The sequence below is a fragment of the Rhipicephalus microplus genome, chromosome 1, assembly GCF_043290135.1.
Source record: "Rhipicephalus microplus isolate Deutch F79 chromosome 1, USDA_Rmic, whole genome shotgun sequence".
Lineage (NCBI taxonomy): Eukaryota > Metazoa > Arthropoda > Arachnida > Ixodida > Ixodidae > Rhipicephalus > Rhipicephalus microplus.
In genome coordinates, this window is record NC_134700.1 from 219,429,477 (window position 1) to 219,539,564 (window position 110,088).

General features: G+C 42.7%; 3 protein-coding genes across 3 annotated transcripts; 2 read left to right on the plus strand and 1 right to left on the minus strand.

Moving 5' to 3' along the window:
- The first annotated feature begins 16,932 nt into the window (after positions 1-16,932).
- Positions 16,933-33,496, plus strand: LOC119159670 (FERM domain-containing protein 5-like). Its single transcript, XM_075891374.1, has 13 exons — positions 16,933-17,239; positions 18,085-18,189; positions 18,264-18,306; positions 19,575-19,653; positions 21,137-21,234; positions 22,275-22,398; positions 22,939-23,026; positions 25,262-25,350; positions 27,176-27,239; positions 28,304-28,392; positions 29,485-29,562; positions 31,466-31,644; positions 32,308-33,496. Exons 1-13 carry the CDS (start codon positions 17,144-17,146, stop codon positions 32,847-32,849), a joined length of 1,674 nt encoding a protein of 557 aa, XP_075747489.1. The 5' UTR covers positions 16,933-17,143; the 3' UTR covers positions 32,850-33,496.
- A 418-nt stretch (positions 33,497-33,914) lies between these two features.
- Positions 33,915-107,125, minus strand: LOC119166991 (tetratricopeptide repeat protein 37). The gene is made up of 40 exons (XM_075891371.1): positions 106,992-107,125; positions 106,527-106,630; positions 104,594-104,737; positions 102,476-102,570; positions 102,328-102,400; positions 99,872-100,000; positions 99,004-99,099; positions 96,362-96,476; positions 95,896-96,045; positions 94,847-94,948; positions 91,406-91,521; positions 90,825-90,914; positions 90,639-90,742; positions 83,558-83,660; positions 75,695-75,774; positions 75,515-75,614; positions 72,951-73,003; positions 72,414-72,521; positions 71,323-71,439; positions 69,544-69,644; positions 68,397-68,499; positions 65,380-65,547; positions 64,042-64,238; positions 63,281-63,342; positions 60,752-60,808; positions 60,495-60,638; positions 60,190-60,307; positions 57,081-57,177; positions 55,844-55,915; positions 53,990-54,114; positions 53,150-53,270; positions 52,898-53,075; positions 48,970-49,228; positions 47,241-47,431; positions 42,754-42,912; positions 41,797-41,876; positions 40,152-40,215; positions 38,116-38,249; positions 36,782-36,908; positions 33,915-34,040 (listed from the first exon to the last, which is right to left on the minus strand). The coding sequence occupies exons 2-40, from the start codon at positions 106,614-106,616 to the stop codon at positions 33,921-33,923; spliced, it is 4,542 nt and encodes a 1,513-aa protein (XP_075747486.1). The 5' UTR covers positions 106,617-106,630; positions 106,992-107,125; the 3' UTR covers positions 33,915-33,920.
- Positions 107,126-107,379: 254 nt separating this feature from the next.
- Positions 107,380-109,575, plus strand: Cnot4 (CCR4-NOT transcription complex subunit 4). Its single transcript, XM_075891373.1, has one exon. The coding sequence runs from the start codon at positions 107,521-107,523 to the stop codon at positions 109,309-109,311; it is 1,791 nt and encodes a 596-aa protein (XP_075747488.1). The 5' UTR covers positions 107,380-107,520; the 3' UTR covers positions 109,312-109,575.
- The last annotated feature ends 513 nt before the right edge of the window (positions 109,576-110,088 follow it).

Below are 110,088 nucleotides of genomic sequence, written 5' to 3' on the forward strand. Positions count from 1 at the left end.
ATGCATTATTGTTTTCCCCTGCGACCAAACTTCGTGGTCTGAAACTCTTACAAGTGTTATCGCTCGGCGCACGCAGGCCGTGTCTCAATGTCCCTCTCGAATGTTCCCGTATATATGTTCGTATGTTCTACTTGCACTGCACGCGCAGCGCGCATAGCATAAGTACGTACTTTAACATGCTCACGAGCGCCAGCGGTAACACTGGAATGTGAGCGATGACGCGTGCATGAAAGCAGAAAGCGTTTCATCGAAGATCAAATAATCGACGACAGGCGATCGCGCTCGCCGTTGTCATTTTGCTGTTGATGTCGTTTTCCCTGTCCGACGTTCGTGCGATAAAAATGTTCAATCTCTAGCAGTTTCACTGATACTTTCTTCGCGGTCGCGACTATACGTGACAATATCAATACCAAAGTTACGAAAGGTTCTTTGCAATTTTAGTGTTTGTTTTTTTTTTTTTTTTGTTTAGATGAGTTGCACTCCCCTGTTTCTTAGTTGACAGTGAATACAGATAGAAACAGATCAGGCGCAAATCATCGACTGCAACGCTGAATTTTCAAGCAAAGCATAGATAAATACGTAAGGACGCACTTGCACTTATATTATGGTGCATGTTAAAAAACCCCAAGTAACCCAAAAACCCCAAGAACTTGATTTAGAGTCTCTACAGAGTTTTTCCGTATAGTTGTGATTCTGGCACGTATTGCCACGTGCAATACGTGGGGGGACCACAATACATATGTTTGCGGTTTCGCCATATATCAAACACCAGAATTTAATTACTTACTCCGTTTTTTTTTTCTTGTCGTTTTACCCTTACTGCAGTAATGACGTGAATTTCCACCCGGCAAAACGATGTCTGAGGCATACAAGGCAGAGCACCTATATACCACTCAAGGTTAACACAGATATACGTCGCACAGCGCTAAAACTGCGTATTATATAAGGCTATCAACAAACAAACCATGACTAACCTATAGCGAGACCTTTTCGAAATGCCACCACCGTCGTTACCGCCTCCGCTTGGCACCTGGAAATCGCTGTAACAATGGTGCGCGTTATACGAAACGCGTCCACGGAAACAAAATGCCGAAGTCATACGTTGTCTCGCTATATCCTCCTGAGTTCCAGCTATGGCGATTTGTCCAAAATATTGGACATCAAATACCCCATCACCACAAAGATCTCAGCACGTTTTCTTCCTCAAAAACCACTTGTCCAAAATTTTGGACATCTACTGGCGCCCTCCATGAAGTTTTGTCAAAATTGCGCCAGGAGATCGCGAAACAAAGAAGAAAACATGGTGGCGTTCAACAGAGCAATCTTCTAGAAGTTAAACGGCGAAAGTTAAGGTCCACTTTTCTGTTGGTTTTTTATTATTTGTTAAATTTTGAATAATAGCTAGCAGTTATTCCGGAATTTGTCACAATTTTCTTCAGTAACCTTGCTTTGTGTTGCTTCAGGCCCACTACTTAACGCTTTAATTAAGTTTCAGCGTCCAATTAGTTGGACATCACGCCATACCAAAAGCACAGGCATCACGGAAATAATAAGCTTCACTTTTTATCTTCGTCATCTACACACCCAGTTGTGAAAGTTTCAGGAAATTCCGTGGACCAAAATCCAACCCGGAAGTCAGGAGGATATATACGTACAACCGTGTGGTTCTGCTATATACAACGCAAGCGCGCTAAACGCACCGCTAGGCGACACGCCTATCTCGATAGTTACACCATGCTGCTTATCTCCGGAATTCGCAAAAGGGCGCCCGCCTTGTTTGCCGATGGGTTTGCGTCGCGGGCTTCGAAGAGACTGAACAGTATTAGTTTGAGACGAGAAATCGGTGAACAGGGAATTCCGCTGGCTGCAGCATTTGTTTGTCTTTCAGTCTCGTTTGCACATGTCGGGGGGGGGGGGGGGGGGAGTGCGCCGGCGAATGCCTCCCGCAAAGGGAACACGGGCACGCACGCTTCAGTGAATCGGTTCGTCTGATTTCGCACCTTTCCCAACCTTTCTTTTGCGACAACCAACTTTCGTCAGTCCGTGCAGTCTGAACCAAGTTCGTGAGACGCAATAAGCGTACACAGTTCTGCATGTATTAGCTCTCACTCTCTCTCTCGGTTTGTCTTGAATAAATGAAAACTAAAAAGTGCGCAGTTCTCGTTCACGCAAAGCCAACGCGCAGCGACGCTGGTTGGTTTCATCGATTTCCTTATAGCACCTTGAGGTTGACGCGTTTATGGACATTTTTGCATGTGACTGTTCATTTGTGTTTATGTCTGTTTTGTTTGTTTGTTTCCTTCTCTCCTCTCATCTTTTCCTTTCCTCCTATCTTCCTTTCTTCTATGCCTTTTCTTCCTGAAAGAGCAGGGAGGCCTTGTGCCCCTCTAGGTGGCAGACGTCATGCCACTCTATCACTATTTTCTTTGTCTTCGTGTTTCCTGTGTATACAATCCGAATAATAATAATAATAATAATGCTTGAATAATAATAATGCTTGAATAATAATAGTGCTTGAACTACGGCACCTTCCTTTGAGGAACCTATTCGCGACAAGCTTAACACATTCGTGTCTCGTCGAGCTCTGCTGTATAGGGGAAAAGCTCCCGTATAGCAAGAGCGTGTTTCTACGCACGTTTCCCTACTGACCGGACCGAATCGAGCGTATACAGATTCGAGTTTAACCACATCTAATCACACGCTCGACATGAGTGGCCTGACTTCAGAGAGATGCACTCACGTTCGAGGCGAAAATAGGCGTCCCCCATTGAAAGCACGCGCTCGGAGTACTCGGCTTGCTGGATGACTGCATGGCTCCTGGCGTCGCATCCGCTTGAACTCGGGATACCGTTGTCTTGCGCGGCTGGCATATTCGGAATCATCACATGGTCGGCGCATCTTGTTCTCGAGTCATCTGGCTGTGTATATTTGGTATCGGCTTGTCGTTGCCGTTGTCTCGCCAGCAAGACGGCGAGCCTCGCTGGCGAGGCTCGTATCCTTTTTCGGGAATACCCTTCTCATGGCGACACATGGTAGCAATTGTCTCGACACTGCATGGAATGAATTTATGGTGTAATGGTTCCTGGGAATCGCAATTTGATCACACGGGGGAGTTTACTTTAACTCACTGGCAAATGCCAACGGATTCTAACTTTACTCCCCCTCACGACCCGCTCTCGACGGGAGACTGAGAGAGAAGGCGGGCGCGCGAGAGAGAGGGGTGCGCGCGCAGCTGGAGCGAGCGAGGAGAGCGGAGGAGCGACACCGATATCAGCGTCGCGTCCGTGGCTTATTCGGTAAAGCGTCACGCTGCGGCCCGCCAAGTCCTCTTTCTTTTAAAGATAGAGAGAAGACTGTGGACGCCGCCGACGGCGGTAAAGGGTTTGGGGTCGCTTATAAAGTGTATTCACACTTAATACAGTGAACTAGTATATACCATGAACTCGAGGTGGTTAACGGTGGGAAGTAGTCACGAAGCGCAAGCCGTAAGAAAGTGTTCATGTGACACCTTTCGTTTAGTCCTTGGGATGTCCGCTGGATGGCGGTGCTTCTATATGAGGAATATATAATGAAAAGATGCGAGATGGTGGTACTTGGAGTGTTGAATAGGTGGACGAACGGACACACAGACAGGTGCATGGATGGACGCATGAACGGACGCAGGTGTGGATGCATGGACGAGCGCAGGGACGGACGCACGAACAGACGCACACACGGACGGGCGGATGGACGGTCACACAGACGGGCGGAAGCAAGAACGAATGGACGGACGGATGCTTCGCCCACTCTCCATCATTCACTCCGTGGATATGCTGCCATTTGTTTGTTTGTTTTTTACTTAGCTCTGGCGTGGTTGCTGCACAGTTGCTGCCCGAATCGTACGCGGCTCGGCATGACGTTACTCCAGTTTGTGCGCAGCCATGTCCAATTCAGGGCACGAGTGCTCCGGCGTGCTCGGCGCACATATCTGCTACCCTGGTGCACACGCGACTTGACATCACCTCACACCAGCTGTGCGGGGCATGCGGTTGCCAGGAGACGGCGCGTCGATGTTTTTTCAAGATATTATCGGACGCATTACGACTGGTTTAAACAAGTTCACTGTTAAAATGCTTAAGATGCCGTAATTAGTTCAAACAGTGGTTGTTGGGATATGAAAATGTAGTGCGATGCCCAGTTGAGCCGCTGCGAGTGAAATATAATCATAATTTTATCGTTGTACGGTGAATAAAAACACCCCGTATGTATTTAGGACATGCAACAGAAGAATCTGAAGCCGTTTGTAATGTAAAGCTTTGTTACACGACGCCAAGAATTTAATGTGAAATTCTTCATTTCGGAGGCGTCCAGCATGCACTTAGTGGGCACGGTGAGGTACATTTCGTGTAAGTAAGATTATTTAAACGGCTGTACATTGCTCACTAATGCAAACGCGGCATCAGAAGTTTTTTTTTTTTTTTTTTTGTAAAACACCTTGTAGGCTCAATTTCATGAGATATATGCTGGTCATACCACTATGAATGCCGCCGCTAGATGTAAAGTTGGTTCTGGTGTAGGCATTACAATCCAAATTACGCCGATATTGAACGAACTGAAGACGACGGAAACAAATGTACGTGCATAGCTTGACCCAAAATTGTAACGTTTCGATCCGTGAGTATACTGTAGATATGTGCGTAATTATGTAACGGCTCACAAGAAGATTTTCGTAGACTGATAGCGAGTAGCCTTCATAAACACTTGTATTTTGTATGAATTTTGAGTACCTTTATACGTGTGTAGACTGAACAGTAATTGCTCGTCAAATATGGCGCCGTAGAAAATGTGACTGCCATAGTTAGGATAAAGCACATGTTTCGAAAAGATGAACTTTGGCCAAAGCAACAAATAAGACAAATAAGAGTTGGTCATTCACGGTTTAGTCGCCAGTTCATAGCATATGTAAGCACGACGAAAATTAATTTCCGAGTTCTCATTTAAAGGAATTCATTCTCATTCATTCTCCCAGCAAATAATTTGAGACGAACATTTACGTGTCACCAGCAACACACCTTTTTTTTTTTTTTTTTTGTCGGAGGACCTCCTTTCTCGATTTTCACCTCTTGATACTGCCCTTACATAAGTCTTCATAATTATTCATGTTTCTTTTTTTACTTCCTTTGTTTTGAATACACTTTATTGACATGTAACTCCGTAAGATGAGCAAAGTTTGTTACATGATTCCCTCCCCGAAATTTCAAGTGGCGTGTGCACTGCGCAGATAAATGGGTCATTTCTACGTTTACTTTTTCATTCGGCATTTTGTTGAATCTCTCAACTCATCGCGCCATTGAGAAGTGGCAGATTATCGGGTTCACACAGTCTATAAAGAACTCGAATTGGAGAAGTGTTTGCCAAGTTACGGCACACAGAGGTGTCTTCGGGAAAGTTATAGTACAAGTATTTCCCTTTCTTCTTCCAATCTCCTCCCTTCTCTACCAAAAATAAGTCATGACTCGCTTCACTGAGCTATTCTTAATTGTGCTGACGAGCACTTTCGCTAAGTGTGCAAGGGGGGGGGGGGGGGCAGTTCAAAATGTTGGTAGTTAAGCCGAAGCAACCGCAGGAAGCTTCACGGATCGGTTGTCGTCACGCTACTCTAGCGAAATTATACAGTCCGTTCACAATGGTCAGCGAGTGTTCTTGAGATTTTTATTCTACCTTACAAATGCAATGGCATAGACTCACGCAACGCCTTAGAAGACTTTTACGGTTAGTGCACTGAACAAAACACGAGATTTATTTTATGCGGTTTATTTAAGAGATCCAATCGTACCCATGACAAGCATGAAGCTGCGTCTGCATAACTCCTCTCCGTCTTCTTGCTCTTCTCTCTTCATGAAACTGGTAATATGCATGTACATAGTAGAATTATACGCGCACACGCGATGCGACACAGTTGGTTTATCTTATCCCTTCCTCATTGTATCTTTCACTTCCATCCCTGTGCCAACCTGTTGAAGTGTCCTCTTAAGGAAAGATGGTTACGGGCGTCGCTTCTCTCTTATTTTCCTCAACAAAACCGCATAGACAAAGTTAGTTTTCTGCATTCACGTAAAGGGCAAAAAAGTGAGGCAGATAACATTTTATTGTTTTCTGCCACGATATCAAAAATTCGGAAAATCTGGCAAAAAAAACCCCAAAATCTTTTTTCTTTTCATTTATTTTTCTTTTTTTAAGTATCATTTCATCAGAAGAAAGCTGGTGCTATGACTCCCAAATCGAACAACGTTCGAGCCAACTGCATGAAGAAAACGTCTTTAACAAAACTGCAAAAAAAAAAAAACGACAACACTTACAGCGCTCTTGTGTCTCCACCCCTCCCCCTTTTTTTTTTTTTTTTGATCGACAACGCTTACTATTGTATTTTGGGCCGGCGCACATAGTTTCGCAAGATGCGCAGTGTCGTGCTTTTTTTTTCTTATTTCTTGAAATGCACCACTGTCGCTATGGCAGTGTTTGAAATATTACTGGGAATTTCCGAAAGATAAAGATGTTGAAATGTTTTACCTAATGAAGACGTCGAATTTGTGCGCATTCGTCACATTGAAATTCATGCTCCCCTTAGCTCCTTCCTTCAACGATCAAAATGCTAAACGTTTTTACCTACAGAATACGACAAATTGTGCGCGTTCATCACAATTAAATTCATGCCCTCTCTTCCCCGCTCTCCGTACGTAAAGAGAAATATGCACTATACACCAACGTTACTAGAACCAGAGTAACGTTGCTATACACTTCCACTGATCCGTTGTCTTCCGGTCTTGCTGAGCCCCGCTAATGAGGGCAACCACCGTATGCAATTATTTCCAGAAAAGCGAGAACGTCCCTCATTAGGCGGGCCGGCTTCCTGTTTCACGGCTTGCAGTCCCAAGATCGCTGCCATGTGACCTGCTTTCGAGCTTCGCAGGGCTTTTCCCCAGCATTCCCTAATAGGGAGCGCGCATCGAGGCACCCTACTCCCTAAGCGCACGTGGCCCCACCTGTCGGCACGCCCCATTACTAAGCTGTTGCGCGCTCTTGCTCAGCCACAAGAGGACGTGCGCGAAGAACAAGGCGGGCATTTGAGTATTTCGCCACCCATACCCCCTATAGGCACTGCGCAGTGCTCCCGACCGGGTTGCAGAAATTAGGTGCCTTTTCTCATCTAACCACTACCACCACCACCCCCTACCTTAGGCTTTTTCCTGACGTGACATGTGTCTGCCAGTCAATTAACGCTGAGCGTACATTAAAGCACGGGGAGCTCCTATCTTGAGATTTGTCGCCGTTGCTATGGCAACGTTTTACATACTACTTATACTTGCACCTATACGATCTCACTACGATATACACTAAATTGTCGAGATGAATGTGGCCCGCTCAAGATGGCGTAGTTATGACATTACTCTTATTTTTTTCTTGATATGCATGGAAAGCATAGGAAGATAAGCTATGTTAGCTTGTCCATTGCCATTAGAATTGCCATTATAAAGCCGATTTCTATTACTCGATTTTCATTATATTAATATGAAAAAACACAAGAAAAGCAAATACAACAATAAGAAAAGAAAAAAAAACAGAAGTATCATGTACACGTGCTATCTCGGGCATGTAAAGAACACTGCTAAGAGCATAGTCAAGAGCATACAGGGTCGTGTTTGTTGCTTTTAATCACAATTCAGTTAAGGGAAATATTGGTAATGGAGTATTGTTGTCGATCCGTTACGGATCGACAACAATGCCTCCATTACCAAACCGATCACCCGCGCCACTGTAAAAACAGTATCCCATACAGCCAGGCTCACCGCTTTAAGCGAATCTGCTCAAGAGACGCTGATTTTGACACGAGCTCACAGAGGCAAAAACTTATGCTCGAGAAACAAAAATACCCCCCACCCCCACATGTAATTGATGACGCTGTTCAAAAAGCGAGAAAACTGAAGCGTGATGACTTACTTATGACGCGACCACCGCAAGAAGACCCACAACGAACAAACCTCTGCTTGACTCACAGCACAAACTTCCCCAATGTAAACAAAATCCTTAAACGACATTACAACATTCTGGAAGAAAGTGAACGTCTGAAACGCGCATTCCCATCCGCTCTAGGCGTCGTTTACCGACGACCACGCAACCTCAAAGACACACTTGTCCACTCTCAAATCAATACCTCACCCCCCAATAATTCCTGCCGACCTTGTTTAAAGTCACGATGTCTTGTACGTAAGGCGATGCGAGAAACACACAAAGAAACCAGCACACAATCCAAGTTTTCGATTAACATACGAAGAAACCTAACATGCGATTCCTCTAAAGTGGTATACCTACTCGAATGCAACGTGTGTAGTATGCAGTACATCGGACAAACAGAAACACCATTTAGGATTCGCTTCAATAATCACAGAGCCCATGCGAAATCAGCCCCAAATCTACCCCTATCAAAACATCTTAATCTTCCCGACCATGCATTCGACAAACTATCAGTAACGCTCTTAGAGACGGGATTTAGATCAAACCGAGAACGTAAACAACGAGAGTCATACCTTACCCACCGATTTAACACCCTCGATAGAGGAATAAATTAGAATTTTGGTACACTTGCAGCAATTAAAGCATTAGAAAACAATAACGGCAATAATGAAAATAGTAACTGAGTTCACGGCACTGCAGCTGCGAAGGGCACTGGACAACTCAAAACAATTCCAAGTGTAACTACTCTTCCTAAGTACAGCTGTCGTCTGTTCTCTGTTTTTACTTTACTACCCAATCAATTGTGCCAAGCATGACTAACTACTCTTGCTAAGTACAGCTGTCGTCTGTTTTTTACTTTTACTTTACTGCCCAATCAATTGTGCCAAACATGACATGCCCAGCAGCAACCCCGTGCACAGTCGGTAGGCCCCTACTGCACGCGTAATCCAGAGGCGGGCAAGGAATTCGCATTGCGCCCGCTTACCAGCCTCTGCGGCAATACGCGGCACCCCTCTTTCTACGACGAAATGTCGACGGGGTGCCGAGTAGTTAAAGGCTTAAACTTCTTTAAAAAGCTCTTTTTGCCCCACACCGAACCGCCAGAGCCAGGAGGCGCCGTCTGGTCGGGAAGAATGCGTTAGTGAAAGGAAGCATACTCAGACCGCTGACATCAGAAAGGTGAAGGGGAGAAAAGGGAGAGAGATGGAAGGGGAAGCGGAATGGAAGAGTGGAAGGGGGGCGCCCGGGGGGAGTCCACCTTATATTCTTTTTCTCTTTTTTTTTCTTCCTTTCTTTTTTCTTTTCAATTCCTTTTCTTCTTTTTTCCTTTCTTTCTTTTTCTGTATTTTTCCCTCTTTTCCTCTGATTTGAGATTGTATAAAGCTGAGCACCAAAAAAACTGTACCTTCAATCCTGATGAAGGCCAGACTCTAGGCAGAAACGTCGAAATAAACCACGTTGTGACCGCTCACGGAGGATCTACTTGGCTATATGCAACGCTACGGCCACTCAACCACCATGCCTGCCTATATATATATATATATATATATAAATATATATATATATATATATATATATATATATATATATATATATATATATATATATATATATATAGATGGCGCTGACTGTCACTCCTACTTCTAAATTCACATATAAACCCCAAAAAGTGGATGGAGGGACGGCCGCTGTGATAGCTCAGTGGTTAGAGCATCGAACGCGTTATTCGAAGGTCGTAGGTTCAATTCCTGCTCACAGCTGGTAATTTGTTCATCCACTTTTCTTTCTTCTTTCTTCTTATTTACATTCCATTGGTTCTAATAACCTCCCATGTACATTCCTTGGCATTACTGTCTGTTATATCTCATATATATATATATGGGAATATTCCGCAAGGCAGATAGGGATGGGTTGATGGGTTAAAGATACCGGAGGAGCATAAGAATTGCATTCAGCCCTTTTTTTTATTCGCGAAGTTGGAGTGAGTTGGTAGATCATTCGGAATACTTTGTACACAGATGTCCCTGTTTTCAACCACTCACAGGGACTCAAAGCTTGACTAAATATGCGTAACTGAACTTCATGCCCTAATTTCTTCTATTCCCTATCATTCATTGGGCATAAGGCGTGGAGCTGCGTGGTTGCAGCGCATCAAGGTTGCATTCGCTGAGGTCTGCAGCCCCGTTCTTATCGACATTATGTTTACCTCGCGTTAACTGCGCATCACGTTGTGCACGCTCCAAGCTTTGCTGCACAAAGCATGACCGACAAGTAGGTCAAAGAAAGGTTGTTCGCGATTAAGCGAGCACAGTATCTACGTTGACGTTCGTGGAAGGTGTTTGTTCCTATTGAAAATATGTTTTCCGATAGAAAACAATAGCTTTCCATGGCAAATCTATCCGTTCGTTGCGTACTTAAAGGGACACTAAAAACAACTATTAAGTCAACGTTGATTGTTGAAATAGTGGTCCAAAAAGCTCCTAGTGTTACTTTTGTGCCAAGCAAGGGCTTATTTTGAAATAAAATAACGTCTTAGCAGCCCGCATCGGTTTAGCACACTTCAAATTACCCGCCTCAAGAAACAGACCAACTCACGTCACTGATGTCTTGCACAACGTTGCCAGGCTTTACTGCGCTGTCACCAACACTAGTAGGCAGAACGAAAGCAGTGGGAGCCACAGCAGCAACAACGGCCATTTATCAATTTCCTGTCATTGGCTCAGAGATGGCAAACATGTTTTGGTTCAACTGGGCCCCGCGAGATGGCATGAACTGTCCAGTGTAACCACGCGAAAATAGAATTTTTTAACCACTCGCGCCATTCCCCATAGTAACGTCCGGCGGTTCTTTTTTCAATTATTCAAACAGAAACGAACAAGTAGCATATTATTGCGTCTTTTGATGCACGGAAGGTTCTTCATTTGGTGCAGCTAGATTGGTTACTAGTGATTAATTGTAGGCGGTTCGTCTGACGTCGTCGGTATTATTTTGACAATGTCCTACTATGGCGCATGTTCTATTGAGGTTTATTTTATTAGGCGCGAAGCTCCTTAAAGCGGCACCCGTTCGTCCCTCGTAGTAGTTCGTAACATGTCTTATCGCTTTGACCTGCAATGTGGTGCCGGTAGGATATTTCTCCTGTGCGTTCTTGAACAATAAGAAATTCGCAGCGTGCGCGTTAACTAAAAGCCGAATTCTCCTGTCTCTCATTCCCCATTAGCAGCCATTGGCATGTACATTGAGCACTATCCGACAAGAAAGGGTAGCTACGTTATACTCACTGAGCGTAACATCCTTGGTTTTAGAAAGGTTTAGAGGGCGTTGGGCCGCAGTGCCATGAATACAGTGAACTAGTATATACCATGAACTCGAGGTGGTTAAAAATGGGAAGTAGACACGAAGCACAAGCCGTAGGAAAGTGGGCGTGTGCCACCTCTCATTTAGTCCTTGGGATGTTCGCTGGAAGGCGGTGCTTCTATATGCGGAATATATGATGAAAAGATGCGAGATGGTGGTACTTGGAGTGTTGACTAGATGGACAAACGGACACACAGACAGATGCATGGACGGACGCATGGATGGCTACACGGACGGACGCAGGGGTGGATGCATGGACGAACGCAGGGGTGGATGCACGGATGGACATGCGCATGCACGAACAGACGCACGCACGGACGGGCGGATCGACGCACGGACGGCCACACAGCCGGACGCATGGACGGACGGAAACAAAAACGAATGGACGGACGGATGCTTCGCCCCACTCTCCATGATTCACCCCGTGGATATGCTGCTTTTTTTTTCTAAGATGGGGAAAACGAAGCAAAATCAAAAGGCTGTAAAGCTTGACGGAGGCTTTTGCTCCGAAATACAGTCTGGTACACAACTTAGACACAGATAAAACAATTTTTTACACAAAGACTAACAATCAGCAAATTATAATCAGGCAAATAAACGCTACAGATGTGAAAAAGAACAGAACAATATGCATAATAAAAGACAAAATACCATGTAAGAAAACCATAATTATCGCAATATGTAGAATAGGTGAGATCAAAAACACATTTGCAGACATATACATTTCTAAAGCAAGCAACAGCATTGAAGCTATACTGTTAACAATTAGGACACACAAAGTAATAACTAATCGAAAAATATATTAAACATATTCAATACAATTATGAAGGGGAATTTCCCTGACGTAGATTTGGAATTTTTTTATTTAGGTCAACTATATTTTCAAGTTTATTGAGGAGACTGGGTATTTGATAGTCAGTATGTTGCTGACCATAGGTGGTCCTAGTTCTCGTGTCCTAGCCACGTGTACGGAGGCAGTACTCAACACATCGAGAAGAATCATACATGGGGTATAGTTTGTTATTTTTCAAAATAACGGGCGTGTGCTAAAATTTTGTGGGTGACTGTAATACCCTTCGATTAGTCGTAGTACTTTTTTTTTTCTGTAACGTAAGTAATGTCTTATAGTTCTGTGCTGTCGTTGTTCCCCAACACACGACACAATAACTTAGCCTTGAGTAGAACAGTGTATAATATAACGCTTTCTGTAGCCAAAGGGGAATAAAAGAAATAGTCTGTACATACACCCATCGCTTCTAGTTAGGTCTGCTACTAGTTTATTTATGTGTTCATTCCAAGAAAGGTCTTCCTGGAACCACACGCCCAAGAATTTTTGACACCCTTACTTATTCTAAAGGCTGACCTTTTTTTTGTGCAACCTGGAACACTGCGCCTCTAGAAATAAATACTACGCGCAACATTAACCTTCTTTGTAAACGCTTTTTCTTGTCATGTCAATTGTAACACCTTTTCCTTCCTCAATTTGTACATCGCTAAAACTTGCATATGTATGACCAATCATGTACATTGCTAGCCTTATGTGCTTTTGTTGGTGGTGGTGGTGCACGAGCTCTTATAGCCGCGGTGTTGGTCCGAATATTTTGTACGCATTCTGTGCGTTTACGTCTTAATAAAACACGCTTTGTTTTTACTTGATTTTAACGACGGCGATACGTTCGTTTTCGAGCACGACGAAATGCGGCAAACTGAAGTGATAATCAAATAGTGGTTTTGGGACGTTAAAACCCCACAAGTCAATCATCAACAACTCATTTCGATAAGATCAGATTGGCGTATCAAAAACAGACGATCACCGAGAAGCCCACAATAGAGAGAGTATATATTAATTATTGGAAAACGGCGCATGCAAATACGCGTGTGACCAACGCCCATTCGAGGGCCTCGTACCTGAACGCTCGTTGGTGCCGGGTTTTTGAAGCTCAAATCAGCCACCGAATCTGTGAGATGTAAAAGCTTCGCTTATAATGAAAAAGAGAGGTTTTGAAAGACCATGCATTTCAGGCCCTATCGCCCTACTACATACCGCTCCATGTAAAGAGTCTTCACGAGGCCCTGGATACCGAGTAACCCTGCATCATTACACGCATGCCTAATTTCTGTACGTTGTCCACATGCGGTCTGCCTCAGTGGAACAGTGGCGACGGTGTCCGGCTGCTGATTGGAAGGTCGCGGGTTCGATTCCAGTCGCGGCGGTCGCATTCCTGTGGAGGCGAAATGGTAGAGACCCGAGTACTGTGCGATGTAGGTGCACTATAGAGGCGAAAATGGAGAACACCAGGTAACCGAAATTTCCGGAAACCTCCACCTCGGTGTCTTTCATGACCATATACCGTGGTTTTTGGGACGTAAAGCCCCAGATGTTATAATTACTGTCCGAATGCGACTGCGCAGTGAGGGAGAGCCAATTTGGTTGTTATCGAATACATTGCCCCGTCTAATGGTAAAACACCAGTTGTGTTATAGTTGGTGGAAGTTCATCTCAAAGTGGTTTGATGGGTGCGCTAGAGAGACACGAGCTGTTTTCCCGTCTTCTGTTATTCGTGTTTGTGGCACAGTCAAAACCATTTCAAGATGCCCGTCCTATAGGTTTTCCCAGCAATAAAAGGCCAGCCTGCGACATTACTCCCTTCTTATCGTGCCCTCGCGCCACGTGCCAGAAAGAGTTGAAGGCGACGGCGTATCAGCACTCGGCGAGATACGCGCGGAGCAACAGAGAGAAGCCGGAAACGACGATCGCTTTTCGCCAGCAATCTTCGCCGACGGGGCGGTATCTTCCGAGCGTCCGAACGCGAGCACGCAGCTGGTACGTATATCCACGATTCAAGCAGCGAAAAAATGAAACACGAGCTAGTAGACATGTGTCCGTATTTTATTTTATCGCGGCACTGTTGCCGCTGATAGAGCGCTACTCCTGCGTCAAAATGTTTGTGTTTCAACAAGGTTGAGCACACGTACGCATTCCAGGGTGTCAACGTGTTAAAACGCCTGACCATTACGCGCATGCGCGTGGCTTTTTGGCGCGGCGTGGCGCCCCCTCCTCCCCCCCCCCCCCCCCCACCATGAAGAGAGGGGGCGCGTGGCTACGCGTGCCTGTCAGAATTGCGGGCTGTTATTTCCCTGTTATAAGCGTAAACTAATAGTAGCCCAAGCCTCAGCCCTAGCTCTTCGTCCTCATTTGCTTGGCTCCCCGGCGCGCGTTCTCCTGCTGCGCCGATTTGTCCGGCGTGGGGTGTACTAACTCGGATGGGCGAGAGAACGACTACAGATAAGGAGAGAAAGAAAGAGAAACAAAAAGATAGAAATAAAGAAAGAGAACTGGAGAGAAAGAAAGGAAGACTACGAGAGAAAGAAATTCGCAGGCACAGATAGAAAGAAACAGGAACAAAAAGAGATAGAAAGAAAAGGAGCCAGACAGAAAGAAAGAGAAAGAAAGGGAGAGAGAACGAGGGAGCGAGTGATAGATTAAGCAATCAACAGAGAGCCAGGGGGTAGAAAGTCTAAGAAAAGATAGGAAGAGCGAGACAGAGATAGAAAGTAATAGACGGGAAGATGTCCCGTTACGATACGCGGCGTACTGGCTATTTGCGCGATTTTTCTAAGTGTGATACGTTCAGCTTGAGGTATATATATGTTCGATCACGCCATAAACGACTTTTACGGGGTAAGCGGGCTAATCAATAATTGAAACTTGAGATTCGAAGGCAAGTAACGTAAAAGGAATCGACTGTGCATTTTTAGTAATTCATCGGTTACTTTCGTGATGGAGTATCATTGGTAAATGAAACCAATCAAATATTCGACTTAACACTAATTGTAATCGTGATCGGTCACTTTTTTTTTCTCTCTAACGTGCACAAGTCTAGTCCTTCGTCATTCCTCCCATCTGTTAAATTATTAACAAAAAAACTCTCAAGACCACTCTACCTGTGCCCTTATGCTCCCCAAATTAGCACCATTCACCTGTCAAACGCGTAGGTTTCCCTTCTTAAGGTTGTGGGGGAAGAGTGGGTGTCTTTTTTAGGCATTTGGAAGTTTACTTATGCGCGGTTTGTTGTATAATCCCTATTTATAAACGGCCATACATTATAAAGCTGTACAGATTGTTGTCCTGTATATGCGCGCTCCAGACGCCTACTCTATCTTCCTTTCCATCCTCTTTCACCCACCCTGAAATACTTGCACGTATATATTAAAGCCACTTTACTGCTTTACGTATGAGAAACTCCCTGGCCGTGTCTTTGCATTTTTGATGACTGATATGTGGGGTTTAACGTCCCAAAACCACCATATGATTATGAGTGACGCCGTAGTGGAGTGCTCCGGAAATTTAGACCACCTGGGGTTCTTTAACGTGCACCCAAATCTGAGCTCACGGGCCTACAACATTTGCGCCTCCATCGGAAATGCAGCCGCCGCAGCCGGGATCCGAACCCGCAACCTGCGGGTCAGCAGCCGAGTACCTTAGCCACTAGACCACCGCGGCGGGGCCTTTGCATTTGCCGTGCATGCCTAACTGACAATAATGCAGGCATATTAAAGTGGTTGAAATTACGCACAATGAGCGCCGTCATCAAGCACTCATTAAAACAATTTAGAAGAAAAAAATGCGTCCAATCACAAAGAATAAAACTGTCGCCGAGGAATGTAAACGCGGAAGAGAGAAGCGCCGAGCTTTACGCGCCCAATATGTTTTCATGGTCGCCAACGAAACCCAGCACCAGCTGACAAGAGGAGAAAAATCGATGGACCACACACGGCGGGTCTGGCGTGTGCAATTAGATGGCAGCGCAGCTCTGTTGCGTAGTGCGCGTAGTAGCTGCTACTGCTGTAGCCACACCACTTCCGCCTCCTCTCGTACGGCGCGTGATGAGGAAGCCTAGTAGGCTGCAATCAAGACAGATTAATAACTTGCGCCAATCGATGGCCAGTGTAATACGCATGGAACAACCAACCAGTGACGATAGCGCGCATGGAGCGTGTCAAGTGCGTCGACGTCATAAGCGAAAACTACAAAAGAGCGAAAACCACCACCTAAGAGCTTCAAGCCTTATATCTTAAATTTAGTTAAGCTGTTTTTTGCCAGAGGACGCTCGTAACTTAAACACTTTTTTAAAATAAAACATAAAAGTTTACGCAATAATTTTTGTAAAGTTATCAAATATGATTTAAGCCTTTACAAAACCTAATTGACGCTACATTTTTATGTACAGTTATATTGCTATATGACTGTTTTAATATAACGTGAGATATTGTAAGAAGTGTAGGTAGCTAGCGCCGCCGCACAACGAGCGTTTCTCCTAAATGCGCAGACGTGCGCTGTCATTAACCAGCCAAGTCGTTGTCTATTATTGTAGGTCGCAAGTTTTGTGAGCATCGAGAGCGATCGCTACAGTGAGCTGTTACTAGCCCGCCGATGCAGTTCCTTGACCCCCAGCATTGTTTGACTGCGTAGCGGCCGTATTTGTCCGTTGTCCAGTGCTCAGCGGTGCGTGGCGCTGTCCATCGTCGGGGCTCGGAGGCTGTGCCTGAAAAGCTCGGCGTCGTGATGTTCGCTACCGCGGTTTACGGCGGTACGCTCATAGCTAGCGTGGCGAGGAGGCTGACACCACGCGACGCTCTTTCCCCGCTGCTCGGCTGTTGGCGTCTGGTGCGAGGATAGAAATGTTGATGGCAGGTTGTTTGGCTCCTGGAGACAGCGTCAAGTGTCCAAGGCTGTGGAACTAGCACCTGTGTTGGAACCTCGGTTGGTAGAAGCCATCCCCTTCGAGCCACAATGTTCAAATTGGGAAGCAAGAAGGACGTCAGCACCGAGTACAAGTGCACCATACGCCTGCTGGACGACAGCGAAGTGTTGCAGTGTGATTTTCAGGTGGGAGTCTGCGACCAGAAGTTCAGTTTCGCGAGTGAAGTTTTACAACTACGAACCAAACCCACCACGTACGCGTGGGCCAGGCGCGTAGGAAAGATATTCTCGAGTGGGCATTTTTACCGGATTCCTGAGAGCGGGGACGGCAGGAAAGTAAAAGTGTTGTCAGAAAGTGTGTGGCCATTGTTGGCGTGCTTTAGTTTCGTGTTTTCCTTTCGCGACTCGTCGTTTCGCGCAATGAAGTATTTCATTCCGCGAGTGTTTTTCCTCCGTTTGATTCGCGCCGTTGCCTCGAGTTGAAATTTCCTGTCTAGACGCGTTAATTTATGTGCATTCTTTTTTCTATCTGCAGGTTCACTGCAGTTGTTTAGATCGATGAATGTTTGGGATGTGTTATCTTGTGTTTGCGCTCAGGATAAGATAGCGACCGTCTGGAGCCGCTGTAGAAGCGCTGCTGTCAGGATTTTATCCGGTATTCTCTGCTTTAGAAGCGCTCATGACCGTGAATAATTTGTCACGCGCGACGGTTGCATGTTCACGCTTGCGGTAAAACCACTTGCTCACGCTTCGGCGTTGTGAAGCCAATTTCGTTCGCACGTTCACACGTAACACGGCTTCAGTCGCGGCTAATTCGAAGAATACACGTATTCCGTCATGCGCATTCTCCCGTATTACGTCTAACGGAATCGGAAACTACTGTCTCGGAATTGGTATGAAGGCATTCACCACTGTAGTATATGTCGCCACCTTTATATATATACTTTTCAGAACATGTACGCGTGTTCAACCATAAGTTGGGTCCCGACCAGGCAGTAATATTTTTTTTTCTCTCTCTCTCCCTCTCCCAGCATCTCTGCAAAGGCCAATACATACTTGACTATGTGTGCAACGCCCTGAACCTTTTGGAAAAGGACTACTTTGGCCTCAGATATGTCGATAGTCACAAGCAGCGGGTGTGTATTAAACTGTTTTCAGGCTTCCGTGTTATATGAATAACGCCTCAGACACTTTTTTATAAATTTCGCAGCACTGGCTGGACCTCACAAAGCCGGTCATCAAGCAGGTGAAGGGTGAGTTTTGCACATTCTTGTGAAATGCCACATAAGCCCCATGTCTAACAGAGTAGCTGTAAAGACTAAATGAAGTTGGTGTGACCTTCTTGAACGTGTGCTGTTATACAACCGGTGGCAAAAGTTACTGGATCAGTGGTAAATGCAAATACATTACTATGTAGAAGCCGTAAAAACTACGACGTGCTGGAATCTTTAATTTCTTGCTCATGTTTACTCACTATGCCGCCTTTTGACAAATTATCGTTTTCGATAATTTTTTGCCCTTTTCCCTATGTGTAAACAATGACTTAATGACTGGCTAAAGCAGTTTTATCGGGCTCACATTATTGCTGTCAGTATTGTCATGACTGTAAACTGCAGTTCACTGTTAAAGTATATTGTTGCTATGCATGTTACTGTTGCCTTAAATGTAAATGATTTTTCACCCATTAAGGTATGCAGGGAAATACACATCACCCTTGGCTTATTGTGGTATATTATGAAACCTTACCAAAGGAAGGAAAAATGAGACAGTGCATAAAACAGTGCCTCATTTTTCCCAATCACACTAATGATAAATAATATGTAGGTAAACATAATTTTACAATTATAAAAGTGACCTTGGATCAATGATGAATATTATATTTTAATTATAAAGGCCCATTCAAAAATTCACAAAGCAACATTTTGTCACCATGCCTTTTTCTCACAATGAAGTGTGTAGCACATTATAATAATGCCGTCCAAATTTGACATGTATATTAACAGCCAATTATATTTCGTGCCTGAAGGATACATTTATACATTTTTTTTACCTTCATGTGTATACACAACTCAAGTTAGCTAGCAGCATGTAAAAATTTAAAGTGGCATGTAAACAAAGCATTAGGCATTTTTATTCATTCCTCTTTTCTTTGCAAAAATGCTGGCATTGTCATACAGAGTTAAAAGGTACTATTTGGGGAGAAAAAAAAGATTGCAGAAAAGAAAAAAAATTCGTGCTGATAATAACAGATGTAAATACTAAGGCTGAATGTGTCCTGAAAGGTTCAAGAGAACATGATGACAAGCACATCAAGGAATGTTGCTTATGAGAAATTTCACTCGGCTTGTGAACATTAATGTTGGCACACATAAGCTGTGACAAGTTAGCCTGTAATCGTTATTCTGGTAATCATTTCACTTCAAAATTTGCTCTGTGGGCATTTGTGAAGAGCATTTTCCGTAATAATAAAGAAACATTAGCTACAGTATCTTTTTTTCCTGCATGCTTGTCTACTTACTAGGTATGAATCCCATCGTCTTCTGCTTCCGCGTCAAGTTCTATCCTCAAGACCCCTTCCGACTCAAGGAAGAAATAACGAGGTGAGCTCATGCCTGCTCGAACGACCTGCACTATCATTAACTTAATACTTATTTGTAATAATAATACTACTGTATAATTCTGTAGACTGTATATGTCTTGCTAAGTGAAATCTCATATTCTGAAGAAGCTGACAAGGCCGTGCTGTACACAACAGCTTGTTTTAAATATGCTGGGCCAAACATTTTTGTCCAGTCATGGCTGCAGCATGCACTGTGGAGGTGACGCGTTCAACTCTGTCCATGGCAACCATAAATTAGTGCCTTAAAAATGCATTTATACTTAGATTAACTACAGATGATAAAAATCAATCAATATTTGGCACTTTGTAATCATGTAAAGTGGTTTTGGCAGCTCATAAACATAACTTTACTTTTTTTTTTTTATCCAGCCATGCATAAAAGAAATGCTGATTTCATGTACATGTGGTGATGTAGAGAAGTACCAACTCCTGAAATACATGAATCAAGTTACCAGCATATGCTTGTACATAGTCCTATGTTGGCAGTATGTGCAAATAGTATGACATTGTTTCTTTTACATTTGACTCGCTACCTGTGATGCAGTTAACTTGTGGTTGCCAGTGTTATTACGTATATCCACCCCTTATGTTACACCCTTATATTACACACCCTATGCTATGTGAAGGCAACAAAATGAAGTGGCATCATTGTGAAAGATTGTTAACGTCCTGTGTGATTAATGTTTCACTTAAGCCTGTCAGTTCACTACTCAGGGACAGTACAGAATACGATGAATACAGTGAGGGGCCTGAAAAACATTGACTCCATGTTTTACTTTTCCTTCATGCCTCATTTTATTTTTCTCATATTTCTTAACTGCTCTTTTATAATAATTCATTATTAAGGGTTCTTTATGTGTTGTTTTCTGAAAAGTGACCGTGCTCTGCCAGTGTGTGCAGCCAAGTTCGATCTTTGCATTCATTTTGTTTTCTGGTTTTACGTTGTATAAATAATCATGCATTCAGACTTAAGTGAAGTTTTACCTTGTCTTCTGGAGTTGCCACCTTGCTGATGGCATAATATCTGCCATCTTGAATTTAATTGTTTGTTCATTCCCTCTGAATTCATACATTTTGAGAGCACCTGTTGCTCACGTCATCATTTTAGTTTCTTTGCAATTGGTGCCTCCTACAAAAGTTTGCCCGGGTGGTTGTGTCAAAAAGAAGCGCAAGCGTTCTTGAGATTGTGGTTGGTGATGTAAAGAGAAAGAAAAATTTTTCCTGTCCCTTCAGGTTCTGTTTGACTAGATTCTACTGCTTGTATATAACACATTCTTCAGGGCATGGTAGCATTTGGAGAGCACAAGATATTACTGAATACAGTTTGACTTTTCAAGAAGGAACTTAAAAAAATAAGTTGTAATGAGTCACATATGACAACACACACATTTGTCAAAGCTGCATTCTACATATAATGCAATCTATCGTAAAGATATATTCTACTTTGTTTCTTTTGTAATCAGGTACCAGATTTTTCTTCAGCTGAGAAGAGATCTGCTTCATGGACGCCTATATTGCCCTCCAAATGACTCTGCTTTGCTTGCCGCGTTGATCATTCAATGTATGTACCATCTGATTTTTACCGTTTGTGACTCGTTCAGATTTAGCTTCCATGTAAAAGCTATTCATCAAGCAATCTATCATTAAATCAACTGTGTTAGCTTCTAGATATAAATACTCATCGCTTGTCACTGTGTTAAAACACTGAAGGGCTGTTGCGTGAGGGCAAACATGACTAGCCGATATTTTATCTGGTAATAATGTAAAAAGAGGAGGGGAGGGACCTAGTGCTTAAAAGAAGCTGCTCGGCAGGTATGGGCTCTGCGACCAAACAAGCAATGCATGTAGATCCTACTGCTAAATAATGTGTCCTAATATAACTCCACGTTGCTGCATAATATGCTTGTAAAAGTTCTGCTTTGGTAAATATCGCAGAAGCGCCAGGAAATCGTTTCTTGGCAGTGTAGACTCTTCATGTTTTGTTGAAGGTTTGAAGATGTTCATGTGTTTTCTGAAGAAACATATTGTCAAAACTTCAGTGATGCTCACATGGTTTTTGATTTACATTTCTGCAAGTGGGCTAGTTCATTCCTGATCACTGACACAAAACTTATTCGGCATAGTTTTGTTTACGTGACACACTTCAAGAGGACACATTACCACACACACACAGCACTATTTTCAAACTAGATTTTTCATTCACTTTGAGAATCTGGAGCATGCATACTTGTGCACTAAAGGTAAGAAATAAGGAAACATAGAAAACTTTAATGCTTCTTTACCGTTGGTGCCGGTTATCATCACTGAGCGCAATACTGTGTCAACGTTTGCGAATCGTGTTGTGCATGTGATAGTGCGTTCTTTGTGCTTGTCTTCATAGAAGCACTCATTGCATCCATGATCATATGTGTGGTGCTAAACTTGAGCGGTCAGGCACTGAACTTGTGTGGCCAATGAAGTATCAGCTACAGTGATGACTGCTAACGCCAATAGAAGCATGATGAGGGGAAGCGGCCTCGAAAAGAAAATTTGTTTTCGACGAAATTTTTAACCTTGCTTCATAAGGTGTTAATTTTTTCTTTTGTCTTCTCTCCGCTACAGCTGAACTTGGAGATTATGACAGTGAGGAGCACGGAGATAACTATGTCTCGGAGTTCAAACTTCTCTTGAAACAGACTCCTCGTCTGGAGGAGAAGATTGCCGAGATTCACCAGCAGCAGCTCAGGTTTGCTTGCACTCATTGAACGCTTGTTTAACTGTTGTAACCAGTTTTAACAAAACCCCGAAAGTTTGTGGGTATCAGTAAAACTCTGTGCAAAGCACATTATTATTAATAAGGTGGCAAAGGTTAACTTCCTTAGAATTGTAAAAGGCTAGAAAAGGCTGCTTTATTAATGGCAAACTTTAATCATTGCAACAGCATAACTGTGCATTTTTGTCGCACCTGTTTTCTTGATACAGTTGTCTTTTTCTTCTCTTTTAACACTTATGTCAATGTATGTACTACACTCACTGTTTTATTGGTCAGCAGGAGTGCACTGTTTTGTCATTATCATTTTCATTATCTGAGCCTTTTTATTGCCTCTTCCTGTTGTCTCCCAAAGCTGACATGCCCATCTGTGCATTACACTGCATTTCCGGCTTTGGCATTTAAGAAAACAATGACTAACTCACACCTATAAAGTTCCCCTAATGAAAGGCATGCTTCTGTCACCTAAACTTGCGTGATGAATTGGCTGAAGAAATGTCCTCTTTCTTTTGTCAGGGGCCAAGTACCAGCTGTGGCAGAGGCCAACTTCTTACGCAAGGCCTGTCTCCTCGATACGTACGGTGTGGACCCTCATCCTGTGAAGGTTTGTGTTTGTTATGTGTCAAATGTGTTAGCACACCTGTGCATCACCCAGTTTTGCCTGAAGTGCGTACAGTAGAATCCCACTGTTACGTTCCTTATTGCTGTGTTTTCCTGGCTGTTGTGTTGTGTTTCGCCATTCTGGGCATAGCTCGCATAGGATATAATGTAATGTATTGGGAATCCTGTTGTTACATTGAAACTGCAGGACTGTTACCGTATAATATGTCGCAAAGTGCGCTGCGAGTTGGCCAAACAACTATGGAAGAGAGTGGCCATATTTACTTTTCACATAGCTTGGCCTGGCATGATCGTAATACTAGTCGCATGAGTGGTGCAGGCAACACGCAATGCACTTCCGGTTGCTATGAGCTCAAATATATCCTTCGAGATTTGTATTGAAAACATTGCGTCTATGGCGTAGTTAGTTTTAAACTTACTTTTAGTGCTCATGAAAGCAAGACAGAGAAAGACTTTTGTTTTCGCCGTCGCATTGGCATGGACTCACCATCATCGTTACTTTTTTGGCAAAGTTTTTGCAGTTCTTGGTCATATTTGTTGTACTAGTCGTGTTCATTATAATCATCATCTTCAGCTTGACTACGTCCACTGCAAGACAAAGGCCTCTCCCATGTTCCGCCAGTTAACCCGGTCCTGTGCTTGCTGCTGCCAATTTACACCCGCAAACTTCTTAATCTGATCTGCCCACCTAACCTTCTGTCTCCCCCTAACTCGCTTGCCTTCTAGTCATGTTATGTGTGCTTAATTCTTTTATGTCTACAACTCTTAATGCATGTGAAAAGAATCGCATGCATTGATTGTATTACTGTGGATGACACCGATCTCAGCTCTGCAATTCTATCCACTGACTACATACATCCTGACTGAGTGCAACAATGCATGCACCCGTGGCGTAGTTTAGAAGTTGGCGCAGCAGGGGTCCTTTGCTTTGGCAATCTCTTTCACTTTTGTTAGGTCTTTGACAGTCTCCTGCGAGCCACACAATGCCAACAGATGCTGCATTATCACTCGGAAACACAGACCCATCTTGTGTCAATCTCGCAAAGGTATCGCCAAAAGTGATTGGTTCTGAGCTGTCTGTCTGCCAAGGTGGCACTAGGTTTATTGGAAGGATGTTGCCTAGCACGTCCTCGAAAAACTTTTCATGCTGACCAGGCGTGAGTAAATACACCACTCGATTAAACAGGAAAATAAACTTCATTATCGCTAAATATCTTTTTTTTTCTGTTTTTTCCAATTTTAGGCTGTTGAGTTTCCCAGCTACGTTTATTTTACCCCAGTCTCTTCGGAAACGTTCAGCAGGATCCTACTGTACTTCGGAGCATCCTGAAAATGCCTTCTTCACTACAAAAAAATGTTTCCTAGCCAAAGCACTTCATTTAAATTGCTAAAAACAGATGATCTTGTGTGGATACTCATGTGCCCTTGTATTGTTTCACCATACTTAGTACTCGAATCTGGGCTAATACTCTCACTTGAAAGTATCGTACAAAAGTTCGGTGCAGCTAAGGTTCAAGTGTTGTAATTTAATTGCAGCCACACCATTCAAAGCACTATTCTTCAACATAGCCTATGACATAGGCGCTGCCCCTCCTTATGTTCAAGGCTTGTGCAAATAGTGAATTTTAGGTTCAAAGCAAATTGGAAGCGAATAGTGATTTTGGTCGAATAATTTAGAATGAATTTGAATTGTACATATGACATATAAAGAAAAATGGGCATATTTATCATGATTTTAACAACCTACACAAAAACGTTTTTTAATCGAAATAGGATTTGTATGCAAGTGTTTTTTTTTTTTTTTTTCATTCTGAGGAAGTCAAACAACCTTGAATAGTAGCAGTATTTGACTTTCAGTAGGACCTAAGTCATGACTGTATAATTATATAACTATATCAGGTAATTCTTCCGTGTTTATCATTTAAAGAAAAAGTTGGACATTATGGCTCGGGGATCTTTTTACTGGCCCCGACAGTTGACAGTATTCCAGATTTGTCTGGCACTTTCCTTCAAGGTTCGCCTCCCTATCCTACAAAAGTATTTTGTTGAAAATGTTTTTGTGAAAACTTTTTTCCCCTAAAGCTCATTATAAACAGCACAGCAAAAAAAATTAACGTGGTGTCTGCTTGAGTTTTCACACATGGGTAGCCGTGTGAAGTTCAGCTTTGGTTATATCAGCCATTTTTATTCTCGACAAAATGAAATTTTGTCTTTATAGGACCACAAAGGAAATCAGCTGTACTTGGGCATCAATTATGCGGGCATCCTTACTTTCCAAGGTAGTCGCAAGACCCATCACTTCAAGTGGTAAGGGAAAAAAATGTTTATTAGAGACATTGAGTAATGCATTAGGTCGCACTTTGAGATATTGAGCTGTGATCATGCGTTACCAAGTGCATATTCGTGTTGCACTGTTCAGCTAACTTTTGTAGTTAGTGTTACTCCATCAACAATAGTGACTGCATAGGTGAATTAAAAGCATTACTTGGAACTTGCCATCCTCAATCTATATTTATTCTCCCACGGTTAGTTGAAAACGTGTGTTAGTATTGTGGGCATTCTTCATGCACTTCTTTTCATATATGCATTGTCATAATCTCGTGTCCTCATCTTCACTGGGTGTCACCACAATCATCGTCGTGTGTATGCACGCTCGGTCTGAGACTTTCCGTTGGTTGCTGAGCCCTTGGGCTGAATAAACACTGTCTCTACCCAGACGTCATAGTATTTTGGGCAATATTTAGTGAAACACTAAGGGGGAAAACTTTGAGAAAGCTTAACTGGAATTTCTCATCATTTCGTGGTATATTCTAAATGTGGAAATCTAGAAAGTGGTGCTTGTCTTCTGGTTTTTCTGTAGGAGGTATAGCTTGAATACTGCCCTGCTTTAGTTTTTGCACTGGCAACATGTGGCCCAAGTTATATACAAAGTGCTTATTCACATAAGTTATGTATTTAAACAAATTATTGAGTTTTTCTTGCTGCTAATGTTTTCCCAGCCATACAAACTACCTGCAAATAGATCAAGAGCCTAGATAATGTATAGTAAAAAAAAACGAAATGTTTAGCACTATAAGACACTGGCCGTAGGTGTCATCATATGTCCTTAGCAATACAGCTTTCAACTATCCTATGTCACTCTCATAAAAATGAAACTGAAGAGTTGTGGACGCCTTTCCAAATTTGCCAGTTTTTAATCAAATGTTGACTTAAGGTGAAAAATAGGTTTGTTAATTGTATAGACAGTGCAATACAGATTTAATAAAACTTCAAATGGTAATGATTAACACAGTTTTATCACGTCAGTACATAGCTGATGCTTCTTTGGATTGTTAAATATTGCATTAAACGCACATCAAAAATATTTCCATACTTCTTCCACCTGTTTTTTATGTCTGGCAGACATCTGTGCACATTGCAGGCTTCTGGGAACATATAGCTTGTAATACACTGAACAGAGGGTGAAGTTCTCTGCTTTAAGGTGACAGCAATTACGAAGGCGTTATTCTTTTGGTGGTGCACTAGGTCGGTAATTAAACTCGTGTCCTCAAACTTGGCATCACAGTATCATAGCTACCATCGAAGCTGAAATTGAAATTCTGAAATTCATATTTTAAAAGTGGTTATAGTCTTTGCATACTTTTTATGTAAATTTAGTGCCATCACAATTGAAACAAATGCAAACAGTGTAGCATCTGCATGCTTTGCTCCTCACATTTCGTTAACCAGCTGTAACAAGCTGTAATAAAAATGCTCTGCAGTCATCCAATATACGTTCAAAAATGACCCTTGCATCCTTTTATTGTGTCCAAGGTAAAAGTGCGATGAAAACAAATGCGAACAGCGGAGCATTGACAAGCCACCATGTTCGAGTTTCTTTTTATCACCCCTGTACATGAAATTCTGGCCCACTTCTCATCTGCGATTGCAACTTGTTTTCAAAAGTGGTTAAGTAATACACCTCATTCTATTTTTGTATTATGTATGTCAGTGAAAATTAGGGCTCGTATTATTGCATTGTTCACTGCTCAAAATTGACACTACACGTATTTACTGAGACACTTCACATAATGTATGGCATGATGTGCAAAGTAATCTTTGCCGGGCTCCAATTTTTTTCACCGCTCTCTAGGCCCGACATTCAGAAGATCAACTACGAGGGGAAGATGTTCATCATTCACCTGATGTTCCCCGAGGTAAATTTGGTTCGAATTGTCGTGGGATATAGTCCTGCCTAATGTCTGTCCCGTGTGTTTTCATTCTGCTTCCAGGATGTCAAAGCAAAGGTGAGCTTATTCGCACGTTGCCAGTGCGTGATGCTATGTGTTTGTTATGATTAACTGCCAGTCCAGCTTTTCCTCCTACTTAACCTGTTATGCTTGCTTCATGTGACCACTGCATGGCACGCAACCTCAGACTAAGAATTTTGCGCATGCTCGTGCTAAAAGAGTGAGCAACATAAGCACCAACTGCAGAGATTGATTGAAAAGCCATGTGTCAATACTAAAAGTGAGCGACAGCTAGGCAACGGGATACTCTTCACATTATGGGCCAGCAGAAAATAGTTGGCATATGTTGAACGACGTTGCTGAATCACATTGCCACTGGTGAAGTAGACGAACAGTCTCCTTGTGCCACATCATGCACTACGTTGACAGTCTCTGCTTTTTCTACATTTTCAGCGAGATTTTTCTTTGAGCTCAAGTTTTTCACCACTCGCTCACATGAACACAGCCATGTTACTAAGGTCCTCATGGCGTGCACCTGTATAAGCAGCCTTCATGCGTACTGTGGGGACCTGTACAGCAGTTTCAACATCCCTGTCTATGGACCATACAAACATGAGGCCTTTACAAGACGCATCTAAAAACCATACACAAATTGGGCTTCATTGGAGCCATAACGTTCACACGTTTCTCGCTCTAGCAATGACTGCTTCATTTTCATCCTTCCTGTTTCTCCTCTGTTGCTTATTTTGCTGAGAGTTTTTGAAAGAAACATAGTTTAATAATCCAGTGCACAGGACACCATAACACATACTAAATAGAATTGTGCTTTGTGTCACTAAGCAACAATCAAACTCTGATAATGAGAGATATAAAGTATATAACAAACATTTTGAAGGAAAATGTTTATTCGCTGCTAACATATCTAGGCCGAGGTTTTCTCACATCTGAGGCCGTTTTCCCATATTTTTCATTAAGTAGTTTATGCAAACACAGCTCAACACATATTTTTTCTTCAACAATTTGTCTTTCAGAAGAAGCATCTGATGGGCTTCAAGTGTCCAACCCAGTCTGCCTGCCATCACTTGTGGAAATGTGCCGTCGAACAGTGCTATTTTTTCACGTAAGTGGACAATTTTATAATTTTTTTATCTTTCTGAAAAACAAGCATGGATTTCCTTGTGGCTTCATATTACACATGGGAGGTTGTCAGCTTCACTCCCTTATTCAAGCAAACACTGAAGTAGTTGTGCAGTAGCCTGTATTTAATGGGTACAAAATGAAGTATATTTGAAATGCGTACAAACTGCTTGAAAAGGCACTTTCACTGCAATATAGAACCACTCAGCTGCAAAACTGCCTATACAAAATAAATCTGCAATGTCTCAAAGCCTTACTTTATGTTTAATACCTCAATCAAATTTTTTTAATATTATAAAGTTTATTCTGGGGGTTTATATTTGCTAGGATGTTAGCTAGGTATAATAAATATTAAAAGCTGACTTATGTTACCATATATAACTTGCACCGTAGTACTATCCTCATTCACGCAAATATTCTCAAGTTTACTTTGAACCATGAAAATTAAGTTGCATAAACCCAGTAAGTAAGTCTATCCTGGCACACATTGATGGCCAACACTTCAGAGTACACTACAAGCACGATCTCATATCTGAGGTTATGCCTTTCTTTGATCCCCCTAGATCATTTTCCAGGAGCTGGCAGTGGAGGAGTGCGCTTAATTTTCAGTGATTTGTGCTGAGGCTGCTATCACTCAGACTCCAAATTGATATGCTGTCCTAATAATGTTGAAGTAATACCAGGCTGCATACATGTGGAAAGTTGGAAAGCTTTTTTTTTTCCTCAGTGAAGCACAAAATTATATTACGTGCAAAAGTTACTTTAGTGTAGTCCGGCGTTTTTTCTTCCGGTGTTTCTTGTATGTGTCTTATTTTATTTGCACCGTGACATATTATTCTTGATACCAACTAGACCAACTTTTCATCTGACAAATTACTCTTTTCATAGCTGTGAATCAGGCAATGCAACGAATACACAATGCATCAAAGGACAGTCTCAACGTTCACTTTCTGTTTTTTTTTGTTTTTTTTTTACTTGCAAACACGAATTTTCAATCATGTGCCTTATTATTAGAGCACCTGCACACGAAGCCCAATGTTGACTTATATTATTATGCTTTGTTTTATTCCTTTAGCATACCTTCTTCCAGCGAGGTGCCATCTGTGACTACTGGTGGTGGATTCTTCTCCCGCGGTTCCCGGCTTCGATACAGGTGTGCATGATCTTGACATGTTCCTATACCAAATATTTCTTGTCTTGGCCATGAGCAGCAAGCTTCATGTTTCTTGTGGAGCTTGCATTTCTCCTGTGCGAATTATAACTTTTGGTTGCATATTATGTAAAAACCATTAAAAAAAATAGCAAGGCTGATTGATTACTCTGAACTTAGTAAAAAAAAGAAAGTTACACCATCTTCCAAGTCATGTGGGGATGCGAAACAGCGCTAATGTTCACTTGTGTTTCCATTTGTATGTTTCCGTGTATGTCTCATTTGTGTGTGGAGTTGTATATATCTTGTGTATCGCGTATGTTGCTACCCCTTCCATTTGTGTGTATTACCGTGTGTGGGCCACAAAGTGAACACTCAGCACTGCTAGAAGAGTGCAACGGAGCGAGAGTGCGCAGCACTATATACGAGTGCACAGCTGTGGCAGAGGGATAAATCGGAGAGGAGAAACGAAGTGCAGGTAGCGCTCTGCCACCTCCTCACACTCACACGAGGAGAGGAAAGAGAGTTGATGCATGCGCAGTGGGGGAGTGGACGGTCGCCGAGAGATGGACGCAGCCCAGAGCAAAAGCTGCTTCGCATCTAGAAACAGCTTGTGCCTGTCCATTATGCTGAACCCAATACTAGGAAGAGTGAGTTGGTGTACATTTGTTGATTTGCTGCAAACATCACTAAATGACAGGACAAAAAAAAAAAGATTACCCCTGCAGAAGACTCTGTCACTATGACTGAGTTGCAAATCTTGGTATGTGCAAGTAACTTTTTGTAGTAAACAAGTGCATTCCTTGAAAAAATTAGTTGTTGCATTGAATCTCGAGAGAAATTGACTGTTTTGACAAATAAATCTGTAACCAGGGGCTGTATATGTTGTTTTTTTGCTTATTCTAAAGGAGCCCAGTTGACTTTAACTGAAAATGACAAAAACGCATTTTTTTTTTCTGCTGACAATATAAAGTCCAGCCTGCTGGAACAATATTTTGCCAATGCCCCCAAAGTACCTCAAGTGTGTATTGCGGCTAAAATCTGTGGAGCCCACTATCGTCAGTATTCAGGAGTAAAGTTTGGATTTTGCTGTTATATATTGAAACATATTGTTTTGGGCTTTGATTAGCTTGTAGAGACAGTCTACATAGCGGCAAATAATTGAAATAGTAAAATTTTGTGAAAAAACACCATCCTTGTTTTTTGTTGCGTGGGCGTAATAGTGATGTCTAGACTTGTTGAGCAAGTGGTCCTTCCAGGTAAAGGTCGCATAATTCTGGACAGTTCTTGGCATCTATTTAAGGCCTTAAAAATGCTCACTTTTATTTTTCTTGCGTTGTTTGATGCCACACCATTCCTGATCAGTTCTTGAGGGTATTCATGCCAAATATGGTCATTTCAGTCGCGCTCATGTCCGATTCTAAACTGCCTTTTTGAGTTTGTTACAATAACGAATTGCCGCACCTCAATTGCAGTTTTTTTTTTTTTTAGTGAATGATATTTAGGTGCTTTTTATGCTCCCATGAAATTCAGACCAGTTTTGGCTTCTCCATTTGGATTTTTTAGAAAAAGAAATGGCACATTTATACATCAGCAAATGAGTTGCTGCTTTCTTCATGCTTTGTCATAATGCAAAACTACCACAACTCATGACAGTAGTCAGTCAGTGTGATACAGGGTCATTTAGTTGTCTTTTATCGTCCATTAACTTGCTTTAGCATGTGACCAATTAAAAAGCTTTGTTTTTCTTTTAGTCTTACTGTAGTTTATCAGTACATCACTTTATTGTTCTGGGATACATTTATTTCACTCCATTTACTTCCTAAACTAGAGAACTTTCTTCTATGACTTTTGGTTGTGCAGAAATAAAATTTTACGAGAATCGTAAAACCTTCTGCTTCCATAGTGGCCGAGTGGAAAAAGAAGTAATGGATGACATGAAGAACATTCGGAGAGACCCGCCCCAGTTCCAGAGAACACTGACACGGCCACCGTCCTTTCGGCAGAAAACTACCGCATCGACAATGGAAATGCCAAGTTCACCGTCCCGACTGCTCAATGATGGTTCGCCATTGCGGAGCTCTGGTAAGTGCCGCTGTGGGACGGCTGAGCCATTTGCATGTAATTGTGGCAACAGACACACCTTTATGCAATCCTAATTCAAGGTTACGCTTTTGCAAAAGAAACTGCTGGACCAAATAATGATTTGTGCTACTCGCAACACACAGTGTGATTTATTGCACTTCACTCAGTCTTAAATAGTGAAGTTATGATTACGTTAGTCTCAGATGATTTCACCTCATGACAATGTATATTACTTATACTATTCCCTCTGTGCCAAATTCTGTCTCAATCTTTCTGAGCCTGCACATAAGGAGACTTGCATTAGATGTACATTTTTTTTACGGAAAGCATGCATTATGGAGATACTAAATATGTGTACTGTGCTTATGTTCATAGTTTTTCAGTCAAAGAATGCATGAATTTGTGTAGCTGTATCAACTCATGTCACCTTGGGAAGTTCTGAACGCACTTGAGGAGGGGGAGGAATAAACTTTTTACAAGAAACCAGCAGGTTTAGGTGACTGGGCCTAGGCCTCCCGCACTTGAGATTTGATTTTTTTTTTTTTTCATTTCACTTTATTGCTTTGTCTTGCCATCTACAACACATACCTAGACAGATATGAGAAACTAATTTGATCACAAAAGACCACCCTTTCCTAACAGTACCATGTCATTTGATTTCAGTTGGGCAGGTGACCAGCCAGCAGCTGAGCCAGCAGCCCCTGGTTCCTCAAGACTCGGGCGACGGCTTCGCCTTTGACGAGCAGCCAAAGAGGCTCGGAACACCCCTTGAGCTTCTCGACTCCGGCGAGTCCGGCGAGGAGAATGGTTCCTTGGCACAGCGACCTCCAAACCACGACCTCCATGTCGACTTAACGCCCTCCCGAAACACACCCGTGGCCGATGACGACGGCAACCCACCCGACACACCTCTCTCGGAGCTGGCGTTCGACCCTCACCCAACGCCCGAATACGACACTGGTCATGAAAGCCAAGAGCCAGCGTTTGTGACTCCCCAGCAGTCACGACGAATTGCACTTGTGGCATGGCTCCTTTTGCCTCTGCTGCTCATTCTTTTGCTGCTTGTGATTCTGATAGAATGGGATTGGGCTCCACTTGCCGACATGCAGAGGCTGCCAGAGGTAATCTTGCTCCGAAAACAATACTATGAGCCTACGAGGGATGCAATAGGCACTTGGATCGGTGCTCTCTTTGGCCCTCGCTGACTCTCCAGCGAGTGGCGGCCTGGCAACCGGTGATACTTCGTGAAAAGCGCCAAATAACCTCGCACGAGAGAAACAATTGTGCCACTGTCGAGCAAGGAAAGTCTCGCAGCAAAGTCCGACAGAGGCAGTGCTATGCACGTTCACATTCCATCGAAGTTCTTTCGGTTCGTTTTTTGGCAATGCGAAGAGAGGTGCATTCGTTGAAAGAGAGGGGAGAAAAATCGCTGTTTTGGTTATGGAGAAGATTCACAGGGGCACAGAAAGCCCAGTCGCATTTAGTTCCTGCTTTTGGCACATTGTGTACTCACACAAAATCACTCTTTTGCTATACAGACGTGTTCAGGTTTTATTCATGTGTTGTCACAATCAAAAGGGAGAGCCAAGAAGGTACCTCCGATTTTAACGTTTTCGAGGATTCTTATCTTTTTTCATTTCCCTCATTGTGCATTCCCACGATACCTATATTCGGCGCAAAGGTTGTGGTAGGCAGCTTGCATAACCTATTTTTTTCGGAGGTGTAGAAAGAGTGCGATACTGTGCCAGGGAAGTTCCGTGTGTTCATAGCTGTGTTCAGTTTTGCCACAAGAGGGTGGATGTGTTCATGGCCTATCATTGCTCATAATGCTACAGTGTATAGCATTGTATAATGTCATGCATGCGAGTTTGCTTCTTTCTGCACCAGTCACTCCAATGTGACGGAAAAAAAAAATTGCGAACGAAAATGCAGTACATTACTCCAGCAGAGAAAGTACACAATCGGCAGTACTGTATTCTTTCTTGCAAAAGCTATGCAATACAAGCATTGTTTCTTTTAATCCCTAGATCCTAATGACATCAATAGAACCAATGCTAAATACAGGCCGATGTCATGAGAATTCTGCACTCCAAAAAGCATGCCAAGGGTGGATACTTTGTTTCTTTTATCTGCAGGCTGGCTTGCAGGCCCTTTTCAATATTGTAAGATAGTGACAGTTCACTCATTTTTTTTTCTTAGAAAAGTGTGCTGTAACCCGCCAAATATTGAGCCGAGGACATATAATATTGCAAGCTGGAGCAAAGAAGACATGTATATCAATGCTTTTTTAATTCCGAAGCATTAAATAAAACGCCCATTGAAATGAGCTGCTCTTTGTTTTCTTCACTTATGAGTGACTGCAAGTCCAGTTGCTCATCTACTTGAGGTAGCAGCTTCTGCACAGAATGAAAATTGAGGTTGTCACATGAATGACTGAAGCTCGAGCAACAACCTCCACCGTCTGCTAGCTCAGTACAGTATTAGTGCTTGCTGAACATGTTTCGTACCAAATACATTTAGCATGCAGTAAATGGACGAAAAAAAAAGCACTATTATATAAACTCAGGCTTTTTATGGTCTCTCTCTCTCTTAACTCAAGATTAAACAAACTCCATCTACAAAGTTACGAGTGCTTGCCTGCGAACTCTGTCGGAGAGTTGTACCAGCCGGCTTTCATTCAAAGCACAAGTACATCCTCTTCACTAAGCACTAGGCATATTAAAAATAAGCCTAAGTGTTTTCTGCCTGAATATTGATGTTGTAAATTGATTAAGTTCGATAAGACATTAAGGTTTTTTTGTCCAAAGCCAGCAACACGAACATGCCCCTGTATGGAAAAATTCGTCTCTTAGGAGCATGCATGTGCAAATTATTTTTTAATGGGTTAGCTGTCGACGAAGGTTATTTGCAGCTTGTAATGAACTATAGTTGGTTTTAAACCTGCCGTGCGCATTATGAAACAGTCGAATTTGACAAAGAACACAATATACTTCAAAATTTTGGTAATTCAACAGGAGAATCCAATGAATGCGTGTAGCGCCACATACGCAAAGGTTCATAAAGACGACGGGAAACTCCACAACTTGCAATGAAACGCCGACTAGCCCGCATTGATAACCTTGTTTAAAATGAGGCATAGGCCCCAGTAAGTGTGCTTCACGGCATAGCGATTCTTTTCACTATATGAAATGTTCATCGCACTACGTGACTGTGTTGCTTGCTTAGGCAGATCCACTGTGGAGCTAATAAGTCCTGCTGCTCAATCCATCCACATAGGCTTGTGCGAATATTCGAACGAATAGTGCAGTATTCTAATTCGCTTCTAATTGAATTTAAAATATTGAAGTTTTCAAATTATTCGAAACAAACCAATAAATGCATATTAGTCCGCATAAGTTACCCTGTAAAGGTTGTTTCACTGCAGTGAAGTGGTGCGAATCCGTGAAAACAAGCAATCAGAAAAGACAAGCACTGCCGCTAAGCCTTACTTCAAGGTTAAATGAGAATATTGCCCTTGCATCGATTCATCTTTTAAGTTTAAAAACTTGGTACACCTACTTATATGCTCTAATCTAAATATAGCAAATTTTAAAGAGTAACATATTTTACAGGCTTATGCTTGCATTCTAGCAAAAGTCGAAATATGCTACTATTCAAAGTAGTCGCTTTCTTCGATGCAAAAAAAAATGTATCCGCACAGGCCTTGTCTCAATTTTTTTTAAAGTAATGTGCAGGTTTGTTAGGTCATGACAAACATGCCATTTTTTTATATGATATGCGGTATATGTGCTATTCAAATACCATTCGAAATTATTCGACCAAAATCACTATTCGCTTTGAATTTGCTTCGAACCTGAAATTCACTATTCGCACAAGCCTACATCCACATTTTGAAACTCGCATTTTCCTAATTTTTGCCTTGTGGCATGAATGCCTGTATTCACAAACCGATCTTATTGCAATGCTACGTATAAAGTGCTCTTTCATGGAAGAAAAAAGTTCGATGAGATAAGGCCAGAGTGTGTTTTGGAAACTCGCATTATTCGAATTTAAGCCTTACATAAGGCACCCTTATAGTGATAACTCAAGTTGCCTGCATGAAATGTCTGCAAACGATATGCAGACCGACGGAAAAAATTTAGCATAGCTTCAACAATCACTGCCTGCTTAGATCCTGTAAAACCACTTATTTTTGTGCAATAGTAGCATTGACAGGGTACAATAAGGTACCATATCAAATAAGTTTGCAGCTACCATATTCACATAATTTTAGCCATGTGGAAGGATACAAAGCTGTACAAAGTTGTCATGATGACTGCTCTGTTTGATGCCCTCATGTGTAGAAATGGTGAATGCAAAGTGTACCTCAAACTATTTAGTTGAGTCGTTAATGGCACTATTCAATACTGTGTGCCACCAGTACACTGACAGCCACAGCTATAACTTCGCGTTTGCACAAAATATTTTTCATTTAAATTACACCCTGTGTGCTGTGCACTGCAATATATTCTCCTTTACCTTGGTTTTTAACTTCTCTTGAATGACTAAGAGAAAAGGAAAAACGCTGCACCTGTCAGATGTGAATGATTTACTAGTAATTGTTTTGTGAGCCATTGAGCACTTTTTCAATGCATGCTGTGTCACTGTCTACTTGCTGGTTGCTTGAATAGCTTATGGAACTTAACGGCCTAAAGAAATTAGGGCTTAGATACACGCTGCAGTGGAAGTCTTCATAGAACTTAGTCCACCTAGGATGGACCTGGGCTAATTTAAGACGCCCCGAAATCACGCAGTATGCAGGCCTATAACATTTAGCCTCCACTGAAATGTGACCCTCACTGCGAGGACTGAACTAGCATCTTTGGAATCGGCAGCCAAGCACTGTAACCACTAGACCACTGTGGCGGCTCCTGTCAACCTGTGATGACGACAATATGAATGCAGGTGAGATTGTTACTGCAACATAAGCTCACCAGTATCATCTAAGCTCATCAAGAAATTTTCCTATAATGAAGAAATCTACATGGTCATCTGTGTAAGTACTTTAAACAAGGTACTAAACCTCTGTGGCCTTACTGTGAGATATGCTTGTGCAAGGTCACGGTACTGCAATCTTAGTGCCTTATGCAATGCATACCTTCAGTGCCTCAGCATCTTTCCTTTCCAAGTAGTGCAAAAACAGCAGCTTCACTGTGGCAGACTGAATCCAGGAGCTTCCGCCATCGTGAAATCTCATCACTCGCTCGAGGCTCTTCTTCGCTAGCCTGCAGGTACATATTCCACAATAGCCTTTAAGACCATGCATTACAAATTCTTGTGTAACTTGAAAAATAGTTAGCTAGGTTCAGCGGTGCACTCGCCAAAAATAGCTACAAGATAGTGTCTAGTGATGTCACGATAATCAGTATTGTCAACAACAGATGCCAGCCTTGCGTGAAACCAATCTCAATAGTTATGTACAAGGCCATATAAACTTAGAAAATATTAATACTGAAATGTGTGCTATAAGCTGAAGAGAACCTTTTAAATAGGTGAACAAGAAGCACACACAGATCCATGAAAACACTTGACAAGAAGGTGACAGAACTTGATAAAGACATGCTTTCTGGCAAATATGTGTATGCTGCATAGGTATGGTTTGCTGCAGTTTCTATTCTATAAAAAAGGAATTCTTTCCCATATTTTAGTGTTGCTGATGTGCGTGTTATGTGTCAGGGTTCTGGTCGTACATTGCAGCAGCAAATGCCTTGGTTTTGGCATAACAGCAGCATGTCGCACTGCAACAAAGAATTCCACACTTGCATGTGGCCTTTTGAGGCTCCACCTTGGAACAGCTGTTAATGCTACTTTTGAGGAAAACTGTCAATTTCTTTAAATCACAGCAGTTAAATGCTTTCTTTGCCTGCTTCACAGTATCACAGACATCATCAGTGGCATAACCAAGCAAATTTACTAGTAGCACAAAGGATGATAAAAGAGGGAAAACACAGAGACTGAATAACAGTGACAGAGAGGAGAGTGAAGAAGGAAAGTAGCGGCCAAGGAAATGCAGCGCTGCGTGAACACGGTGTCAGTACGCTGCAGCTAAAATGTGGCATGGCTAAACGAAAGGAAAGATGGCCGAACCAGAGGAAAGATGCGATGCACATACAAGCATCGAGTCTTCTCTCTTTGCTCCCAAAAGAGCAGTCCACTGTTGGTTGTTCATTGATGACATCGCTTGCACTAGTCAGTTCATTTACAGTGTCCTCTTCACAAGCGACGTAACCAATGGAAGTGCTTCACCTCACTAAACAAGCTGCAGCAGAAGCTCAGCGGTTCCAATGCCAGAATCCACAGGTTTGCGCAGTTGAAGCAGCAGCTAGGCACCGCTACCAAGAAGACCTTGCCATTCATGCTCCCCACACGTTTCAAAGTCTTTGCTTCCAAATTTCTAAATCATCCTGTTTATACAAAGACCTCAATACTTGCCTGGGATTGTTATTCTCCAGTGCCCAAACACCAAGAATCATGTGGCCTGCTCTGCATCTGGGATTCGTTCTCAGTGCTGTGTTGAGATATCCTAGGGCAGCCTTAAGCATACCGTCACGTTGCTGAGAGTCAACCTGCAACATGACGAACATATTTCAGTTGAAATATAAATATGTTGAACATATATCATGCACTGAAAAACAATAAGAACTTTGGAAATTACTAGATACCAGCATTGGCGAGGTCAATGCTTTAGGAAATTGCTCTTAAAGGAGCAGGGACATCAACTTGATGCATGTCGTGTTCTTTGTGTCATTGCGTAGCTATCAATTCCCTAGTCACGATTAGGTACTAATATTGCAACAGTGGGATGAATCAATATATGTAATGTCGATTAGTATGACTAATATCAAACTCAATTCAAAACGGGGGCAAAGCTCGCTGATTTTCAGAGCTTCCTCGCGGTCACCTTCTGTGGTCGCGCCTGATCTTACGAAGTGACCACACGAAATGGTGATGCGAGTTCCATTTGAAATTTCATCTGCTTGGTGCGCATGTGTATAGGCATGTCTTCACTATTCCCATTGTCGTCGCCACCGTCATCAGTGCCCACAAGCAACCGTAAAAACACTGAGGAACAGGGAATTGCAGGGATTCGCGGCATGGCGAATTATTTTCAGTTCGATCCTCTTTTGAGCAGTGATTCTGTAATCGACGTTGGACCAAGCAGCAACAAGGCAGCTGGAGACACACGCTTTAATTTCAATGGCTGGTAAGACATACGAATGCTGCGTGCATGTTACTTGTTCGTGATGACCGTTGCTTTAAATAATCACATTCTAGCTCACGACTCCATGGCAAATCACTTGAAGCGGCACAATGAAAACGCAGAATTCACACAAACGCGCTGCATGGGCCAAGCAAGACAAAGCAAGTGAAGCTGTTGCCAGGGAGCCAGGCGTGTCCGCCAGACGGTACCGCATGTAGACACCGCGATGACAACACAGGAGTTGTCGACGTCATCGCTGCTCACAAATCGTCACTCAGTGTCTGAGGCATGGCCTAGGAGCTCACTGAACATGTCAAAATACTGTCAATGTCTCATGGCCGGGAATGCGCCAATGAGCCTTTGGAAGCTCTTTGCGCTCGAAATAGAATAACTTTTACGTAATGGATGCCGTTCACAGTTCACTGAAAAAACTTGTGCATACCTAGCAATCGAATGAATGCCACATCTCGAGTTTGAAATTTGGTGTCACTGCTCCTTTAAAAATTTTACTTATATGCACCACTGCTGTATATCGTTTGTGGGGTCGAAATCGGCATAAAGACTAAGTATCGTTTATTATCCAACTATTGAGGGCTTTTATGCATGCAAGTGTGTTCAAATGTTTGTGTATGCATCTGGCATGAATGCACTGTCAAAACTTAGACTTGATTTCCAGACACAGAAACCATAACAAGATAATGTGAGTCATAAAACAAGACAACATGCCGATACTATAGCAAGGCAAGAGGCCTCAGGCACTGGTTTTGTAATACTGGCAGCAAGTATTGACATTCTGCAACAAAATTAATTTTTGGCAACATGCATAAAGCCCCGCCACGGTGGTCTAGTGGCTAAGGTACTCGGCTACTGACCTACAGGTCCCGGGATCGAATCCCGGCTGCGGCGGCTGCATTTCCGATGGAGGCGGAAATGCTGTAGGCCCCCATGCTCAGATTTGGGTGAACGTTAAAGAACCCCAGGTGGTCGAAATTTCCGGAGCCCTCCACTACGGCGTCTCTCATAATCATACGGTGGTTTTGGGATGTTAAACACCATATATCAATCAAATCAACATGAATAATGAGTGAGTAGTGAATTCCCATAAAAATGACACACTGAAATGTACTGTCAACAAGCACGAAATTTCAAAAGCACACATGCCAGTCATTTGAGAAGTGCTGATGTAAAATGAACAAAACATTTAAACTTCCGATTGAAGTTACTGGAAGAAATTCTTTACTGTTAGCTATATGCTATTAGAACATACCTTTGCAGAACGCAAAGCCAGCCATGCTTGGCACAGTTCCAGCTCCAGGATTTTTCCTTCCATGCTGAATGAAAGCATGAAATAGAAAGCAAACCATAATGCGTTGCGCTTTTAAAGATTTAATAGAGTGCACTGTACTCTAGCAATACATTATATCCTAGTTGTCAGTTTTTCTCAACACTTCCAAAGAACACGCAGGTCGCTAAAGCTGGCTCCTAAAGTCCCCCAAATTTGTAGGAAAAGCTAAAAAAATTACAAGGACATTATGTCGACTGCCTAACCATAGTGTTAGAATTTCGCTACACTGCTTTTCAACTATAATAGTCGGGTGTTTTCAAATATATTACTGTCAAGAGTATTGAAACTTCCCATCACTACTTAGCCAATAACATTTTTGTAAGCCACGTCATAAAAACAAGTAACGAGTAAACACAGAAGATCTGTTAAGAAATGAGCAAGTTCAGATAATGAAAGGAGGCTAAATTTTGTAGATGTTACAGCTCAAAACACCAAATTTCAATTTGACAGTACCCTTGATATAACGAAACGTACAACTTTTCACAACTTTATATTCATAGAACATCATGTATGTTTAATCTATACACAACTGAGCAGTTAGTTGCAATTCAGCATCATATTTTCACTCCAGAATTAAATGGAGACCGAAGGAATAAATGTAATCCACTGCAGGTGTGATGGTTTAATTAAACAGCCATTTGCACACGCAAGTTTAAAAAAAGCATGCCTTGTCGCAAAAAGCAGTGGTCACAGCAGTTCATCGCCACTACCATTGAGATCTGGTAATGCAAAAACCTGACCTCAGAAGCCGCAATCTGGTAAGAACAGCATCTGGCAGATTCACTAGGAGGAGAGGGGGGGGGGGGCATACGTATATGCACATCTAATTGCATGTTTCTTTCAATGCATCATAGAAAAGACCTGGGCACATTCTATGCTGCAAACTGCACAATAGAAAGCAGAGGATTAGACAGCAATATAAAGGACAAGCAAGAACACTGAGGCAACTGACTGCATGGCATGGTATTCTTGCTTGTCTGTCGCGGTTTTTAGACCTTTTTGCAGCACTAGTAAACTGCCCAATAAGATGTTTTGACTAGCATTCTAAATAGTATATAGTTTGGTACTCTGTCTTGTATTAGCAGAAAATGCAATGTTTTAGTGCCAGCATTCTTTCTTCAGCTCAGTACTACACTCCCTGTGAATACGCCTTCATCAACACAGTGCCGAACCCCATCTTTTAGTCAGGAGCTATTTTATGATTCAGACAGCTTTTACAGCCTCGTGTTGTGTTAAGAACACGAGTCAGTGGCTACTTATTTTCAGTGTGAGGTAGATCTACAATATGGGGTATTTCAACATAGTTACGGTCATTTACCAATAAAGTCATCTTACCAATCTTGTCATATCAAAATATGCTCCACTACAACAGGCATAATGACTACATTTAATCCCAACATATATTGACACATAGAAACAGGCTGACAACATTTAATCCCTTCAAAACAACATACTTTTACAATTCATAGCAAGCAAACATACGACTACAGGAGGGCATACACACATCTTTGCATCCAGACATTCTGTGTAAGAAGAGAAACCCGTACAAATAATTAGCTTATCATACCCATCATACTTCTTTGCCCTCTCAAGTGACTCAATGGCACCACTATAGTCTTCAGTTCTTTGGAGTAGCTTTGAAATCATCTGAAAAGCCCACATTCCCGCAGGTATTTGTTGAGAAATTTCATAAGCAAGCGCCAGAACACAGCACTTTAAAGCCATTGCACATGACACCAATGCGATAGTTACAACTATGGCTCCGTGTTGTCAGATAAATTTGAAAAAATCCTATAAACAATGGGCAGTGAAATTTCAAACAATTCAAATTTTAACGGCCAGCACACTGTTCCATTTTTTATCAAAAAGGCATGTAATTTCATACATCAGCACATTTGGGTGATATAAACTTTACCTCACATCAACGGTACCTTGTAGACTGCACCTATCGCGCATTTAAAAAAGGGCCTGTTGCGCATGAGCAAGTGACGTCATGTATGAGGGCCCCTGAGAGTGCAAATGACATCTTGATATGCAGTCCCCCGGGGGCACTGCGGAGCACAAAATGACACCGAATATCTGGAGCTCGGAAAGTATGTTAGAGTATACTTATATAACAAACTTTAAGGTTGTAATATGCAAGAACATAGGTGCCTTGTATTCAAATATTTGTGCTTGTGAGTACAACTTGAGTTAGTGCGTTCAACCTTCCAAGCAATTATAATACGCTTCGTGTGTTCTGATGTTATCGTGGCCGGATATCATGTCATCTAAGATATTATAGTATTGAGAATAATGCAATCTTAACCTCCGAATTTCATAATATTGGGCATTTATGAAAAATAAACTCCGATAACCACCAAATTTTTTCCAAAAAGTAAACTCCGAAAAACACTCCCTGAATTTCAAGAAAAATAAACTATAAAAACATGGAGCCCTATGTCTAATAGCCTTAGACATAAATTGCTAGGACAACCAGTACACATGTTCTTAGCATGTAAAAGCTAACATAAGAAGCACTGACCTGCCATCCAGGGGCTATGTCCTCACATTCAACTGTATTTTGAATAGAGCTCAGAGAAGCTTTCTCCGGACGTGAAGTTTTCATCAGAAATTCTGAAATGGCCTGTAGCACATTCAATGACTTGGATACAAGTGGACTTCCAGCGAATCCCCACAGAACCTACACAGAAAAAAAAAAGAGTGAAAAAATGATTATGTAACTGAGCGAGTTTTTCTAAAGCTTTCTTTATGGTGCAGTGACACAAGAATCAATACTGCCAGGTCACAAGCTTGGTACTATAACTGCATTCAAATCTCATCCTGAAGTACAACTTATTTCCTTTTAAGTGCTCCATCCACATTTTGCAGACTTACCTAAGCCATTTTTTCTGGACGCATGAAAACTGTGTTTGCACAGCACAGACTTAGCCCTTTTCTCCTTGCATTACATAAAATTGCATAACATAGTTCATGGATGTGTGCCGAATTGTACAGTCTAGACTGTAATCCTGGCGCGTGCAACATAATTGCACTTTGTGCAATAAATGCAATGAAAGTAGGCAATGATATGGTTCGGTGACTAATGTCATAGGATAATTCATATTATGATAATCTAATCTAGCCTAGTTAGCATGTACAGTGATCACCTGTTTTTCCTTCACGCAGCCCTTCCTGCTTCCAATTGTCATACCAAAGCACTGGTCTGCACATATTTATTGTTTATACGGTTCCTTGATAATAATACCTGATCTGTGTTTTTTTTCTTTCTATGCTTCGTTTCTTCTCGACACCTGTTTCTTTGTCGGTGTACCATTGGAGTACTTTGTACTTGGTTATGGTAAAAATAACTATGTATGATTGTTCTATGCCGTACTGCTGTGTTCAGTGATTATATGTTCTTTATTATACTGATTTTTTTCATTTCAAATGTCAGAAGTTGTGACATTGATGCTCATCCCTGTAATAATCCCTATGGGGGATTGACAGTATTCTGTAAATAAATAAATAAATAATGTGCAATGTCTTGGAATTTCCTTGATTCTTCTCTCAATATCTGACCATAGGTGTTTTTCTTTTTCCAAACTGAAGTGCCAAATCCTAAACAGGTAATCAATTATTTAGTCAGGCAATATTCCTTAATTCACCACTGCAATCATGAATAATGAGAGTAGCAATTCAATTTTTATTGTATTCTATCGCACATCTTATTTCTTTCATGATGCATTTATTTTTCTAGTTCTTTCATGCCTAACTTGTCCAACATTATTCCAACACCCTGAACCAAGCTCAAAGTGTGAAACTCGGTGGTTTCTTGTAGTACTAACAAAGAATAAAAATGCGATATGTGCACCTCGACAACATTGCATCCCAGGAACTCGAAGCCATCGGTGGGCTTTCTGCAGATTTATGTTACCCGTGAACATTTTGCCATGCAGATAAGACGACGAGAACAACGATAATATACATCAGCACACTCTACTTCGCTGCGGATGCACAAACATGTGATTGGTGTTTGTGCATGGGATCAGTATGTTGGCTGGCCAACAGAGCCAAACACACAAGTCGCTACCAGACTTCATGGACATAATGGACTACAACGGCTGTCGATCAGTCTAATCCAGAGTTATTCAATCATACGATTTGCAAAACTCCCCATAGGCTCCATGTATCAAAATCCGAACATGGCATTGGCCGAAATGGCGAGTAAATTGTAGCGCCATCTCTTGACAACAAACCTAACTAGAAAATTCAGTATTTTGTGTTTTTGCATTTAGCAAAATTGTTTAGCAAGATTGTGAGCGTCGCTGAATTCTGCCACACAGCATGGCAGCGCCTAGAACTTGTTCTTAGGTGAGTTGTTGCCTAAGGGTGCTGAGCATGTTACTTTGTTGCAATGGTGGAGACGTGATAAAGGACAGAGGAGCTGCTCGTTATCTTGATGCTCTGTCCTTTTTCATGTTTTCCGCATTGCGCAACAAGAAGTAACGTGGCTATAAGCGGCGCGTTCGTGTGGTACACAGCTAGCACAGCGTAATAGACGGTGCAGCGAAGTCGGTAGTTATCAGATTCATGTGGAGAGCCCACGATGTTTACATTTTGGCAAAATAGTGAGCAGCAAGGCGTGATGCAAGCGGTGTGCAGCGTGGATCCAGGTGGATCCAACCTGTAAGTCTGTCAACGGCAGCAGATAACGTTGCCCGAGCAGCAAACGCCGGTACCATTAGAAAGACTTCACGAACATCGCACCTGAAAAGAAAAGAGTGCTTGCAGTGCTAGCTGCAAGTAAATCGCAATGTTCAATGTTCCCACTTTTTGTGATCGGGCATACATAACTATATGGTATACCAGCCAGTGTCTCATTTATTTCGCGACTAGTGTAATTCGATCGCTGCGTGCAAGACAAAGCGGCCAATTTGCGGTAAGTAGTACTGATCGGTACTGTTGTGCTTTGGTTTGCACTTTATCGTATCTGTGTCTTGTTTGTGAGACCATCACTCACGTCGTGTTAGTGAGACACGTCGTGTTAGTGAGACACATCGCGAACCGCAGAGTGGAACAGTTAAAAGGATTCGTCAAACTTCCTGTGAGCAATCGATCTCAAGCGCACATTTTCAAATGAGCAAACGAGGAGTAATAGAAATAACCAGGGCGCAGCGATAAAACCGTCGTAGCACGAAATTGCAAGCCCCACCTTCTACACAATAAAACTTGACGCTTTGACCCAGCTTTGATTATGTCTCTGCAGAGCGAAAACAGCTGACAGCAGCGGCAGGCGCCGTGCAAGCTAAGGCCATTTATTGTGGTGACAACGCCAGTGTTGCGTGCGACGTTGAGCAGCCTAAAAAACAAAAAAGCGCACACACAAGTGATGATGCAGTGTTTTGTATTGTCGCTCCCAGATGGCGCGACGATCTGCTCACTCTCGCTAGGTCGGCCAATAACATGTCCGGGTTTTGGAACGCAGTTTCGCAACTTATATAATTGAATAACTCTGGTCTAATTCACAGATCTGCTCTAATGTTTAATCAAGGCTTGCAAGGCCTACAAATGTGGACGTTAAGGCAACAAGCTTCCCACAATTGTTTATCGCCAGCCACTCAACAGGCCACACTGCTTATGGCACTAAGACCCACTGGCAATAACTTATTGAGAGTCTGAAACTAATACAGCAGTTCCATTCACATCAACACAGCTAGAACTTCCTTCACGGCTTTCATGTTTGCAGCATCGCACGTATCACGACCCCAACACTGTGTGGCGTGAGCAATTGTGGTTATTGCTATTGTACATTGGCACTAATTGTAGGTAACAATACTGTCAGAATTGTTCACCTCCAAGAAATAGAGCATTTAGGGGGGCAGACTGGTCTTAGACATTTTTTGTTTATTTCATCAGTGATCTTGATCAAACTTCACAGGATTATGCAGCTTTTTCTGCTGATTTCAATTAATTAGCTTTCCTGTGACTCATCTTGTTCCTGAGATAACTCAAGTTCACCTCCTATTGTTTAAGGCTACCAAAGAAAAAAAAGTGCCCCATTAAAAGTGGTATTTAAGATATTCCAACATAGACTAATGACTATAGAGTGAAAGTATGCAAGAGTATTTAGTTTCTAGGCCTTTCTTATTTATTTTACAGCAAAATGAACTACCCATTTTCAAAAGCAGTTGGAAATGTATTACAACTTTGATGAGTAATTGATTAAATAGGCTTGTGCTCTGATTTCTGCTCCCATACTTGCATTCTACACACATACAGGTTTCCATTGCAAAAATAATTATTGTTCTACCTGCCCTAGCTGCAAAGATATTGAGGCCTCAAAATTGAACAGTCGCAAATTTAATTTTTTGAGAAAAACGGAAAAAACTGAAAACACACAGCTTCTTCAAAAAACAACAATCATGTTGCTTGTGTTTTGCAATCCTCATAAAGGTGCTCATAAGTTCATAGTAGAGCTCCTAACACAGGTGCCGGTCAACTCTAAAGAAGCCTCGAAGTTGGTTCCCTATTTTTTTACAGGTTCTGCATGTTAAGAGCACCAAGAATCTAGACAGTTAGAATGACATTGCAAAAAAATTACCACTTTTTGGTGTGAGAAAATTTGCAGAGAGATATAAAAATACTTGCAGAAACCAAATATGTCAATTTTAAAAAATGAATCTATTTGTCACTTTTTGGTCCCAAAAACCAGTCTGCCCCCTTAAAATACTCATCACTGACTATACTTGGCATTTTTGGCGACCAGGATATTTATTCCAAGGAATGTGAAAACTAATATTCACTTTAGTATAACTTATATTGTGTTTAATCCTAGATTTTTCCATTTTACTACAGAAGAAGAAAATTCCACTGAAGTGAAGCATGATGGGCTACACATTGCCATACTTTATTTATAAAAGGTCTACATGTTTACATGTTACTTATATGTAGGCTTGACTTAGTATTTCTGTCTTATGACAACTGCTATGCTGCTGATTGAATGCATTTTGAAATTTCAGCATTACTTACCAAAGGCACCAGCTCTGACACTTTTTGCCATCGCTGGTGGACACAGGCGTACTGCACTTGAATCAGGTTGGACCAAAGCTTCCACAAAGTGTCCGCACCGAGTAGAAAGCGATCATGCTGCAGAGCTTTGTCAGCAACTATTCGGCATTCGCTTATGGCAAGACCAAGAAGCACCCAGCCTGAGTGAGAGTCTGAAATGTAGTGGAAAAGGGCTCCAGCAAGACTACTTCTACGAAACAAAATGCCATCGAAGATGCAATGTGCACGAAAATTAAGAGCCATGTGTATATAAAACAATGGGTGTACATGTAATTTGACAGACAACAGTCCATTTTCAAATTTACTGAATTGTAGCGCATATGTTGTGGGTGTGTCAAAATGAGTGTCGCTCTCAGAACACACGGACACAGCAAATGCAATGGGGCAAAACCAAACATTGTACTATACATTCATTAGACTGCTTTTACAAACGACGATATCATCCGTCAAATCAAATAAGCCACTAGTGACACACTACAAACAACATTATACAATATTTCCAATATGACACTCAAACAACAGAAACAAGGTAACACGAAGGTGGTGTCAGAGACGCCCGACTAACCATGAGGGGCCCACGGTAGACGACCCATGGTGCTGCCTCCACGTGCCTGCCGCCACAGGCCTTCTTTATCGCGTGCGCCCACGAAACCTCGCTGCCACGATATGCTAGCGCTACCGGGCTAACCATAACGATGATGGTGAACCTGCAGGAGCACTGCGCCACCTACCGCATGACGGCTGTTAAACCTAAATGCGGCCTATCCACGAGACACGTGCGCACCATGAGGTGCAAATGACTTTACAGGAGGTGATAGCACCCCCACAATCGAAAGATAGTTCTGCCACAGCTTTACAGAGGCCTTACAATGAATACTGTTTTTTACAGCGAAAGCTGTGTATGGCTAGGAGAAACGCAAAATCGTTCGACAGCAGTGTCATGAGTGGTCTCCATTGGCTGTGTTATTAGTTACGTCGTTCACAGCGTCGTACCAAAGCATGCGCGCCAATGGCTGCATTGTGAGTTAGCTCGCAATGTCGAACGCTTGCAACAACAGCGGCATTGCAGCATCAATGTGATGATTGCGGCAGCGCATTCACCGAGGCGAACGCTTGCTTTTGGTGGGAGTTTCTCATGCGGCACTTTCGCTACGGTTGCAACATTTGTGACTGCCTGAGGTTCAAGAACAACCACTGTGATTAACGCATTGTGAAATGCATTTAACTGCTCATTACACACTTCCATGACCACGATCATGCAAGCTACAATGTGCAGCATGTCAAATAGACACTGTGGTAAGCCCAAGCCAAACGTGTGTCTAACCTCATTAAGACACACGAACATGAAACCAATAATTGTGAAGGGCTTCAGGCCAGCGTCGAGTTGAACCCACTGTTAAACACCGGGGATGAACGCTTCAGTTTTCTCTGGTTAACATTTGTGCGAAATGCTTGGGTGGTGATTTTTTTTTTTTTTTTTTTGATGTCATTTTTCGATGTTACTAAAAACTAGCATCCATGTTTTGTAAATTTTTTTTTCAATAACACACATGACAAAGAGCATGCAACAATATCTCTCTTCTTTTTTTATTAACAAAAATGTCCCTGAAAATCTATTGCTAGCGAGCAGGTTTTTTCTATGAAAGACCGGCGAGACGAAATTCTGGAACTATCCAAAAGCAGTTCTTACCAGGATAGAGGTAAACCATCTTCTGAGCAGCTCTCAGGGCCTCCTTGGCCTTTCCTTGCATCAGCCTGGCCAGCACAACCATGGCCATGTGTCGTGGAGAGCATTCTCCAAGAACGAGACCAGCCAGGGCACAGCAGAGCGTGCTAGGCTTCTTTTCTAACAGCAGGGCCTGTGTTAACGCCGACCACAAGGAGCTCTTGTCTGGGTGAATATGCACAGCACTACTAAGTATTCGACGAGCTTGGCGAATATCGGTGCCCTGCGTGCATATAAAGCAGACATTGGAAAATTAAGTCTATGGGTAACCAAATGGCAATACAGTATGTACAGCTTACTTCATCTGTATTTGTGGAAAGGACACACTTCAGCCACGAAAATTAAACAGACACACAAAAAGATGAAGACATTAAAAACTTGACAGCATGGCTTTTTATTGAATGCCTTGGCCCCTGACGATGTAATAAATAAAGCTGTTCTTTTCTTTTAATGATACACAGTAGACTCTCGTTAAACGTACATCTGTTAAACGGAACTGCTGCTTAAATGGAACAAGTGCTTCTGACAAGATTGGTTTTGTTCTAGCATCCTGCACCTCGATTATCTCTCAGTAAATGGAACTCCTGTTAAACAGAACATATTTTCCTGGTCTTTTCAAATTCCATTTAATAAGAGTCTACTGCACAGCAATTAGCTGATATCGAAAACGATGCACTCTCATCACCTGCCGCATGGTCATCAGTTAACTCACTAAAAATAAACAGAAAACAAGAGCAGTACTTTCGCTTCCCAAAAGAAAGCAAGTATCTCCTTGGCCCTGCTTATACCTAGGCAATACTGTAATAGAGTACGTGGACACATTTAAATCGTTAGGAATAATATTCAGCAGTACAATGCCATGGGAAGCACATGTTAATAATCTTTCTTCAATACTTTTTATATTCGAAAAAATTGCTTCAAATAACAGACATATTTTTTCCAGCAAAACTAAACTTACTTTGTATTATGAGTATTTTTTTAATTCCCACATCAGCTATAAGAGGGTTGCACAGGGGTGTGGCCCAGGAGATGGTGCCAGCGCCGAAGAGGCAGCGTATTCATCTTTGTGGTCTCTCTCTCGGGCGCCTCCAGCAAGCAGTCGCAGAACATACATTCATAGGTGTCCGCACGGACACAGGAATCTTGCATGGGCGTCTGTGCGAAATTTCTGTGGTCGTAATGGTGAACTGTGCCGTTTTTGGTTGCTACAACCACTCGAGTAAGAAGCCTGGTCATGAGAATATGTCTGATGTCAGCTTTTTTTCTGTACCGAAAGTGAATGTAAACGAATCGAAAAGGTTCGGATGGCTCAACCACACACTATACTGCATGTGCGATAAACATTTCATTTCCGATAAGTGTTCTGAACCTATGCAACATCATAGAGGTTTGCTTTTGTGGTGAAAAACTTAGGTTTTTGCGACATGCTATTAAGCTTTGTTTACACAGCAGGAAACGAGCGCGCGCACTACGTCCGCAATCGCTGCTTATCAGCGGTATAATTCAGGTAGGTTCGGCGTGTTACTGATTTCAGTGTGTTTGTCAACAGTCAGTGACGCAGTACAGGGATGCCGCAATGCGTTCTCGTTTACCCATACTTTGACGAGAGCGCACTGCATCACTGACTGTTTAAGAGAAAGGTTAGCTAACCACATAAATGGTGATATCACATTCACGTCAATCAGTTACAATGGAGACCGTATGTAATCTCTGGGTGCGCAACTGCGTGGCGCGCGTCGTTGGACCCTGCAGCACAGAGAATTTTTTATCGCAAGCGGCTTGGGCTCAACCACGAACGATCTATGCCAATTGTATTGCCTCACATACTCTTGCGAACGGCGAAGCCTTGCACACATAGAATTTGTGAAGTGACACCATCGCGGTGACAAAAATTATTCGTCCGAGCACTGAGCAAAAGGAACCAGTCACGTTTCCCACGACGACGCGGCGGCCGTCTGCGAGGGTGCTGTTGGACCCATCTGCTAGTCACATAGTTGTGGGCGTCCACTGATTTATAGGGTTTAAGCTAATGCCTTGTTGCGAAGCTTGTGCCGCCAAAAAGGTGGTCCTTAATGTCCATGAGCTTGATGCGGGAATAACACTTCACATCACACAAGCTTCATCGCTGCTGACGTCGAACGGGTCAATATCCGCCACAAAGGTGAACCTTATGTTTGTAGTGAAGTTTCGCTGGACCTCAGAAGTCACGTGCATAAGCCCTCAGTCGTATTTCACCATGTTGGTACCGTACGAAGCGGCATGCACACAACCTCTCACTGCCGCTTGCCGCTTCAAAAAGGGTGCTCCCAGATCACTTACATGGCGGTAGGAGCAAATGCCGCTAGCGCCTCAAGTGGTTGACGTCACGTGCAACCCTTCTATTCCGTGCTCGTCTAGGAAAATACAATATTGTCGAACATACTAAAACTAGAAACTCTACGAAAGAAAATGTTCTGCGCAATTGTTAATGGATCCTACAATTCGACCACTGAGCATGTCTTCTTACAGTATCATATTGTACTAGTAAACAAATTATTCTGCTTTGCATGCTTTTATAACAACAACTAGATAAAATGGTTCATTTTTTTCTAAAACTGTTCTGCTTACCATTTCGCCACTCATCATACAGTACCAGAGTACAAAGTAGCTTCATGTTACCAAAATGTAGAACAAACTATGGCTTTTCTACGTTAAGTTATATTGTGCCAAAGTTCTTGAATACCTCATTTCATGGCAGCCTAAATACTGTGTCTCTTTCTACCATTCACAAGATCATCATTCAGCAATATATATTACCATAATATCAAGTGTTTCATGTCTTCGTACATTGCATCAATCTGTTTCATTGTTTTACACTCACTTGCGATACTGCTGCCAATTACGATACATATGTCTTTTTGTCAATTTTATCTCTTTGTAAATGCCTAGCAACTCGAACAACTTGCGGCTACTTGTGTGAAACGTAGTGACTTGTGGCGGGCCTACTAAACTGCATGAAATTTGCTACATTTTTCTCGCCCATCTCTAGTTTATGTGTACAAATTGAAATAAAGAGTTCATTGATTGATTGATTTACTGACTGATTGATTGAAATAAAACTGACATGAAATGAAATAACACAATGGGAGCTTTGTTCATAATAAAGAAGGCTGCAGGGAAAAGGGGAGAATGTGGAGTGAGGATAGCCCAACCACTTGGTATAAAAGCTAGGACTTCATCAACACTGTGCTTCAGCAACACCCCTCAATCACATCTAGCATGAGCAGTAGTTTTCAAAACAGGTTAGCGCATGCTGAGAGTGTCTGCCCGAGTGCGTGTTAATACAACAGACACTGGTAGTGTTACTGAAGTGGAGTAGTAATTTATTCAGTCAAAGGTGTGAGAAGTGGGAAGTGTACACTAGTGCCACACTGCAATACTATATTGTAAATTATTTTTAGGGGACATGATGTTCACATGATGAACATATGTACTTTGGGTGCATATGGATTCCGGGAGGCTTATTAAAATAGCTCAGAAAGAAACCTAGTTTAAAAACTGTCCTAGAGACATTCTGGAGGGTCTAGACCATCATGTGAGAGCTACTGCTAGTGAACTTCATGTTTTGAAGCAAATGTTTCTTTGCTTGCTGACGTTGCCTGGCTGTATCGTTGTTTGACTGTGACCATGTGTCTCCATTTATTCATGATCTACAACCTTGTTCTTATATCTGATTCAACTTTAAGCAATCCAAACAAAAACCTGAAATACTTGGTGGCTTTAATTATAACAATTTTAACTGCATATTGTTCCCCTGCAACATACATTAAGAACAAAAAAATAAAAAAGTCAGCGCCACAAGGTCAGCGCCACAACATCTCAGCTTTGTAAGACAGCCGTGTCAACAGCATACCTTCATCAACTGCTGGCTGCAGAGCAATGATGTAGTCCTCTCGTGAAGTGCCACGTTTTTTTTACTCAGCGTCATGAGCTTTTGAGTGGAACTGCGGCAAGAACTTCTGTCTTCAGCAAGCATGGACAGGCAGCAGAGAGCCTCCAGAGCCTCACGAGACTGCGGAACGCTGGTTAACCTACAAGTTACAGTTACTTCACACTGGTGTAGACAAAATAAAAGCATCACAATAGTAGCATAGAAGCCTGAAACCTGTTTTGTAGGAAATCCTTAGCAGCTGCAGCTCCAGAAGCCTTCAAGGTTACCATGGCCATGCCTAGCTCCACTTCCACTTTCTTCTCGGGCGGACTTTTCGACAGAGCTTCCTCATACACTGCACGCACAAAACGTACACCACGGCACAACCAATTTTAGTTTTGCGCTTTATTTTCCCCTTTATTCGATGCAATAATCAGAGAGGGCGGCTGAACTAAGATGTGGCAGCAAAAATATATAATAATAATTGCTGGAGTTTTACATTCTAAAACTATGATATGATTATGAGACACACTGTAGTGGAGGGCTCCAAAAATTTCAGCTGTGTGGGGTTCTTTAATGTGTGCCAAAAACTAAGCGGTATCCCTCCATAAAAATGTGGCCGCAGCATGTGGGAGCTGATTTTGCAACCTTTGGATTTAGCATTCAAGAGCCTTAGCCACCATTGGGGTCGGCAGAAAAAGAAGAGATTGCATAGTTTGGTCTGCATCATTAGTACAAACTAGTCTTGAAACATCGCGGTAGATCATGGTGGAATGACCCTCAGAAGTGTAGGTATGTGAAAGCTACACAGGCTTAGTTAGGAAAGGACTTGTAACTAACATTCATACTAATGAGTTAGAAAATAAAATAATCAACAGAGTCTGGTGCCCTCTGATTTTTGTACCACTGCAGTTTTGTGCTTTAGTATAAATCGCTCACTTCATAAGGAAATTGTGCATACATATACACAAAACTCAGAGCCACCATTTGATTTATCTGGTAGCAGTAAAACATGCCTATTAATTTTACACCACGTGTGAGAGTGCACAAAATACAAGCATAACCATTCAGCACCTTTTAGGGCTTCGGAAGATTCACCCAGCTTTCCGTAACACAAACCAAGAATGCAAAGCACATCCCATGAGTGCGACCCTGTTTGCAGGCAGAGCTGAATGGCCTCCTCATAACAACCCAGAGTGCTGAAAAAGAAAAGTAACATGTTACTACTACTACTATCTGAAACAATGCCACAAGTTATGCCAGTCGTAAACAACGCCTACAAAGCTTACCTCCCCTCAATGGGCCACAAGTTTTAGAAAACAGACCTAAATATAACTAAGCCACTTCTCGGCAAGTTGTATTTCTATATGCAGAAAACCCCCCCGGTGCCCTCTACTGAAGCATTTTGAAGCAGTAAAGTGAAGTGAAACCCCAGACGCCCTTTATGGAGTGGAAGAAAAAACTTATGCATCACAATAAAAGGAATTTGTTACTGGTGCTGCGATTTTAGTGTACTTCGAAGGCGAGTGTGTAACACTAGGTTATACACACTCATGCTTGCAAAATATGGGCACATCAGAACCACATGAATTCCTCGTACTTTCTATGACCATGGTTAGGACTCTTGAATGTGCTTAAGGAAAAACACGAAGGCAACGGCAATAGCAAACAATTATTAAAGGACTATAGAAACCTACCAGAGCCTTCATATTTTCAGACAACACCTTATGTGGCATCTGAAAAAATGCCTACACAGCAATGCAACCATGTTTAGAAGTGAAGCCAACTTGAAAGGAAATTGTCTAAGCTGGCTCTTTTCAGATTGGCTTTCCCCCATTGTTTGCTGCAGAAAAGTCTATTCATAACCTCGAAGGCGATGTCATCAGTGTGTCACCATAAGCTTCGCAAAGTGGTTCGAACAATGGTGGATACGTTCACAACCTGGCCTTTTATGCCAAATGAGCTCGCCGTGTCGCCTCGGTGACGTGTGCTAGACAGCTTCGCCGCTCATCCACTTTGCAGAGTGGAATGGCTCCTTAATTTTTCTACTCATGTATATGATGCCATTGCGTTTCAAAATCCAGTCAGTTCACAATATAACATAACCCAGGTTGATGTTTCTCTTATAGGTAAAAGTGACACTAGTACGATGTCTATTACAGGTATATAGCAAAAAACGCCTATTCTGCAAGTCTTCTATACCATAAGCATCGGTGAATTACATAAGCATCTCGTGCAAACATTACTAAAAACACTTGCACAAAATGTAATGAACACATGATAAGCAAAGGGGATTTAATTCGCACTTCAGTTGTACCCCATTGTAGCAAACATGCATATTATGAATTATCATATACCAGGGCAAAATTCTCATTTTTACTTTCTGACACATATGTGTACCGTACGTATAGACTTATAAAGACTATTGAACATAATTTTGTGTTGCATGCGACTTCATCAAAGCAAAGTTCAACTGTGTGAAAAGCATTAAATATCCATGTGTTTGAAAACATTGTCTAATGAATGATTACTTAATTTTAAAGCTTGGCCTAATTAATTCAAATTTAAAGGCCATTCACCCTTTTTTTAGGCCTTGTCAGTACATTCACAGCAGTTCCTAGAGAAAACACTTGTAAAATTATAACACAGCGTATAAATTTTAGAGCTAGTACTATATCGGTGCAACTAAAAAAGAAACTGAGATAGGACAAGTTGCTATTTTGCTATGAATTATATAATCCGCTAGAAAGTTTTTGTTTTCTACAGCATGCTAGAGATAGCCTTTAAGAATGTTTAAATCTAAATTAGATGCTTCTACTTAAAGCAAACAGTACTCTTCATGTTTGGAAAAAAAAAAATCCTTCAATGGAATCTGTGCATGACTGTCACTTACAATACAAAAAAAAAAAGCAGAATCTTGTCACTCACCAAAGTACACGTGCCAGATTCACGCGAATGCAATTGATATTATCATCATTTTGACCAGGTAATGTCAACGCCCTGAAACAATGACAGAGAAAGGAAGGTAGCCGGGTTGCTATGTTGAACAGCCCTATTTCGAACTGACACCTACAAGCTGAATCAACATGAGTGAATGCAGTGAATACAGTTCATGGACAAGCTCAAATGTCATCATAGCTTCATTCACATACTATAACATTGTCAAGCATTCCTGTGGGATGGACAGAATGCGTGATGCAACACTAGCTGTCCAACGCCATAGTGACACATTGTTCCAAATGGTTGACAAATGATGGGTGTATTGTTACAAAGTTAGATGATCACGAACCACATTAGTGAGCTCTTGATTAACCAGGATGAGCAAGAGTCTTCTAGTCATTTATTTGACAGCTCAATAATGTAACAAAAATAACTACAGTAAAAGAACCTCTACGTATTATAGAAGCCATGACTTCCAGTGACTGTTCATCTTGGGCTTGCATCCATAATTGCACAGGTTAATGCAGAAGTTAATTTGAAGATTCCTTCCACCCAGCCAAAAATAGGAACTGAAAATCCTCCACATAGCATCTCACACATCCCTTGAATGTGGTCCCAACTATAGCCATTTTAAAGTACTAAGTGTTATTAAACATTGACCTAACAATGCACCTGTTACCTTAGAAATAGGCTTAAACATTTATCATCCAAAGCAAGTGACATGTGTGAACATGAAGTAAGTTTGAATCGTGGGGCTTTATACGCCAAAACACAAACTTAATTGTGAGACATGGTAGGCTGGTGGACTCCACATCAATTCTGAAACCCTGGGTTTCCTAACATGGACATAAATATATTTGTGAAGTATAACATATGATAATATGAAGAGCTGGCATGGCAAAAAAAAAACAGGTTTTATTATTCTACAAAAGGAGCCCTCCAGAAAATGAGTGCATGCCTTAAAAATAAAAATTAAAAAAAGTTAAAAAAACATGTTTTTTTATGGTAAATCTAAACAGAACATTTATTTCTGGATCCAAGTATATTTATACTTGGCACTCAGGTAATCAGTCCACAACATTAATGACAAATAACAAAAAATGCACATCATGTACGAATGGTGCTGTCACAACATAAAGAAGAAAACATTCCCTACAACAACAAAAGAAAAAAAATAGTTTATCATGTTTCTTACATGATAAAACAATGATAATAAATAACGTACTTTTTATAGGCATCTCGTGCACTTCTTAGTCGTCCTTGGCGTTCTAGCAGTATTCCTAGCATGTTCAATGCTGCAGGATCTAGGGCTCCTTCCAAATCTGTTCAAAATTGCACATGCAAGCACATGTCAACCATGACTGGCAGAAGGGCAGGTCACACATATCCACAAATCAGGTGAAGAAATAATGACATCTGTCCTGTTCATTCAATGGCATCTATGGAAAACCCCATATGAGTGCCAACAAAAGTGCACTACTGAAGAATGTTGAAAAGAAAATGTAGAAGCTGTGCAAATTTAAATTAATAAATTCCAAAGAAATTTACACTAGACAATCAGATTTTTTTTATTTGAATACACAAACAACTTGAGTGCAAAAAAATGTGACAAATAAAAAAAGAGGAAGGTTCGTTTAAAGGGTGTACTTCTTTTAGAGCAAAGGCTTCTTACGCTATGGCTCAGTCCCTCCTACGTCCTGCGTTTTTGTAGCCGCTCACACAGCATATCCGTGAAGTGAATGATGATGAGTGGGGTGATGAATTTAGTAGGATGGCGGGCCGACAGACAGACAGACAGACAGACAGACAGACAGACAGACAGACAGACAGACAGACAGACAGACAGACGGACGGTGTAGTGCACACGTATACCGAAGGATTACGACCACTAGCGTGCGTCCGGTCTAACAAGCTGCAGGGTACGTGTTAACTGTCGCCGTGGCGAGAACACAGTACTGCTCGAGGTCGTAACACTTTATTCTCTGCGGCAACAGCAAAATGCAGTGCGGAGCCCGTTGCAAAAGGCACGGTGGGAAAGCAAATGGCCTTATCCACGCCACGGGCGAGAAGTACTACACAGGGTGCCGCGAGCACGTCTCCGTGGGCAAAAGTGATTCATGGGGACACCAAGACAAAAGGGCCCGGTCGCTCGAGCGAAGGCAAAAACTTCACTCGCGAAGTGAATTCGAAGCAAATAGTGATTTTGGTTGAATAATTTAAAATATATTCGAATAGTATATAGTAACACATAAATATTATAAAAAATATGTGCGCTTTTATCATTTATATTTTAATTGAAACACGACCTATGCAATTTCTTTTTTTTTAATTCAAAGAAAGTGGAAACAACTTTGAAATAGTAGCAGGATTTGACTTTCAACAGAATGTGAATGATAACCTGTAAAATATGTTACATTTTAAAATTTACTATATTTATAGCATATTAAACCGGTATAACGAGCTTTCAAACTTCAAAAATGATGAATCTATGTGAGGGTATTAGGTTCATTTAGCCTTTATGTGGGGCTTCACTGCAGTTCATATTTCCCTAAATACCTGTTTTCACGACTTAGCACCATTTCACGGCAGTGAAACCACATTTACAAAAAATTACATGCAGACTTGTATCCTTTCACGGCTTTGCGCCCTTTCACTGCGGTGAAACCACCTTTACAAAAAGTTACGTGTGGGCTAATTCACATTTATTTCTTCATTTTGACAAAATTTTTAATAATTAAAATTCGAATCAAATCCAAATATTGCAATATTCGTTCGAATATTCGAAGGATTCAAATATTTGCAAAAGCCTGCTTATTTGACCTCATTAAAGTCATGTTGAAGTTCTGCTGTTCAGAAATATGTAAATAGAAGTAGCCCAAACCTATTTTAAATATTCCACAGGGGTTCAATAGCCGAAATAGAACTTGGAGCAATTTTTGAAGCCGTGAAATGTTCATTTTAGAGCACTACAACCCAAATCTTGAGCAGGTTACGGAAGATCCATTTTAATCATGAGTTCATTTTTATCATGAGGAACTAAATTAAAAGGAGTATAAAAAAAAAGGCTTATACTTAGAAAAACAAATATATCCGAACCATTCAACATCCCCTAAACCATTTGAAGTAAATATGAGCACTTCTATTTCAATAAATGTAGTATTTTGAACCACCCCAATCAGCAAACAATGATAAAATCTACACTGCCATTCACCATGTCTGTCACATTCTTTGACAGACTCTGAGAACTCAAATGTGGGTCTGCTAAGCTGGCAATCTTGAGATTCAGGAGATTAGTAAAACTGAGAAGTAGAGGCGGTAAAAACAAAAGGAGAAGAAAAACTGGTGCAAAGTTTTGTTTGATTTTTTTTAGGGCAGCAGAAATGTCATACAGAGCTCCAAATAATTGACAGTAATATTTTTTAATGTGAACAATCATATTAGTACTGACAATTAGGTGGAGTACACACACATAAATAACTGAACAAACTGTGCTGTGTTCTGTGAATAATGCAAATGGCCCCTTTCAAATCTTGAGATGTTTTTCCGCAGACCGCCGCTGTACTGCAGCGAAGGTAACTTAAGCAGCCTTCTGCATTGAGATCAAGGCCAAGAAATTTTCGAACCACTATACCCTTCCCCTCCCCCTTTTTTTTTCATAATGGGTTTAGGTTTAGGGCACAACTTCTCGGCTCGTTTGCAAGACGCGTTTGACAAGATAACGTACCAACAGCCTGCGCCCGTTGGCCCAGCGACGGCACCGGATATCTGTCGCATGTACTGTTGCAATGGCGATTAGCGTTCTCGCCAGCGTCCCCAGCATGTAGAGTTTGTCACGCAGTAACTGCGGCATACACTTCCAGCTTTAGCGCCTAACAAGCCATAGCCGCATTTGCCTACTAGGAAATTCATATTTCCCGTGAAGTGTTGCTGGGTACAGCAGCGCGTTTTTGTCTTGAAGCTGCGTCATTCCGCCTATAGAGATCCGCTGCGGTCAGCAGACCAATGGGTGCACGGCGTTGTTACTTTATCTGGTCGATCGCATCTTGTGAGTACGGTCTGCGTGTCTCATACCACGCCTGGATCCCTGGATTGATTGATGAAGCAAACTACAAGTGGCCAATGTGGCCTCCATTTCTCACTGAAATTAGCGCAACTGAGAAAATTTTGAGGCTTGTCGGGCATTTTGGCACAGCGTGGCGTGCAATTTCGGCAAATTTCATAATTTTTGCAAAGCTCGGCACACGAATGGGGAATTGTACAAAAATTGGGGTGCAGCTGTTGCACCTCCGATTCCACTGCTCACAACGATTCCCAACACAGAAACTTTGACCCACCTACAGTGCGTGAAAGAGCATCAGAGGCAACCACTAAGATATTCCTGCCATGCTTCTGAGCAACTGTTGGGCCGGATTCCTTGCATAGGAAGCTGGCATAGGCACGAGCTGCATCACCCTGAAAAAAAACATCAACATGAAAGTACTCATACAGCATGTAATCTATGCTGTAGTGAGAGTGCTGAACCAAGCTTTACGTGGTTGAATTGATTATTACCTATCCTATATGTTTCTACAGTGCTAAGTGCTACATCTGACATTCATGAGTAAAACTGGCACTGCACATTAATAACCGCATTACTCACGTGATTCCCAAGTCCCATGCAGTGTCTGAACAAGTCAATAGTGTCGTGGTGATGTACTTTTTCAGCAATGAATGCCTGTCCTACCCACGGCCGCATTGCTGTTGGTTCGACAGACTGGGCTTTTGCAAAAGCTTGGTGCGCCAACTGCACAATGAGAATGGCAGTAGTGTTAAAGTGACGGAATAAATAGAATTCTAGCTACTTACAGATTTAAGCACTCGCAACTGTTTCGAAGAGCCACTCTCTTTTCAACTTACCTGCACATTGCCAGCCTGAAGGTACAAGGCACCGAGATTCGTCCAAGCGTACAAGTTCTGAAAAATACGGGTAGTTGCATTACAAGCACTCGCTAACCATGCCAAGTAGAAAAGTCAGGATCAAGAAAGTTTCATAAGCTTCTTTAGAGAACTTCAAAAACTATGCTTCCTCTACTCTTCTAAATCAAAATTCACGATGATATACAACATCCATTAGGCTTCTCACAAATGTTCAACAACACTTTTACTAGTATTGTTTCGATTGTTAAACTGCATAAGCAATCTGTTCATGCCTATCAGAAAATTTCCAAGATACAAAAGAAGGTTAGCACCATAGAGGACAAATATAGATACTTTGTTATACGCTGCCCAGACTTGGCGTGTTGTCCACTCTGTTAACACCTATGTAATTAGAGTGCACAAGTATGTGTGTGCTAATTGACCTTATTTCTATAAAAAAATATATCGTTATTGAGTAGAAGTAAACAAACAAACACTGTCAATAAAACCATGCAATACTGCACAAAATAAATGCTTCTGCTGTCACATTATTAAGCGGGGCTCCATTGAACCGATGACAATAAGTTGAATAGATTGTGAGGTTTAAAGGGACACTAAAGTCAAATTATAATTTATGTCAAAGTGAAAGCTCAATGTATGACAACACCTAAAACAACAATATTTATCAATAGCAGTGCTCTACTTACCAAGAAATTAAGGTAAATTCACGAGAACACATGTGTCACGACATTCACAAATTGATCCTGATAACGTCAGAAATACCGCCTACAATTAACCACTAGTAATCGAAATGGCTGCACTAAATAAAGAACCTTCCGTACATCAAGAGACGTAATAAAATGCTGCCTGTTCGTTTCTGTTTGACTCATGCAAAAAAGAACCACAGAGTGTTACTATGGAGAATGGCACGAGTGGTTCAAAAATTCAATTTTCGCCTGGTTAAAGTGGATAGATTGTGCCATCTAGTGGGGCCCAGTTGAACCAAGCACACCTGCCATCTCGCAGGCCATGGCGGGAAATTGTTCGATGGCCGTTGCTGTTGCTGTGGCTACCACTATTTTCGCTGTGCTGCTACTAATGTGGGCGGCCGCACAGTAAAGCAGGGCAACGTTGTGCACAGCAACAGTGACGTGAAACGGCCACTTTTAGGCAAGGAATTTGAAGTTTGCTAACCCGATGCGGGCCACTAAAACGTGATTTTATTTCAAGATAAGCACTTTCTTGTCACAAAGGTAGCACTATGAGGTTTCTGGGCCGCTATTTCAGCAATCAACATAGACTTGATATTTGCCTTTAGTGTCCCTTTAACATTATTAAACTGTACAGATCGAGGCCACAGTTGAGCGCTCCTGATTGTGTATTTTGACCACTTTCGATTAGTAAACATGCAAATTCAAGTACACAAGCAAATCAAAGTCTCAACCTCATTTTTAACAGCAGAACACCCTAGTCACTAAGCTACTGTGGCAGGTAACTCTAGTAGATCAGAAATTTCTTCACTGAATTTTGCTGTGTACACTTCAACATAACTTGTCCTGCAGATTTACCTTACCTCCTTCAACATTTCAGCATGTGTTAAACACATAGGGTATCAGTATGACTTTGGGAAACAGTGTGACAGAGTGGACCAAAGTAGGCTCGTAGAAATGTAGAAATTCAAACACAAGAGCAAAAAGCTGTATGTTATTCTACCCATAGTTAGCTTACCAGAGAAATTAAAAATTAATCCATGCTGAAGCGAAGCGCGAGAAAAACGGGACACAGCAAATAACACATAGGACATGACATGATTATATACCAACTTGCCCAGCACTCTAGTTAAACTCAAAATTATAACATTCGGTGTTCCACATACTGCTGACCTATAATTAAGAAATGTGTGCTGTAGCAGAGTGGTGATATAAAAAACATGTCTCTGTGTATAAATTTTGTAACAAATTATCTCATTGACACAAATTTGTTTTTCTCTTTCTCCCCCCTTGGAAGTTTGCACGTCAATGTCTTTTTTTTTTTCATATCTGTGCTATGATATTGTCACGTGCGTTCCGCGAAAAAGACGAAGGCGACAGCGCATACGCGATCTGCACGCTTCTACGCAGAACGCAACGACGAGAAAAACGAGGAACTCTTTCGCGCGTGCGGTTAATAAAAAGACCGACCCGCTGCCGTTTTCTCAGCGTCTTCAAGTACGACCTCTGTCTTGACGTCGCGACAATATCTATGCTTTGCAGATATACAATGCTAAGAAAAAGGGGTAGGAGCCTCGTCAAGCTGCTAACATAGCAGCTTTTTGCTCTTATCCTTGCATTTCCTTCACGTAAGTTTTGTGAAGAAATACTGAGTACAGTTGAATTTAAACAAGTGATCTCAGTTATCACATTTTTCGTGACACGCAAGATATGACTAGACAGAAAGCACCCATGTACCCGGTACAAGGCAAAAAGACAGAAAGCGCCAGGATAACATTTCAAAGTAATCAGTAGAGACTCCTCATTGAACAGTACTCACATTGTTCTCCAACTCCAGAGATTTTATAAAGCAATGTTGGGCCAAACCATAATTCTCTGCACCTGGAAACAAGAACACCATTGTTACAGGAAGGACGGCCACAACTGTTAGGCAGCAATATATGAGATTTTTTAATGACATCCTCTGATACACAACACACATGTTCCTTCAAAGCAGCCTTGCTTTACTTAAGTTGTACCACTAAGCTTGGTATTAGGCAACTTCGATGGGCCTCATGCTTTTCCGCAGGTTTCATGATGCCTGTTATATTTAAATAACAGTATAGAATCTGTAACACTTAAAAAAAATTTATTCGGGTTGCCTCGAACAAACTGTGTTTATCTGAGATGGGCCACAAGTAGTGCCTCGAGGAACAATAATTCTAGTGCACCACAACTTCAAAATCACGCGCTGTTTGTAACTTTCTGGGCTATACGTTCAGACAAAAAACACAAAAAAAGACACTGCAGCTTTTGAAGTTAAGTGATGTCTGAGCAGACACTCATCGAACATTTGCCATTTAATCTAGCTATATTTATTCATTGACAGAAACTTCCATTACAACTCTACCCAGATTTGTCAACCAATACAATAAATATTTTTTATCAATGTCCGACGACGTTTGCAGAAAACCTCAACGTTTGTTACTAAGTTGTTCACAAGTTTGATACACCTATGATACTTTACAAACCTTAAAGACAGCTATACAAAAAGCAGTAGCACTCCCAAGGGGTAAATCATGTAACGTAAATTCACTGTACCTGAGGAGACAGCCAGTACCCCAAGACTGTTCCAGTAAGCGAAGCAGCCTGGTTTCAGAGTGACAGCGTTGCGCACACTGGCTAAAGCCTTGTCAAAACTTCCCTTCTTGAGTCGTGCTTCCAACCACAGGGCCAGGCCCAAATCGTGCCACAGAGATGCCAGCCGTGGCTTCATTCGAATAGCAGTCATGTAGCACCTACATGAAAAAAAAAAAGGTAGCTTAGGGGTGACTACGAATTAGGTGATTCAAGGGAAGCTGAAATGGTTTTAGAATTTGGTAAAACTTCGTGGTTAACAAGAACCAACATTTTTCCCAATGTTGCCATTTATTTTTCTATGGTTGTAACAGGAGCTTTAGAATTAGCAAAAGAAAAGTTTGACTTGCTTGAGCCACGCAAGCACGCTGAGAGTGTAGGCGTAGAAATATGAACTAGACGAACCAACATCGTCTCCAGTCCCCTTGGCGGAGCCATGCTGTACTTGATAGAAAAACTCCACCACTAACTGATCTGCACAGCAGGAAGGCTGTTTATGAACTGAAAGCTCAGGTAATTACTAAGACACTGAATTTCTGCAGCTGTATTACAATATTTGCCACAAGGAAAAACAACCAAGCGCAATGTGAACAAGCATCTCTCGTATCTTCTACTGTGGCCTCTGTGGCCAGTAACGGGTGGGCCCCACTGCTGGAGCTAATCGACACACTATAGCAAAACTGACTATCACTACACACTCTCAATCTCAAGAAGCCCTGCGGCTGCGATCCCTGCTTTTTGCCAAAACCTGCTATTAGTTGTGTTCATTTTTTAAAACTTTCACTTGCGTGGTTTAGAAGCTTGGGCTAATTGGTGTGTAGTCACACTGGCAAGTTTGTTTAATGTGTGAACACAAAAAAAAAGGACAGAGTAGACAGGAAGAGCACTTTAGGGCAATCGAGGACACGTCACACGTGGTTTGACTACTGATACATTGACTGGGCTTGTCTTTTATTGTCCTGTATCTTTCATCGTCCTTGTCGACACATATATTTTGCCACGCTGCGAAATAAATATACTTGGAAGTCAGCACTCTTTCTGTCCACTGTCATTTTTTTTCTTATGCTCGAGTGCTGAACAAACTTGCCTGTTTGTCTCACATTAGTTCTCGAAGTCAGCAGGGAACAAACTGATGTAATGCTCTCCCAAGTTATTTTTTTTAACATGTTTAGCATCCATTTAATTAATAACAACGTCAGGGCCAGCCTGAATTGGTGCATTTAAGTCAACTACTAACAAAACACATTTGATAATGAAGCCCAACGAGCGGGAACAATGTGGTAGGGACACTAGTCAACTGACTTTTGTGATGCCTTTGTAAGCTGTTCCTGGCCACTATCCAGTTCCCCTTGCAACAAGGAAGTGGGAAGCTTCAGAGAGACCCAGTTGATTCCGTACACAGCAGGGACCAAGCAAATGTCACCCGCAAGCTTCCACAGACATACGAGCCGACCTTGAAGTTCCAAGGCTCTGCACAAACATAACATCACCATCAATTACAGGTGCAATAACACTATGCAGCTATCTCCTGAAAGTAAACAGAAGTGAAGTGCTGGCTTAGTAACTTCTGACTGCGACTTATATAGCACAGTACTGAATCTGATCTCTTGAAGTTGTCATGGACCACACCTCGGGCTTGATAAGTAAACAAATCCTTCGGAAAGGAGACAATCCTGCCGAGCAGCTCAGCTAATCTGGCAGTCGTGCACAGCAAGGAGAGTTTGCCAGTGGAGTGCAAAATTGCTATTTTCTCAGGTACTCTCTCTTTATACAAGTGCCTTAGCTCACTCTCTTCAGAGCTGCTCACTCTCTTCAAGCCAAACAACAGACAGCATGCTATTGGCCAACTGCCAATGTAAATCAAGAGCGGCATTTGGATAATACGGGCTTCTTACTACGGGGCACAGCCAGCGCCTTGCTCCATAGTCAGCTAACATGGCACAATGAACATCACACTAAGAAATCTCAATGAAAGTATGCCATAGCACTTCATCACACAGGTTCAAGGTCATGACGTTAACTCCTTTCCCCCGTGCCTTCCCTCCTTGTGTATCTTTCAGCACACTTACTGAGACCAGAATAAAAGTGAAAGAGCTCAAAGCATCCAACAAATACCTATACCTCCATTTATTCTTGACAGATTTGTCCCTACGGATCAACTTTTTCATGAAATACATACCAGAAATGTGTACTCTTTTTGTAGCTGAATTAAATTTTTCAGGTGTATTTAAAAACAAACATGTCTAAAACTCTTCTAAATGACCGTAAAGAGGAAAAAAAAATTATATTGTGTTATTACATACACAAAGTCTTTTTATGTGTAAAAGTTAGGCAAATTCTAAAAAAGAACCTATACGACTGTTGAAAAGTTACCCATTGCAATAAGTGCCTGAGCAAATGATAGACACACAAAAATAAGTGCACGAAGTGGCATCAAGCATAAGCACGGAGGGAGAACAGCCACTTTTTATTCACTCAGCATCGTCTTACCACGCTTGCTTTTGAGATGTCGCTCGCTCATCAACACCTAAATCTTAACTCGTAAGTAACTACTCGTACGATGGGCTGACATTCACTGAATCAGATTCTGATTCAACAGTCGAGCTGCTAGACTCACTTTTGCAGCCGAGAAACTGGCATGAAATTACTAGAGTGCAATCAAACTGCACGGGTGAGCACACTGAAGAAAACTCCGTAGTTGTGAGTTCACCTAAAAAGCAAAGACAAGCCTGAAACCTATAAAAATCATTCCTGTCATCAATGAAAGGAAAGTGGTTTTTGAAAGTACTCGAAACGGGAAACAAGAAAGTGTTAAGACAATTAATTTATTTGGCAATAAGCTCTGATACTAAGGTAATTTCATGATTACTTGAAAAAATGGTTCAATACCCCCTTAACCTGAAAATTTTATAAAAAGCAACACGAAGCATATATATTTCTCTCGTATCTGATTATTATTATTGTGTCAAAACACGGAAAAAACGATCCCTTAAGTCTACACTTCTTTCCCTTATTTCTGAGAATATATATATATATATATATAAATAAGCTCATGTTCAATTTTTTCCTTAAAGTGGTTCTAATTTTTTTATGAATGCCCTTCAATATGAAACTGCTGACCTAAGAATCCCTAGCTGATTATGTGGTGCTGAAGAAAGGACACACTACACAGTAGCAAATACAGCATCACCATCATCATCACTACCATTTCCAAGCTTCTGTGCCTACTGCAAAGGTACTCCCGCCAGATAAGTACACTGAACATAATTTTAGATGCTACTATTTCAGCAACAGCAAAACATAAAAAAATCTCTTTCTCTTAAATGAATGTTCCTAAGCATCCCACTCTACAGCTTTGTTAGGCATTTTTCTAGAAATCATCAGGTATGTACTGATTCCCACAAACACAAAAAGACAGTAGTGAGGGCAAAAGCACTAGCACTTCTAAGGCCCTACAGCAAATAGCTTGGATGTATTTTAAAGGGTATCTATAGCTATTATGTAATATTGAGCTATCTGTTCTGTAAAAGCCCACCATAAGTCTGACAACATTTTTATTATTATTATTATTATTATTATTATTATTATTATTATTATTATTATTATTATTATTATTATTATTATTATCCACACAGCCTCTCAAAACCACATTGGTCAGCTGCCTTACAGTTATCTTTCACCATTAAACACCAAAACCACACTCGCCTAATCATATGATCACTGGAACACTGAAAACCAGCAGTATTCACACTGATCTCAATAAGAAAAAGTTGCTGCACGCAGCAATCGAAAGATGTTGTGCACTGTTGTTTTTTGTACTCCTTTTAATAGACCACATTCACAATCATAAACTTAATTACAAGAAAACATTACTATAATGTACCGGCTGATGTAAATAACGAAATAGTAGTATAGTGGCAAAAGCAAAACCCACACAAGAAATGTCCCTGGTACCAGTACGGTCATGCAGATTATTGTATATGTAAAATGCTAATTCCAGATCATGATTAAAAAAGATATTGCACATGAAAAAAAAATACTTGCTTTATTTTCCCAAATGTAGAGCATTAAGTTTGTTAGGTTCAACTTTTGGCATGACAGAACAACAACAATGCAGTGACATTGAGATTGCAGAATTAGATTAGAAAATGGGGGAAATGTAGAACTAGAATTCAGCCACCAGCACGAGGTGTTCTAAGCAGCTTCTCTCCCACCAAGATTAAGAAGGTCAATGCCGCTTAGCTTCAGTTTCAGAAGAGCACAAGCACATTCAACAAAAATGATTCCCCCCCCCAGTAAAACGCAGAGCCAAATGTTACCTAGCAACGGTGTCCAGAGCCTGCTGGCAGTATTGAAGGCCAAGACCACAGAGCCCTTGCTCCAAGTGTTCTCGCACGAGTGCTAGCCTCGCTTCTGCCAGACCTAAAAACAATTATTTGACAAATAAACGATTAGCGAGAGAGACAGCAAAGCAACATGTTAGTTCAGAGAACACTATAACCATTGAGATTCAAGGTGTTTTAAAGCGACACAGTTTGGCCAGATAAACTATTCCTTGAGAGTCTATTCTCATAAATTTCACCATCACAGGTTTATCAAAAGTAGGCATGTTTTGAGCACTCTAGTATTCAAACAAATATCACAATATTCCAATTCGCTTCGACACGAATTTAGGTTATTCTGAATTTAGAAGTCTTTGAAATTAACAAAGAAAAACAGATGAAGTGCATATAACTCCTGTCAAGGCAGTTTCACTGCAGTGAAGGAGTGCTACACCAAGAATACACCTACTAGAAAAAATTTGCACGGCCGCGAAGTCCCACTTCAAAGTTAAATTGACATATTACCCTCACATCGATAATATTTTAAGTTTTAGAAGCTTGTTATATTGGCTCAAAAGCTCTAAGTGTGGTAAATTTTGAAACGTGACGTATTTTATCGATTATCACTTGCAATATATCAAAAGTCACGTCTTGCTACTATTCAAAGTTGCTTCCACTTCTCTTGAAACCAAAAAGAATGACAAGTAAGCACCGGCACGGAAACAGGAGTAATCACGTGCAGGGGAGCAATAGACGAGAAAGTAACAATCGGTCACCTTTTGAAAGATTCTAAACTGATAAGCCATCAGTTTTGTAGGTGCAATAACCGGGAACTAGCCGGAGGATGAAAGTGAAACTAGCCAGCACACTGCTGTAGTAAAGCATACAAAAATAAATTGAAGAGGATCCTCTTGTGGCTCTGAGCAGATGATGCAAACGTACATATCTGAGCCTAAATGCACTAGCGAACATGCAAGACGTCATCACTGCAGAAAAGTAGAAAAACTGTTTTTCTCAGCACAAGCTTTCTCCAAGACCTTTATCAGCTTTTCTTCTTCTTTAATTCTAAAATAATCATGACAGCAAATCACTCACCTTCGATTTTTCTTTATTTTTATGATAATCATGACAGCAAATCACTCACCTTTGATTGCAGGAATGTACTCTGAGTTGACTTCAAGGGCTTCTTGAAAGTTATCTGCAGCTTCCTTGTGCAAGCCTTGACGAGACTTGATTGCGGCTGTCCTGAATTTAAATAACAACACTTCTGTGCACCCTAAGGAGATCAAGACATCTATAAAGCATATTTTACGGCTACACTCAAAAATATGCCTAATGTGCTCAAGGTACTTCCATTATTCAAGTGAGCAGTTTATAAGAATAAAAATTCCTCAAAGAAACGCCTCATACCAGTGTTGAAATCAAGATTAAAATGAAGTGCTGTGCCATCGTACTTGTACAGCAAATTCAATGTGGCTGTCTAGTGGTGGCTGTGCTACGTTTTCCTGTCTCAGCGAGCACTCAACCTTTTGTGCTCGACATATAATTATGATGAATTCATCACAGGGAAGCATGAGTTGAATTCTTGATCAACATGTGCTGGGTTTGCATCACAACTGACTTACCATTGCTTAATTTATTGTCTTTTTTCTAAAGTTCATGTCTGCTGAGCAGTTCCAAAAAAAAAGGGGGGGGAGGGGGAAGGAGGGAGGGATATGCAAAGAAAAATGTAGCCTGCTCGGAAAAAATAGGTCCATAGTAAGTTGTCTTGAAACAATCTGTCAAAAAAAAAAAACCACATGCTAACTTGTTTTGGCCTCAAATACTTTAATAATTATGTTGCTTCTTCCTTGACATACATGCATCTCTATGGTACCAATGAGCATCTAGTATGCCTGCCTCATTCCTGTTCTTAGTTACAGTGCACAAGAAATTTATTAACACATGCAAAGATCTAACAACCTCAGCACTGACTCGTGGCTGAAAGTTCCATTATATACCACATACAGTACATGAAAAAAAAAAAAAAAGAGAAGCATGCCCAAACGAATATAACAATGTGTAGACAACCTGAAAGCTCTAACCAACATAAAACCGGTGCATCTGTACTTAGAATGACCAGAATGGGAACGACCAGAATTAAAATGACCAGAACGAAAATCAAGTCAGCAGCCAGCACTCTACTTTGTCGTCCTCACTCAATATTTCATTTCTATCATGCGCTAGGTGAATATGCGTTTTTACGGACTCACCCAACCAACTCCAGCGTGTGTGCAGAAAGGGGGGAGCGGACCTCATAACACCTGAATATGGCTGTTTTGCATGCATTCATCACAGTGCTCATTTGATACTGAAATTAAAGTTGACTGACTGATGTACTGGTAGATTGACTGATTGACTATTCGATCAACAGAGCACTCGGTTCCTTATAGCTATCATCAGCAACAACTAATGATGTATGACACTGCTATGATGCTTCAGTGTATACCCGAAAGGTGTAACGATTGTTGCAAACAAATAAACCAAGGTGCTGACCATATTCATTACAGATTAATTTTTTTCATAAACATTTGATTCATTAGCTCTTTCATATTAAATTACTTAGTAACTTTTAAGTAGTAGACAGAAACACTAATGCACATTCTATTTAGTAACAAAGAGGCTGCAAAGGTGGGGAAATTGTGTCAAATTGAAGAACGTGTGAGCAGACCAAAACACAATTGTTCGTCTAAAGCTTGACTTTCAACAAATGTGCTGGCCAAAATGCTAGCAACAAAATGAAGTTCTGCATCAAATAAATTTTTATAAGAAAGTTCAACATTCTTGAACATGCCTCAATGGCAAACAGTAGGTGCACTATGGATTATTGCACTGCACAACAACTCTCTAGAACCTTCCATCTTCAAAAAATATATGTGCTTACTGATATAGCGAAAAGAGATCTTTGGGATCTGCATCAAGGCACTTCTTGAAGCACAGGAGGGCAGCACCGAGGCTCTCCCGCATGAGGTACGCTTCTCCTAGGCATTCCCAGCAAGACCTACAGAAGTGCAACATGCACACTTGAGAGAGCAGTTAGAAGAATAAACTTGCAGTATACTTCTCATATGTGTCCTCCAATTGTTTTTCACCGCAATAATTTTCATGGGCTTGCACCCATGGCTGCTCTGATGTCTCCCAGTGCCACCCGTCTAAACAAGCGATAGTCGCAAATGTCACAAAGTATTTTGGAAGAAGCGTACAAATGACTAAAACAAAAAATGTACAATGCCCAGTATGAAGTCAAATTACAGCCTCACAGTGTGGTAGCTGTTTACCACTCAACTAAACACTTGTGATGTGACAAATATCTTTCTTGAGGAACACTACGCAATAAGTAAGTTTTACATCACATTTTAGGCTTAAAAAAATGACAACAAGCCACATGCGAAATTCGATAGTCTGTGCAAGAAACTCAAGTGGTGGTAATTTGCATTGTACATCACCGTGCGACTGTAAAAACTACAGAAAACGACAGTAAATGCTCAACTAGTAAATTAGTAGGGTAGTTCATAACACATGAGCGATTGCCTACTCAGAACTTTCCCAATCTAGGAGCCACTTATGAGCCTAGCAATGCCCGCCTCGTACAGAAGCTTTTGTTCCTGGTGGAAAATATCATCACATGAAAAGAATCATCTTGAATGTGTTCCCATGTCATTTAGATTACATTAATTAATTACACTGTAAGTATGCTAGTATCTACATTATGATAATTTTAACACATAGTACTCAAACACAAAAATATTATTTAAGATTTTATCATATAACTCATACCTAGCTCAATGTTCATTATATTCAAGTGTACATAAAGTAATGGGACAATCACAAGTATGAAGGACCACTGCTCAAGATGTTCAAGTGAAAAATTTTTGTATGCTCAACTAATCTCATTAACGATTCCTTAAGCTCTTTGCATCTATGCACTACTCTTACATGTGTTATTCACTTCCATTACACCTGAAAATCACCTACTTGTCACTGGGATCAGCTCGAAGCGAGTTCTGTAGAGACTGCACTGCTTCTGTAGCTCTGCCAAGTCTTAATTGTTGGAGACCAAGCCTTACCCATGCCCACTTTGCTCTGCAAAAAGAAAAAAGGAGGAAAAAAGAGGTTTAACCAAGTCGGAGCGGCCTTTGTACAAAAATAACCAGAAAAAAGCTTAGCTTAGTTTCCTTTTCTCCTCACTACTGTTACTACCATGTAAAAATACATTTGAAAGAAATTACAATCAGGCTCCATACTATAGCAGTTGCCTCTTTAGGCATTGCCGAATGTTACTTACATGCAAGAGATTATTTTGCAAGAAATACAGATTCCTCTTAGCATATTGCAACGTGTTCAAAAAGCTGTAAACTTAACACGAAAATGTCATCATATCTCAAATTGTGATGTTTAGCAGACTACCGGCACCAAATAAACCACATACATAAAAATTATTTCAGCATTGAATAGACCCCCCCTCGCAAACACAAAACCATTTATGCTAAATATGCAATAAAATGAGCTTACCTCTTTACAGGAAGTTGGCTTGTAATTGCTTCCAAGAATTTAACATTTTGTTCCTGTTAAAAGTCAAGATTGCTCATATAAATTTTGGAGTTTACCATCTCAAAACCACAATATGATCATGAGGGACACCAAAGAGAAAGGCTCCAGAAATTCAACCAAGTTTATGTTATGTTCCACTCTTTTATCTGCACAATACAATAGTAACCAAAAAAACCACACTGAAGCCATCTTAGCGACCAAAATGTATTACATGACTATTGATACAGCGCTGCAATAAAAAGTCCAAGTGTTGCAGGTAAAACTTTAATTTTATAAACTGAACTACAGCACTGAAACCAGATGGCAAGTATTGTGAGCGATTGCTTTTAATTCAAATATCTTACAGAGGCACATGCATGAACCTTCTTGAAACAAGTTCTCAATTTTGTGTTTGAATATGAGTTTCAGCAGTTATGTTGATGCTGAAAAATCACAGTGTGACCACAGGCCTTTGGCTCCAAAACAACCCGCATTTCTGCATTTCTGCATTTCTGCATTTTTATTATTCTTCATTGCTGCAAAGCAGTAAAAGCTTTTGAAATGCAATCTACCAAACACACCATGCCAAGATAAGGTTCTGACTATGCAGGAACCAACGCCTCCTTCATTTCTTTCAGTGCCATTGCAAATGCAAGCTCTTCAACGGGAGCCGTTGACCCGCCTTAGTTCAGAAAATGGTTGTGATGCGACACCACGTTTAGGGTAGGGCTGCTTGTGTCATACTTGCGTCCGAGAGCTTTTCCAAAGAAATGCGATAGATACGCTTTCCCTCTTCACTATAACACGTCTGTCATATTTGTTCCATTGTGCTCCTTCTTTGTCGCTCGAAGCAATGCTGCCACCACCTCACAGTGCTCTTAAAGTCAGTGCATGCGTCGTAGCGACGCTTTCCCATTCGATGACCGCACGAAGCCACGCATGGCCACACGCTATCTCAAAACACCGTATCTCACACAGACCCAGCTTGACCACCAACATTTGTGAACACAAAGAATGCAAGACGCCACTCCACAGATCTGCACACAACTGAACAAAAAAATAACTTCATATGATTTCCATCATGACCCATCATGTACTGCCTCCATGACCGCAAAGCACGTGCGAAGGTTGGCGATGGGCGAGACCAGGAAAGAGCTAGAAGAGCGGGTGGTGAACGGCTGGATTGAGCGCATCTGGCTGGCATTCGAAAAATAGAAGACACACAGCAGAAACAAACAACAAACGCTTTTGCTTTTCAAACAGAAAGAGAACTAGTGTTTGCCATTAAAGGGCCACTCACCAGGTTTGACAATTTTGAGCTGACAAGCGCAATGCGTAGACGAGGCGTTCATGATCATGTCTGCCAAACTTTGCGACGCTGCGCGCCGCGGAAATGGGTCAAATTTCAAAATGAAAGCTGCTCCCCCTCCCCTCTGCCGACGCACACGTAGAGAATGAGGGCATGACGTAGGCGTAGGAATGGCCCTACGTACACGGCAATGCAGTGACGTTGGTTCTCTACGTAGACAAGTCTTCTCTGACGTTGTCAACAGTATACCACGTGACATGGCTCAAATTATTTAACACAACATGCATAGTTTATGTATTTGTTGCTTTAAGAGATTAACAAAACTTGAAATAAATAATGAGACGTAATCGAAAATTGTGCGCGTTTTTCTTTCATTTGTTCTCGTGAAATGCTACGAGATGCAGGGCTAAAGTGCCAGCATTCCGCATGCGTTCCTGACCCCGCGGTCAGCGCATTGAGCAGACGACTGCCATGGAACGCTCCTACGCGTTCGCGCACTCATTATGCTCATCTACTCTACCGCGTCTAAGCCAGCGTTTCCAAACCATCCCGCAGAAACAAACAGAATACCACAAAATAGCGCTGCTCAACAAAGCAACGCCGCTCCCATGCTCGGGAGTTGGACTTGTTGGGGCACGTCATGCGCACGTCACCTCTTGATCGGATGCCGGAGAGGGTGGGATGCCGGAGAGGGGTTGCGAAGGCTACGCGGAGGAGTGGCAATGGTTTCGAGCTTGCCTCCTCTCACCCTCGTTTGGCGCCGCTTCAAAAAACCTGTTTTCTCCGCTCGTAATGAACCGATTCCAAAAATTTTTGTGGCAAAACATTCTTCATTGGACACCCAACAACTTCCACTGTCTAACTAAAATTCGGCATGGGGCCTGGTGAGTGGCCCTTTAAGGTCTCTACCGTGTTTTCCCGCATTATCCTCAATTGTGAAGTGAGAACGGTGCAACAGGAACGGGTCATTTACTTGAGACAGAGTGAGACATTGAAGACAAGTTTCAGCATCTTCCATGTGCACTAAAATCATTGGCATCAAATAGACCATTGAAGATGAATTGTTGTACAAGACGATAAATATTCTAAAGGAGCGAATTTTCAGCAGCCAAACTACTTGTTTCAATACCACACTTTCCTCTTCACAAGTGTATTAATAATACACAGGAACTAATTAAATTTCGTAACTCTACAGTTTGCAATGTGTTTACACCGAACTAAGTGACGGCTCACTCACGTGCTGACCCAGGTCACACAGCGCATCACTCAGGAGAGACCCGGCTTCTTCACTGGCTTGGTTCAGTTGAAAAGCTTTCTGAAAACACCTTACAGCTTTCCTGCACAACACAATAGAAACAGTTACAAACTACAAAAAAATGCACAAAACACCTGCCCAACTACATTTTTGTATACTTACTGAACATCTTTAAGGTGATAGAAGTAGTGTCTTCCAAGATACAAGAAATTTCGGTGGTTGTGAGGATCCAAGCGAGCCGCCTAAACAAAGCAAGAGCATATACTTTGAGACGGATATTTCAGATGAATATATTTTTTTTATAAAGCAATGATACCTTTGAATTCATTACTAGCTCGTTAATGCACAAATATTCAACATCAATCACACTATGCACAGTTTCCCCCCCCCCCCCCCCCAGTAACCAGTCAGGGGTAAGTACAGGTTTCCTTCCAAAGGGCATGGGGAGAGGAGTCTGCCTATGGGAAGTGCGATACCCCAAGTTCAGTATGGGGGCATCAAAGCGCTAATCAGCTCACTTTATTCATCAAACTTTATTCACACTTAGTCATCACACTTCATTTATCTACAGCTTCTTAGCTCAGTTTGTAAAGGAGGAAAGCACATGACATACATTGGCTAGACATTAGAAAAGAATTCTAGTGAATAAGATAAACTAACTCTGTCTCTCCAGATAGTGCTATTCCTAGTGCTTTTTGCATTATATCAGGCTGACTTTGCTCCCAGCAGAGGCCAACATTCATTCCTATTAAGTGAACCTACATCATGAAATTTCAGACAAACAGGCATAAGAAGTTTACCACTTCTACAGGACAGACCAAGAACATATAATAACTGACGAAACCATAGGTAGCTAAAATCACAATCATTATACATAAACTAGGCTTGTGTGAATAGTGGCACTTTGAGTATTTGAACAAATATTAAAGTATTTGAATTTTCGAAGTAATCGAAATGAACAAACAAATCTAAATTATTCCACATGTAACTCCCTGTGAAGGCGGTTTCACTGCAGCATAAGAGTGCTGTCCTATGAATACAGCTTCCAAAAAATATTCTTACTGCCGCAAATCACCACTATCAAGGTTAAATAGTTTAAAAGATTGTCATGCCAGCTAGTATCCTCTAAGTACTATCGTAAATTTTAAGATGCAACGTATTGTAGAGGTTATCAGATGCATTCTGCCAAAGTTTAGACCCTGGGTGATTCTACGTAATATCGAACAAAGCATGGCCGGTTGACATCTTAAATTTCTTTCGGAATTTTATATATTGTCACTTAATTAGTGGAAAAAACAGATCCTCAATTAATATTGGTGGGAAAAATTTTTCGAAGCACAGTAAATCAATAATGACGAAGAGGTGAAGTGCCACACTTACCTGCTCTGCTGTTTTTTCCGACATTGGCGATGAATTACTCAAAATATATTAAAGCTACGTATTTCAAACATGGTTTAGCTAAATAAAAGCATATTGCCACCTACTTCTAGTAGTGGGTCGTATGCCAAGGTGAAGGCTCACACCACAGAGAAGAAAGAAGTGCGCGTGGGCCCCCCCCTGCTCTGGCAAGCAAGCCCAACCGACGCGCTTGGTTAGAGCCCTGTTGCTCAGACGTCAATAAATCTTGCCGACACGCCCTGGAGCGACGTGACAATTGGTGGAGGTGCTGGGTAGCCCCTCACAGATGTTTCAGGCCCCTCCTGGAAGCGACACCACAAGCCCAGTGCGAGTCAACACTCCCATTCATCGGACAAGCCGCAGGATCAGGGGATTGCCACCTGAAGCTGACCCTACAGTTCACCCCAGTATGATGAGCACGTCTGTTCAAACCACTTTAACAGGTACGGAAAACCCCCCGGTGACTCGGTACACCCTCGAAAGTCCACAGGTTCCGACACCGTTTCATGGCACCGAGCTCGAAGACGTCGAGGACTGGTTGGTCGACTTCGAACGCGTGACTGCTTTGAACGACTGGAACGAGGCGGCCAAACTACAACGTGTGTATTTCTATTCGGAGGATGGAGCACGTACCTGGTACATGAATCACGAGGAACAGATAACATCGTGGCCCGAATTCCGCCGCCAGCTGTTGGATACTTACAGAAGTGCTGATCGCCACGAACGAGCGGAGCGAGCGATCCAGGCCCGCATCCAGATGCCCAATGAAACTGTCATGACCTATGTGGAAGATATGACGCGCCTGTTCCGACGGGCTGATCCGAGTATGACAGAAGAAAAGAAGGTGCGTCACCTGATGCGGGGAGTTAAGGAGCAGCTTTTCGCTGGCCTTGCACAGAGCCCTCCGAACAGGGTCGCCGAGTTTTTGTCCGAAGCCGTCACAATGGAAAAGATGCTTCAGCATCGATCCACCCTGTATGAGCGGCAAGTGAACACGCCCACTGCTCAAGTTCTCACGGCTTTTGGGAGCAACAACGAGTGTCTGCGCGACCTTATCCGCTCTATAGTACGCGAGGAGCTGCAAAAGGCTGCCACACCACCACTACCTACGGTGAGTTCCATTGCAAGCATTGTCAAGAACGAGCTGCATCATGCCCTTCGTGACCCTGTGAGTCTGGATAACGCCACACCCGCCCCGGCTGACTACCACCGTGCGACCTATGCGGAAGCCTTGAAGCGCCCCGCTTTCTCTTCCCCGCTGTTTGTTCAAGCACCTCCTACGGTTTCACTTCAGTCGGCGCAGCCTCTACGGTACTACGAGAACACACGCACGCCCCCACCCCTCGTTTACGCCAGCCCTGTGCATCTTGCGGAACAACCAGCACACTACGTTGACGACAGACGTGCTTCGCCTCGGAAATCTGATGTTTGGCGCACTCCTGATCGCCGACCTTTGTGCTTCCACTGCGGTGAAGCGGACCATTTGTACCGCCACTGTCCATACCGCCGCCTCGGGCTGCGCGGCTTTTCAGTATATTCAGCGCGCCTCCTCGGTATGCCCAGCGACCCCGGGACATTGAGGACTACCTGGCTCAACAGCGCATGCCACCGCCTTCTGGACGGCAGCCGCGCTCACCGTCGCCGAGGCGCTTTTCATCTTCGCCACAGCGCCATGCTGGCGCACGGTCCCCCAGTCCCTGCCAGGAAAACTAACGCAAGCGACCCTTGGAGGCGAGGTCGCTGGCAGTCGACGTGCTGAGTTCGGGTCTGCGGTTATACTTTTGTAGGAAGTTTCCTTGTGCTCCGTGAATGTTCACGCGACGTTATTCTTGGTGTTGACTTCCTGCAGGAGTATGGAGCGGTCGTTGATCTTCAAGAGAATCGCATCACCTTCTCAGCCGACCGAGCAATCGACAAGCAGGATGACCAACAACGTGCCGACGTTCTTCGCGTTTCTGCTAAAAGTATAACGCTTCCTCCAAGAGCCAGTGTTATTGTCCACGTCACATGCTGTGGATTGCGAAATGGTGAAGCGATTGCAGAAAGTAATTTCAAACACCTGCTGACTCAAGGTGTTTGTGTAGCTAGGAGTATCATACAGCTACGTGATGGCCGATCTCAACTGCTCGTTACAAATTTCAGCAACGAACACCGACACCTTTTCCGTGGCACTTCGTTAGCATTTGCAGATGAATTAGGAACCGTTCTCATCTGCTTCTCGTCGGACGCAGTGGAGGCCGCCGATACGTCTCTAAACAATATCGATATTAATTCTAACCTCACACCAGAAAACCAGACAGCACTGCGAAAACTCTTGCTTGAATTCAAGTCATGCTTCGCTGCTTCCTCTAAGGTGCGCCAGACTTCAATCACTAGGCACAGAATCGTCACTTACGACGACGCCCGCCCAGTACACCAACAGCCTTACCGTGTGTCAGCGAAGGAACGAGAAGCCATTCGTACGCAAGTTCGAGAAATGCTTGACGACGGCATCATCGAGCCTCCCAACAGTGCGTGGTCCTCTCCGGTCGTCCTAGTCAAGAAGAAAGACGGAACGCTAAGTTTTTGCGTCGATTACCGGAAGCTGAACAGCGTGACTAAAAAGGACGTGTACCCGCTGCCACGCATCGACGACTCGTTAGACAGATTACGCCGTGCCCACCATTTTTCCTCTTTGGATTTAAAAAGCGGGTACTGGCAGATTGAGGTTGACGAGCGAGACCGCGAGAAAACGGCTTTTGTTACCCCTGATGGCCTGTATGAATTTCGAATCCTTTCTTTTGGTTTGTGCTCAGCGCCCGCAACCTTCCAGCGAATGATGGACACTGTGCTAACTGATCTGAAGTGGCAAACTTGTCTCGTATACCTTGATGAAGTTGTCGTTTTTTCTGAAACCTTCCAGCAACATCTTGACCGCCTCAGGAGTGTGCTGCAGGCTATTCAATCAGCAGATCTTACACTCAAACAGCAGAAGTGTCACTTTGGTTATGAAGAGCTCAAATTCCTTGGGAATGTAGTCAATGCGAATGGAGTACGACCCGACCCCGACAAACTTGCCGCTGTAGCCGCGTTTCCGCATCCTACAGACAAAAAGACTGTTCGGCGCTTTCTGGGCTTGTGCGCCTACTATCGACGATTTATTAGAGAGTTTTCGAAGATAGCGGAACCCTTGACTCGCCTTACACGCGACGACACACCGTTTGTATGGGCTACCGAACAACAGGCTGCTTTTGCCGAGCTACGACAGCGGATGCAGTCAGCCCCTGTTCTTGCGCATTTTGACGATGATGCTGACACAGAGGTGCACACTGACGCCAGTAACATCGGCCGAGGCCGATGTTACTGGCGTCAGTACAGTACACTGTCGTCAATACACTGTCGCGTGCACCCATACCTTTAGTCAATCACGACGAAGAGGACGATGACGGTTTCCTAGGCGCCCTTAGCTCATCTGACTTGAGCAGACGCCAGCGAGAAGATGAAGAGATTCGACCGCTCATCGACTATCTGGAGGGTCATAGCGCCGTTATACCTCGCCATCTATCTCGCGTCGTGACGTCTTTCTGCCTCTGAGATAATGTCCTGTACAAAAAAAACGCCCGCTCTACGAGCCGCGCTTACCTCCTCCTCGTTCCGAAGAACATGCGGGATGAAGTCCTCTCCGCGTGTCATGACGAGCCCACATCTGGTCATCTAGGTTACTCGCGAACGCTCGCCAGGGTAAGTGAGGCGTACTACTGGCCCGGACTTTCGGCAAGCGTGAAGCAGTACGTCAAAAGCTGTCGTGAATGCCAGCGTCGAAAGTCGCCACCAAGCAAGCCGGCTGGATTACTTCAGCCAATTTATCCACCCCACAAGCCATTTGACCAAGTCGGCATGGACATTCTCGGCCCATTTCCTTTATCGTCCGACGGCAACAAATGGGTCATTGTTGCAACTGACTATTTGACCCGCTATGCTGAGACACAGGCGATACCACGAGCCACGGCTTCTGAGGTAGCACAGTTCTTCATGTGCCACATTGTTCTGCGCCACGGTGCTCCATCTACAGTGATAACCGACAGAGGAACAGCGTTCACTGCACAGCTTATTGATGAAGTTTTTGGACTGAGTAACACTAGGCATCGAACGACGACTGCTTACCATCCGCAGAGCAACGGCTTAACCGAGCGACTAAATAAGACAGTCACAAACATGATCTCCATGTACATCGACGTCCAACACAGAACATGGGATCGCATTTTGCCTTATCTGACGTTTGCTTATAACACCGGCGTTCAAGAAACAACCCGATTTACACCGTTTCGCCTTCTCTACGGCCGCGAAGTTCAGACGATGCTGGATGCGATGCATCCTTGTGAAAGCGCCGATGAATTAACTGACGCAGAAGAATTTGCAGAGCGTGCCGAGGAAACTCGCCAGCTCGCCCGGCTACACATTGGTCAGCAGCAACAGGTTGATGCACGACGTTACAATATGCGTCACAATGACGTATCTTACAGTCCGGGAGACCAACTTTGGCTTTGGAACCCTGTTCGACGCTGTGGCCTCTCTGAAAAGTTGCTGAGCAGATACTTTGGTTCGTATAAAGTATTACGCTGCGTGAGCGACGTAAACTACAAAGTGGTTCCGGACGCTACGTCGTCACGATGGGTACAACGAAAACAACCGACCTCTGACATAGTTCACGTGGTGCGCATGAAGCCTCATTTTGCTTTCTTAAAAGACCACTTTTCCTGTGTTTTTTTTATTTGTGCTCCGACAATTGCCTCATCATTGGTGAACTTATCGCGTCTAACATTTGATTACTGGTGCCCTTTTTCATTGTTTAAGCTACCTTGTTTTGGTTTTTTTTTCAATAACCTTACAGCATCGGGACGATGCTCTTTCTTTTTTTGTTGAGGAGGCATATTGCCACCTACTTCTAGTAGTGGGTCGTATGCCAAGGTGAAGGCTCACACCACAGAGAAGAAAGAAGTGCGCGTGGGCCCCCCCCTGCTCTGGCAAGCAAGCCCAACCGACACGCTTGGTTAGAGCCCTGTTGCTCAGACGTCAATAAATCTTGCCGACACCCCCTGGAGCGACGTGACAATATATGGGGTTACTTTAATTAATTTTTCATTCTCTGCACAGTCTAGATATTTTTATAAAACATCTCAAAATCGACCAGCCATGCTTTGTTCGATCTCACGTGGAATCACCCTCCTGCTACTTTTCAAAGTTGCTTCCACTTCCTTTAAACCAAAAAAAGAATGACGTTTCCATGTCCCTCGTTTCAATAAAAAAATTGTATAGTGTGCAGGTTATTTGGGTCATGACAAATATGCTCATTTTTCTTTATGGTATGTGGTATATAGTATTCGAATTCGTTTTGAAATTATTCAAAACAAATCATATTTTTTTTTTCATATTCACTTCCAACCTAAAATTTACTATTCGCACAAGCCCTAAGATTAACCCTTTTAGGCCCTTTGATTCCACTCAGAATCAACAATTTTGTAGTTAAATCAGCAACCAACTGGCGAAAAAAAAAATGGGGCATTCGTGAGCATCTGCTCTAACTATGCTGCCAAACTGGTACACACGAGCAAGTGAGATCCCTTATGAAAGAAGAAATCGCAGAACCAGTCGCACTTTTTGTTCAATTCTCTGAGGCAGCTTCACTCACCAGGCAGAAATAGAGCATTTGTGTTAGTTCTGTGCTGAAAATATGAATTTCGGAAGTTGGGTATTAACTTATTCCATGAAAACAATCTTCTAAGTAAGAGATTAAGCATAAATTATTGAAATACAAAATAATAATTGGTACAAAAATTAAATTGGCTACTAATATTCTTGATTAAAAAGTGTAAGCACAGATTTTTTTATTTTTTGTACTACCGTATTCACATGCATCTTAAATTCTAAAAACCAGCAGCTTCCATTGAAAAAAAAAATTGACACTGAAAGAGTTAAACAAATCACAAAACGTAATCTCCGTATAAGACCTGAGCTTTCACAAGCCTGGAAAAACTGCAGAGCACACTCTGACTTCTTTAAAAAAAAAAAAGTATGCAGACTGTGTCATTCGCATGATGAACAAACATTTTCTAAAGAAATATGACCAACTGACAACAGCTGGATTGGAATCTGTACTTTGCTTCAACATCTCGTCTTTTACCACAGCCAGCATTTGTTTCACAGACATCTTATTTATCCCGACTTCTATTAGCTTGATAACGAAAATATAAGAAAACTTGGTTGATTACATTAAATAACATTGCTCTTACTTTTTTTTTTCTTTCCTCAACAATAATTGAAGGCTAGTTGCATGCAACATCTCGAATGATTTTTCTAATATCATTGAGAGTCACTGAATTTCATGTGGTTAGCAAAACTACACACAATCGGCAGCCGACATTGCAAATTCTTTGCAAAATCAGTCTTTGCAGACTATGCAAAATCTTTGCCAGGACTTGCCTAAAGCTGTCTAAGCAAACAGCGTGCTTAAAAATTTGCTTTACTTTCATGTTAAGTCAAGCTAGTTAAATACATTTTTGATACTACAAAGTCCTAATAAACCGTTATTAGGTGATCCGATTAAATTTCCTATTCATGACAGTGAGCAGAGGCAGTGCTGAATCTTACTTCTAAAAAGATAGGCACAGCTTCGTCATATTGGCCAAGTTTCCAGTGAATGAATGCAAGCAGATGGGTGGCTTCTGGGGATTTGTCTTCAAAGCTTGTAAGGCTGCAACAAAGATAACAAAAGCTTTATTAATATTATGGAGGGAACAAGACAAGCTTATTAAGGTCCAAGTTTCTTGCAAAATAAATTTTCTTCTTCTTGCAGCTACATCAATGCTGTCTATGGGGTTAAGAGGAAAAGAGCCGTCTAAATGCGATAATCGCTTTCCAAGCAAAAGCAAGCTACATTACTAGAAACATACTCAATTTGCACAAGTGCGCCATGTCAAGTGAGCAATGGCCGAATATGTATATAAAATACTGGCACATTTTATGTACAGAACAGCTGAAGTTGTCTATATAGATTCTAATTATTAAGTCATGCATAGGCTGATAACCCCACATTACAACATGCAAACTGATGTAAATGCCACCATTTTTATTGATGAATCACAGCACTCCGAAACATGCTTTATGGGTAATTCAAATGAGGGGTAGCAGCTGGACATTTAGAAAATGTTTTGCTCATCTCGTCTGACACTTATTGTGATTTCTTTCAGTTCCTCATGTATTTATGCATGGATAATAGAGCACCGCACGGGCCCGACCCGGCCTGCGGGCCAGGCCGGGCCAGGTAAGGCATTGTTGTAGTGGGCCAGGGCCGGGCTCGGGTCCATGAGCTTCGGGCACCGGCCGGGCCGGGGCCTAGGGCAGGCTCGTATCAGGCCTGGGTCTCATATACCGGGTGCTTGAAGCAATTGCTGAAAGGAGGCATCCGCATGCCGCCTGCGGCGTTCCCTTTACTCTGGCAGAAGGCACTTCAAATGTGTACAAACAATATTTATGGCAGTAATTAAATTAAACAAATAACTTTCTACACAATTAATTACCATTAACCTATTATCGAGGGTGTTTTTGAAGTGAATGGCAGATGGGCTTCTTGGTGCACAAGTTTCGGTTTCGCCAGCTATATCACCCATATTTCATCGCTCCACAGTGATTACAAGTGGCCGCCTTTGGAAAATTTCAATGTGGCTACAAACTATTCGTAGGAAGAACTTTAATTTGCTCATTTGACTTGACCAGTTATTTCCAATAGTTAAAGCATTTGTTTTAATTTCTGTATTTACTGTCATAATTAGTGCAGATAGAAGCTGTCGCCATTCCTTTCATCTGCGGCGACATCATTGAATCTTCAAAAACAAATAATCTCCACGAAGTCATCTTTGCAGAAGGTCAACCACTGGCGGTTGCAGTTGTTTTCCCAAGCGCCACCTGCGAACCCGGAGTATGTCTCCTTATTGGATCGGACCGATTATGAAAAGTAATGCCAAATAACAGTGGAGTCTGTTGGGTGTCGGATAACAAAGCGTTATTAACAATTAGATTCTCCAAGGACCATCATCTGTCAAGAAGCAAGTTGGACATTACGCAAGCAGTCATATCTGCATCCTGCGAAGAGATGTTTATGAGAGGAGGATTTCTCTTACATGTCAAAACGGGTTTATGAGCCCGATACCAGTGGTATAGCCGGGAAGACATTCCCGCAGCAGGACATCGACATAGGAGGGTTCAACGAAGCCATCGATTTCCGAAATGGTCGCAAAGAAGTTGCGCTACCAATGACATCAGCGAAGGATCATGACAGTGTTGTCATTTCTTTCAAGAAAAAAACAGTTCAGCCTTGTTCCACCCATTAAAAAATAATTACACCATCTCCTGCTTAAGGAAGCCATATGAAGATGCGAAGCAGTGGGATTAACGCTTACACTGGCGGCGACGTTGACGCTGGTGCTCAGCGTAGCGTTGCGCAGAACAGAAACCTGGCGAGGCGCAAAGCACGCAATCGTGGACTGGTTTTTCCTTCTGGAACATGTCAATCGCTGCTAATGGGCAATGAGAGACAGAAGAGTCTGAATAGACACAAAGACCCGCAGTCTGCTTTTAGATAACGCACACGTTGCGAATATTTATTGTTAACAGCGCACAGAAAAAAAAATGGCAGTGGCTTAGTTCAGCTATGCCAGGATATACGTAGCGTTAGCAAAGGTTCAGCTGATTATTCTTAAGCTTTCCAGATATCATGCCAACAGCTGTTCCAATAACGCACACACGGTATAGGTATTATATGGCACATGTATATTTATTTTGCTGGGCAACTACTTCGGGATCCGATGAGTTGAACTTCTCCACTCTACTGCCCCATTGAGCAGCATTTGTACTCTCCTTCTCCATGGCTGTACCACAGTGACAAACGCCAGTCAGAGGCGCTATCAAGCGGCTACAGCGCAGTGTCAGATGGAGACTGCACAGGGAAGGCGTGTGCATCGACGTCCATATTTCTACCAAGGCTATGACGGCGCTCCTCTGGAAAGCGCACACCGGCAGCGGCGAGTCGCGCGCAGCCGCGGCCGAGTGCGAAAGAGGTGCCGGCTCTGGTGCGTGACACCACTGATCGTCTGCACAGCGCATCGAATTGTGCGCACACTGGCGGCGAGCCGCGCGCGGCGGCAGCGGAGTATCATTGCGCACGCGCAGACCAGTGCCACGCGAAATTGGCTCAGCGAGGCCAGTGTAGCTAACGCTACAAAACTCCCACCGACATTACCTTGGAGGTCTAGATCCAGTACCTATATATACGGTGTGGCCAGTACATGGTTGCGCAGTGCGATCAGTCTGTTTTTTTTTTAATCAACAAACTTGCAAGCTGGCGGTGCCTGCATCGGCGTTTTGAGGCGAGAGAGAGGGACACACATGCACCATAAAGGTGGTCACACCGCACACCAGATTGAGCTCCACCCTTAGCTGCTTTGCATCTGAAACGGACACGTAAAGAAGATCGCCACTGATAAAATGTCAGAAGTAATGCGCGAAATATGCACGAGGAAAACCTAGCTTGTTTTTGTCGCATCTTCAAACAAAGCAGAACAGTACCTCTCAATGTCAAACTTTAAGAGGGAGCTGAAAACAAAGACACTCGAGGCGTCAGCTCCCCCTTCGACAACGCAACAACTTCTGAAGACGGCAACTAGCCTGAATGGCTCCCGCCATGTGAGCATTATGCACACCTCAATTCGAGTGACCTGCTTCGATGCCGTCGTCGTGGTGGCTTTCATGGCAGTCTCACTCAGCTATGTGATTGGTTGTGGTCACTAAGACGCACCTATGCGTTAAAAGAGTGCACAGCAATTGCGATGCATGGACCCGATTTTCGCTCAATGCTCGCTGAACACCTAATGCATATGAGTTCTGCGGAAACACGAAAGGTGGCGGAAAGGTTAAGAAAGGGAAAGAAGACAACCACCCGTTTGTAACACAAAGCAACAAGGAGATCCATACGAATTCCTCAGAAAGAAAAGACTTTCAGTAATGAAAAAATTCGTCCTGGTCTGGGTTCCTGACTCCGGACCAAGACGACCCTGACCGTGGACCAGGACAAATTGTTCGGCAACAAAAAGGCTTTTCTTTCTGAAAAATCCATACAGATTTCCTTGTAGCATCCTTATCTGAATATGAAATTGTGCAATAAAAGGATGCAAAACCTTTGGAGCTACGTTAGCCGCAATGCCACTTTAAATATTCGCACTGCACTAACCTGCGCAGGTTTAACGATGACAGTATACCCTTTCACGGTAAAGTCTCCCCCGCAGCCACTGGCACAAAAACTGTAGACTTAAACTACATGTGACATGTGTCTGCCATTTTTCCCACTTTATGTGGGTATATTTTCTAGTGGTCCTTTGAAATGCAAAAATAAGATTGTGTGGTTAGCACTGCGTACATGAGACAGCCAGCTATGGCTAAAATATATTATATATTAGCTTGAAATTATTTTTTACAAGCTTTACGTGTGTAAATACGCTCAAACCTCGATATAACGAAACCGAAAATAAAAAATTATTGATTATAACGAAGTAAATGAAAAATAGATCAGTCACAGATACAGCACAGCAGATATAACGATTTTTATAACGATTTTTTGGATATAACGAAGTATATTCATGGCAGGTATGATTTTGTTGTAATGAGGTTTGAATGTAATCGAAATTACACAAAGTGCAACAGATAAAGTTGTGACACTGAAAGAAGTTCCAAAACACTGAGTAGAATATCTTTTGTGTGAGGAAAATACCTTCACAATAACCGAAGCGTGGGCTGTGCCTCGTTTATGTTCAAGGCAAAACTGGCTGGAATGGGCAATGGGCCCGGCCCAGACCATTCGGGCCAGGGCCGGGTACAGTCCGTATTTAAAAATCACGGGCCAGGCTTGGGCGGGCCGGAGCATGAAGTTTTTGGGCCGGGCCGGGCTCGGGGCAGAGAAATCTGCCCATGCAGTGCTCTAATGGATACCACTAAAGTATAAGGTGTTTTCTAGACTAAAGTCCTGCACAATAAAAATTCCCGTTTCTCAAGTTTCCTCCGAAGATTGATGAATTGTTTGGTATTCTTTTGCTAACCTCATTTACCGCACAAGTATGCAAATCACACAAGAAAACAAGCGCAGGACACGGAATCATCCTGTCCATGTTTCGTTATGTGGTTTGCGACTACAATCAAACCTCAACATAACGAATACTGACATAATAAAATATCTGTTTTAACGTAGTAGATGGAAAATCGTCTTGCAATAAATTAAAGACGAACGGCGATTTTTTTCATCAAAATAATGGTGATTTTATGTTCCCCAGATGGTCCTGTCATGGCCTTGATAGTAGAAATACTTGGCAAACTTTACAATAATTTTTAATAAGCAAAAAAGTGCAACAGTGAAACCGAAACCTATCTACAGTGCTATCTTCGTGTGCCAAAAGCATTCGTAAAAACCATGAAAACCAGAAACCGCACAAGGCATGCTGGTCTCGCCAGCGTTAAGTTTGAAAGCTGCCTGCAAAAGTGGCAAAGAACAGACACTCAGGGAAAAAGTGACCCCATCGCAACAGTCGCACCATGTCTGTTACTGACTGTGCTATGAGCACAAGCTCCTCCTAGCAGGAGAAAAATGACAGCTGAGATTCGGATGCACGTTGAGGCCAAGTAAAATCGCTGAATAGGGATGGCAATTGCTAGCTGTGCATTCCTCTATGAGATGGCGTCACCTGTGCTGGACACTTAGGTTTGTGGGGCCATGATCGATAAAATGCTATCACTTAAAAGCTTGCGGACTAACTGAAGTTTCTTAATATTGCTATAGGAAGAGTGCATATGTCTGGCAATAGTGGAAATTTAAGATTGCACTGGCAGGACTGAGAAAAATTAATTTAGGCCAAGTAGGCGCCACCTTTCGCACGACGCACTAAGCCTGGTCATAGTGCGCCCTGTATAAAAAGTGTTTCCATGCACTACTATGCTCGCATAGTGCACTACCATAATGTTCACACATGGACCCTCTTCTGCCAGTACGCTGTTAACACAGTTGCCGTGAAGTGAGCCGGCACTGCTAGCTGAAACAATATATAACATCGAGACGAAGAGCATTAATAACCTCCGCGTGTTTCCTGAACGCTCAGATAAATATACGGGGAATCGCGTGTAACCACAACGCAACACCACTTTGCAACCCAATGCTAGAAAGCCCACAACAAACTGCAACTCGCGCGCTGAACCAACGAAACATTGGCTAAGCAACACACATGATCATTGCCTTGTGAACAGCAGACGATGCTGCGGCGCCTCAGTTCCATCGCTTTCGTAGCTTTGACATAAGCATTGGCACGCACACACAATGTTGCCAAAAAAAAATCACAGCTTTGCCGCAAAGGCAAAGCAATGAACGCAATAGCAACAAATTGGTAGGTCACGCGCAAAATGGCAAGCAAATCGAAATGTGCCCCACATTTCTCACGCACAAATGACGCATGAAACATACTCACAGGTACAAATGGATGCGAATAAGCGTCTCAGTTGTTACTTCGCTGTGTCTGAAAAGCGCACCCTTTTCGCAAACAGAGGCTGTGCAACGATTGCAGTGAACTTTGTGCACCCCGTAACTACAACAGAATCGTTTCATGCAAGCCCAACGCCAGCCAAGATGTACGATCCTCCCAATTGGGAGATAAGGGCACGCAAGAGATTGTCCTTTCCTCTCTTCTCTGCGGCCCAAAGTTCCCATGAGAGATGAGAGCCACGGCGCGCTCATGGCACCATCTTGCTGATAATGCTGAAAACACGATAGCTCTTCCCCGAGATGCCTGCAAACAGCGGTATGTGGTAGATATAAATAGCTTTTCGTTTGAACGTTGAAGGAGGTCCCCCTCGGTGGCTCAGTGGTTAACACTTCACATTCACGACGTGGAGGTCCCACATTCAATTCTACGCGCCTAAGTCTTTTTTCGGATTTTTCTTCTTTCTTGCGTTTTCATATATATAGATATGTATACATATACGGTGCATGACATCGACGCAGACGCCGGCGGCAAAATTCAGCCGAGAGGGTCCACATATTTGCTATCGCAATAATAATTGTTGGAAGCCAGCTGGGAGAGTCGGGGCAATCTCTAAAATTCCTTTGTGAAAATCCGAGTATCTCTTTAGCTCGCAATTGGTGACGAATGATGGAAACGTGCAAATGAGCGTACCCAGCGAATTTCATTGAGATCTGTTGACCTCGAGAAATCGTCGAAGTTGCCCTTTTAAGTTGCCCTTTTTAATAACCTTTATAATGGACTTGTTTCCTTGTAAGGTGCAACTTTGCTACTATAATGAGGTATGAGTGTACACTGTCGTCATTCTTTATGGAAGGAAACACACGATCGCGCGACCTGCTCTCTAGAACAATGGCTGCCTACAGTATTTTGCAGCGCTTGTTCAGCGGCCATAACTCGTTGTTTTGTTTGCCAATAGATGACGCCAAAAGCCAATGTATTTTCTTTTGCTGTAAGTTGATGATGGTCTTATAGGCAGCGTGTTCCTTTTCATAAAGGATGACAGTGTACATATGTGTTTGAACATGTCCCTCAACTTGAAACAACAATATTCAGCTGATTGATGGCAATGAAACTTACTCAGCAGTTACGCTCTCAAAAATTAATGAAATGATTCTCACATTTCCTGTGCCTCAGCTATTTTCTCACGCTGTATAAGCAGCCTGGCTTGTGCACTTTTCATTCTTGAGCTTTCAAAAGCAATCTCTTGCAAAGTGCTGAGAACCTGAGAGAGAGATACCAGACCAGGGATCAGCCAATACATACAGAGTGTTGCACGCACATCAAAGCACATCGCTTAGTTTTACCTCTTCTGCCTTATCAAAGTTGCCAGACTGCAAAGCAGTTTCAAAGAAGCACCACAAGACTGCAGGCTGCCTCGCATGTTCCTCTGCAATCTGAAAGCAATGGCATCACTGGTTGCTGTCATGTATTCCAGTTACTTACGGTTTAGTACTTCTCAGAATGACCCTCGAAAAAAACATGGCACAGATTGTGAACAGGTGAGTTCAAAAATGCAGTAGCCACATGATCACTAATAGCAAAGCAAGACTTCACTGCAATTAAGCAGCTGCATTGTCGCTTTGTGTTAATGAAAAATTCAGATTCTGCTTTTTTTTTACATTTCTGTTTTGTAAACTTATTTAAAAAAATATTTGGCCAACAAAAATAGAAGTGCAGAAATGTCTTATGCGTTATTTTCCAACTAAAAATGATTAGCTCATAGTCCTGCACAGATTAAGCAGATGGGAACCACTGCATTTTGCCAGTACTGTAATGTGGCTGCTTCAGCAGGGTCGCAGTCCCACAATTCGTCTTCAGTTGTGAAACTGAAGCTACTGTACCCCAAGCGACAAAGTAATCAATCTGGAGTCATCAAGAACTTCACCTTTCCTAAAGCTGCTGATGCTTCTTCATGACACTGCTGTGCACAGAGAGACTCAGCCAAACACAGAAGGAGTTTTTGGGACATCCAGTCACTTGCTCCCGGTGACAAAGAAATACCTGCAAACAAAACAGAGCTATCTGTTTATAGGCTTCTTTTCTTCTTTGCAACTGCTGCCTTCGGAGTGGAGAAGTGCACAACCGAAAAAGCCGTGTTAACAAAATCAGTTCAGTCAGGTTGATAAACTGATTTATTGTGGCTCTCTGGCACTAGGCTGTTTTCTTTTGACCTTTTATAGTGTTGTGCTGCTTCTTTGCCGGTCACTACAGGCAGAAACAGTCATCGTTCTACAAAAATCAACATTCCTAAGCTGGGTGCCAACCGCAGAGCAACATTTCTGAGTTGTGTGAACAATGAAACCCCACGCACGTGTGGTGCTGCTTGTCCGACGTGATGCGTCATGCTGATCTAATCAGACCGAACTTGCCTCTTCAGTAGCTAACAGCTTGTCACGGACTCCAAAACAGGATCACCAGAGCGGTCAATGACCAATCTCATGGTCATACGTCACCGACCGGGAGATCATTTAGACTCCAACCAAAGGTTTTGAAGAAACCCGACGTTTAGAAACTGACTTGGTTTCTTTTTCAGGGGTGACTGCGGGGACTACGTAGCAGCGGCGTCTTCAAAGCATTCGCGGGGCATATAATGAGAGAGGGGGGGTCATTATCCGCCCCGCGAATACTTTGAAGATGCCACTGCTACGTAGTCCCCGCAGTCACACCTGAGGAAGGAACCAAGTCAGTTTTGAAACGTCGGGTTGCTTCAAAACTTTTCGTTGGAGTCTGAATCATCACCCAGTTTTATACCCAACCAGACAAACTTCTGTCCAATGTTTACATTCAAGTGACCGACCATTTTATTGACCCTTGGAGGCCCCAACGTGGCCATAATTGTGTGCTAGCAAGTGTTGCAGAATTGCTGCACTTTTGCCACCAGAATAGCTCAGATCAGCTGTTTACGTGGGGAAGAGATGTTGGGGGTTGAACCCCCCATTCCCATTTCATAGGGCAGACCGATGACCACACTGCCTGTTGTTTGAGAGTTAAGACCGTCAACATGTAAATACTCTGTATAAAGTATTTGCTGTCTTTCAGCTCGTCCTCACGACTGCTCCAAGCACAAGAACCACCCGTGTTCACACTGGCCACGCAGCACCAGCCCTAACAGTGGTGCCAGCGGTGGGATACTGCGACATGCCATTTCCAAACAGTGGATGGCAAGTTGATGGAATCGTTCAACGTCAGCTACCTTTGTGTGGTGAGTGCATGAAGTTTAGCTCTCGTAGTGCCAGGCCTAGCTAGTGTTCTTTGTCAGTAGGTTTTGCTGTTGTAACCTTGTTGGTCAGCAAAGAATTGTATAATTTGACCGCTTAGTTTCGGTAGAGGGTAAATGAGGCAAAGTGAAGTGTCACTCTAGGCAAGTTCAAAGTGCAGGACCTCCTTGAGATTTTCGAAGAGTTAGGTATTCGGGTTAAGCATAAACAACAGATCCTCCCATTTATAAAGGCTAAGAAAGTGACTGTTGAGGAGGCCCAGGAAGCTCATGAGGAAATTCGAGCTACGAAAATCGCATTTCAGGAGAAAAAGCTCATGAGGCTCGAGCTAGAAGGGAGAAAGACGACAAAGCTGCTGAGAGGCACTCGAGCTGAAACTAAGAGAGCTGGAACTTAGAATAACAGCGACAAGGTGTATTTTCGCTGTAAGTGAGACAGTCGTGCGAACCTTTTGAAGTCATGCGATGATGGCAAGGACATCGCAACTTTTCTTGTTGATTTTGAGCAAACATGCGAAAAGGCGGGATTCTCCCCCAAAAGTTGGCCACAGAAATTGCTAGCACTTCTGCCCTGCGATGTCGCCAGTGTAGCAGCTAGACTCTGTAGAGAGGACACTGAGGAGTATTACAAGGTAAAAGGGGCACTATTGTACAATATGCCTTGTCAACCGATGCATTCCGATGTTCTAGCCATACACGAAAAGCTCGAAAACCGAATAGGCGCAAACATGGGGGAAGAGGAAAGGTGAGTAACCAGCATGCTGAATGCCACAGGCGCAGGAAAGGCTCAGTTGTGGCTTCCATATCAGAGAGCTTGCAGCAACTTACTGAAATTGCTAAGCATCAGGTGCATTGTAAAGCGCTGAGGTTGACAGCCATCGCAAAACGCTGGATGTTGAAGCACGTCGTAAAGCACTAGAGACTGAGGCGCTTAAAAGCATGCGGTGAGGATGAATCACGTCTTAAAGCACTTGAGGACGAGTCACGTCGCAAGATGCTAGAGGATGACGCGTGACACAAAGCACAAGAAGATGAAGTGCATCAAAAGGCATCAGAGGCCGAGGCTCATCGCAAAGCTCAGGACGCCGATGTACGTCAGAGAGCACTGGAGGTCGAGGCCCGTCGGACAGCACAAGAGGCGGAGGCACATTGAAAAGCCTAAGAGGAGGCTGCACGTAGAAAAGTGCAAGAAAACTAACGCGTCACCAAGCGAAAGACGACAAGGCACGTTGCAAGGTACGTCGCAGGCACGTTGCAAGGCACGTTGCAAGGCACGTTGCAAGGCACGCCGCAAGGCACGTGAGGATGCCGCAAGGCACGTGAGGATGACGCTTGCCACAAAGCTCAAGGGGACGAGGCATACTGAAGGGACCAAAGGTCCAGAACATCATTAAAAAGCGAGAGGTCGAGACCCATTGCGAGGCACTGGAGGCTAAGGCCCATTGACAAGCGCATGACGCTGAAGCACGTCGCAGAGAGCATGAGGCCGACTGCGAAGGCCATGGAGAAAAGTCAAAGTATGACAGTGATGGAGATTCACTAATTAATGATACTTCCCGAAGAACCCTAACTAGTTTAGAAAGCGTCGCAGATGTCGTCCAGTCACAGGCGCTAACTGGTGATGAATGTGGGGATAGCTCAGTTCAGCTGATTGAAGCTTTGACTCCACATGTTTTGACACCACAGGGTTTCATACTTGAGAGTACGAGTAATGAGGTTCTGTGCAATGCAAATTGAGAAATAGAGAAAAAAGTGATGCTTAAATTACACCAATTATCATAATCAACAACATTTCACATCAAATCTGTTTCCATGGGTCAAGTTAATCTTCTATCCCTGTATGTCTCAGCAAGTCATCAAACATTCCAGCATAACTGCTGATGCAGGCATCCGTCCAATTCTATAGTCTGTCATTATCTACGAAATGTACATAATGTGCTCAGACAGGCTTGCTTTGCTATCGAGCTGGTGACAAAAATAGACAAATTTTGGGAAACGACATCTTGTTAGCAGGGACAGTTCAGTTAACACATGCCGAGACGTGAAACAGTGATGCTTGTTAATGTTCTCCACTTGTAGAGCATCGTCTCAATTATTTCATAGGCTCACCATTCTGGGCATGCACCTCAGCCTTGCGGAAATTGTGCGTCTTCAGGCTGCACAAGGAAAGCAACAGGCTGGCCTCTCTCGAGCTACGCCCAACCTCAACAGCTGCAAAGATAAAATTCAAGTGTTTTACAGGATATAAAAATGTACAGAAATGGTATGCACTAGTTTCTCATTTTAATATTTTAGTTACAAAGCAAGAATTTATTACAACATATGCAAGTATTTCAAGTACAATGAATGGGGAGTGTTCAAAGTATTATCTCGAGTTTCACGTCCCAAACCAAATGAGGAACACCGCAGCAGAGAGATCTAGAAATGTGCTAATGTTTAATGTGCTAATGTGCTAATGTTGTAGTGGAGTGGGTTTAATGCTTTAATGTGCTAATGTTTTTTAATGTGCACAAAGATGGCAGAGTACATGAGCCCCAACTACTGCGCCTTCACTGAAATGCAATCGCCGGTGCCAGGATCGAACCCGCGACCTCAAGGTCACCACCTAAGCATCGTAACTGCCGATTCACCGTGGCAGAGAAGGCAAGTTTTCAATCATGGCAAAAAACTGCATTGAAGGTGAAGAGCGTGTGCGCAAACACATGCAAACAAACATTTCTGCACATAAATTAATAACACACATTGTGTACCTCCTTACTTACTACTACACAGATAAAACAGAAATGAACAAAATATTTACCCCTGAGAGGCCAATTTGAAGAAACTTCAGACCATATCAGTGTGAGAAAAACTTTTTTTTGCTAGGATTACAAACTTGTCCAGATTATGATTCTTGCTCAATTTTTCCGGCCAGATGAGTCCCATAGGTTTACTGACAAGGCATCTTACACTATCAAGGTGCCTAAAAATCCTTCCAGCTGCTTTAGATTCAGGATATCAATATTATTTACAGAAAACATAAAAGCTATATGGTAAAATCAGCTGGTCACTCATATCTTCATAATCATGTCCTGGCAAGCAGTCATAGCCATGCAAAGCACAACCTTGCAGTTGATCATGAAAACAGCGTGAAATCCACAAACAGCAACAACTCTTACCTCTTGCTAGTGCCTCGAGAGCATCATTTGAATTTCCAGAAGCATATAGGTGGGTTGCTTTTGCTAGCCAGCCAACCTGCAGATTTGGGCGGCTTTTGGTGAGTTCCTCGATTTTGTCAATTTCTGCTGAAGGCTTTGGTTCTTCCCAACCTGTAGTTAAAATGAAAACCTTTGTCAGTAGTTCTTGCCAAACAACTTGTCTGTAATAGTCAAGCAAATGTCTGGCTATGACAGGCATACTGTGTGACTATGCCATTCGTTACCAGTGAGTTTTCCTATGCGACATCATAAGTAGTTACGCTGCTCTCAGAATCAAGAAAGTTATAACGGAAGCTTTCGATATCAGTAAAGGGGCCTTTATTTTGTAGCAAGGACCTTATGTTTTATTCTTCTCGTCAACGTATAAAGCTGATGTTCTCACAGATTGAAAAACAAGCACAGACACAAAAAAACCTACATCACTTACTGCTAAGAGTCATGTCCACATACATCCCACTGATGACTTCCATGGGAACCGACGACTCTGGAAAACTTTCCCCAAACCTTAGGGCCTCCCTAATTACCTCCTCCCTGTGACCAGTCTGCAAAATAATGTAGAAAAAGAAACACTACGCTTTAAAGGGACACTAAAGTCAAATACTAATTTACTTCCGAGTGAAAGCTCAATGTATGACAACATCTAAAATGACAATATTATATCAACAGCAGTGCCCTACCGAGAAATTAAGATAAATGCACAAGAATACATGCGCCGCAGTAGAACATTCTCAAAATGATCCCGATGACGTCAGACAAACTGCCTATAATCAATCACTAGTAATCGATCTAGCTGCACTAAATAAAGAACCTTCAGTGCATCAAGACCCACCATAAAGTGCTGCTTGTTCGCTTCTGTTCGATTCATGAAAAAAAGAACCGCCGGACGTTACTATGGGGAATGGCGCGAGTGGTTCGAAAATTCAATTTTTACGTGGGTAAACTGAACAGCTCATGCCATCTAGTGGGGCCCATTTGAACCAAAACACGTGTGCCATTTTGGAGCTAATGGCAGGAAATTGTTGAATTGCCATTGTTGCTGCTGTGGCTCCGCTGCTTTTGTTCTGCTGCTACTAGTGTCGGTGGCCGCGCAGTAAAGCCGAGCAACGTTGTGCGCGGCAACAGTGACGTGGGTAATTTGAAGTGTGCTAACCCGATGCGGGATGCGGCAGTTTCCGGATGTATGATGATGCGTTTCACGGCTAGAGCGGCAAAAGAGCATGTGTGAATCAGGGGCACGAATTTTCATATGCTCGTTTCGCGTCACTAATTATACTGCTAAAATTCCGGTGCCACCAGTCTTCTGCCATAACATTGATATTTGGAAAGAAGGCATAGGCCGTCATGGTGTGATCCATTTTTCTGATGCAATAAACCTCTCTCCAAAAAAAGAAAACTTCAGTGAATATTTGTAATCAACTACTTAATTATGCTAATTACAACTTCAGCACAAAAAATATGTGTAATAATTTCAGTATATGGTTTTATTCAATTACAATCTTTTGTGTCATACCTATCACACCACTCCTTCATACAATGAACTAGGTTTAAAATCCATACTTGTTCTTTGTAAATCATGAAAAGGAGTAAATCATGAGAATAAGTCAAATATGACAAGACAAACCTGAGATCACAATTTTTAGGTGTCTTAGAAACGTAAAAAAAAGTTGAAACTTTAAGCGCAGCTTTCTCAATACTGTTTTTTTTTACATTATGCTCAGCTCCTACACATGGTTCAATAAAGAAATAATATGTCTCTCGTAAAGTATTTGTAGTATCACTTCAAAATTTTTATGGAAGCACTGTGAGGTCATTCTTAGTGTCTGTGCCAATTTTTATCAATATCCAACAAGAAACAAAAAGGTTCATCGAAAAAAAGGCTTTTTCTTACAATTGTGTTTTGGACATTGTGCATTGCCCGTGGAAAGAGTAGCACGGGAATGACTGGACCGGTTTCGATTCAGTTTTTTTTTCCTGAATCCCTGAACACTGCTTGTTGGTACAGCAATTTTATTTGGCGCTGTTTTTTTTTTTTCTAGACGATGATTTGTCCATGCCACTGTTTCTGACAATGTGTGTCGGCAGCCATGATGATCTCTTCAAAAGAGAACTTACTGAGAGTGCCATACACTGCAGCTTTTCTTTGAGTAAAGATCAACACCATTCGCAGCTTCCTGGCATGTTTTGTTACAGCGCTAGGCTTTCAACGAGCAGACCATGTAATTGTACCACGTAGCATGGTGTAACTTGGAGAACTACTGAAGGTATCATGATGAAACTGCATATTTCCCTATTCGAGACACTTATGAGTATGCATGCCAAATTTCATTGCTGTAGGTCAACAAATAAAAAAAGTTTTTTTTCAATGCCACCTCCCCCTTTAAGGCACAGAGAGGGAAATGCTTTGCACCGCGGTGCCGCTTCTCGGTCATGTGACCCACTGAGCGCTTCCTACATCCTCTCCCTTGGCTGTGTGAGAAGGACGGCTCTCGGCCACGCGTGGCGTGGCTGTAAGGTCGGCGTGGCGGTAAGGTCGGCGTGGCTGTAAGGTCGGCGTGGCTGTAAGGTCGGCGTGGCTGTAAGGTCGGCGTGGCTGTAAGGTCGGCGTGGTAGTTTTGAAAGAGTCGCGCCGAATGAGCATCAAACACTGCAGAAATTGATATACTTGACACACTACAGTCTTTTTTTTTTTAATAGACTTTGACAGTTCGTTATACTTATTTGCCAGTCTATTTTACTTCGTTACAACGAGGTCTAATGTGCACGGTTCTCAATGCAGCTTTCAAGGGGAATTTCATCTACATTATATCCATTATTTCGTTATATCTCTTTACGTTATAACGAGGATTGAGTGTAGTTGCCTTTAGTGTCCCTTTCATGTTCCAAAGAAACTCGCAGGAGACAGCACACTTTGATAAACAATATCGCCTTATTAATTTTGCCTCATGGTTGACATACAACTGAATGATGCAGTATACACTATATGGGCAATCCAAGAGCTAGGTTTCACGATAACAGTCCGACTACTCGGAACAGAATTCAGTCACCATATTTTGCAAGTCTGGTGCTTACCTTACACAAAGCGTCTACATAGGATCGACACAGTGCATCTCTGCGAGGACGTTCAGTTTCACTTGAGAAAGCCAGGTGTGCATAGGCTCTGACAAGCTGCAACATAATACGAGAACACTTTTACCTTGATGAGACAGAAAAAAATTTGCTCCGTATACCCCCACTGCTTAATTTGAAACACCATTCATATTTTACCACTGTTGAAAGCATTACAGTGGAATTCCATTGATGAGATTCTGCATAATATGTTTTGCACCATAAGTTTTCTTAAAACACCTGCCAACACCTCTTGAAGAAAACATGTTATTCTTTTGTGTGTTAAATATGACTATATTATTGCCCAAAATTACATAATACAAGAACTAATAGGGATCCTCATAGGTTTATCTAGAAATCTACATTTATTCTTCGGTATGTTAGCTCAAACTGTGTTCTAACAAGCTATTATCAGCCCATTGCAGAGCCACTGAGGCTGCAGCCGCGTCGGTTTTGCGGCTAAAAAATCACTGCCAACAGCAAGCAACGTACATGAACACTTGGGTGCAGTTCATAGCTTGATCACGTATGCAGAGATGAATGAGCGAAGCGGAGCTTCTTTTTACGTTTTTTTTTTTTTTTAGTTCTTCAGAGTCGAACATTTTAATCGTAGATACAACGCTTGTAATCCAGTGCTTCCTTCCAGTGCCCCACCACGGTTTTATTTTTAGTAGATGATTCCAAACTATGGTAAGTCAATACCACCAGAGCCATTGTAGCGAGCCAGAGATGCCCCATTCTTGCACACAGATTTGAATTAAACGCCAAAATCCCATCTGTGAAAGCAAGCCTGGCTACCACCACCAGCGGATGTAGTTCAAATGGAACTCACCAACTCCTGATGGTTCTTGGGGTAGGTAACCAGCTTGTTACTGCTGAAATCCACAAGAGACTTCCACAACTTCGTGGTCTCTGGTTTGGCACCTATTATTTTAACACACTCTTCCAGTGTACTCAAGTACTGAAAATAGTAAAAATGTCAAAACATAAACACTTGAGCACACACTATAGTACTACATACTTAGAAGGCACAAATTGCAAATTATTGTTATACGTTAAAATAATATTATATATCCACATTACGCATGATATTTCAGGACAATAACTTACTCAAAGAAGCTTTTCTAAAAAAATTTAATACTTAAAAGGCTCCCTGAAACTGTTTTTCGATATTTCATTTTCGTTAATTGACCATTACTCGAGTGAATCATAGGCATCACAATTCATTCAAAACACATTTCATTGAGGGAGCTACGAGTAATAAACAGGTACCCTTCTCTTCCACTCTGCCTTTCACCCTCAACTTTTTCTTCAAGCGCTTGTGCCTAAGCTCCACTCCAAATGGCTCTGCGTCACGATATGAAGTGCCAGAACACTAGCATGACGTGGTGTCGTCTACTTCATGTAAGTTGAAGCCAGCGCAGTAGCCACTGGTGGATCAGGAGCTGGGCCACTGACTCGGCTGATCGCATATCATACTGACCTTAAAGGGAAAGCTGAGTCGCCAGATTGCTAACCACAAAATCACTGACATCTTGGAACATTGTCATTGCGTCCATTACATTACTTTAAAGATGAGTGCAAATTAGTGCTACACAATGCTCACAATGCTTGCAATATCAATCATAAAAAAGCATTTGCCCTATTAAGAATGTGCAGATGTTATTTTGTATTTATCTTGAATACCTTTACGAAAGATATGACGGATATTTGTGCAATTTATTGCATGCAGAAAGAAGAATTTCCAGGCTGGTTTACTAGATGGCACCACTATGTCATAAATGCGAGTGGGCAGACACACAGACAACGTTCGCTGTGCGCAGGATGTCCTGAAATCGAGTTGTAAACTGCGACCGTGTTCACTTTATTTGTGACTGATATTTAAGCGATACAAGCTGAAAAGTTTAAAATATTCCGAATAGCATTTGCTCGCAGTTATGTAGAAAAATATTGCCTGTGGCGTGCATATGACATCCAATCAGACGAACCGCCTGCATGACGTCACACTTCTAGAGGTCGTGTACTGAAGGTGGGCAGTTTAAAATGCATTTGGCTGAGCCGCTGTGATTCGCAGTTCATTGTAATAAATTAGGACTCGCCCTACCAACCCAATGTGTTTGTACAAAATCGTCAAAATCATTTCAGGGTCCCTTTCATAATAATGAAATTTTAATACTGAATACACCATGTGCAGTGCATGTGTTTGCTATTGACGCACTTAATACTGTATAAAACGCATAACTCACTGTTTGCCGAGATTATTGTAATCATCATTTATTTTTTATTAGGAGGTCCCCCTGACAGTTCTCACTTAGGGACCTCAGAATGTATATTTGTATGTCTACCTTGTATTTTTTTAAATACATAAATTGCGTGCACGATATAAAGAGAAAGAAAAACAAAAAATACTGATTGCTATAATCACTGATCATTGATTGCTGTAATCACCGATCATGTAGTATACTGATCACTGTATATTAATAGTCTACTGACTGCTGAAATTATGTTCAATTATAATTTCTGCACTAACTGTGCTGAAATCCAATGCACTCAAGCAGATACTAGCACCACTGCCCATCAACAACCAGCCACTATAATATAGAATGACAACTGAACATTTTATACCAGTGCTGTTGAGAACTGCCACTTCCCCGCCGCAATGGTCTAGTGCCTGAGGTACTCGGCTGCTGACCCGCAAATTGCGAGATCGAATCCTGGCTGCGGCAGCTCCATTTCCGATGGAGGCAGAAATGCTGCAGGCCCGTGTGCTCAAATTTGGGTGCACGTTAAAGGACACCAGGTGGTCGAAATTTCCGGAGCCTTCCACTACTGCGTCTCTCATATCATATGGTGGTTTTGGGACTTTAAACCCCCCATATCAATCAGTCAGAACTGCCACTTGCTGACTACACGAGAAAATGCAGAAATTATGGGAATTTTTTCCTGATTAGAACTGCGAAGTAGTTTTACCATAGCCTAGGTGAATCTTCACAGAAGGGACATACAATCAAAATCTAGATTTACGTTTTCCCCAAGAGCCCGGTAAGGTTACGGCCCAATGATGATAATGACCAATTTGGTACATGATGGGAAGGAAAGGGAGGCATGTACCTTTAACTGGTTTCATAACACGTAACATCACAGTCATTTCCCTTCTTCAAAGAATTACTGCAATAAAAATGTCCTGAGACCAGTAGCTCGAAACCAATTTTTTTTAAGAAGTTATAGTTAATGAAAACCAGAAGGAATACTAATTCCAAGTTCCAAGACTAGCCTGGCTGTACGCACCTTGCTATCATTTCCATTGTCCCTGTAGTGGCTGGTGAGTTTATCAGCTATCTCAACTTGTTTTGCAGCATCACTGCAACAAAAATTTTTTTTAGTAAAGGGATCCCTGCGGAAGAGGCAACACAGCTTCTCCTTCATTGGAACTTACTTTTGGGTGAGCTCAATGAGCTTCATGTACACAGAATGGCGGTCATTTTCGAAATCTCCCAGGCTCTCGTGCTTCTCATACAGAGAACAAAGGCCCTGAAAGAAATGAGCAAATACTGGCTTGAAACTTACAAGATGAATATAATGTGCTTTGAGCTACACACCAACCGATTTAGAAGCTTGAGTGGACAACAAGAAAGTATGCACACAGAAGTACAGGTAGACTTTGCAGCCAGACCCACGATGAATCATGTATCTTACTAAAACTTAATACCCCAAGATTAAGGAATGTAGTTAAGGCACAGTGCACACTTAATGCACATGCCCTTTTATTAGTGTATTACAAAACAAATACTACTTAGGCTAATCGACACAACTGACTCTTGCCAAGTGCCGATCCTTTTGTTGTTGTTTTTTCAGGAGAGAGAGAGAGGGGGCAGCAATGACTTACAGGGCGACTGATAATGATGACTGCACGAATGACCCTGATTAATGATAATTATTATATGTAATAATATATATTTCAGTTTTCAGTGATCATTCTAATAACAAACATTTTTTTAACACAAAAGTATTTTATGCCACGGTCGACCAAGACTTCAGCGACACACTTCAGTCACAAAAATTGTCAGAAAATGCACATGATCAGAAATCAAAGAAATAAGTTTCGTCCAAGGGAGTCCTACCCACAAACTTTCGGTCCGGGACAACAGAGTCCAGGTACATTACCCACTGAGCCATGGCCACATGCTTCGAAAGCCTTACAAATGCACTTTTTATATCTAGCACTGTCCTTTCACAATGTTCTTGGAAAAGTGGAGTAATACATCATGACCGCGACATCCACGAGCAGTTCTTCAACATGTCGTTTCTTCATGTCCATCCCATGCAACACGTTTCCAATAAAAGAGCCATTTTGTCGTTGAATTAACACAATGCCAGATGGCGACATTACCCCTAGCATCGGTAACGCTCATAGCAACCATCCACACAAGAAATAGCTCCGGATCGCCTGGCTGTAACTCCATGTTCTTCATTTATACTCACCCCATGAAAAATCGCTGCTGGCCAACAGCGTAGCCACATTGCACGTTGCATTTATCTAGTCTGGCAATGGGATCCTCAATACTCTAAAATGCCATGATTAGGCGACCTCAGTCCAAGTTTGGCGTCCATTCAGTGACGGCTCTTCGGACGGTCGCATCAGTTTCTTTGATTCTGCTCTTACCGTTACCTACTACAGCTACCACAAGGGTTTGTTTAATCATTTATCATAAAAATTAGTCATTGAATCGAATATGTATCACTAAGCGTCAACGTGGGTGAATTCATAGTACACGGTGCTATATCTGCAAACATCAAGAGACATGTGCAAGCTCCCTTATATCAATGTGCAGTAAACATTCAGCTACTAATATAATAAGTACAAGTATCACTTTCGTGTTATAATGATTCCTATGAATCGGAGATCAACCATGTTTTTCGAGAATGAGCCCTGAAAGGGGAGGTGAACATTCCACTCACCGAAAGTGGGCATCCTCGCTGGCATATGTGAGAACATTTGGTAGTTCTGCCAAGTGTGCAATCACATGCTTTCTGCAAGTGCTAAACAGACATGCCACATGCAGAAAGTGTAACTCTACGAAGGGGCCGTTACTAGCGTTGAGTTCCATAGGGGTGCAAAGGAAAACTTGCCACCTTCCCCAAGGCACACCAGCTTTCTCCTTTCCCCACTCAGCAGCGCACACCTGCCCCCACCGCAATACTACACAGGTGCACGACCCCCAAGACGGAATCCTGCCGACACTCACATATACAGGAAAATTTCCTTTACAAATTTATAGTCGCAATATCATCAGATTTTCAAACCATAGGTTTTCTGTAACATAGTCTCAGAAACCGCAATTCCAGCGATCATCATCACTTTTAGCAATTGTCAACCCCAAGCAGCAAAGAAAACCTTCTGCATAAATCAAAGCCACCATGAAAGCGGTCAGCCAGATAAGTCGTCTCAAACCAATAGAGTTGAGAATGGCAGGAAAAGAGTGCCTGAAAGTGGTTTGACGAGGCCTGGCTCCTAGTATTTATACAAGGGTCTTAGTTTTAAGCTTGCACATACCTGCCAAGCCAGAATTTGGTCAGGTGAGATGCCACAAGCCCTCTTAAATGCAGCAACAGATTGCTCTAGCTGGCCGATTTCTTGTGCTGCAGCTCCAACAAACACCCAAGCCATGTAGCATTCCTTGTCTACTTTCAAAGCACTCTGCAAGGAAAATGTTGAGATAATCAGTCTCTTTAAAGCAGCATAAATGTAAAACTTGTTGAAAAAAAAAAAGTATGTTATGCACTTTTAGGTTGGGGCACACAAACGACTAACATTCCTCTCGCATAACACTTTAGGTCCTAGCGAGGCACAAGTTTAGGCTTTGCACTAGTGGGTGCAAACTCCTTGCATCCACTAATTTAAAACTTCATGCTAAGTAGCAGCGTCTCAGAGCTGTTAATAAACTCAAATTGGGTGCTTCTAGAGATACCCCTGAGCAGCATAACCAGGTGGGCCAGAATTTTCCTTGATTGACTATCTTACATGCAAATAAAACAACTCTGTTATAACACATCCTGTTCATAAACAGTTTTTTTGTTTTGTTATTAGGTTGCATAGCTGCATCGCACACTCATTAACAGTGCACTGTGGTCCACGACCCATGACCTACTGTACTCCTGACCTGCCCAGGTGGCGTGGTTCTTATGGGAGCGCATGTCCCTGCTGTCGTTCACCCACTCGCCATTGACGGCGCTACCTATAACCTGTTCGTCTGCTACTCTATGGCTGTTTGGTCGGCGCTGGAGTAAGAAGGCCTGCATCCAGCGATGAACTGCTGGCATATATGTGACTATTTCTTCAACCAACCTTAGGCGACTGGTCAAGTAAGCTGTTCAGGGTGGTTGAGTATTTATTGCACACCGGTTGACAAACATGGAAACTCGTAGACTTACACAGTGTAGAACAGCTTATGTGGTGTCACATCCATTTATTTGCAAAGAATTTCTGAATGACCTTTAGCATATTTATTTCCCAATTATTTTGTATTTATGCATAATAATTACGCAATATGAGTGCTCTGTTGGCCAAAATATGACCACAAACGCTGAAGCTGAAGTCAGCGAACAGGTGCTGACTACTGCCACGCTGCCCTAGCGGCAGAAAATGCGAACTAGGCCTCGGCGGTGGATGGAGGACATCTGGGCAGGTCAGGAGTACAGTTGGTTGTGCTCTGGCCTGCTATATTTTGTTGCAACAGAGATTAAATTTGTAATAAGGCCTTGCAAGGTGCCATGTCCCAGCCATGAGAAACCCACGCTACAGGCAACAAACAATTATGCAAAAGTAGCGTCCCATAATCTTACATACAACACAAACGTAGCATTCCTCTGTTAAATTCGACAGGCTATGCTGGGGTATACCAATGTCCAAATGCGGCACAATAACAATGCTGGCTGCACAGGAAACACTTAAAAGAATTCCCACAGCATTTCAAATGACATTACCACATGCACAAGAAAAGGCTATAGTACATTAGCGTGTCTTCAATCTTATTGCATGGCAAGACCGACTACCTTTGCCAATTGCACTTCCATTTGCCACATCACCTACGTATCTCATCACATAAACATGAGAGATCACTTGCTCTACAATGTTGCGACATTGGTTAACCCATCATTTGCTGGAATCAAGAGACCTTTTCAATGGCACTCGGAGAAACAGAATTCATGTTGCAGATCACAATTATACTAAAAAGGCTCTTAGACAACACTGTGTACACGATCTATTTGCTGGTGGGCCCTGCTAAGGGCAGAATGTGAAATTGTCACTGTGATAACTTTATGCCATGAGCAGTGCGTCAATCTTTCCCCGGCAAGTAGTGTGCAAATGCACATGAACCGAGCCAAGGTTTAATTTTGCAGTGCCGTTACCAAACAGAGGATCTATAATGGTGTAAGGTAAGACCGTTAGTTTATGTTGACAAAAAATAACAACAAATGTATACAACCTTGCAGTGCTTGAGAGCAGCTTTGAACTCCTTTTGTCTGATTGCTTCTCTTGCATCCTTTAGCGCTTGCTTCACTTCCTTGGAATCCATTTTTTTTTTTTTTGCTAAAAAAGAACAGAAAATCACAAGTTACGCGTTTCTCTTGGTAATCATATCTTTCGACTTTAACGTTGCTTACAACCAAAGGCAAAAAGAGGCGGACAGAGTTTCACTTCAACTTGGCGGCACGACACTTTTTCGCATATTGCAGCCAAACGAGGCGTTGCAAGCGATCGGGTTGCACCGTGATTTACACGAACACGCGTTTCGTCATTGGACAGCGTCGCCACATTATTGGCGGCTTCTGACACAACTTTTGCAAGGCATTTGCAATAGAACGAACTCGTGCAGGAACCCTTCAGAAGCCGGAACAAATGCCGGAACCGAGCCTTGGAAACGAGACGAGGCAAAATCTCGATGTCTTACAAATTTCTGTCACAGCAGCTGCGGCAAGTGTTTCTCTGGGCTTATCCTGTTGCCCTGTAGCATCAGGCTGCAGTGTCAGAAAGGGCTTTTGAGACTACTTCACATTTCCAACAAGTTTCAGTTCACCAAGAGCCGCAGACGCCGTAGATTCGGGTTCCGATGAGAGCGCCCTCAGTATTCGAAAAGAGGCTTTGGGATGCGCTCGGTTGGTAATCTTCGGGGCAGACCACCCGCAGGAAAACGTTTAGGCATGACGTCAGTTACATTGTGCCATGCTTTGTGTGATATGTGAGCGTCGCTTCGCTGTTGCACGTGAACACGTAAATGAACGTACCAGCATTTGTGCTGCCACCTGGTCGCTTTCCAACGTTCTATTTTTTTTGTTCGGTTTTTGAGAGGCATAAGCGACGCAAGCGGAAGTTAAGGTGTGTTCTTGACTTGACAGGTGCTCAAAAAAAGGCGAATTTTCCCACACATATCTGGGCAAGGTGGTGTTCGTGTGCCCTTAGAAACTGTGCCTCAGTCAGCGATGTCTACTGGGGAGGATCAGAATGTGGAATGCCCGCTGTGCATGGAACCACTGGAAATGGACGACATCAACTTCTTCCCGTGCACTTGTCTATACCAGATTTGTCGATTTTGTTGGCACCGTATCAGGACTGACGAAAATGGGCTCTGTCCCGCCTGCAGAAAACAGTATCCCGAGGACCCGGCCGACTTCAAACCGCTCTCGGTGGAAGAGCTGCATAGGATAAAAAACGAGAAGCGACAGAGGGACCTGCAGAGGAAGCAGAAGCTGTCCGAAAATCGTAAACATTTGGCGAACGTTCGCGTTGTACAGAAGAATCTGGTGTTTGTAGTGGGCCTGCCACCACGACTAGCGGACGCGGAAACTCTCAAGAAGCAGGACTGTTTCGGTAAATACGGTAAGACTCACAAAGTGGTCGTCAATCAGAGCACCTCATACGCGGGACTGCAAGGCCCTTCAGCGAGCGCCTACGTCACCTACTACAAGGCGGAGGATGCGTTGCGAGCCATCCAGGCTGTCAACAACGTGAAAGTGGACGGAAGGACTCTAAAGGCTTCCCTCGGCACCACGAAGTACTGCAATTATTTTTTGCGTGGCCAGCAGTGTCCAAAGACGGACTGCATGTATTTGCACGAGTTGGGTGACCAAGCGGCGAGCTTCACAAAGGAAGAGATGCAACACGGTAAACACCAAGAGTACGAGCGTAAGCTGCACGAACAGATGTTAGCGGCTAACAATAACGTGGCTGCGTGTGCCCCTCCGCCCGCTGTGGCTCCGGCCGCTGCGCCTCTTGTTACTACTGCCCCGAAGAAGGCCAACAAGCCGCGTAAGCCAGGGCTGGCACCGCGGCACGCTAGGCAGAGTGAACAGAAAGCTGCTGCGGCCGCAGCTGCTGCAGCGGCGGCGGCGGCAAGCAACACTACGAGCAGTGGCACACCGCAGGCACCCAAGGAGAACAGAAGCACACCGCCTGAAGATCCGTCGCCAACGTTTACGGCATCCCTATCGCCCCCGTCTCCCGAGACGTCCAGGGCTGGCGGTGACGATGCGATCGTCCACGAAGACGACTTGGGTTTCGACCCGTGGGACGAGTGCTCCAAGGGCTTAGCAGACTTGCTTGAAAAGGAGGCAGTCTCGGCGACCACATCGACAACGACGGCTACACCACGCTTGGTGAGCGGCAATTCTCTCGGTGCTCCACCACCAACAGTCCTCTCGACTCCGCTGACAACCCCGCTTACGACACCTCTATCCACCCCTCTCTCGACGCCACTGTCGGCACCTTTGGCCAGAAGTTTGTCAGCACCGTTGCAGGGCCCCTTGTTGTCGATGCACCATCAACAGCGGACACCCTTCCTGCAGCCGTCACGCCCAGCTCCGCCTTTCGAACCTTTGCTACGCAGGCCTCCACCACCGCCGGGCTTTAGTCCATTCCTAGTGGGACAGCAAACACAGAAACTGATGCCCCTGCCGACGCACCAGGGGCCTGCCATGCCTGGTGCTGGGAATGGGCTGGCAGAACTGTGTGCGCTGCGTGAGTCCCAAGAAGCACTGCGCTCACTTTTACCCACAGTGAACATAACCTTCGGGCCACCACACGGGGGCAGCCCACAGGCTGGTGCCGGTCCGCACCACGCACCACACCTGCGGGGGCCTTCACAGTTCGGAAACAGCTGTCCCCCGCCCTGGGGCAACAGTGGTGTTCCAGACATGCCCTGGATTGCTCAGGACCCTGCCATCTTGTCTGGGGGAAGCCTATCAGATGCCACTAACATGGCTGCGCGTTTCTAGGCTTCTCTTTCTCTCTACCCGCTGCACTCTTATACCAATTCCCGCCTTCCCTCTCAATTTTTTTCTTTACATCGACCACTGTGGGGATCGTTACGATTTCCACAGAACCGAAATTTGACCCGGTTACGTCTTTCTCTAAGAAGACTCCCCGCGGTGCTGCTGTGGAAGCTCTTTCTTTTTTTTTCTCATTCTCTCTTTACTTTCAAAATTAAGAAAAAAAGATCCCGCCATGCGATGGAATAAAAAGTATGCAGTGAAATTGAAGGCATTTGGTTACAGTTGTCACGAGTGCACCGCCCAGATGGTTCACTGGTCCACAACATACCGTGCTATGCATTGGCCAAGCAGGAGTGCGTGTTGATCAGCAGCTGTTACTTGTCACTCTGATGCATTGCTCTAGCCATTCTTTGCATTTACTGCAACAACAAACACTGGAAAATGTGTAATGCTAGTTCAGTTTAAGGTCACTTTGTGCTGTTGAAGGTTTAGGCACTCTGATGTAATTAAATTAGCGGCCTAAAATTCTGTTGCATCTGGTAAAGGTTGTCATTGGATTCTAAAACATGGAAAATATGCACTTGGATGTAATCATTGCTTGCAATGCTATGCGATTGGACCTTCGCGAAAGAAGCGAAAGCTGCTGTTTTCTTTAACCTATGTTTTCCTCCAGAATCTATGGCATGGGGTTCTTTATATGTTCTCTCTCTCCTCTCTTTCTCTCTCTATCTCATTAACACACTATAGCTCAGAGCCACAAATGCACTGTTTGTGTCCTCA

What these genes read in the sequence shown, in the direction of transcription:
- Cnot4 (XM_075891373.1), top strand. Translation starts at nt 107,521, where the DNA reads ATGTCTACTGGGGAGGATCAGAATGTGGAATGCCCGCTGTGCATGGAA.
- LOC119159670 (XM_075891374.1), top strand. Translation starts at nt 17,144, where the DNA reads ATGTTCAAATTGGGAAGCAAGAAGGACGTCAGCACCGAGTACAAGTGC. An exon ending in AAGACCCATCACTTCAAGTG is followed by an intron (nt 25,351 to 27,175) that starts GTAAGGGAAAAA and finishes ACCGCTCTCTAG; the next exon opens with GCCCGACATTCAGAAGATCA. An exon ending in GAACAGTGCTATTTTTTCAC is followed by an intron (nt 28,393 to 29,484) that starts GTAAGTGGACAA and finishes TTATTCCTTTAG; the next exon opens with CATACCTTCTTCCAGCGAGG.
- LOC119166991 (XM_075891371.1), bottom strand. Translation starts at nt 106,616, where the DNA reads ATGGATTCCAAGGAAGTGAAGCAAGCGCTAAAGGATGCAAGAGAAGCA. An exon ending in CTTACAAAGGCATCACAAAA is followed by an intron (nt 64,239 to 65,379) that starts GTCAGTTGACTA and finishes TTTTTCATGTAG; the next exon opens with GTGCTACATGACTGCTATTC. An exon ending in GCAGCCAGCAGTTGATGAAG is followed by an intron (nt 49,229 to 52,897) that starts GTATGCTGTTGA and finishes ATATGCACGCAG; the next exon opens with GGCACCGATATTCGCCAAGC.